The sequence below is a fragment of the Sorex fumeus genome, unplaced genomic scaffold (genome assembly GCF_029834395.1).
Source record: "Sorex fumeus unplaced genomic scaffold, SorFum_2.1 ptg000129l, whole genome shotgun sequence".
In the NCBI taxonomy this organism is placed as follows: domain Eukaryota; kingdom Metazoa; phylum Chordata; class Mammalia; order Eulipotyphla; family Soricidae; genus Sorex; species Sorex fumeus.
Window position 1 is genome coordinate 11,441,116 of NW_026606186.1, and position 144,179 is coordinate 11,585,294.

A 144,179-nucleotide genomic window follows, 5' to 3' on the forward strand; every position below is an offset into this window, starting at 1 on the left:
ATCCCCACTAACACAGGTTGTTTCTAATCTTTTGGATACATGCGATTCTACTGGTGTGAGATGGTATCTCATTGTTGTCTTAAATTGTATTTCCTGTAATAAGTGACAATGAATGCTTTTCATAGGCCTACAGCCATCCATCTGTCTTTTTTACCAACATGTCTGTTTCTATCATCACTTTTTTTTGATAGGTTTATTAGATTTTGTTGTTGATCTTTGTGAGTGCTTCAAATATCTTAGATATTAACTCTTTATCTGATGGCATGTGGGCAAACGTTTTCTTCTATTCAGTAGCTTGCCTTTTACTTTTAGTAATACTATCCCTCATTCAGTAGGGTGCCTTTTACTTTTAGTCCAGGTTCATTTGTCATGCAGAATCAAATTAAAATTTGATACAATCTCATTTGTTAATTTTTATTTCTGTTGTTTTTGTAAATGGAATAATATCTCTGAAAACACATTTGAGGTCCAAATTATAACATGCTCAGCCTTTATTTTCCTTCAGGTATTTTATGAGTTTTGGCTTGATCTCAAGGTCTTTGTCGCACTTTGACTTCACTTTTGTATAAGGTGTGAGACATGGATCTAATTTCATTTTTTTAGATGTGGTTATCATGGGTTTATGCATACGTCTAGGCATCTCCATATGAACTCTGGCTAATAAGAGCTCTCCTCTGGCTACTAAGAGCTCTGCCTTGTGGCTTCAACTGGTGCCAAACAGATCTGCTTTTTCCCACAGCGTAAATGAACTGCAGGAAAACCTGATGAGAAACCCATAATATGACAAATTTAAACATAACATGATAGGCAATTTTCTTCTTTTCTGTAGGCTTATTCTAGATCTCTTTCTAAAATTTTTACTAATGAAATCCCATATTTTATGTAATTGAATTTAGAGCATGACAGCAGAGGGTGACTGCTATAATAATAATGGCAACAATAAAAATGGCAATGAAACTGATAACAATAACTGTTACAGTAACAACAGCAACCGACCTTAAAGTGTATTTACTCCCTGTCAGGCATTGTATTAATTACTATGTAATTGTTTAGCTCATTTAATCACCATGATGATTAGTGTGTGGAAGATTTCCTGTGTGGTAGACTCTTTTTATGTCCATATGAAGAAGGCGATTAAGGGAAATTAAGCAATTTTCCCATAACCAAAGATCTAAAAAGCGATGAGACTGAAATTAAGACTCAGGTCTTGGTTTCCTACTGAATGGAGAGATTCACATTATATTGTCTCGAATGCCTTCTTGGGTGCATTTTGTTTGACCTTCATTCTTTCTTGATGACGGAATTTCAGTCCAGACTAGTTTATTTTACTGAGTACAGTACAGAGCCCTGACACCCTTTTGGATGGAAAATGATAGAAACATATTAGGTAATCAAAATGTAAGCATTTCCACTAAAGATCAAATTGTGGAACACGTAGGGGACTTGAGATCCATCACATTGGAATTCAGCAGCAAGAGTAAGAGACCCAGTGTATGATAATAAATTGCAGACTAGGGGAATGTCTGAAGTGTGGTGATTTAATTAAAGATAGTGGGATAGGTTTCATCCCCCCACTGCTACTGACATAGGTAAGTGGCCAGGGATCTGGAGGACAGGTGACAATCAGCACCAGGCAGTGGGGTTCCATAGGGAGGTTTGCAGAAACTTCCTCTCTGAACGTTTTTCTGACTAAAATATTATACTATTAAATTTTATTCATGCATTTATTATGCCATAGATGCCGGGCAGGAAATGTAGTGAATGAAGAGGACCAGGTTTGTGAGCATGCTGGAAAATAGGACGACCTGGAGAACACAGGTTCCTACTGAAGGAGCATCCTTCATGCAACTAGCTCAGTGGTCTGTGCCTTTTTAAAAAAAATTTTAAAGGAAACTGTAACATTATAATGTGTGCATGAAATATACAGTCTTACAAACACTAGAAAAAAATAAAGAAGATATCCTTGCAGACATAATCCTTCTGGTCAAGAAATCTCTATGCTGTTGGGCAAATAAAGCCTGGTCTTCAGTTGGAAGCACATCATTTAAAAGTAAACATTTTTAGGAACCTTTTATTTTTATTTTGTGGGACTTGCATCTAACCAAAGATCAACTGGGTAGTAAGGAAAAATGAACCTTTTCCTCTCAAGGTTTTGGAGGCCAGAAGTCTGAAGTGAAAGTGTACGTAGGACTATGTATCTTCTAAAACCTGCGGAGAAATGATTCCTTACCCCTGGTTGTTCTCTGGCAACTGGAGTGGCAGTGTGGTGAAGGGCAGAGGATAAAGAGTGGGGTGAGGTGAAAAGAGTAGAGGGATAATGGAGTCGGTGGTCACACACTAACAGCATGGTTGACCCTTTCCTACACACACCCCCATCAACACACCTCCATCCTTAGCTGTCCAAAATTCATACCATTAGAAAACAAATGACCCATTACTGCTCTAGTCACTTAGGAAATTCTCAGGGTTTGAGGTGTTATTTGCCACAGAGCGAGCAAAGATCAGAGGTGTGTTTGGTATTACAAATTGCAATATCACTTGCTCATAGCAGAAAGAGTTCTTGAAGTTTTAAAGTTTCATTAATGCTCTTCTCAGGAGGGAAGAGCATAGTCATGAAGGATAGTTAAGCTTCAGTCGGTGAGAAGAAATTCTGGGAAAACAGAATTTCTGGGCACAGCTGTGCATCTGTACCAAGGAAAAGGGAAACTCTTCCTTCAGTGAAGTATTGCAAGGATTTATAAGGAGGTGAGGAGACATTCTGAGGACAGAGTAAGCTGCAAGTCAAAAGACAAGAGGAGGGTCAAAAGAAAAAAGCAGGGAGTTTTAAGCAATGGTGAGTAAAAGAAGTCAGGTGGGTATATGATTGTGGGAGGAGCTAGGAGACCTTCAATCACAGGATTGAAATTTGAATTAATAATGTGGTCATGGGATGCAAAGCAAGAGATTAGATCTGGGAGATGTTCTCAAAGAGAATGAAGCACTCTTAAGTCCACATACTTGAGTATGGGCTTAACATACTTGAGTATGGCTTGTAGGGCGTTCGCCTTACAAGCGGCCAACATGGCCGACCCGAGTTCGATTCCTCCGCCCCTCTCGGAGAGCCCGGCAAGCTACCGAGAGTATTCGATATGCCAGACACAGTAACAACAAAGTCTCCAATGGAGACGTTACTGGGCCCGCTCGAGCAAATCGACGATCAACGGGAGGGCCTTTACCTTTACCTTACCTTTACTTGAGTATGTAAAATATAGGGTGGTTTTTTCTTTCTACAACTGAAAGCAAGAACTATCTGGAGTCACTTACTTAACAACAGACATTTTCTTCCTTCCTTAATAAAACTTTGTTTTATTAAGTTTTAGGTACCAGGATTAAGGTAAGGTAAAGGCCCTCCCGTTGATCGTCGATTTGCTCGAGCGGGCCCAGTAATGTCTCCATTGGAGACTTTGTTGTTACTGTGTCTGGCATATCGAATACTCTCGGTAGCTTGCCGGGCTCTCCGAGAGGGGCGGAGGAATCGAACTCAGGTCGGCCATGTTGGCCGCTTGTAAGGCGAATGCCCTACCGCTGTGCTATCGCTCCAGCCCGGTACCAGGATTATTCTCGTGTTAACACTTATGGTTTTTGATGTATCTATCTTCACCACAACCAAAATATCTAAGATCCTCCTGTACAGTCACTGTCACCTCTATTCTGCCTTGTCTCCCCTTCTGCTTGACACTGCTTAAAAAGTAAAAGTAAAAAGTAAAAAGTAAAGGCCCTCCCGTTGATCATCGATTTGCTCGAGTGGGCCCAGTAACGTCTCCATTGGAGACTTTATTGTTACTGTGTCTGGCATATCGAATACTCTCGGTAGCTTGCCGGGCTCTCCGAGAGGGGTGGAGGAATCGAATTTGGGTCGGCCATGTTGGCTGCGTACAAGGCAAACGCCCTACCCGCTGTGCTATCGCTCCAGCCCTGACACTGCTTAGTAGTCACAATTCTACAATCAAAGACAATGGGGATTTCCACTCAGTAATATCCATTCCCTTATTTTCTTTTTCTATATGCCAAAGATGAGTGAGATCACCTGATATCTGTGCTTCTTCCTCTGATCGATTCCACTTAACATGACACTCTCCAGTTATATTCAAGTTGCAGCAAACTGCAAGGCTTCATCTTTTCTTATGGCTGCATTGTATTCCATTGTGTATTTATACCAAAACTTTTTCAACTATTCTTATCTCATTGAACATTTGCATTGTGTCCATATATCCCGGCGATTTTATCAATGCAATAAACATAAGAGTGCATATATATCTTTTCAAAATAGTGTTTTGTTTCTTTGAGTAAATGCCAGAAGTGGAATCATGTTCGTGTAAAACCATTGACAAAATTCAATACACAGCAGACATTTTCTCTACCAGCATTGTAAGTAAATACCACCCTTCTCTTCAGTAGCAGTCATAGTTCTGCAGGGTATTCATAGGGGATAATCATGCAATGTCTGCATTCTATTAATATTTATCCTTCTGCTTTTTGAGACCCCAAGCATGAATGCATCAGGCAACTATTGGATCTCCCTATCTTCTCTGACAAAGATTCTTTGAGATGGATTTCTCTTTATACTACATCTGTGACACCAACCAGAGCACACTGAGTTCTGAACAACCTTTGGAGATTATTATTCATCTCTGCCAAGACTCTAGGGTTTTTGTAATATCTAAGCATTAACTCAAGATGGAGGAATATGTTAACACTCTCCATACAGGTTCCCTAAACATATGTTTGGTTTCTTTAGTTTGTGGAATACTCTGGGGAAGAGAGTTGACAACACTTTCCTCAGATTCATCAATAATTTCTAATACATAATTCATTTTGCCTCTCATTTTTCCTTTCATTTTACCTCTTGTCTTTCCTAACCCTCCAATTCAAATTAAATATTTTAAATCTCAATATTATGAATTTTGGAGGATTCATATATATATTACATATTTGAAATATATTTACTTGTATATATCTATACAAATACATTTCATACATTTACACAGTTACAAATATGTAATTTGTAACTGTATAATTCATCAGCACTTTATATGTAGCATGATAGGATTCTAAAGGTCCATACTTGGATAGAAAAAGAATGCAGTTTCTTTTTACTAATTTCTAACTAAAATGCATCCTTTTAGTTACAGAAACCAGTTGATATTTTCCTTATGAATAAAAATAACAAATCATATTGGTTTTAACAGCACATGTGTATATTTTCATATTCAAAGCAATAGATATTTTCGAATTACATCATATTTATTTCAGATAACTTAAAATAGTGAGGCATGTGACTCGATGAAAATTGTGGTAGTCATTGCAATACCATATTATTGAATGCGTCAATAATATGCGTCAATGGATATGAATTATTATATCATGTGATTTTAAGCTATTTTAGTGACCATAGTCAACAATCATAGCTTGGAGAGCCTGGCAAGCTACCGAAAGTATCCCGCCAAAACAGCAGAGCCTGAAACGTTCCCCATGGTGTATTCAATATGCCAAAAACAGTAACAATAACGGGTCTCATTCCCCTGACCCTGAAAGAGCCTCCAATACGGCAGTGTTGGGAAAGACGAGTAAGGAGACGCTGCTAAAATCTTAAGACTGGGACAAATGGAGACGTTACTGGTGCCCACTCGAGTAAATCGATGAACAATGACATGACAGTGACAGTGACAGATATTTCCATATAATTAGCTTTCTCTGTGTCTGCTCATATCTCGTTAGTAAACATTTAGAATTTTTTGAAAGGGTAGAACCTGACACTAGTTTCCTCTAGAAAAGTGTTTTTCAAACTTTTTTTCAAGCTTGACCCTCTTCAGACCTAATTTTCTTCCTGTGTCTCCTATGACCTACCAACTGATCCTCTAGCCTTGTGCAGTGGCCCTATTTATATGATTTTTTTTGTGTAATACTCTTGGACTATTCTGGGGGCCCACAGGGGGTTCATATGTCACCCTGCTGAGAAATATTGCTCTAGACAATGTTAGAGCAATGCCATACTGTTGGATTATCTGTTTCCATCTATAGCAGTTTTCACCTTTTGATGCCTTTGTGTTATCTTACTAATCTGAGTCAAGGAAATCTAAGAGTAATGAAAATAGCTCTAATTTGAAGATGTCAACTTTGTCCCATAGCTGTGGAATTGATTCCTGCTTCTTCTTTGCGACTTCCCAACTTCCCTAATTTCAGGCACATGCATTATGAACACATGTATTGCAGCATTTTCAGTTACTTATAAATATTTAATTTTTTTAAATTCCCTCTAAATAGGATTGTAACACCTTTATGATTCCACTATTATTATGAGTTTAATAAACACTTTAAAATGTGTTCAATGGATATCTGAGTCATAGTTCTATATGTGGCTTATGCACCCAAAAAACACTTCTCTGAAACAAGCATAAGTATAGTGCTTAAAGGATCCGGGACACAAAAATGGGCTAAGACACCCAACATGTGGGGCCAGAGAGATAATACAACAGGTAGGACATTTGCCTTGCACATGGAGAACCTGGGTTTGATCCCTGGCATCCCATATGGTCTCCTGACCACCATCAGGAGGAATTCCTGAGTGCAGAATCAGGAGTAACCACCCAAGCATTGTTGTGTGTGACTCCAAAAGACAAAAAAATTAGAAAAACCCAATAGGTAACCCTTAATCCTTGGGTATCTTGCAGGCCAAGACTTTAACAGGCCAAGACTTTGTGTAAAGTCTTTTCTCTCCTTCTGCAGAACAATTTCTTTGTTGAATGAATGCACAACAACTGCTGTAGCTGCTCCTTGAAAGAGGCTCATGTTTATGAGAAAGAGCAGGGCAGGGAGAGAAAGGAAGGAAGAAAACAATGAGAATTCAGTATCCTCGAACCTCCTCAAATAAAGCATTGTCACTTCTAGCCGACTGAGGCAAGAGACATATCTAAAGCTTTGCCTAAGGCTGTCGGAGAATCCTGGAATCCAACTCCCTGCATACTGTGGGACCTTCCAGGGGGTCACTGTCGACTATTCACTGAAGAAAGAGCAAAGGAAAGGCTGCTTTTCTTTGAGCAGGTGGTGATTTAGTCTGAACAGGCGGTTGGCTTTTTATTGTAGCTGTCCTTTTTCTCAGTAGGGCCACGGCAGAGAAGTGTCAAGCTGGTTCCCCATTGTACACATCAATGTAGCTGTGTTGTTGCTGGTGTATTTCTTTCTTTCTTTTTTTTTAAATCTCAAGTCTGGGCCTCCTGGTAATAGACTAAACATGAGTTGCTGCTTGCGTTCTTCCCTCTGCGGCTGTCATCAATGTAATCAGGTAACAGGTGGGTGCAGGCGATTAATAGGGAGGTGGGGGAGGAAGAGAGAGTATCTGCTTTAGAAGGGGTGGGGGGCTGTTAATTTGACCCTAAAGCTTGGATATAGTCTCTTCCAACAAGGCTGCCACCGCAGTTATCAGTGGAAACAGCCTTTCTCCAGCCTCTCAGACTCATTTCTAGTCTGGGCATGCTTGAGAAACCATTACCATATTTATAGAGCTACCTGGCCCCACAGCGCACGCATGAGAGGGTTCGAAAGACCTATCTATTTTTCCAGCTGTGTGCTATCCTTGGTGGCAGAGCTGGAGGGGAAGAAGGGAGGGTCCCAGTCCCAGCATTTGAAGGACAGAAGAGGATTAGCCGCAAAGGCCGGCTGGAGAGAAAGTATACGCTGGCCTTGTGCTGGCCTCTTGCAACTGGTTAGACTGAGCCAGTGTGGCTAGCCTTGAAGCTATGTCATATCTACTCCTGCAAAAGCAGCATGGTGGACCGCTGGTTAAGGAAAGAATTGCAGGAAAGCTAGTCAGGCTCTCTTCCTCTTCACCTGCAACCCATTTACCTCATCAAAAAGGGAAAGCTAGATGTGGGAGAAACAGACTCTGGGAACAGCACTGCAAAGAGGATAGACCATGATCTTGAAAGTCAAAGAGATAGTATTCATTGCATAATCTTGGGGAGATTATTTTGCTTCTTTGAACCTCATTTTTGTCATCTGTCCAAAGGGGATAATAATGGATTTTTGGGAGGATTTAATTAGAGGCAGCAGAATCTGTCTCTATAAATGTTCCTTTTCTGAGATCAGTTCATTCTGTCTCACACTTAAGTTGTGACTTACTGTATGATACTTTATTGTAAGTGTGAGTAATCCTGAATAAATTATTCACTCCTTATTATTTTATCTCATTAGCTTGTGTTCTCTCTCTCTCTCTCTCTCTCTCTTTCTGATACACACCCACTATTGTTTTAGTTTTGATAAATTGGCACATCTATCCTACTCTATACAAGTTAAGAACTCCAAAACTGGGCCATAAAACTGTAAACTCATCAGATTGGAAGCATTGCTTAGTGATATCGATACCCTCTGCTTTTCCCTCCTTTCTAAGGAAAAAAAGATTTCAGAAGGGAAACTTTAAATGGGTGAGTAAATATATTGGAGAAACCAGGATGAAGGAAGCTAAATACACACTTCAAAAGTAAAAGATTGTCAATGTCTGGAGTGGAAAATACTCTGGGAGGAAGAAGGTGAACAGTATGGTAAAGCAATTGAGGCAAAGACAGAAAGGTGCTGATGATGGGGAATAGGATGGAGAGGATGTAAAAATGACTGTTGGGAAATTATCCATGAAGAGGGAGAAAATTTAGGTGACAAGAAAAAACAAATGTTAAGGTACTTACCTTAAATATGGCTAAGTCAGTTTGATTTCCTGTACTGCACTCATGTGGTACCCTTAGCACTGCTAAGAGTGATCCACGAGCACAAATTCAGGAATAAACTCTGAGCACAACTAGGCATGGCAAAAAAAAAAAAATCAGGGGGAAATTTTAGGTGTTTAGGAAGAATTTCTATACAGCACTTGTGTGTATGTACGAAAACTACAGAATAGCCATTCTGGTGAGGCAAGGAGCTTTGACTCTAGTTGGGTTATAAGGACATGGAGCCCGATTAGCAGAGCCCTAGTCTTTGGTGGTATATCTATGTGGATTCTGGCACACCACAAGAAAAAGAACGGGAGAACCAGCCATTTTAAAGGCAACTGAGAGACTTTTGCCTATTGTTGACAGAAATTGTATTTCTATTGCATTACATTTCTGCTGCATTACACAATGCTCTTGTATAACTATATAGATGGACAGGTAAATAGAAAAAAATTAAAAATCCACTATGGTTCTGGAACTCCAAATCAGACAAGGTCCCATCTCTCTGCCAAGCAGTAGGGAAAAAAAGCACATATGCTTTGAAATCCCCTAAAATTAACATAAATTCATCACATTCAATATCCATAACATATATATGCAGCTGTAATACTTTGTCCATCCAAATATTTATTTTTCCCCCATAGGCTCCGTGCCAGTCTATTTTCACTCGGGGTTCTCCAGAGGGGGGCAGATAAGAGCCCTCCCCACCCAAGGGACCCAGCCCTGGCAGCCAACCTCCACTACCCAACCATTGCCATGCTCCAGGCCACTTTCCACATGCTCGGGCCAAGCCTCACATATGAGTGAACATATTACCGGCCATATCATAAGACACTCCCTACTCATTTTCCATAATTACCATACCATATTTTATGGGGTTCAGACAGTAGGCAACAAATCATAGAGGGAAATATGTAGCACTGTAGCACTGTCATCCCATTGTTCATGAATTTGCTTGAGCGGGCTCAGTAACATCTCCATTGTGAGACTTGTTGTTACTGTGTTTGGCATATTAAATATGTCACGGGTAGCTTGCCAGGCTTTGCCATGAGGGTGAGATACTCTCAGTAGCTTGCCAGGCTCTCCAAGAGGGACGGAGGAATCGAACCTGGCTTGGCCAGGAAGAAGGCTGCACACAAGGCAAATGCCCTACCGCTTTGCTATCGCTCTGGTAATATGTATATATATATATACATGTATATATAGATATATCTATATATCTATATATCTATAACTCTCCAAGAGTTACATATGTATATATCTAGATCTAGATCCATATCCATATCCATTTCCATATCTAGATCTAGATCCGGATATGGATATGGGTATAGATATAGATATATACATATGTAACTCTTGGAGAGCCCAGCAATCTACTGAGAGTATCCCGCCCGAACGGCAGAGCTTGGCAAACTACCCGTGGCGTATTTGATATGCCAAAAACAGTAACAATAACGGGTGTCATTCCCCTGACCCTGAAAGAGCCTCCAATATGGCAGTATTAGGAAAGACAAGTAAGGATAGGCCTTTAAAATCTCGAGGCTGGAATGGAGACATTTCTGGCGCCTGCTCGAGTAAATAGATGAACAACAGGATGGCAGTGATACAGTGATACAGACTCTATTCGAATTCTCTTTACTCAGAAAAAATGCCCCAGATATAAAGACCTCACTGTGTTTTCACTTCTTTGCGTAACCACAGAAGCATTTTGTTATTACAACCCATGAGAGTCTCCTATAGATGACATCCATTTGTCCCTCTATGTTCTAGCTTCAGCAGATTTTGTATTCACAGATCATACTGCATAAGGTCACAGGGGTTCCTCCAGATTAGCTTTTTCAAACAGGGTCTTATTAACCATGACTCTCCCCCCCCACACACACACACCCTAACTGCCATGGATCCCCAAAATAATCCAAGGGTACTGCAGATAAAATTTACACAAAGGATCTCATGGCATGAGTCTAGGGAGGCAACCAGTAGCATAGAAGTTTCAAAGAAAGGAAACAGGGTCAGAAAGTTGTGACAATACAAAATTGCTTTAGATACTGTCACCCCCAAAGAGGGAGTTTACTCATATCTTGATATTCAAAGATTTTATAACTAGTTTATTCTGAGTAATGAAGTAGATTTTGATTAAGACATATTTGTCTAAAATACCTCAGAATCAGTAATGAAGGGGATCATAATATGTCTCCCCAAAGAAAATTCTTTGGCACAATAATTATTTTAGGTTGATTATTTTTAAGCAATAGCTGTCATAGGAGAAGCTCAGAAAATGGAGAAATTATCCTTTTCAAGAAGTTTTTTTTCTGACATTTATAAAGGAAATCTCCATTGTAAATGTTATCATTCTCTATTTCCAATGAAGATGACCAAATCTCTCCAGACTCTTATCAGAGGAGAAAGCTAGGATAATATTTACACAACTACTTTTATGCAAAAAGTTTACTGTGCTTTTCCTGGTTACTGCCCATAACTGATCCCCTTCATGAAACATCCTTTTTTGTTTCTAACTGAAGATAGTACTTAAAGTGGTAACTTAAAGCATTTGGAATATGAAATAGCTACAAATTATTGTACTTCGTTTGTTTTTCTGCTCTTCTTTTTCTTTTATTACAGGGGAGTTAGTCAAGAACCTATAAATGTAGAAGGAAACCTGCTTTATTATCCTCCCCTTCAGTAGCAAATGAGGCAAAGACTGTTAACACAGACCTGGCAGTTAGGAGTGGGGGTGTGGCAACTGGACATATTGGATATTATTGTGAAAAAATTCTTTAAACATTGTTCAAAATCCAGAAAATTCTGGAAAAATGGGATTGAGGATTATATTTTTTTTGTCCCCTAAACCTCCCATAAAAATACAGCTAAAATATCAAAACCAAAACAAACACACCCTGTATTTTTCTTTAAATGAGTTGTCAAGATATCTTCCAAACCTCAAATTATGAGAAACTAAGGATGACACACCATAACTTAGAGATCAACAAAATTCTCAGAATATGTGAGGACTGAAACAAAAACCTTAAAATCAAGGCAATGATTCAAGAAAACATGGATTATAAAAAAATAATAATTAGTATTTTTAAATAAACTTCAAATTCAGATAATGACTAAAGTAAATTTTTAACTAAATTAATAAGTTGTTTCAAGACAAACTGTCTAGACAAGAGATCAAAAGAGAAAAAACAACATTCTAATAAAAAACTTATACGTAATATTTTTCACATAACTTTCAGAATTAACCTTAAAGATGTATTGGAAATAGGGGAAAGAAAACATTATCCACGTTCTTTGGGATAAAATTGTAGCACTTTTAAAACAAACACTGTTTATTAAGCCTATTCCACTCAATTAGAGCAAAACTTCCTCATGACTTTGTATATCTGTTATTCTCTTACATTTTTAAATGTTTCTTTTTCAGAAATTTTAAGAAAGTAGGAAATAAAAATATATAGGAAAAAAAAATAAAGTCACGACGCAGTCGGATAGTTTCACTGAATGGAAAACCGAGAAAGAATTTGGGAATAGTAAGTTTATTTTACTGAGTTTTGTACAATCTAATGGGCAGGTGAGTGCAGATGTCCCATTAAGACTCTAAGGGCAAGAATAACTTGAGTTAAATACAGATTATTAATGAAAATAAAATGGCCAATGAAGAGGTGATAACTCTACAGACAGGAAAAACAAAACCTTAAAAGCATATGTACAGGAGCTGGGGCAATAGTACAGTGGGTAGGGCGATTGCTTACACGCGGCCAACTGGGTTCGAGTCCCAGCATTCCATATGGTCCCCTGAGCACTGAGTGCAGAGCCAGGAGTAACCCCTGTGCATTACCAGCTGTGACCCAAAAAGCAAAAAAAAAAAAAAAAGCATATGTACATAGCCGTCTAAAATTTAAACCTAAATTTTCAAAATATACCCAAAACAATGAATATAATGGGGATATTCCAAAGCAATGAGGATAATGGAGAAATGGAAAAAGAAACATACATTCATAAAAGGAATTCTTATATAAAAGTAGTGATAGAATTCAAGAATTTTAAATAAAAATCTCCTTTCTGAAATATGTACATCACTTCACTTGATCACTTGATACCCCGTTTCTCATCGATTTACTTGAGTGGGTGCCAGTAACGTCTCCATTTATTACTGTTGCGTGCTAGCGTAGCCCAATGGCATCTGCTCGTTCTAGGAATATGCAGAGCCTCAAACCGATCATTCAGGGTCTTGACGAAGAAGTCTGACCATCTTGTAGGTGGGCGTCCACGTGATCTTTTGACATCCTGTGGAATCCAGTCAGTAATGGCTCTAGTCCAGCGGTTGTCTCTAAACCTCATTACGTGTCCAGCCCATCTGATTTTTGATGCCTTGGCAAATGAGACAATGTCCCTGATTCTTGAGCGTTGACGGAGATTGGAACTCCGGATTCTATCTCTCATTTGAGTGAAGCGTGATACTCCAAGCATAGCTCTTTCACTTCCTCTTTGAGACACCTGAATAGCATTCTCATCCTGTTTTCATAGGGCCCAAGTCTCTGAGGCATATGTTAATGCAGGAAGAACAGTGGAATCGAAGAGATGTGCTCGGAGCTGGAGGTTCTTTGTCCTCTTAGCTATTTCTCTGACTCTCTTGAAGGCCTTCCAAGCCACTCTCTTCCTCCTGCGTAACTCAGGTGCCAGGTCATTCATCATGTTGATTTCTTGACCTAGGTATATGTAACTGTTGCGTTCAGAGATGGTGGTTCTGCTGAGAGTGAATGGAACATCAGGAACAAGACTGTTTCTCATGAACATTGTCTTTGTGAGATTCAGTTGTAATCCGACCTTTCTACACTCACGGTCGAAGTCAGTTAGCATTTGTGCCGCTTGGCTGATGTTTGGTGTTATTAGAACGATGTCATCAGCAAAGCAGAGGTGGTGTAGTTGCCGACCATCTATCTTCACTCCCATTCCTTCCCATTCCAGTCATCGCATGATGTTCTTGAGGGTGGCACTGAAGAGTTTTGGTGAAATGGTATCACCCTGCCGAACCCTTTTCTTGACATGGATGATTACTTCTTTGTAGAATGGTGAGATCCTGGTAGTGAATCCGTAATAGAGCTCATGGAGGATCCTGATGCATTGAGTTTGTACACCCTGATTGGCTAGGGCTTCGATGACCGCTTCCATCTCAACAGAATCAAAAGCCTTCTTTAAATCAATGAACATTAGACAGTGGCATCTTGAACTCCTGAGAAACCTCAATGAGCTTGGTTATCGTGTGGATATGGTCGATGGTGCTGAATCCTTTGCGGAACCCGGCTTGTTCACATGGTTGTCCTTCATCTAGTGTTCTGCCAATCCTATTCAGGATGACTCAAGTGAACAGTTTGTGTGTGTGTGTGTGTGTGTGTGTGTGTGTGTATACGAAACCAAATGCAGAAAAGGAACACTATGTACCCAAAATAATTGCCCATCCTAAAACATTCTAAAAACTATTCAGTGTTTCCAGGCAAAAGGATGAAATTGATCACCAAAGAAAGAAATCCCAGTGGTCATCAGACTCCTTGACAGTTACACTTATATTATGAAACAAGGATTCATGTGTTTAAAGTGCTCAGGGAACGAAAATATAAACCATATATATTATAAATCCAACCACATTTACTTCCAGGTGGAAAGACTGCAGACAAACTGCTTTCAACAAGTTAGAACTCAGAAAATATTGCTCCCAGGAGCCTTTCCTGAATAAACGATCAGAGAATGAAATGATGGAAGACACATTGAGGCCTGATATTGAGCATTAAATATACATCCACCTGCAGAGCAAAGTAGAAATAATGGTTATAAGGGAGGAAGTATCGGCTGTAGCAACTATCTCCTCAGAAACTTCAGAAGAAGGGTTTATGCTTCAGATAAAGGGTCAAAAAGATAGCATAGAAATTAATTAATAGGACACATTAAGTATAGCTGACCCAGGTCCAGTCCTTGGTGCCACATGGTGCCCAAACATTGCAAAGTGCTGCTCTGGTGGACCCTGAGCTCTATTTCATGGCCTGGCTAATCCCGAATATCACTGGACCTGATTATCATCCTTGAGTTTTTGCATTCAAACACTAGCCAAGTTGACTGAGAATTGCAGGAAGGAGACTCCAGGTTTCCTAAATACTGCTTGGAAGACTCAAAAAAGCAAATAAATAAATAAACAAGGGAGAGCATATGAAATGGAAATGAAGCTTATGATTGTTTTAACTAGTAATAAATAAGGATATAATTCAAATAAATTATCATGGCCAAGCCAGGTTCGATTCCTCCTTCCCTCTCGAAGAGCCCGGCAAGCTACCGAGAGTATCTTGCCCACACAGAAGAACCTGGCAAGCTACCCATGACATGTTCAATATGCCAAATACAGTAACAACAAGTCTCAAAATAATGGAGACGTTACTAGGCCTGCTCGAGCAAATCGAAAAACAATGGGAGGACAATGTTCACAGTGTATTCATGATGGCTAAAGAAGAAACAGAAGTGATGTTTAGTAAATTTTACTATCTCGCCCGCATGGCAGAGCCTGGCAAGCTCCCCGTGACATATTCAATATGCCAGACACAGTAACAACAAAGTCTCCAATGGAGACGTTAATGGGCCCGCTTGAGCAAATGGTGGTGAACCAACAGTCTATTATCAGAGAAGTTTCTAGAGGTCTTAAATAAAAGAATTGACATAAAGGAAGCAATTTTAATAATACAAACTTTTCTAAATACTACATCCCCAACTTCTTCCCAAGAATCTTAAAAATAAGGGGCTACACAGATGGCACAGAGGTTAAGGCACTTGCTTTACAATCAATTCTGGTTTGATCTGAGAATTATATGTTATCTGCAGGAATGATTCCTGCACATAGAGCCAGAAGTAAGCCCTGAACACTGTTGAGCATGAAGAAGGAAGGAAGGAAGGAAAGAAGGAAGAAAGGAAGGAAGGAAGGAAGGAAGGAAGGAAGGAAGGACACAAGACACAAAAGATAGCATATACAAAAGCTATACAAAAGATAGCATACTTACACATATTATAAAGCATTAGGACAGAGAAAGGGAAAAATACTGATAAATACCATGGACTCAATTCACTCGTATAAAAATTTAAAGGTTTAGTGACAAACAGCATAGACAAAAGAATTTTTATACCATTCTGTAGATAAGAATATAGATTCTAAAACTACGATGACTTACAAACAGGTTAGAAATAAAACTATGTAAGGATGTGAAGAGGACCATAAAAGTAAACTAAACCAGTGCAGATCATCCTTATCCCGCCCAAGAAACCCATTTCCATTAGCCAACTCTTTTCTTAAAACTTCTAATCTTTGACATCCTCTATTCTACCTTCAGTCTCATATATTTGTTTGCCCTCTATGTTTTATATTATTGATATCCCATCCTGTGTGCTACTTTGTAAAGTTCTCCTTAACATAGCATGATCTTTTTAAGTCTGATCAATGTCATGACCTATATTAAAAGTCCAGTCTTTTTGATGACAAAATAATATTCCGTTGTATGAATAAGCTATCTCATTGTATTGATGGTGACACTATTCTGTGAATCTATAAAAATGTAATTCTATATATTAAGTTAAGTATTTTTGATACGTAAATTATATTTCAATGATAGTGTTATCAAAAGAGTATAAATAAAAAAGAAAGAAGGGTTTAGCCTATTTCAATCCAAAAAAGGAAGAATTTAAATAGAGTGAGCAACTGTTCCTGTTTTTCTGGATCTTTCCTTATTTTTGCATTGAAAATCTCACACTGTGGGAAATTCCTAGGGAAAGTAAAAGTCCATTACTCTAGCTGTAGACCAATAATTTTCCAAAGAGACAATGAAATGTAGTTCTAATATTAAATTTTATGAAGCACAATAAAAATATAATAAATACTTATGTATGTATCTAAATGTACATCAGAAACAGAAACTCTAAGAGATGCAAGAAAGGAGAGAAATCCGGATTAGTAGGTAATATACATTAATTCAACACTTATGAAGGAGATAAAATTTGACAAAATTCAGGTCTAAGGAGCACACAGTCATTGTCACTGTTCTCCCATTTTTCATCGATTTTGCTCGAGTGGGCCCAGTAACATCTCCATCATGAGACTTGTTGTTACTGTGTTTGGGATATTGAATACGTCACGGGTAGCTTGCCAGGCTGTGCCCTGCAGGCGAGATACTCTCGGTAGCTTGCCAGGCTCTCTGAGAGGGGCAGAGGAATCGAACTCGACTCAGCTGGGCTCTCTGCGTGCAAGGCAAACGCCCTACTGCTGTGCTATTGCTCCAGAACGGTCAATAAACGGATATCTCAAATCTACCACAACAGCAGAAAAAGTAAGTGGCTCCCGAGAGATGCTCAGAGTGTGTAGGGCCCTACTGGCAATTCTCAGTCATCCATCAATTCAGTATACGGAAATGAGGTCTCAGTATTGCTGGCAGACACTGTAATGTGTGGTATTCCTGGCCACACGAGCGACTAAAATGGCTTCCAGAGCTACACCCAGTGACACTCAGGGCCTCCAGGGCTGCTCGGGGCATTTTGTGATGCCAGGAATTTAACCTGGGAACATGACCAGCATGCTTCCTGATTATCTCCTGCCTGGCATTTCAAATTCTAGTTCAGAATAGAAATTATGTTCTCATGGAATTGTCCATATCATAGGATGGACACACATAGAAACATTTGAACTCAATGAATTTCAAGAATAGAAATAAAGTTTATGAACATAGTCAAGAAAAGTTGAAACAACAAAAAAAGATTTTAGAAAGCATTCTCTACCAAGACATCTTTTAAAAAATGGTTATGAGGAGCCAGAATAGGAGCAGGTGGGTATTTACCTTTCATGCAGCTGATCTGGGTTCTATCCCCCCCCCCCCCCCGCATCCATATGGACCTCCAAGCCCACCAGGAGTGATTCCTAAGTGCAGAGCCAGGAGTAAACCAGGAGTAAACCCTGAACACCTCCAGTTGTGACCCCAACCCCACCCCCACAGAAAAAAGTTATTAAAAGGACCTTGGGTAAAGTAAAACAGAATTATGAAATCATTTTTAAATAATAGCAATAGAAATAAAGCATAAAAAAACTATGGACTAACACTAAATAATTTCCCACATAGGAAAATATATATCACGAATTCCTAATTTAATAAAAGGTTAAAGATATAAAAATGAATACAATATCAAAGTAAAAAAGTAATAAAAACAAATAAAAACGTTAATATTGTAAAAATAAGAGGGAATGAACAAAGATTTGTGGAATTTATAAAAATAAAATATAATACTTTAACAAATATCTTTTAAAGTTGCTACTTTGTAAAAAAAAGTATAAGTAAGATAATCCACTAATAAATATAAAAAAGATTGATGGGATAGTAACTGGAGCAATAGTACAGTGGGTAAGGTGCCTGCCTTGCAAGTGGGCGACCCAGGTTCGATCCCTGGCATCTTATATGGTCACCTGAGCACCACCAGGTGTGATTCCTGAGTGTGTAGCCAGGTGTTACCCCTGAGCATTGCCAGATGTGACTCCAAAGCAAACAAAAATTGATGGGCTAAAATATAGATACATAAAATTTGACAAAACAAGGGGGATACAACTGCTAAAGGTAAAGAAAGGTCACAAGGGCTTACTTCATTGATTTGGTGAGGTGACCTTAAAAATGAGACAGATCCATAGCTTTCCGCTTTCCCCTCCCTTTATTGTTGTTGTTATGACCAGAGGTCACACACATTATGGTTGTGGTCATCACCATCAAAAAGTGTTTTTGGTCCTAGCTGGATAGTGACCTGCTTAGTTGCAGTGCTCAGTAGGGCTATACACATTAGTTATGCTATCACACACTTGGTTGCAGTGCACTGGAAATTTTTGTTGTAGAGGTGGGGATCCCATAGACAGCAACACAGCTACACTCAACATGTGCATGTGCATGGCAGGACTGGGGCTTGGAATTGTGGTTTCATGTTGACAAGATAGGTGCTCTACCTGTGAGTTATCCCTGTGCCTTGCACTACTAATTTGTTTTATTTTAGAAGGCACCCCCACAGTGTTCAGGGAATACTCTTGTCTCTGTGCTCAAGGGTCAGTCCTGGAGGGGTTGGGGGACCATATGTTGTGACAAGGCTTGGACCGCAGTCGATCACATGAAGGGCAAATGCCTACCTACTTTACTATCATTCTGGCTCCCCCAAATTGGTACGTTTTAAAGGAAACTACAGTTAACAAAAACTCATAAGGTAAACATATTTATTGTCTTAGAAAATTAGGATGGGCTAGAGTGACAGCACAGTGGTAGGGCGTTTGCCTTGCATGAGGCCGACCTGGGTTCGGATCCTCTACCCCTCTCTGAGAGCCTGGCAAGCTACCAAGAGTATCTTGACTGCAGGGCAAAGCCTGGCAAGCTACCCATGACGTATTCGATATGCCAAAAACAATAACAATAAGTCTCACAATTTGTTATGAGATGTTACTGGTGCCCACTCAAGCAAATTGATGAACAATGGAATGACAGTGCTACAGTGCTACAGAAAATTAGGATAACTTATTTCAAAGCTCCTCATGCAAAACCACTGGGACAAGTTCATACTTAATTCTACCAAACCATTAAAATTAAATATGTCAGTATCACTTAAATTATTCTAAAGTCTAGAAACTTATGAGAGTTTTCTAAATTCATTTTAAGGTAAACATGCTTGTTCCATTATAAGTATGAATAAATGCTACTTATGATTATGATGCAAATATATTAACAGCAATAAATTAAATAAAACATCACTAATTGGATATTTTTATTTCAAGAATCCAGGGGCAAATATTAATAAATCTTTTAATTTTCTACTACATTGAAGAAGTTAGGAGAAAATATTCTTATATTTTCTCTAAATGTGAAGAAAAGTCTTTTGACAAAATTCTACACATATTGAATACACTCAATCCATTACTATACTTTCTTTTCTGTGACAATATTTGCATTCAATATCCAGATTGATCCGAACGACAATCTGACAAGAGAAATAATATTCCCACTTCACTTGTACAAAGATTTAGACTTTGAGAGACAAAATAAATATTCCAGGGATATAGGTGCTTAATGTTAGGGGGAAAGTGGAATTAGAGTGCTTTTGATTATGAATATTATTAGCAGCTATACTTATATTACTTCTGCATCTTCAAATTTTCTTGATTAAAGCTCAGATTCTATTTCTTGTTTTCCTCCTTCCTTCCCTACTTCCTCCTTTCCCTAGTTCCTTCTTTTCTCCCTCCATCCCTCCCTCCCTCCCTCCCTCCCTCCCTCCCTCCCCCCTCCCTCCCTTCCCTCCCTTCCTTCCTTCCTTCCTTCCTTCCTTCCTTCCTTCCTTCCTTCCTTCCTTCCTTCCTTCCTCCCACCTTCCTTCCTTTTTTCCTTACTGCCTCTTTGCTCTCCTCTCTTCCTTTTCTTTCTGTTTCCTCCCCTTCGCATCTTTCCCCTCCCAGCTTCTCCCCTCCCCGACCTTTCCCTCCCCTCACCTTCTATTCCCCAATTTCTTCTTTCCCCTCCCCTCCTCTCCCTTCTCCTAACTGTTTTCTGAGTCCCTTCCCTTCTATTCCCCAATTTCTTTCCCCTTTCCCTTCCCCGTTACCTTCTTTTTTCCTTCCTTCCTTCCTTCCTTCCTTCCTTCCTTCCTTCCTTCCTTCCTTCCTCCCTCCCTCCCTCCCTCCCTCCCTCCCTTCCTTCCTTCCTTCCTTCCTTCCTTCCTTCCTTCCTTCCTTCCTTCTCCTTTTCCTTTGTTCCTCCATAATTCTTTTATTTTTTTGTTCCCCACTCCATTGCCTCTCATTTTTCAGAATTCCTCTCACATTTTATTAGTATTCCTCAAGAGACTTATATTCAATATCCATTCATTCCAGTGTGTGAATTTTGGCTATTCCATTTTGTAGCATCTTATATTCCTTTCAAGCTAAGAACTCACTGAAGAGTTTTACACCACATGTGCCCCTCCTGAAAGATATCCTGCATGTCACTCAGTTCAAAGGAGTGTTTGTGCACAGCTTGCTGATTGTTTTGCAATCAAGGGCTGGAATGTGCAGATTGACTCCAGGAGTTCAAAATTAGCACAGATACTTATCATCTGCATAGCAATATAATCATTGTCCCCTTATGTATTGATTATATTTCTGTAACCTCAGATATCCCCTTAAAGACTCCCTACTGCTTATATACTAGAGGAATTCCATGTTTTGAATAAGGATTATTCCTAGATGAATTTCATGATTTGAATAAGAATGATTTCTGATCATTTACACTAAAAGTTGGTGGGGTGCAGCATAGAAGGAATTATATACCTTTATCTATCTAAGGCATTCTAAGAATTTTGCTTCTTTCTTATACTATTTTGTGCCCAATGAAAAATTTAAGCCTGTTCACAGAATTAGTAACCACAACTACAACCACAATGATAAAGTAATTGTGAAGATTCTGGGCAGCTAATGTTGGAAAAAATCACATACCCCAATACACTATGCTCAGTTTCATCCATTTTCTTCAATATTTTTCTCCTTCCTTTGTTTTACATTTCTCCCCCTTTTCTTTATGTTGTACTGAGAGCTTCAAATCATCTCCTTATACAGAAAGGAATAGAAACACCCTTCTTCTGTGTGTTTATGCCAACTGTAGAATGTTAATATTAATGTTTGCATTTTTGTCTCCAAAAAGGACCTTTCCCTCTTTCGTGGATTCTATTAAGGTTAGATTCTTTTCCTTAATAATCATGGCCATATTTCAGTATACAAGACAAAGCACATATAAGCAAGGCAACAGTCAGAAACAGTGTTTGAGGATTGCTCTCATTTGAGGGACTTAAAGAAACAAATGAATGTCACAAATATAAGCCAAAGGCAATACAGCAGAACTGATCCACAGAACTGCTTGGAACGAGATTTGAAATAGGAATTCGGGGTGGGGGGTTTGGGGAAAGGGAGGTGGGTACACTGGTGATGAAATTTGTGGAATGATACATGTTGGAATAATTATGATAGAATACCTGCTGGAATCCTGTACACAGAAACCATCACTAATAGTATTATAAATAACAGTACCTCAACCAATAAAAGGGTTAACCAAAAAAAAGAAAGAAATGTTGGATAAGTTGGGGAGATGGTTTGAAGGGCTGGAGAAGGACTGGAGGGCTTGATTTGCAAGTAAGAGATTCAACCCCTGGAGCATCAATGTCACCTGAACTCTTGAGGGGATAATCTGAAGGAGAAAACTGGAAATAACCCTGAGAACTACCATGAGAGTTTCCAAGGACCTCCCCAAATTTTTGGTAATGTGTTATGAAAACAGTAAAGCAATTTCCTCCCAACAGCTAAATACGATTACATTATATCCCAGAAATTCAATTCCTTAGCATATTTCCAAGCAAATTGAAAATATGTCCACACAAAAACTTACTTGCACATGAATGTTTACAGGCACATTATCATAGTAAGTCAAAATGTAGAAACAACTCAAATTCTCACCAACAGATGAAGGATTTTTAAAAATATGGTATATCCATACAATGGAATATCATTTAATATTAAAAAACTCAAAGTACTATATACATGCTCGAATTTGGATGGTCCTTGAACACTTTATACTAAGTAAAAGAAATTAGACAAAAATGTTACTTATTTTATAATTTTTTATGTTACATATTCATAAGAAGCAAAGTCAAGAAAATAGAAAGTGGTTTAGAGGTCCATAGCAGTGGGCCAGGAAAGAGTTACAGAGAATGATGGCTTAGAGGATATGGCATGTTTTGTGTATGGTGAGAATGTTTTGAAGTCATAAAGAGTGTTTTATTGTACAACATGAAAATTAACACAGGCTTATACATTTTAAAATGGCAACTGGCATAATATGTGAATTTCATTTAATCAAAACAGACATGAACAAAAAAAACAGTAGTTGGTTATATTATTGGTTTGACATGGGATCATTGGGGATACGTGGGGGAAAAAAATCAAACCTCTGGTGTCTTATCCTAGACCTGGGAAGATCAGCATGAACCAACAACTTGATGACAAGCTATGATCTTAGAGAACAGGAGTGAGGGATGAGCAAGTGATTAGTGAAGGAGAGAAAAACTAAGGTGTCATATAGTTGACTATTGTTTGAAGCTGCAATATACCAAAAATTTTTGAAAAGTAATGAAGTGAATCTCAGAGCATACAGACTGAGGGCAACAGGGTAAGTGTAAGTGTCCCAGAATAAGGTGGGTCTCCAGCGACTTATCTGCTTACCTCTTTGAGTGGTCCATGTTTGAACACTTACTAGTTTTCCGAGGTTGTCCCAGCATTCAAGACAAAGACCAGACCATGAGGTGGGCAGCATGTGCAGAAGGCCAGAAACAGTACTGTTCATGTTCCTTCATTCAGAAGGTGGAGGTCCTCTTGAAATGGATTTTGCGACCAACAGTGGAGAAACAGCCCTGGTAGCTACAACGCTTTCTTGCACATGACATAGGCAAGCTGGTATAGGAAGTAATAAATCATGTGATCATCTCCCCATTTTCACATTTGTAAATAATTTGACTAAAATCAGATGAATATAAATACCTAAGAACAGTAATTTAAAAATAAATTTTATTTTATTTTTATTTTAAAAATCATGATTTACAAAGTTATTTTTTAATTACAGTTGTTTCAGGCATTTAGTGTTCCAACACTAGCAATGTGACCTTCCATCCACCAATGTCTTCATTTTCTCCCCCATCCCCAAGCTTCCCCCTTAGGCGTGTAACAAATTTATTTTATATTACTTGTTCCAACAAAACTTAATGGAATGACAAATAGAATGATCAGAAAAGAAATCAAAAAGAGCCAAGAACAGTAATTTTTTATTGTTCTTTGCCATCAGAACAAGAAATTTTCTAAATTTGAATCAATGCTTTCTTTAATATTTGTAGCCTATTTTGATGTGAAAGTAAGATGACCTGAAATTGTCATCTCCTTTTGTCCAGGCTTAGTAATACTCTTTTCTACTCTTAAAATAGATACATTCAGAGTTTCCACTATATTCAAATATGTTTTCCAGATAAATATGATTTTCCTCTGTATTTTTATTGCTTTTGCTTTTATCATTTTTAGGTGTATTTACTCTTTCCATAAATATTTGTGTGTCCCTTCCTGGGCACTAGCTTATGAGAAAGGCCTTGGCCAAGAAAGGAGATGGAATAGAAATACCTTAGCATTACATTGACTTTTTAGTCCCGCAGTAACTTTAGAACTAAACACATAGTACCAGAAGTGCTTTGAAAAGTTAATGCATTGTATGTTATGGGTACACATCAATGTGGAATCAGGAGCTCTTGGGAGACCCTTACAAGAACGTGAGACACAGTTTTTAGTGGTTTTAGTGTTATTTTATTCATTCAAAGAAAATCATGAAATTTCACAGCCATTGGAGGGTGGGGGACAGGAGAAAAAGAAAGACAGTGCTAAGGATCATAGGAGCTGTAGCTCAGATGGCCCATGAGGCATCATGAAGAAGATGGGTCTCAAAGGGGCAGTTGGAGGAGCACCATCTGCCAGAGGTGATATTCTAAGAGCATGAGGGCTGGTAGGTGATGTCCTCTATGGCCCCCAGCCCACTCACTCCATCAGGCTGTCCCTGCAGTGCAAGAAAGTTGGTTGTCAGCTCTGCAGTCTTGGAGTCCCCTTCCACAGAGTTGATGGCCACCTTCTGCCTCGTAGCTTTTTACATCATGGACCTTGTCCTGCTTCCCACTGAGCCACCTGTTTTGGCACCTACAGCTTCTGTGCACTCCTTCACCATGAGTCAAATTCATCAGGGACACGTCATCCTCAGTGACCTGGAAGGTTCCATCTGTCAGGCTCTGGCTCACCTATAGAAACCAATTCCATCTGGGTAAACAATGCCCATGTCCACATTAAACAAGGATGTGAGTTAACCATGCCTCCTGCAATAGCTAAAGTTAAAGGCTGAACTTGCCAAACATTTTGGCAGCCACATCTCCTGTTCAACCCACTGACACCTAATTCTATGCTAACCTACATAATGGTGAAAAACATCTTCAAGAGTAGAGATTGATTAAATGAAGATGGGCTGGAATGGTAAGTGGACAGTGAGGAGTTCTACCAGGTAAGCAGAAAAAACGATTTCACTGAACATCTTATAAATTTGGAAACCAAAAAAAAAGAGTGAACTATTTAAGATCACATCAAAAAAGTGAGAGTTACAGAATGCTTCAAGGTTTGTTTTATGTGAGCCTTCCAAAGAAATAGTTCTCTTCAAGATGAAAAGAATTAATTACACTTGTAGTCAATCCACACATACTTCTGGCTATATTAGTCAGAAGTCTGATTATGTATCAACAGCAGGATAGCTTGGGCACTGCATATCACTTAAGAAAAAATCCCTTGGGTGATTCTATCAAGTGTTTGATTAAAGCCTCCTTTAATCAAACTGCTATGGGTCACAACCCCCATAATTTTTAGTGTCACGTTCTTCCTGGCCTAACCCCAAAACTCACTGTGAAATTTCACAATTGTTTTTTTTTTTCATGAGTCATTTTCGTTCTCTGTCTCCACTGGAAATTCAAGTAAAACCCAATTTAATCTTCAGGAACTGAAATATCCCTGCATTGTCCTCCAGGAGGCCACAGAGTCCCAGAAAATACTCTATCCAGGAGCTTCTATGTCAGCACATTACTTCCTTTTAAAGGACATCAATTTAAAAGAAGAGCAAGAACTCCTTGTTGGATAATTAGTTTCTGGAGCAGGAAAACCCATGGTCAGAACGCCAACACGAATCAGAAGGGTTCATGATGCGATGCTATGTCACAAGTTATTCTTAAGTGCTTAAAAAAATGCCAGCATGAACGAAAAGGAGGGCTCATTCAGTGAGACAGAGTGACACAGAGAACTATAGTTGCTGGGAAGTGAATTGAACTTTGTGTAACTAGGGGCCCATCAAGGCCCTGTAGTACTAGGCTTTGTTGCTCCAGAATGAGCTATCCTCATAGTCTTGTCCTGGAAGCATTGTTGGAGAGAATGGGTTATCAGCTCTCCAATAACATGTGAAGAGACATTTTGTCCTGGGTGGAAAATGAAGCTAGAAATCCATTAAGGAAAATTTCTAGAGTAGTCTGTATCTTCTCTGTGGAATGATTGGCTGGAAGACAGATCTACCAAAATGCCATCTATACATTTTATTTCTCTGCCAAGTAAGTTTTATTATGACCTCCACAAGATTTACTGGCCCCTTTCTCAGGAGTTTCATAAATATCCATGTTTCTGGAAATTGGGTCCTATGTCTTTAAAAGTTTCTAAAGATACCAATCTGGCTGGACTGATAGCACAGTGGGTAGGGCATTTGCCTTGCACGTGGCTGACCCGGGTTCAATTCCTCTGTTCCTCTCGGAGAGCCCAGCAAGCAACCCGCTCGCATGGCAAACTCCCCGTGGCATATTCGGTATGCTAAAAACAGTAACAACAAGTCTCACAATGGAGACATTACTGGTACCTGCTTGAGCAAATTGATGAGCAATGGGAGAACAGTGCTACAGTGCTACCAATTTGTAATAAAGTGTGCTCTTTCAGGTTAAGCAAATGATAATATTTGTCCTCCCAGGTATTATACATTGACGGAGATCCTCAATGCCTCCATCTCCGAAGAAAGAAGCACAGAATATTAAGAATCCAACATCTCAGTGAATATACGGGAATAATCAGTCCTTTGGGGGTAGTTTTGGGGAGTCAGGATACCTGGTTTTCCTGATACCCTCTTCCATGTCCCCAGAGGCAGCATCATTATGTGAAAAGGTTTAACTTTATGAGAAAGGGGGAAAGAAAGGAAGAACAGGAAGAAAAATGCCAGCTAGAAATGAGAATTCTCGGTACAGATAAAGGAAAGGAAGTGTCATGGAGACTTGCTGAAAATTAGTCTGGAGAGGTAGGTTGGGGTCAGACTGTGAAAAATATTGAATGTCTTATGAAGGAATTTGACCTTGGTCTGGTATCATATGTGTTTTCACTGAAGATTTCCTAGCAAGGGAGAGCCACGATGAAAGGCGTATTTGAGAAGAATACCAAAAAAAAGGCTGCTTCTAAATCAGAAGACAGATTTTCTTTTACAAAGACTCCAGGTCTGAGACATCAATTAGGAGGCTCCGACCAGAGAAGGGATAATTAGGACCTAATGTAAGACAGGGGTAGTCTAAGAGAGGGTGTTGATGTATTTGGGAATGAGAATCTGTGGAATTTAGAATGACTCAGCCACGGACAGGAGCTCCAGGTTATAGTTAAATGTATCTCTGGGATAGTCAGTCTAAATTTTTCCCAGAGCACACTAAGAGGGAAGTAAGGTATGCTGATGAAGAACACAGAATTGGCATCAAGCATCCTTATTTGATCCCTGGCCCTGAAATTTATTAAGTAGAATAAATTCCCCTTATATTGGGAAAAATATAAGATTCCCTGTGGATACCTGAAACCATGGATGGTACCAACCCCTATATACTATTTTATTTCTGTATAAATACATATCTGTAGTAAAGTTAAATTTGTAAATTATTCACTTAAATGATGAATAAAAGTATCCAATAATAAATATTTAGTTATAACAATATACTTTTATAAAAGTGTTATGAATGTGTCTCTGAAAATTTCTCACTTTCTATAATATTTTAGGTTGACTTTGAGTAATGGAAATTATGGGAGGCGAAACCATGGATAAAGGGTAGAGTATTATTTTATATAAAATTAGCTCTGTCATCTCTCTGAGTCCCAATTTCTTCATCCTTCAAGTGAAAATGACATAATAGGCACATCACAGGATTACTCTGAGGAGTCAATGAGAAAATTCATAAAGAAATTTGGCAAAGTAATGAGTACATGGAAACATAATCAATCAACATTACATACAATTATTCATTTTTGTATCATGCATGGAGGATATAAAGTAAGATGGGTTTGAAGGTGACATTTCCTGAAGCCAAATTTGGTTAGGCAAAATCAGGTAGGCTTGAGGATTTTGTACTTTTGTTTCTTGTCCTGACAACTTAAGTAGTACTTCAGTTGCTTTTCAAACAGGACGAGGGAAGTGGTTCAAAGTGCTGAAAGGTATGCTTTGCTTCTAAGAAACCTGGATTCAATTCATGGCATTGCATGTTCCTTGTGTATTACCAGGAGTGGCCTCTGAGAACTGTTATAGGAATATCCCCCCTAAATACAACTCTTTACTCCCCAAATAATCAATATACCTACTTTGAACATCATACAACTTGTTTCCCTCTTCATTTCTGTTTTTATCTCTCTCTGAGTTTTGTCCTCTTGCAAGACTTTGATCCTGTCATGAAAAGCAGAGTTAGTCGTATTTTGTAGTCAGGTACCTCAAACTCAGCTTTATGAACAAAAATGGATAATATCTCTGGACCATCACCTAGGATTTTCCAGAAAAACATTTGACTGGCCTTCTTTGTCCTGGTACTTACCCCCATGGAATTCATAGCTATAACCAGGCTGGGTAGTGGGATCAAATCTTCTTTCTAATGATACAGTGAAGTGGGAAGAAAAACACTGCAAAAATAATGATTCTACTTAGAAACATATCAATTTTGCTGATCTAATTTTATAATTTGTTACCAGGAATTGTCTCTGCTATGGTTGGCACACTTTCATTGTCTATCATATTTTTGTTTGGTTATAGGAATGAGAAGAGGTGGAGTCCACTCATTTTCTCCTTGCCTTCTTATAGCACTCTTAGTACAGTGATCCAGACAACAACATAGATACTTGGCCATAAGGGTCTGTGCTGGTTGGGGCAAGCTATTTTGCCTGGGCCTATTGCCCTGCTAACACTTGAGATTCTGGGCAGAGCTGCGAATGAACACATTTCAAATGCTATCAATATTTTATGAATTTCCATCCACTTATTTTAATGGGCAACTGTAAAAGCATTTAACCATAATACACCCCATCTCTCAGGTACTGCATTATTCCAATAGAGCTGTTTTATTAGAGTCAACCACTGGGTAGCTGAGACTTTATCCCCCCTCCCACTCAGTTCCCACATGGCACACTCAGTCCATCTGCACATAGGTAAGACTATCTATCATACTGTTTCCAACTTGTGAATATTTATAAGAAAAAACCAACCAATCCCAATGGAGACATGGTCTTGAAATTAACAGACCTGTACTCAAACACACACACACACACACACACACACACACACACACCACAACTTCATTAATAAAATCTTCAACATCTCTTTTTACTTGACTGGGTTTGAGCTTTAAAGGGATTTTTGGTTTTATGGACTCCCTGGGATTCTCTTCAAGAACGTTCACTCTCTAGTCTTCTGAGGGAAAATTCTCAGGGAAGAAATTCACCTAAAGTCTGAATATATGAAATTAATGGTAAAGCATTAATGCACCAAAGTCAATGGAACACCGGTTCTATAGCTCAGGTCTCCCACTTACACTTAAGACTCTTGGGCAGATCACTTGAGCTCAGAGAACCTTCTCTGTAAAGAAGGTAGGGTTCCAGTAATGAGAAGGATCAAAGGAGCAAGTGTAGGCAAGAATTTACTGTAGGATATTGGAGGCAAGAGTGTGACTTCTCTACCTAAATGATAGATAATTTTCTTTTTATTTACAATATGGAGAACTCCTGGGCTTGAATGCACAGTTATTTTTGGTCATATTTTCTATCTCTACTGACAAAATGGGGCTGGAGTGATAGCACAGCGGGTAGGGCATTTGCCTTGCACACAGCCAACATGGGTTTGATTCCTCCATCTCTTTCGGAGAGCCTGGCAAGCTACCATAAGTATCCCATCCACACAGCATATCCCGGCAAAATCCTTGTGGCATATTCCATATGCCAAAAAAAAAAGAAGTCTCACAATGGAGACATGACTGGTGACCGTTCAAGCAAATCAATGAACAACAGGAGGACCGTGCTACAGTGCTACTGACAAAATGATCCCTCTCATCACCTCCTTCCCCAGAAAAAGCCCTACTCCATTCTCCAGTTTCATCAGCAACTTAGGGTTTCACTTCATCCTCATGCATACTTTTGGGAGCCTTCCTCCTCCATCCCTACTGTGTGAGCTTCCAGCATTTCCATCCACTCTCTCCCTGTTACAGAATATTGCTCACTCTGTTTAATTGTCTTCTGACTTCTGGGTGACAAATTCTTGTGACAGGATGGGGAAAAAAAGAGTGAATACAATTCATGAAGATTCTTGGGAACTGAAATCAGCCAAATTGATCCCTGAGAAGGCTTTTAATCAACCCCCACCCTTCTCTGTCTATTTAGTTTAACCACTGTTTTGCTTAGTACTCTCTGCACTAGGCAGGGTCTAATCACTGTCTATGAAATAATTCATGTACTCCCTACATCAGTTTATAGGAGAAGACTATTAAAGGAAACTAGTACAATTTTACCAGTAAGTAAGGAGCAAAGTCAAGGTTTGCACTCTGGTGATCGTATTATGAAGACTGCATTTACCCACTCAGCTCTATTCCTTGTGTATTCTTTGCTACTGTACATTTTAAACAAAACTGACTTCTACATAACTTCAGACTTCTGCCTTTGCAGATGGTGATCCTTGCCATGGAATGTCCTTCGACCTCTCTGACATATCCTTGCTTGTCTTTCAGGGAGATCGTTCTCAATGCCCTCTCTGCTTTGCACCCAAAAAAACATACTGTATCTGAATGTTTGCTTTTCTCCTCATTACACTAAAGGTTTCTTGGTACAGGAGCTGTGCCCTGCTCAAGTTGAATCCTGGTACCAACTGTAGCTGTCAGCCTCTGCTGAAAAATTAGAAACAATTTGTTGAATATGGTTTTTTTTCACATTCCTGGAATTTGAAAATCTTTCCTAAAGTTCTCATGTGTTTTGACCTAACTTCTACATAACCTGAATATTTAAATATCCATTTTTTGTATAACGATCACCTCTACATATGTCAGCCAAGATGTCAACTCAAACAAAATAGCCTCTAGATAAAGGTAAATGCCTTGCATTTCTGTATGAATTACTAATGGACCAGACATGTGACTCTACAAACTTCAGAGTTAGGTCAGTAGATATGTAGTTTGTTAGAGTAAAGTTATGGTGTCTCAGTGCTAATTTTCTGGAACTCTTGGGTAAAGAAACTATTTAGAAGAAAAAAACTAGGGGAAAATGGGGGAACAAAATATAGATGTCCTGCCAAAACTTCTTGACTCATGTAGTTCTACCTAAATATGAAGCATATTTGATAAGAGGTAGTACAGTACAAGGTCATAACATAATATTTCTTAGATCATTGAATACAAATAGATAAAATCGAGTGCATGATAATTCATTCAGTTGGATAAAATGTACAGTGGAGACTGTGAGGACTTCAGAATCTGAATTCAGATGAGCATTAAGTATATTTCATTTTTAAAGCAGTGATACTGCCTTTCAATGAAATACAATCCAATGCATAGAACATCAGATTCTGCCATCTAGAGTAATAATTTTTCTAAAGAGTGTGTAAGGAGTCATAGCACAGTGGTAGGGCATTTGCCTTGCGTGCAGCCGCCCGGCTGAGCCAGGATCCATTCCTCCGCCCCCCTTGGAGAGCCCGGCAAGCTACCGAGAGTATCTCGCCTGCAGGACAAAGCCTGGCAAGCAACGCGTGATGTATTCAATATGCCAAACACAGTAACAACAAGTCTCATGATGGAGATGTTACTGGGCCCGCTGAAGAAAATCGATGAACAACAGGAGGACAGTGCTATAGTGTTAAGAATATATTTCATGAGCTAAAGTTCTAGAACTGGGATAAAACATTAATCATCCTATGTAAAGCACCTGTTTAAAAGTTTTTAGGAGTGGAGGATTCCAGAATCAGGGATTTACGACCAAGTGGTTAAGAATAAGAATAGTTCCATGTGTCACTGTTATAAAATCCATGTTCGAACATTAAGTGTCACATATAAAAATGTGTTGGCAGGCTTGTGATGAGAAAGGAAACTTTAGCCACTGTTGGTGGGAATGTCATTTGGCTCAGCTTTTATGAAAAGCAACAAAGATAAATATTTAAAAAAGATAGAAAACAAAACTATCATATCACCCAGAAAGACAACTTCTTGGCATTTATCCTCCAAACACAAAGACATTCATTTGAAAGGATATGTGTATAATTATGTTCATCAAACTTAGTACAATAGCCAAGATATGGAAACAACTCAAATGCCCAATTACAGGTGAATTGATCAAAATGCTATGGTATATTTACACAGTGGAACACTACTCAGCTCTAAAAAAGAACAAAATCATTCAATTTGTAGCAACATGCATAGAAGTAGAAGATATCATGCTGAGTGTGAAGTCAGTCAGAATGAAAGTGATAGATACAGAATGATGTCTTTTATATGTGATAATTCAAGATACACATTAAAGTAGCAACAAAGGCAACACAATGGGAGAACTGATCCACACAATTTATTTGGGAAAAGATTAAAAGGGAGAAGCATTAGGGTTTTGGAGAAAGGAAATGAGTACACTGGTAATGGGTGTGGTGTTAAAATGATGTGCATGAGAAACCATTATTCAAAACATTCTAAACCACATAATCTCAATCAATAATAAAACATTAAGTGTCAGAATAAGAAGATGTAGACTTGGCGATGGTCAAGTAATGAAAAGAGGAAGATTTTAGGTGTTTGATATGATCAGAGGAAGAAAGTGCTTTGCTCACTTTCTGGCCAGTGATGAATAAAAGTCTCACAGGATACAGCAGCAAAATTTTGATCTACAACATTAATGAGCATGCAGGGGCTGTGTGCTTATGTCTTTGGCCAAAAAATCAACTTTTCCTCATTGGCTCCCGATATCAGTCAATGATCTCGGTGGGTTGAGTGGGGTCTTGTGGGTGGAATTTCCCAGCTTCTTTCCATACCCTATCTCCCTAAACTTCTCCCTCCTTAGCATGAGTGAATATCATTTCTGACAAAGAAATGAAATCAGCTGCCAAGCCCCATCAGGCGCCTGTGTTCTTTGCTTCTCCGCTTCCAGCAAACCTTTATCCTGAGCAGACAGAAAACATTTCAGCCTTGTGACAGCCTTCTGTCACTCTGACTCCCCATGTCTCACTGCTGACACGATAACGGAGGTTGGGAGACAGACAGTGTTTGTGTGGTGCCGACATCTTTGTGGAGGAATCGCCAGGCTGTGAGGAGAGCGGCAGGTTATGACTCGGCTATCTGGGAAACAGGGCCTTTTCTTCTTCTGTCCATCTCCTGCCCAGCAGGTTGATGTAAGATCAACATCCCTCTAAGTCTAGCAGAATTCGGGCCATGGTGGAAACAGGCGCCAGCAACATAACTCCACCTCCAGGCCCCAGTATTGTTTTCGGTAAAAACTTGCTCAGCACAATCCAACACACATTTGCCAAGACTGTACTTTGTGCCAGGAAAATGTGTTAATTGTCAAACAACTAAAAAGCCCCAGGGAAATAAAATGAAGAGAAAGAAGATGGGGCTGAGTGAAGGCAATATCAGCTCCCATTGAGCATATTTGTATATGACTGGTTATATGGAAATCTACACTGAATGACCTTGTTGTTTTCATTTGGGGTCATACCTGGAAATTCTCAGGTGTTCCTCCTGGCTCTGCACTCAGGAATTACTCCTGGCAGTGCTCCGGGGACTATATGGGCTGCCAGGGATCGAGCCTGGGTCAGCCGTGTGCAAGGCAAACGCCCTCCCTGCTGCACTATTGCTCCAGCCTACACTGAGTGATCTTAATAATGCTATAAGGAAGGTATTAATATTACAAAGGAAGACACTGAGGCTCAGAGAGGGAAACTACTTGCTCTATTTATGCTAGGAGTAAATGCTGGATTTAGAACTCTGACTTCGGTCCTTGAATCCAGGTTCTACTGGTAATATTTGCTTCCTATTTTCCTTCATTAAGCACTATCCAATAGGCTAAAACAGTTGTAGGTAGGTCTATGTGGCTCGCTGTGATATAAATACCTATTCATTCATTCATTCATTCATTCATCATCCTGTTATTCGTCGATTGCCTCGAGCAGGCCCCAGTAACGTCTCTTTCATCCTAGCCCTGAGATTATATTCAAGGCTCTTTAGGAGAATGAGACCCATCATTGTTACTGGTATTTGGCATATTTGGTACGCCACGGGGAGTTTGCCAGACTCTGCCCTGTGGGCAGGCTACATTCGATAGCCTGCAAGTTTGTCCAAAGTAGGAATGAGATGATAAGATGTCATAAAAGATGTCCTGATAAGATGTCGCACAGTTCCGGGAGCTGGATTTTATAGTCTCTGAGTCTTGGCCGCTGATGGGATTACACGGCGCCAGGGGGCCAGGTGGTGGGTGTGACCCCCGCCTACTGGAATTTGGAGGATCTGGGTGGAGGATGCTCAACTCCAATCCGAGTTGGCTTGTAGATCTCGGCCCCGGAACCCGCGTGGCTTTGTCCCTCTGCCAGTACCTTCATGTGTGCGGAGAGTGGTCTCGGCATGGTGGTGGCTAGTCCTGGAGGTCTTCGGCTGCCGGAGCCCTGGTCGGGGCGGGGAGGAAAGCTCAACCCGCTCCCCTCCAAGGGACCCCGGCGAGGAACAGCCAGGCGCAGGGGCATATAAATACCTATAAATACCTATATTAAAACAATACATTATTGTAACCTATTAGAGGAAACATATAGCATCCATTGGTTTAAGAGTAAAACAGAGTAAATAGGTTGGGGAATAGGACTTGAGTTTGAATTCCTCCATTTCCTTACAGTTGGATGATAACATTAACCACTCTGGATTTCAGCATCCTTGTCTATAACATGAAATTAGATTTGTGGTATGGAATTAGGGAGAGGGTGGAACACTAAAATGTATGCAAATTCTACATAATGAACTTGTATTGATTTTTATTTTGTACCAATGTCTTTTGTTGCAGTTTTATTTGATCCTAATAACCTTGAGTGACATACTATTGCTAATACTACAGTAATAATAGTAAGAATTCTTTTGCAAGTGATTAAAATGGAGGGTTAAGTAATTGGCAAAATGAAATTATTAAAGGAAACTGGGGTACTTGAACTCACTTGATCTAGTCTCAGCAACTACCTATGAGCAGACAAGTTCAGCTGAAAGATCTTTGCAGATCAGTCTGAAGACCACTAAGGACTGTAGGAGTTAATCTTTTCTGTGCCAGGCTGCTTCTTTTCCAAGAAGGACTGTGAAAATAGCCTCTGTGATTCTGTTTGTTGACTATATTAGAACATTTTATGATACATAGAATGTTGTTTAGAATTTCCAAATAATTGAGGTATATAAATTAAATATCTATTGAAAGGAAACAGAGCTCTCATTTTAGTATCCAAGGCTCTTTCTATAACTTCGCCTCAGAGTAAGGTGGGTTCAATTTCTAATTTTTTTCTTGAAAGCAGTAGATTAATACCAATTAACAGGTCGAGATAGGAGTTGAGACCTTAGCCTGTTTGTGGAACGAGTTGTGATTTCATGTCATCTGACACATGCATAATTACACACACCAGGAAGCATCCACCAATGTGAACATCACAATAAATGTGTGCTTAATTACAAGTCACCATGCATATATGCTTAATTACACATCCTGCTACCTGCAGGATTAATTACATGTCGTGTTACATGCACACAGTCAGAAGAGGTGACATTTGATGACATTAAAAGAGCTAGGAGAACATAAAGGAGCAATTTTTAAACAGTTGCATAATGTGTGCTTTTTTTTAAGACTCTCCACAGAAGGCATCAGACATTAATTTCTACTCAATCAATCAAGAAGCACTTATTGAACAAGTCCTGTCAATTTTACTTTTAAAGTGCCTCTTGCATCTATCCTTCCCTTTCGATTTTCATGATCACTAATGTCATCATCTCTCACCTGACAGTTTAAGGTAAGAGGAAGGTCACTGCATTAAAATCTTTTCTCTTTCTACCACTCTCTGGTACCCTGGCCCAGGTCACGGTCTTCTTGAATTTTTACATAGGTCTCTAACTGGTCTCCCTCCCACTAACTCGAGAATCTGGGGGAAGTACCATCCTGTTTATACTATTATCTCTGTCTTGAGACCACTCAGTCACTTGGCATTAGTATATATATAAAATTTGATATTAGGTATTCTGAGCTGAAGGCCCTCTTTGCTCTGCCGCTGCTGTTTTTAAATTCATTTTTATTTTTTAATTTAATTTTCATAAGATTGTTCATATTAATTGATTATATTCAATATTTTAGCTCCAATCCCACCACCATTACACCATTATTTTGAATTTTCCCACCACCATTCAAACCTAGCTGCCAGGGGCATATGCTAGATCATTTATTTTCTATTCCTTATTATGAATATCATGAGAGGTCACGTGGTCACTTTTGCGGCTGCACACTTCTGGAATTCTAAACTTGTAAGTGGTTGGAGTCCAGAGACGTCTCTGTAGGGAGCTAATCCATTCTGAGATTCAGTTGGGAGTCTCTGGATCAAGGCCGTTGGTGCACTGAGATGGGACCCAGAGGTAGATGGTGGGCATGACAGCCAGGACCCCAAGCAGGCGGGGAGATGGAAAGGGACAGCCTACGTCTGCTATTGCCATGTGGCCTGGAGTCTTAGACCATACCCCCATACCTGGTTTTTCTTCTGGAAGCTCATGGCCACCCAGGTTTCATCTGGAGTTGGTGGAGAGGACACACCCATTCCATCTTATATGCCCCAGTATAATTGGCCCTGTGTTGGGTCTGGAGAGATCTCCAGTGAGCTGCTGTCTTCTGGGGTTCCTGATTTGCCCCTTCTACCAGACCAGGCTGTGTTACTCTTGCTCTCCAAAAATTTCAGCAACACTTTTCCTGAAGATCCTAATTCTTTCTACCTCAATAGCAGTTCACGCAAATTGGCCCTTCTCCCTCCCTTTCTACTGATGTAATTAAATCTTATATAACCCTTAGTTCAGTTCTCAGCTTAAATACACCTTTCTGAGAAAGTTTTCCTCAGTGCCCGAAGCCAGGTAAGAGCTTACCATTAACCATGAATGTTCCCTGCTTAAGAAACCATCACTTTAGAGCAGTGCTTCTCAACTTCATTCTCACTGTGGCCCCCATCTGACACCTTTTTCCTCCCTGAGGTCCCTATCCTTCTGGTTGGTTGGTCTCATGCTGTGACTGGCCCCCACCAATACCCCTTGGCGAATTATTGGTAAAAAACCAATCAGATTGGCACTTTTGACCGATATTTAGCAGGATTAGTTACAGAGAATGAGCTAGAGGGACACTGTGACATGTCCAGGCTGACATGTCCAGCCTGGACAGTTGTGAACAAGGGTATAATTAGGCCATCTATTGAACATAACTTTTGCTCCAGCATGGCTTCCTGAGTCTGGATATGTGGCCGTTATTTTTGTTAACAAGTGCAGACTGAAGAGATAGTAGAGTGAATAAGGCACTTGCCCTGAATGTGGCCCACATGAGTTCAATCCTCATCACCCTATAAGGCTCCCTGAGTCCACCAGGAGTGCTCCTGAGTGCAGAGCCAGGAAAAAGCCCTCACATCATAGAGTGTGGCAAAAAAAAGATAAGTTAAAAACAGCAGCATAGAAAGAGCAAGGGTTGTGGTATTTATGTAGCCATGGTCCCAAGGTGACACACAGTCAACCAGCACCTTTAAAGTATAGTATTAAAATCATGGTAATTTCTTCAGTTCAAACCAGGGCTCACATTTTTTTTTTCATTTTGCCATCATTGTAAATTAAACTTGACTTATTTTACTCAGAAGAGCATCCTGACCTTGGGGTAGTTAAGGGGATGGTTTTCCACACCTCCTCTTTTTGCCATTTTTACCTGTATCCACCATATGATATCCTTAAGGCCCCACAGGGAAGGACATACGATACTTTCCCATCCCATCCCTCCCCCTCAAGAGAAACCTACTTTTACTTTGATTGCTTCCTCTTGCAGTCATCTTAAATTCCAAAGTTTCACAAGGACAATGATTGAGTATATGATTTCTTATGAGACTTCAGCCTTCAGATAGACCTTGGCACAAATTACGCTTTTAGTAAGGATACCACATTTAATTTTTAAAAAATAGCCTAAGTAGAGTAGAATTTTAGATAAACAACTTTTAAAAAAATTGTGGGGAGAGGTTTGGAACACACACACAGCTGTCTTCAGGATTTCCTCCTCACTCTACACTCAATAGTTACTCCTGGTGGTACATAAGGGCCAGGATTGAGCCCCTATCAGGGGTATGCAAGGTCAGTGACCCACCTGCTGCATTAACTCTATGATACCAAGCAATACTTTTAAAAATAGCTTAAGTATGTCCCACAGGGAACATACTTATACTAAACACTTATTTGAACTTATTTGAAATTCAAATTTAACTGGACATCCTATATTTTACCTGACAATGGTACTTCTAAGCACTTAATATTTGATGGTTGATTAAATAGGTGAATGAGTGAATTTATGAATGGTTAAATGAAGATGCGGACGATTCTGAGCCTACTTTGGCTCTGGTTTCTGGTCTTCTAGACCAGTTGCTTTGCTTTTTCTCACAGATACAATGAGGGTCAGTGATATTTTGCTTAGACCACTCTAAATGCAGAATGGAGGAATTGGAAACCATGACATGGGTAAAATAACATCTAATATCTCCCTACCACAGGCCTGTGCAGGCTAGTGCTTTGTTTTTCTAGACAGGCTGAAATATTCCATTCTTCTCTTTAGGTTTCTTACCATTTTTTTTCTTTTTGGGTCACACCCAGCAATGCTCAGGGGTTACTCCTGGCTTTGTACTCAGGAATCACTCCTGGCAATGCTCAGGGGACCATGTGGGATGCTGGAATCGGACCTGGGTCAGCCGTGTGCGAGGCAAATGCCCTACCCGCTGTGCTATCACTCCAGCACCTCTTACCCTTTCTTATGGACACAAAAAATTAAAGTTCCTTCCTTTTCATGCTCTTCTAACTCTTATAATTTGATAGTGTCACAGTTTAGATCTAATAGACAAGGTGAGGGCTGATGCTTAATATTAATGTTTAAGAAAACAAAAATCAATGCAAAAATTCTTAATGAATAAAGTTTCTAAAGTTTAAGAACCGGATCAGTATTACTCACCCCCGACCCCCACCCTCACTTGATCCCAGGCTTCAATGTGTCTTGACATAGCATTTTGTATTTACACTTTTGATATTTATCCATGGTGAATTTATTAACATTAATTATCTTAAAATATTTGTGGGCTGGGCTTCTGCATGACTCAGATTTAATGCTTAACACCACATGGTCTCCCAAGCATGCCCTGGAGCACTGCTGTGGTTATTCTGGTGGTCCCTGACTCTACAGGGCATGAGCAGTACCACGGTCTTGGGCCCTCACACTGAAACAATAGCCTGATATCAGAGCATCACTGGATCACCATAGCACTCTCTAGTAATCCCTGGTGTAAACCTTGTAGTCCCTTCTGAATAAGTATCACTGGGAGTGGTCCCTGGGAGTGGTTGGACTTGCAGTGGCAACTGGATATTCGGAACACTATTTGGGGACACCCCCCACCATCCCCAAGTAAAAAATATTAAGAATGTATTGTTAAAGTATGATTTATCTTATTTACTGAATATTTTATTATATGTGGTGCCAGGAGGAGCGATAGCGCAGCAGGTAGGGCATTTGCCTTACATGCGGCCAATCCAGGTTCATTCCTCTGTCCCTCTCGGAGAGCCTGGCAAGCTACCGACAGTATCCCGCCTGCACAGCAAAGCCTGGCAAGCTACCCGTGGTGTATTCAATATGCCAAAAACAGTAACAAGAAGTCTCACAATGGAGATGTTACTGGTGCCTGCATGAGCAAATTAACGAACAATGGGAAGACAGTACTACAGTAAAGGTAAAGGTAAAGGTAAAGGTAAAGGTAAAGGTAAAGGCCCTCCCGTTGATCATCGAGAGCGGGCCCAGTAACGTCTCCATTGGAGACTTTGTTGTTACTGTGTCTGGCATATCGAGTACTCTCGGTAGCTTGCCGGGCTCTCCGAGAGGGGCGGAGGAATCAAACTCGGGTCGGCCATGTTGGCTGCGTGCAAGGCAAACGCCCTACCCGCTGTGCTATCGCTCCAGCCCGTAGTACTACAGTGCTAGTGAATATTTTGAATTACCTTCAACCCTGCATATACGGTGGGAGACTCCATATTTCTGCTCTTCCCAATGCAGAATTGAGCCAACCAAAATCAAGCAGGGTACTCAAAAAGTTTGAAGTCAAAAAAAAAAAGACAGGTTCTGCTTTGAGTTCTGTAGGGAGAGAGAGAATTATATTGTTTCTTCTGGTCTAGAAAACTGATTGGAGATTTTGACTCTAGCATAGAGCCAAGGAGGAAGCTACTACAACAGGCCTTATATGTGCTCAAAGGGAAGAAGCGGTACCCTGGCTGAAAATGGACTAACCAGATTTGCTTGGAAAGAGTATCCTCTCCTTTCCCTTCCCTTCCTGATTGTTCTCCACTGTCTTTGTCTCTTCAGATTTGCAGGTCTTATTGGAAAGGAGCAAGGATGAGGGAATACAGAGGACAGGTTGGTTAGCTTCAGTGACGAGTCTGACTACATGGATGCTCCCTAATTATTTTGTGGACTTTCTGGGCATTTTTCCAGTCCCATCCATAAATTAGCTCCCCCGAGATCCATGCATTGACTAGCACGCACGTTGTTCAACCCTGCATATGGGTTCCCAAAGGCAGGCCAACAAATTCACTTTCTAAAATCATTTGGAAAGGGACCCTGTTATTGACACTCTCTGGTGGTATTTGTATTTCAAAATGCCACACACCCTGTGTTTCATCATTTCAATTAAACCTCATCTAGGCCTCCTATGAAATAGAAATATCAATATTGTAGAGTTCCCTGGAGGACTCAAATTTGGCTTTCAGTCCCAAACCACCAAGGGCTTGCTCTGTGGCCATGAATAAATCCATGGTGTTTCTCTGCTTTGGGAGGTAACTGACTCTAGACAACTGAGCCCGAGCCATGGAGTTTAAACCCTATTGTTGCTTGTCACCAGTTCTATACCCAGGGTCAAGTTCTTTAGCCTTCATGAACCATGCTAATCTTCTCTTTCCATCCAAGGAAAAATGATGCTCTTCCTCACTGTGTTGTGATAAGGATGAGGAGTAAGTGGCTATCAAGTGCTCAAACTTGGTTTAATAAATGTCAACTATCTCCTCCTGCAATGGTTAATGGAGAAGGGCAAGGGAAAAGAATGTGCCAAGAAAGGAAAGCTATTTTGTCAACCGGTAAACAAAAAATATATACAATTATATGCCAAGATGTGCTGATTCAATGAATAATTTTGGATTAATTTTATGTCTGTATATGCGTAGTGCCAAAATTCAATAGGAGAGTGGGTTTTTATGAGGCAGAGTCATTGAAGCTAATGGGTATGCCATATAGGAAAATGTTCCTATGTTTGTGTCTTAAAAATAGTTTTACCCATATTCTTAAAAGTAATACTTTTCCTTCAGTTATGACTTCAAATAATTTCAGAGAAGAGTAAAGTAAGTAGACTAGTTTCTGACCTTTCTTATTTCAGTCTTAAATTTAGAAAACAAGAGGAAGCATGCATTTAAGTTTCTCTTACTACCTGGGTATTCTCATAGATTTGAGGTGATACCTTACTGTGATTTTTGATGGCATTTTCTAATAATAAGTGATTTTTTATAAATGTGCCAAACCAAAAATTCACTATTATAATTATAATATTGACTTAGAAAGTGTTTTTATCTATTTGCTAAACTGTGTCCTAACTTTATTTTGCAATATTTTTTCTAACGGTGTAAGTGGGCCTCTTTTAACATTATAGTCTTGTTTTGCAATTTCTGCTCTATATTTAATTAAAAGATATGTCATAGAATAAATTACTTTAATTGCAATATGTACTAAATAGATTAAATAGAGCGAAATCATCTTTTATCTTGTTTGAAACGTGTTGTTCCATAATAAAGTAAAATTTGTCAGACTCCATTGATCTGTATTATTGTAAAAAGTTTATTGATATATTCAAAATCACTAAAAGAGTTCTTTGCTCCAGAAATTTCCAATATTCTCCTACCTTTTTAAACTTAATATTAATTCTTTAGGTTTTCTTTCAAAATATTTAAATTTGACTTCATATCATTTAGAATATGAGAGAGATGCTTCCTTCCTTACCTGCTTCGTTATCCTGCCATTAGTTGGCATGTTCTCAGTGAATGCAAATTCATTTTTACATCAGCAAAAGTAAAATTGAATAAGGAAGACCATCTGATATGTCGTAAATCAAACAAAACCACAATGAATTTCAAAGTCAAGTATAAGTTAAGGACACAGCATGATGTGTAGGTACGAACAATAAGCTAAAATGAGGCAATTTAGAGTATAGTTTAAGCTTAACCCCAAACTCATTGCATGACCTTGGAAAGATCTCCAGGTTCATTTCACCTTGGTAAAATCAGGTCTAGTACTAAGTTAATCACTAATTTTGCTTAGACATGTTACAATTTCCACTGGTTATTCAGAGGAACTAACTTGTAAACTTACCTAGTATTATAAAGCAATTTGAATTCTCTAAAGATTGTGTTCCATATTAAAGTAGATTAACTTTCCCTCATTAGAGATGTATTATATAGAAGGATAGTAAGTATAACAGGTTTTAACTTTAACAAAGGATTTGATTTAATTTTCTTCTTGGGCTTTTCTGGGCAAATGTTTTAAAGTGTGCTCTAAATCTAGGCCTCTTAATTTTTTTCCCTTTCTTGAATCATGGAATACAACACAGGCAAAAGCAGAAATGCCTCAGATGTATTGCAAATTTGATTTTGAATTAAGTTTTAGGCATTGCAACTCATAAGCTTTTACTTTTACCAAGTTTTTGCCAGTCATACAAGTCCATATGGGTCACAACTCACAGTTTGACAAGTCTTTGGTCTAGATCATGAAAAATAAATAGAAAACATAAGTTAAATCTTCTGAAATAATATGAAATAAACTGAAATATCCCAGGAGAGTTATATCTGCTTGTTTATGACTCTATTTTGTTAAAAAGAAATCTTATTGAGATAGTCCTAACTGGGACCTGGGAATTGCAATGCATTTTTTAAAAGATAATCTTGGATTGTAAACTACTGTGCTAGACTTTAACTAGGCAGTATAGTTAGTAGATAAATAACTGGAGTAACTTAACAGGCAAATTTAAAGGTTTCCATTCTTAATTTGGCATATGATTTGAATGAAGATATAGGAGATATGTTAATCAGAGGTATAGTGTTTCAGACACATTAGATGACAAAGTAACAACTTAAAATTGTTTTTAATGAATAAAATATCAGTGGAAAGAGCCAAAATTAAACTGGAGGAATACAGAAACTCCTTGCTTTATTTGCATTTTAATTACATATGAGCTATCAGTTGGGGTATTTCTGACCTGTGAGCATCTCACATAGACTAGACTTTGAGGTCCTAGAGAATTAGAGTTACAACATTGTTCTGGAAAAAAAATGGTGATTTTTATGTAAATACACTTTATAGAGTAGTTCTACTTTTATTTATTTGAGGAACCTCTATTGTTATGCCTGTAGTGGCTATACCTACCAATATTGTATGCCCCCAATAGTGTTTGGATTTATGCTTCCCAATAAGACAGGGTGAGAACTAACTTTGGTTTCATAGTTAATTTTTCTGATTATCATCAATTCCCATTGAGTATTTTGAGTAATTTAAATTAAGAATTGAAGAGATATCAGCACTCTGGTTTTCAGTGTAGCATTCATACTAGTAAAAGTATGGAAACAATCTCAATAAACATTACAGCATCTGGGGAGATAAACAAAATATGATATGCATATTATCCATACATATGTATATATGCCTCTCCCAGGGACTATTATTATGTCTTTAGAAAGTTCATTGTATAGTGTGACAATGAACATTAACCTTGAGTAAATTAGTAACATAAGCTAGTGACTTGACTTCTGTAAGAAACCAAAACTACCAAGTTGATAGGACAACAGAGTGGGATACTGGCTACTAAAGACTAAGGAGAGAAAGAAACAGGGAGTTGCTAATAAATGGGCATAAAATTATAGTGAAATAAGATAAGTAAATACTAACAATTTACTCTGCAACATTCGGAATATATTCAAAATTGAACACAAACATTTGTTAAGACAGTAGTGCACATTAAATATTCTTTTCATGATAAAACACTTGTAAAACATAAAATATTGTAAGCATGATAAAAATGACAGCAAATAATCTCCGGCAGAGGAAGAATATAATTGGGTTTACAAGTCTGAGAATTCTAAAATCTCTGTGTGGAGGTTAAGGGCACAGACCTAGTGCCCCTGAGCTATTCCTGGCTTAGGAATGACTGCTGGCAATGCTTAGGAGAACATATATGGTGCCAAAAATTCTAACTGGGGTAGGCAGGGTATAAGGAAAGAAACTTAACCCTTGTACTCTCTCTCTCTAGTGCCAGATTCTAAAATCTTATTTTTAACTAAAATATTGCCTTAGATTCAAAGTCTGATTTTAATTAGAGACAGTCACTGATTTGGGGAAAATCTTTAACAATTTCAGGTTTCAATGTACTCATCTAAAGCATGAGGATGATGCCATCCTCAGCAGGGTGGTGTGAAGGGTTGAAATATTTATCATATTGCCCAGGACACAGAGACACTCAGTAAATGGGAGCTATTATTTGGGAGCTCATTACAGAGTGTCCAGAATAAAGGAAACCAGACCAGCTGTACTCTGAACATTTGGTGAATTATGTTCAATTTGGAGCACCACACTTTAGGAGACCTAAAGGAACACTTTCAAAGGTGGGCAGAGGCCCACGGACCCAGCCAGGGGAATCTTTCTGAATTACAATAGAATGCAATCTAAGGAACTGAGTAGGGAAGAGAAGCCAGAAGCTAGCACCAAACTAGCAGGAGGGCAAATGCAACATAGCTGTTTTCCTTTGATTTATTTACTTATTATAATTAATGGAGCCTTTTCAAAGGCTCCATTTGACACTTCATTTCTATTTGGGGGCCTCACCCTGCACCAAGAGCCCTCTCTACGCCCCCATGCTCAGGGCTTACTCCTGGCTATGCTCAGGGATCAGTCCTGGTGAGATACTGGGGACCCGATGCGGGGCCAGGGTTGGAACCTGGGTTTGCACCTGACCTGTACAATCTGTCGGGTTCCTGTGTTGCTATTTAATGATTGTTACTAAATTTCAATTGGGTGGAGTGATAGCACAGCAGGTAGGGCATTTGCCTTGCATGTGGCTGAACCAGGTTTGATTCCTCCAACCCTCTTGGAGAGTCCCACAAACTACCGAGAGTACCCCGCCTGCATGTCAGAGCCATGCAAGCTCCCAGTGGCTTTTTCGATATGCCAAAAACAGTAAGAACAAATCTCACGGTGGAGACGTTACTGGTGCCCGCTCAAGTAAATCAATGAACAATGGGATGGCAATGCTACAGTGCTTATTTACTTTTTAAAGTTTTTTATTTCAATTTTTTTAAAAAGATATTTTATTAAATAGCTGTGACTGACAGTTACTGATAGTTTTAGGTATATGATACAACCCTCACAGTGTCCCCATGTTCCTGGCCCTGCTCTCTCCTCTCCCCTCTCCCTGCCCTCACAGCCTGACAAGCACATTTTAAAGATTGGTGGTTGTACTTTGGACCTCATGTTCCCAGTGTTGTTGAGTTAGTGCTGTGAAAATACACTAACACCACTCTTTCGAGTATCAGTATATCCAAGGCCTCTGACCCCTGTTTCCTCATTACTTCCCTTTTACATTTCTTCTTTCATTTTTTTTTCCTGCTCAGATCGGGACTGGGCCTCCTCCACTCAAATGCCCCATCTTCCAGTAGCTAGACAGTTACACCCACCAACTGCCCCCAGTGCCTCGTAATCTCATCTATGGCCAAGATCCAGAGACGATAAAACCAAGCTCCTGGAAGAGAAGAATGCAGAGTCTCCTGCCCTCACACCTGGCTTTCCTCACCAGGGCCCATTGGAGGGGTGATGGGTTGAGTTTCCCTCCCTGGCCTGAGCAGAGCTCCGGCAGCTGAAGACCTCTGGAATCCAGCCGCAGCCATACTCAAGACCACTCTCCACATGCATGAAGGAACTGGCAGAGAAATCCAGGTGTGCAGGATGCGGGGATGCGATCTCCAAGCCTGCTCGGATCGGACTGAGCCTCCTCTACCCAGATCCCTCATCTTCCAGTGGCTAGGCAGTTACACCCACCAACTCCCCACAGCACCATGTAATCCCATCAATGGCCAAGATGCAGAGACTAAAACCAAGCTCCCAGAAGTGAACCTCTTATTGTCTAGTTCTCTCTCTCTTGGAGAACCGGGCAGGCTACTAAGAGTATCCTGCCCACACGGCAGAGTCTGGAAAGCTCCCCATGGCATATTCGATATGCCAAAAGCTAGTAACAATGATGGGTTTCATTCCCCTGACCCTGAAAGAGCCTCCAATGTGGCACTTGCTAAAATTTCAAGGCTAGGGCGAATGAAGACATTACAGGTGCCTGCTCGAGAAATCTATAAACAACGGGATGACAGTGATACAGTGATACAGTGATTCCTTCTCTATCCTTCTGCACCCTAACTGGTTTGCTTTTTAAAAAAATTAAAGGGCTGGAGCGATAGCACAGTGGGTAGGGCATTTGCCTTGCATGCAGCCAACGTGACTGACCCAAGTTCGATTCCTCTGCCCCTCTCGGAGAGTCCGGCAAGCTACCGAGAGTATCTCGCCCACACAGCAAAGCCTGGCAAGCTACCTGTGACGTATTCAATATGCCAAACACAGTTACAAGTCTTTCAATGTTACTGGGCCCGCTGGAGCAAACTGATGAACAATGAGAGGACAGTGATACAGTGATAGGGACCATCACCATCGTTACAGCAAGCGGGATCATGAGGTCAGGGTTGCTGCCATGCTGGTGGTGTTCAGGGGACATCTGGGCCACAGAGATGGTGATGAGGGTGCAGGTGGTGTCAGAGATGAAACCCAGCGTCCTGAATTTACCAAGCATGTGCTCTATCACTTGAGTTGTCTCCTTTTCCACAACTCTTCTTTTTCTCACACCTCAAGGCAGGACTTCAGTTGGAGATGTTCAAAAAAGTCTGGAGAGTACTTAGGTGAGACCTCTGTGATTAACGATTGTGGGTTTCTGGACCAACAAGGGATACCTTATCCCTTGGTGTGTCCTAGCCCCATGGTCAGGGATCCTCTGGAATGAGATTTCCTTCCTAAGGTGCTTAGACTAAGGACCTCTGACCTTCTTTAGGGTAAATTACATGATGGAAGGGATAGTGGCATTCCCAGTGACTTCCTGAGGCCCTTATGAGCTGGGCATGTGTTCTTAAAGATGAGAAGCAGGGGGTGACCAACAGCTTGCTGCTCTGAAGATGGAAAGTGATTTGTGTTCTCATTTAGTTTCATACATTTGTCTTTTCTCTCAGGGCATCAGCCAAGTGCCTACATATTGGGCCCATCCGTCTTCCCTGAACTACAGAATTAGGGGGGTGCATTTGACTAATGAACCTTTTCAGAAAAACATACTTCCCCAAATTAGATTCTAATTGTGTTGGAAAGCAGAAATTGCTTGTAACCTGTTAATATTACAGGAAGTTGCATCCACCTGAGAGATTTGAGAGCCAAGAGACTTGGGGGCATCGGACTGTAGATTTTTAGGCTAATTTCACTTTGCACATTCAACCTTTCTTCAAGGATTTGGGTCTGAACCTTAGGCAGCTCGGGTTCATCAAAAATAGACAGTGGTGGAGTCTTAATATCAGAAATGACTTTGCAATTATGTGGGATTCTAGTTATGATTTAGATTCTTAAGACTGGAATAGATTTAGGAAAATCATGTAGTTTGTCTTTTTTTATCCCCTTATTTTTTCTTATGTGATTATTAATCTTTCTAATGTGTCCCCCACATTCCAGGGCATAGGGAAAAGGCCCTCTTCTTGAAAACAGTATATAGAATTAGCTGCTTTTGGGGGGGATGGGTACCATACTTGCTAGGACTTACTCCTGATTCTGTTCAGGGATCACTTCTGGTGGAGCTTAGGGGACTATATAGCATGTCGGGGATCTAACCTGGTCTGGTTGCATGCAAAGCAAGTATCCTACACTTTATACCACTGCCCCGACCCCAGAATAAGATTCTTTTATTATGGGGCAATTGTCTCCTGATCCTTCACCTTCCCTATACCTAAATATTATTACCAACATTTCGGAATTGCATCTACTTCTCGGAGCTTGACACTCTTGTTCTCTTCTTTTCCTACCAGCATTTTCGACAATTATTTATTTATGATATCAAGTCTGCTGCCCAGACTCTTCTTTCTAGGAAAGCCTGAATGGGTTGAAACATACACATCTACATGACATCTTTACCCTAGAGTGTCCCTTTGTCCTCTCCCCACTGACTGTCACCACTATTTATTTGGGGGGAGAGGCGGAAAGTGACCACAACTGAACAGTGCTCAGGACTTACTCCTGGCTCCGAGTTCAGAAATCATTCCTGACAGTGCTCAGGGGACTATATCAGCGCCAGGAATATGATTTCACATGCAAGGTAAGTGCTTTACCCACTGTGCTATCTCTCCCTAGCTCTTTAGCCCCTTATTTTTTTTAATTGAACATGTGAATTTATCTTGTGTTTTTGCCTTTCTTTCCCCTTTCCTCTCTGAAGCCATTCAATGCCCAAATGTTTTTGCTTCTGTACATGCAAACACACACACACACACACACACACACACACACACACACACACACACACACATACGCACATACACACACCACCACACATACCTTTACCATAAAATGCCTTTGCAATTAGTTATGGACAAAGGCAAACACAGTAGTGATTGAGCAAAGGAAACAGTCTGCATAGTATGTCTTGCTGTGAGGGTTAAAAGTTATACATCTTTTTTCCCCCTCCCAACTTAGCAAAGAGGTCTGAGAACATGGGGTCAGAGTCCAGGGAAAGAGAAAGGCATCATAAAAAAAAAGAAAAAGAGCAATAAAAAAGAAATGAAGAATGCAAAGGAGAAATAAGGGAAAAAGAGAGGAAGTGAAAATTCCTTGGACTGCTCCTGTCAGTATTAATTCTGTATTTGGTGTATTCTGGGAGGGTGAACTAGAGAGCTTCCTTCCTTCAGCTAATTTCCCCAAAAAACACTATCTCTGCAAAGTCACTATTCTTTGATCACACTCAGAATGAAGAGAGATATTTTGTCAAATGACACTTCTTTTTGTATTTGGATACAAATTCCCCTCCCCCCCAAAAAAAGACTCCGAAAGAGAGAAGGAAAGTGATGATGGAGCACCTTCCAGAATCATCCAAGTGAGAACGCTTATTTTTGCTCATCCTCATCCCTTAACTTACACATTGTTTACCAGCCTCAAGGAAAGGTGCAGTTCTGGGTACTTCTGTTATGTCCTATGAACTAGGATGACATAGAGACAGGGTCTTTGGTTTAAGATAATTAGTGCATCTCTATCTCAACTGCACCTGACAGGTGGATTTTGAACTCTTCAGGGAGGGGATGTGAGAGAACTATTCCATTCTGGAGAAGCCTCCGCCCTTCTGAGCCCTTTTCCCGTCCTCTGCTCATTCCCCAGAACTATCACTGCTCCCTGCGCAGCTTCCAGTAATTGCTACCTCCATAAACACGTTGCTGGCTCCAGTGCGGAGTGGATAAGGAGATCTGGGTCTCCCAGCCTGTCTGCTGACTGGTAAGGAGGCGTCACTCCGATCTCTTTCTGACCCTTGTTTATCTCTTTCTTCCCTGGGTCCTGGCTCCATCTTGTAATTTCAGCCACAGGGGGAGGAAAAACAAAGTCAGATATGGAGATAGCAGCAGAGTAAATGGCATTTACTGTCAATGTGGCGGCAAATGGCCTCCTCTCTTATTTGTGATATTTTAACTCTTCCAAGGGAGGGAGAGGGCTATGAGTGTCTTCCTCGGGCCCAGAGGCCAAAGAGATGTCTTCATTGGGATCAAGAGGTATAAGCAATGGCTTGACCAAGCAATATTTAGCTAGGACCCTCTGCCAAGACCCTCATTCCTATTCCCATGCACAGTTCAGAATAGTGTGTCTTCCAAAGCAAATACTGAGACTCAGTTTTCCTCTTGTAAAGTCAGGGGAGGTGATGGTGCCTTGACTGCATTAAGTGCAGTTAAGTGGCCACCCTCACAATGTTACTGGGCCCGCTCGAGCAAATCGATGAACAATGGGAGGACCGTGACCGTGACATTCCAACATAATCCACCATCATGACACACATCTTCTATGCCTCGGGTCCACTGTCCACTGGACTGTTGATTGCTTCCTCCCGAGTTCATTCATTCATGCTTTCAACTTATCTTTGCTATTTTTATTTTGTTGTTGTTGTTGTTGGCTTTTTGGGTCACACCCAGCGATGCTCAGGGCTTAATTCAAGCTCTGCACTCAGGAATTACTCCTGGCAGTGCTTGGGGGAATCAAATGGGATGCTGGGGATTGAACCCAGGATGGCTGCATGCAAGGCAAACGCCTTATCCACCGTACTTTCACTCCAGTCCCAGCCTTGCTACTCTTTCTTCTGACCATGTCTCAACCTCTCTAATCCCCCTCACTCTCCTTCCATCAGTGGCTATTGTCTCAAGTAGCCTCACACCCACCATCATCCATTTTGCATATTTGGAACTAGATTGAGAGCATTTTCAAGGACTTAGAACAGATCAGAGAGGGAATCTGGAAAAGATTTACCACTTACCCGGCCTGGAGCTATAGCACAAGGGGTAGAACATTTGCCTTTCATACTGTCGACCCAGGTTTGATTCCCAGCATCCCTTATGGTCCCCCGAGCACCGCCAGGAGTAATTCCTGAGTGCATGAGCCAGGAGTAACCCCTGTGCGTCGCCAGGTGCGACCCAAAAGAAAAAAAAAAAAGATTTACCACTTACCTGTTAGGTTCCTAGGCACGGAGCTGAGCTCTTAGGATACAGGGGAATAAGACATAGTCCCTGTATCCATGAAATGTCTCTTCTTAAAAGTGAGGGAAGTGAAAAGGAAACATGAAACTTGGTGAAAGATAATCCAGATTGGCGGTGCTTATCTCAGAAGCACAAAATCACAGATTTATATTTTTATGGAAACTTAAGCTTACAGAATCATATTGTACCATGAGAAAAAAAAAGATCATGAATTAGAAATGAATATTTATCAAGTCTCTGGAGAATGGGGTGGCTGTATAAGCTTAGAAGTGAGAGAAGAAGCCACAAAGGAAAAGACATTAAGCAAACTGGAAAAATACGCACAGCAAACATGACAAAGGATTACTATCGTTATTATGTAAAGAGCTCACACAAATCAATTAAATTCACTCAGACCCCGGCAGATAAGTGAGGAGAGGGCACAAGAAGACAATTCCTAAAAGATAAACTACAACTGGTTAACAAACCCAAGAAAAATATGTTCATTCTCTCTGCTGATCAAAGAAACACATTAAAACCATGAGATAATATTTTTTCATGTATTAATAAAGTTTAAACAATGAACATTGGTTGGCCAAGGCTTTTGAGAAAGGGTTGATAATATATACACACCCTTATGTATAGTTGCTAGACACATAAACTAGGGCAACTGTTTTGGAAAACAATTTGGCAGTGTGCACAGTCTTAAAATATGATTTAATTTTAGTAATTGAATTTCTGAAATATTTTTCCCCTAAAGAAAGATTCCAAAAATAGAGAAAATGATCTATGCATAAAGATTATTTTTCCTGGAGCATTATTTATAGTATCCTAAATGGGGAGGGTAGGAGCCAACGATGAATAGAGGGATGTTGAGATGCCTGTAAGAAAATGTTCTGTGGCCGTTTAAAAAGATGTCTGTGAAATACGCTAAAGTGAAGTTAAAAAAAAAAAAGGACAGAATGAAAAATTGCATGCTCAGTAAGATGGTACTCATAAGGAAGAAAAGCCATGGACTTGTTCATTTAAGGAGTCCCGGGTTGTTCCAGAGAGAAGAACAAATCTGGGGATATTGTTAGGGGGTCAAAGACAAGTGCCAGGACAATGCGTGTGCTACCTACGAGACTTGATACCATAGATGGGGAATAATCTGAAGCTTCCTTTGGGGGGAATCAGATTTGTTTCGCCAATTTCTGACTGAACTTAAAGACTCCAAATTGCAGACTCAAGAAAACAGTGTGCTGTCAACAAACGAGGGAATAGATTCGAAATGGGTTACTCACTTGCTTCAGATCACGCATATATGTGCTAGAGATGGTCCCGTGAGTCAGGACCATCTTAAAGCCAAACCAGGACAAACCTCTTCCTGCCTTCAAATGCACTTGCCTCTTCAAAGGAGTATTTCATGTGTGTGTGTGTGTGTGTGTGTGTGTGTGTGTGTGAGCGTGCGCGCCTGTGCATTCCAGAGCTCCATCCATATGCTTGCCTGTCATTTTGCACACCTTGTGTGTATATTCCGTATTCAGTGCACACATAACCAACCACCGTAGCCTGCCTGGGTTGTCCCGGTTTTATCACTGCACATCAGACAGCAAGCATTGCTCTTTCTAAATATTTGTGTTCATCCTGCTTTGTGCACAGTCTTACAGTGGGCATTCTATGCGTCTCTTAAATGTCTGAGTTAGTGTTTTTATTTCCCTGCTCCCTCAAACAGGCAGCCCTCTCGGCCCCAGCCTGACAGCACCTCTAGCCCTGGGCCAGACAGACTCTTCCTCCTCTGTGGCCAGGCTGAGTGGGGAGGGGCTGGCGGGCAGCTCCCGGGTCTGGTTCCCAGGGGCCAGTGTTCCTTTGCAGGCAGCCACCTCGGCACCATGCAGTCTGCTTCTTGGAAGCCGATAAACGTCCTTCCCTGCTGATTCTCCGGCTTCGCTCAGCCCAGGAGTAGATCTGTTTGCTTTCATCGCGCAGAAATGCATTTGCTCTTGCCTCGCGCGGCTTAATTAGCTCTAATGGGGGTGGGGGTGGCGGGGGAGGCTGTCCTTGGACGGCTTCCCGCAGTGCCCTCTGCTGGCCGGCAGGAGCACTGGCAGATGGCACGGGGCTTTCGAGCCGCGTTTTCACTCTCAGAAACTTTGAGAACCTAGAACGGTGCTGAGACGGAGAAGAAGCAGTTATGGAAACAAATCCTATCACCAGTCCTGGCACACTGTCCAGCCCCGACTTGCTCTCTCTCTCTCTCCGGAGAAAATCGAGACAAAAAAGTTTCCCACCAGGGAGGGAGAAGCTGAAAAAATTTCCCAGTGTGCGCAAAGCTCCCCTTAGCTATTTACAAGCACCTGGTCTGCTCTGAACCTTGATGTTTTCATCTGTAAAACAGATATTGCCGTGTTGTCTATTGCATTTAGGTTCTTGAGATGTTTAATAGAGGATTACAGTAAAAGGTCTTGGTTGATGCTTGACCCAGCCCCAAAATAATGATAAATGCTGACTATTCATGATGATCCCAAATCCTGCATTAGAATCTGGTTCTGGGATCAATGAATCTTCCTGCTAATAATGGAGCATGGCTGTATGCATAGCACAGATGCTTTTTGTTCGGAAGGGGGGGCGCGGAAAGGGAGGATACATCGGGGATACATCAGAGCTTTTTCCAGGGATTACTCCTGGCACAGCTCAGGGGATCATTTGAGGTGCTGGTGACCGAACCCGGCCAGGCTGGCAAGATAAGTTCCCACAAATGCTTTCTAAGCTGCTCCTTGATACAGTACTAGCATTTGACCAGCCTGCTTTTTTTTAAAGCCGTTATTATCACAATGTGCCAAGTATTATCCAAGAGAGGGAGAGAGGGATATAGAAATGAATAATTCACTGGACCCAAGTCAGAGCAACTGCAATAAATCTGAAATAGAGTATAGCATTTTAATATTCAGCTGAGGCATGTTTTAAAAATAATAATGATAATAACACAATCTTGAGTCTTGCGTTTTTCAGGTTTCAGAGTCCTTTTCCAGACCCCTCAGAGAGATAATGCATGTGAGCACTTTAGAAAATAGACAGTTTTCTGCAAAATTAAGGTGATTTGTATTGAGGAGTGAAGTTTGTCTATATCCCTCATTGACTAAACAAATCGTTTGCTCCTTTTAGATTGATAAAGATGATCACAGAGCCGTAGGATCACTGAGGCTCAGGGCTAGAAAAAATACTCGATCTGCTCTTCTCACCATCCTCTGCTATCTGCAGGGCACAAGTCGCCTGTTAGAATTCCACTTGAATACTCCTGGAACAAGGAGCTCACTGCCAGACACAGAGTCCTATCTGATAGAGTAAGTAGATATGTTGTGTTCTACCTCTTTCACTCTTATCACCTAAATCTCTAGTATCAGTTACATTGAACTGCAACTTAAACTTGCATCTACCTCCTCTTATCCTGATCTTCTTCACATTGAAATCTGACCCTAGATTCTCCTCTTGAAGCCCTTTGCCTTTCTCCTCCCTGAAGAAGCTCAATCCCCTTAGAAGAGCCTACATCTTTGCCAACATCCAGCCTTTCTCTGGAGCAGAGATTGAGATGCAGGGGCCAGAAGCTTCTAGCCTGTGCGTCTCATAAATGAAAAAATGTTTTTCCCATGTTATAGGTGCAAATTAGGAAACAGACAATGAGCCTCTTAGTGATAAAATGATAAGTTAAGATTAGGCTGAAGCACATATCTAGGATATTTCCCTAGACACTAAGCATAACATGCCTTAATCCATCTCTATGCTGTATGGATCACTCTCAGATGTATTTTCCTTCCTGCTCTCTAGGACTCCCTTATTAACCTTTTTAATTTTTTTTTACATTCTTGGTGTTACTGTTGCTACAGCACAGAGGGTAGGGTGTTTGCCTTGCACGCGGTCAACCCGAGTATGATTCCTCCAACCCTCTCGGAGAGCCTAGCAAGCTACGGAGAGTATCCCGCCCACACGGTAGAGCCTGGCAAGCTCTCAAGGCGTATTTGATATGCCAAAAATATGGAGATGTTACTGGTGCCCACTCCAGCAAATCAATGAATAACAGGAGAACAGTGCTACAGTGCTACTGTTGCTACAAGTTCAGGTGTGTTAGACATTTCCCATGTGCCAACACACTCTCGGAACTCACGTAACACACACAATAAGTCTGGGATGGAGTCATTCAGGTGATCTCCATTTTGCAGAGGAGGAAAATGACAAACCACGTGTTTCAACTCACATGACCAAAGTGACAAAGCTAGGTTATGTGGCTTGAGCTGATAAAAATCCCAACTCTGATGTTCTTTAGTACGGTGTATGAAAATCGGTGAGGTCAGTGGCTGTTCACTTTCTTCCTGGTTATAGCATGTTCCCTAAAAGCTGGCCTCTTTTTTTAAAATTTTTTTATTAGTGAAACACCATGAGGTACAGTTGTAGATTTACAATTTTTTGTGCTTGGGTTTCGATTATACAATGATCAGATACCCATCCCTCCACCAGTGCCCATTTTCCACCACCATGGATAATATCCCCCCCACCCCCATCCCCCTATCCCCCCCTGCCTCTGTGGCAGGGCAATCCCCTGTGTTCTCTCTCTCCTTTTGGGTGTTGTGGTCTGCATTGAGTGGCAAACATGTTCAGTCCATAGTCCACTTTCGACATGCATCTCCCCTCCTGGGAGGATCCTCCAAACACCCTTTATTTGGTGCTCCCTTCTCTATCTGAGCTGCCCTTTCCTCTAGAATGCCCGACTGGCCACTAAGCTATGGAGTAATCCTCCTGGTGCTGATCTCAGCTATTCTTGGGTATTAATCTCATATTTTGTTACTTTATGTCCCCCAGATGAATGCAATCTTTCTATGTCTATCCCTCTCTTTCTGACTCATTTCGCTTAGCATGATACTTTCCATCTTGTACCACTTGTATGTAAATTTCATGACTTCATCTTTTCTAACAGCTACATAGTACTCCATTGTGTAGCTGTACCAAAGTTTCTTTAACCAGTCATCTGTTCTTGGGCATTCAGGTTTCTTCCAGGTTCTGGCTATTGTAAGAGTGCTGCAATGAACAAACAAGTGCAGATGTCACTTCGACTATACATTTTTGCCTATCTGGGATATATTCTCAGGAGTGGTATTGCTGGGTCAAATGGGAGCTCAAATTCTAATTTTTTGAGAATCGTCCATACTGTTTTCCAGAAGGGCTGAACCAGTCGACATTCCCACCAACAGTGAAGGAGTGTCCCTTTCTCGCCACATCCATGCCAGCATCGGTTGCTTTTGTTCTTTTGAATGTGGGCCAGTCTCTGAGGTGTGAGATGGTATCTCATTGTGGTTTTGATCTGCATCTCCCTGATGATTAATGATGTAGAGCATTTTCTCATGTGCTTTTTTGCCATTCGGATTTCTTCTTTGAGAAAGTTTCTGTTCATTTCATTGCCCCATTTTTGGATGGGGTTGGATATTTTCTTCTTGTGGAGTTTAACCAGTATTTTGTATATCCTGGATATCAACCCCTTGTCAGATGTGTATTTGGCGAATACCCTTTCCCATTCTGTAGGCTGTCTTTGTATTTTGGTCACTGTTTCTTTGGAGGTGCAGAAGCTTCTTAGTTTAAGATAGTCCCATTTATCTATCTCTGTTTTCACTTGCTCGGCCAGTGGCATGGCATCTTTGAAGATACCATTAGCTTCAATGTCATGGAGGGTTTTGCCAACTTTGTCTTCAATGTACCTTATGGTTTCTGGTCTGAATGTTGAGGTCTTTAATCCATTTTGATCTTACTTTTGTACACGGTGTTAGGCAGAGTTCTGAGCCCATTTTTTGCATGTAGCCATCCAGTGATGCCAGCACAATTTGTTAAAGAGGCTTTCCTTACTCCACTTCACATTACTTGCACCTTTATCAAAGATTAGATGATCATATGATTGAGGGGAGATGTCAGTGTATTCAACCCTGTTCCATTGGTCTGCACTTCTGCCTTTGTTCCAGTACCATGCTGTTTTAATTATTACTGCTTTGTAGTACAGTTTGAAGTTCAGGAGGTTGATTCTTCCCATTTTCTTTTTCCCAAGAATTGCTTTAGCTATTCGTGGGGGCTTATTGTTCCATATAAATTTCAGGAGTGTTTGCTCCATTTCTTTGAAGAATGTCATGGGTATCCTTATAGGGATTGCATTGAATTTATACAATGCTTTCGGTATTATTGCCATTTTGACAATGTTAAGTCTCCCGACCCATGAGCAGGGGATATCTTTCCATTTCCTCATGTCCTCTTTTATTTCCTGAAGTAGCATTTTGTAGTTTTCTTTGTACAGGTCCTTTACTCCCTTAGTTAAGCTGATTCCTAAGTACTTGATTTTCTGGGGCACAATTGTGAACGGGATTGTTTTTTTCATGTTGCTTTCTTCTCTCTCACTGTTTGCATATAGGAAAGCCATGAACTTTTGGGTATTGATTTTATAGCCTAAAGCTGGCCTCTTTTTACATCAGGGGCCTTCTTCCTACTAAGGTGGTGATTTGGTGGCATTTTGGGTTATATATTGCTTGTTTCTGATAACCTCTCCAATTCCTTACTCCAGATTCAACTACTGACACTTGAAACACTTTAAGTATTCCACTGAAAGACAGTGCTATCTAGTGGGCTATTTTAGGACTATATTGATGATGTGGGTCCAGCTGGCCTCCCAATGTAGCAGAGGGGATGTTGATTTAAAGGTAAGAAAAAAGTCACTGGGCTGGAGAAATAGTATAGCAGGTAAGACATTTGCTTTGTGTTCAATCCTGGGCACCATGTCTGGTGTCCTGAGCTGTCAGGAGTGATCTCTGAATGCACAGTCAGGAGTTAAGCCCTGACCACAATTGGGTGTATCCCCAAAACATATAAACGAAAGAGAACATAAATAAAGTAAAGGTAAAGAATGTTAGGACCGGGGCTGGAGTGATAGCATAGCGGGTAGAGTGTTTGCCTTGCACACAGCTGATGCAGGTTTGACTCCCAGCATCCCATATCCCTGAGCACCCCAGGAGTAATTTCTAAGTGCAGAGCCAGGAGTAACCCCTGTGCATCGTCAGATGTGACCCAAAAAGAAAAAAGTCAGGACCCCAGAACTTGAAATCTTCGCTAAGTCATGATCAGCTTAGGTGTAGCGGGGCCAGGCTATTCCTAGATTGAGTATTGGGCTTCTTGCAAAAGAGAAAAGGGAGATTTATGTCAGGAAGGAACAGTGTATCTCTTTCCATAGAAGCCACAAAAAAAATAATATGAACCTAGTGGAGCCTTATGAGTCTCCTATAAAGTTTAAATGCCATTGAATTGCAAAGGCAATGCACTATTGATGCTAAGGAGACACGAGATGGCTGTGGCTATAAAGACATCTTTATAATTCTTTGTCTCTAAGTCCTTGAAAGTCTGTGCATCCTAGTTTTGGAACCCCAGGATGCAAGAACCGTAGGAATTATAGCCCATTTCCCAGAATTGGAGCTGGCCAAGGGATGAGGAAGCCTTTATGAACACTCAGTTTAACCCAAGAGAGCAAATTGCTCAGGTCAGAAGAGAAGAATGAGCAAGCAGACACAGGGGAAATTCACAGGCCCTGGGGAAGAGGCTGACTCACCAGGACAGCTAGGATTAGGCGCTCCTGCATCTCTCCTGCAGACCTCATTTGCTCATCTCACTTCCACATTCTTCTGGTTTCTTGGAGTCTAGTAAACATAGAGATCGTTTATGTTAAGATTCACTGTATCATTGTATCACTGTCATCCTGTTGTTCATCTATTTGCTCGAGTGGGTGCCAGTAACATCTCCATTTGTCCTAGCCCTGAGATTTTAGCAGCCTCTCCTACTCATCCTTCCCAACGGTGCTGCCTTGGAGGCTCTTTCTGGTTCAGGGGAATGAGACCCATTATTGTTACTGTTTTGGGCATATTGAATATGCCACGGGGAGCTTGCCAGGCTCTGCTGTGTGGGCAGGATACTCTTGATGGCTTTTCGGATTCTGCGAGAGGGAGAACGAGACTATAAGAGGTCTATTTAGAGCTGCACTTCCAGGAGCTTTATTTTATAGTCTCTGGATCTTGGCCATTGATGAGATTACATGGCACCTGGGCAGGTTGTGGGTGTGACTGTCTAGCTACTGGAAAATGGGGGATCTGGGTGGAGGAGGCCCAGTCCAGATCCAACCAGGCTTGGAGATCTCAGCCCCAAGTCCTGCACACCTGGGTTCCTCTGCCGGTTCCTTCATGCATGAGGCTTGTCCAAGCATGTGGAGAGTGTTCTTGAGCATGGCTGTCGCTGGGTTCTGGAGATCTTCGGCTGCCAGGGCTCTGCTCGGGGAGGGGAGGGAAACTCAACCCGCCCCCCCCCAGGGGCCCCCGTGAAAACAGCCAGGCTCGGGGGCAGGAGATTAATGTTAAGATTAATCTTTCATAATCCATATGTCCCACCGAGGGCAGGACAATGCCAGTGGAAATGAATTGATCTGCCTTATATACAGGGCTTGCCCATGGCTCTTTAGTAATGACTGGGGCAGAAACAAGTTAGTTACACAGGTCTAGTTCCAGGATCTGCCCTGCGCTTGAAGACATCCTAAAGTGGGGAGCGAGGGTATTGTCTGGGGTCTCCAGGGCTGTACTGGGTGATGCTCAGTACATGGGATGAAACTGGGACGGGCCACATGTAAGGTAAATGCCTAAATCTCTTCACTCTCTTTCCACGATGAGATATTCTGGAATCTCCTCTTGCACACAAGGCCTGAGTGGTTCAATAATCTACTTGAGAATTATTGGCTGTTAGAGACCAATGCTGAAAAAGAGTCTGTGTCTTGTTGTACTGAAGTGGCACCTTTACCCAATTGTATACGTTTTGCTGCCTGGAATGTCACTGAACCTTTGGGGGCTTTCTTTCTCCTTCAAGTTATGATTCTTTCTCATAGTTTAATTCCTATTTCCTCTTTGATTTTCACATTTCCCTCCCTGTTTTTCCCAGTCTGAACATAAACATATGTCTCTGCTATTCTGAGAACAAATATTTTCTTGTGATTACAGAGGAAAGATACTCTTGCCTGTGAATTCATGGGCAATAAGCTGGTAGCATCACTTCTGATTCTGGATTGATGGAGGCAGTAATAAAGGCCCTCCCGTTGATCATCGATTTGCTCGAGCGGGCCCAGTAACGTCTCCATTGGAGACTTTGTTACTGTGTCTGGCGTGTCGAATACTCTCGGTAGCTTGCCGGGCTCTCCGAGAGGGGCGGAGGAATCGAACTCGGGTCGGCCATGTTGGCTGCGTGCAAGGCAAACGCCTTACCCGCTGTGCTATCGCTCCAGGCAGTAATATCATGGGGAAAAAGAAGATAAACAGGCTACTATAGACTTGGCTCTAGAGTAAGTTCTCCAGATAATTTTAGTAGAGTCACGGTAACTTGCTTCCTCTTCTGAAACTCAGTTACTCCCTTTGTTAAATAAGAGGTACTGCCTACATGCCATAGACTCAGGGAGCACTGATTAGGCAGTTACAGACTCTAAAAACAACTCAAGATTCTGAATGATTCCGTGCATCTGTGGTTTACAGTTAACTCGGACAAGAGAATAAAAATAATCAAATGTGGGCAAACCCTTTGCCCAGGATTACAAAATTGCAAGCAAGGAGGGAAGTAGGTTGGTGATGAATGAAGAGGTGGGTTGAGATAACATAAATACACCCGTGGAGGAACTTGGGCACTTTGGTGGTGATATGTGGTCACTCAGCATCAAATCCATAAGTCTTAAATCTATTTTAACTTGAATCATTAAAGTTGTAAAATAAAATTAAAATTAAAATCACTGTGTATAGGTGGGCTTTCAGTTTCAGAATATTCCCTTGCTCTAATCCTGTAATCCTTGGTTTTCTCATATCTAAAATGAGGAGAATTGGAAGAAACTCACTACATTCTTCCTGATCTCAAATTCTTTTTTCTCTTTTCTTTTCTTTCTTTCTTTTTTTTTTGTTTTTTGTTTTTTGGGTCACACCTGGCGATGTACAGGGATTACTACTGGCTCTGCTCTCAGGAATTATTCCTGGTGGGGCTCATGGGACCATATGGGATGCTAGGAATCAAACTCAGGTCAGCCGTGTGCAAGGCAAACACCCTACCTTCTGTGCTATGACTTCAGTCCCTGAACTCAAATTCTTGAGGGGAGTTCCTGCAAGTGTGTGTGTGTTTGTGTGTGTGTATGTGTTTATTTAGGGTTATTCCCAGCAGTACCTGGAGGACCATGTGGTGCTGTGGATAAAACTCAGGCTTCCCTCATGCAAAGCATGCATTCTACCTATTAGAACTAGTTCTTTGGCCCCAGTAGCTCAAACTCTAAATTTCTAGTTTCTGTGTTCATGAAAATGCATCACATCTTTTGCCTGTGGCAGCCTCACCTCTCACCTTACTCTTCCTGCATTCTTGTCCTGCGCAGCCACCTGGTTGGTTCCCTGCTTCTCCTCTGTCCTCTCTCCCCATCATCCTAGTGATTCACTTAAAACCCACCCCTCCCAGTGCTCCCAGGGACAACTCCCAGCAGCAGGCTCTCCTCCAGCCTCTTAAGGTGGCCACACACTGGGCTAAATAAGCTGCTTACCAGCATGGGCAGAACAGGCATTTAGAGTGCCACATCTTTTTTTAGCTTTGCTTTAAAGGGAAGCTATTTGGGGAGTGTGTTTGTAAGATGTCCCTCTAGTTTGGTGCTCAAGGCTCTCTGAATACAGGGGCACAGACACAGAAGTTCTTCTGTGTTTTGTGTGGCACTTCCACACAAAACCTGGAAAGATCAGTGGCCTTTCTCCACTTTTCAAGCTCCTTAAAAATTGTATGACTCCATGTGGAGCCAGCCGCATCTCTAAGGCTTTAACGTCAGAGTCAAGGAGTTAGAAAGTCTTATCGCTCAGGTGACTTCATAGTAGTCATTTTACTCCTCAAATCTTTGGTATCTATAAAATATTTGGATAAAAATACCTGCACTTACTAAGGTCACTGTCCTCCCGTTGTTCATCGATTTGCTTGAGCGGGCCCAGTAACATCTCCACTGGAGACTTTGTTGTTACTGTGTTTGGCATATTGAATACATCACGGGTAGCTTGCCAGGCTCTGCCGCGCAGGCGAGATACTCTCGGTAGCTTGCCAGGCTCTCCTAGAGGGGAGAAGGAATCGAACTCTGGTCGGCCATGTTGGCTGTGTGCAAGGCAAACGCCCTACCCGCTGTGCTATCACTCCATCTCGCAAAAATAAGAGGCAATATTTAGTGAGTGCTTGCTATCTGCAAGAAATTAAGACCTTTTATCTACTTGTCATCAGTCTTTTTTCACAGCTATTTTATCAATGAGAAAAATTAAAAATTCAAAAAATGAAAAAGCTTGCCCTAACTAGAACAAGGCATGACATTTAATTCAAACCTATCACCTGTGATTTTGGAAGTTTAACTTATTACATTTCATTGTTACACTATATAAATTTAGGATTTATTACACTATAATACTGGATTAGTCTAGGCAGATGTTAGTAGCACTGCATTGTAGCACTGTCATCCTGTTTTTCATCGATTTGCTCGAGCGGACACCAGTAATGTCTCCATTGTGAGACTTGTTGTTACTGTTTTTGGCACACTGAACATACCACAGGGAGCTTGCCAGGCTCTGTCATGCGGGCAGGATACTCTCGGTAGCTTGCGGGGCTCTCCGAGAGGGATGAAGGAATCAAATCCAGGTTGGCTGTGTGCAAGACAAATGCCCTACCCCCTATGCTATCGTTCTGCTCAGTCGGAGGGCATGTAGTTATCAATTACTCTATAATCAATCAACCCCAAATATAGTGATGCAAACACAGTAAATAATGCTTGTGTGTTCTGTTTGTAAGCAAGTGAGGCTGAGCACTGGGGACTCCTCTGCTTTCCAGTGTCTGGCACCTCAGCTGGGAAGATGCAAACGAGCTGGAGCTTTCTCTTTTCTGACACATGAGCGATTGATCTGAAGGCAGGCTCCTTTTGGACCTGTTCACACGAACCGGACTTTTTCACAGCATGATGAATAATAGGTGCTTGAACACTTTTACATGTTCGCTCAGAAACTCTAAGAATAAATGTTCCAGTTAAAAGATAGAAATGAATCTACTCTCAGAACTCACACAGCACACAGAAGTGGGTCTTTCTTGATCAAAGTAGTCAAAATCTGACTTAGATTTCAGGGATAAGGATACAGACTTTCTTCCTCCCTTCCTCTTCTCTTCCTCTTTCCTTTCTCCCTCCTTCCCTTCTTACCCTCATTCATCCCTCCTATGGATGGAGGTTTATTGCATTGTTTTATTAGTTTTATTAGTTGTAGTGTCACTCTGTTGCCAGCATGTCACAACTGGCAGTGCATGGAGACCATCAAGGCTAAACCCTATAGTGTTGAATGTGGGGGCAAGTGATGCCTGGAATCAAATCTAAGGTCTCTCACTCACAATGTCTACCACTTAAACAACATCATTCATCCTCAATTGATGGAAATTTAAAACTTCTGTGGTGTGTTATAAAGCCACTATCACTTAGATCAGCTCTTGGCTATGATGGGCATTAGGCTAGGCTAATGAGAAGACTGACACCAGTGGCAGGAGGGAGCTCATTAGAGAGACACTTCCCAAAACTGAACTTTCAAACTGACCCAGGAATAGTGGCCAAAGTGGTAGAGAAAGCTCAGTTTTGATTGGAGTCAGTTGTGATTCAGGATAATCTAACCTAGCACAACCTCTAATGCTGCAGAGATTTTCAGATGGTACTGATGGCCCAACCAGAGCAGGGGGCAGATTAAGATCATACAAACATGTTTCTTAATGATGAATCATGGTTGAGAATATGGGCTTAGAATCAGACATACAGAGATTCAAATGCAAGTTTGACTGACTCCTAGATCCTAAGCAAATATCTTGAACTTTCTAAGTTTTAGTTCCTTCTTAAGTGAAATTGTGTAATAAAAATAGTGCCTATTTCATGGCCCTCCGTTGATCATCAATTTGCTCGAGCGGGCCCAGTAACGTCTCCATTGGAGACTTTGTTGTTACTGTGTCTGGCATATCGAATACTCTCGGTAGCTTGCCGGGCTCTCCGAGAGGGGCGGAGGAATTGAACTCGGGTCGGCCATGTTGGCCGCTTGTAAGGCAAACGCCCTACCCGCTGTGCTATCGCTCCAGCCCTATTTCATAGGAAGTTTAAAAGCCCGGCAAGCTACCGAGAGTATTGGATATGCCAGACACAGTAACAACAAAGTCTCCAATGGAGACGTTACTGGGCCCGTTCGAGCAAATCGAAGTTTAAAAGAATTCAATGAAAAAAGCACTTAGCACGGTACCTGGAACAGAGTAGGAACTTAAAAATATTAGTTATATAATTACTCATTCATTCAAACTCCATTAAAAAATATTTACTGAATGCTTATTACACCATAACCACTTTTTAAAGTGTTCACTAGTGTTGCTATTATTGTTGTTATTCTTAGCATGAGCAGACATACTAGACTTGTTGAGAGTAGTATTGTAGACAGAAGTTGGGACTTTAAGAGAAGGATTGAACCAAGAAGAGGGAGACGAAGCAGGATGGTATCCAAGAAATCAGTATCAACATCAATTTTACAAATTGGTTAAAAAGCAAAGCAGTATCGTGAAACCCATAACTCCATTTGGGAATGTCGGTACTTAACTCCCCACCTCTCACCCTAAGTAATTCAGAAAGACCATTTTCCATTTCTGTGACAATTGCTACCAATGTGGCAAACTAAGGTGCAGAGTTTATACGTATTTGCAATGAGAGTTATGAGTACATTGACTACATTACTGGGTTGGGGGCGGGGGGGAGTGGGACATACCCTTATCCAGAATTTTCACCTAGAAGACAGAGTGAGAAGGTCTGGTGACATTAGGGATAATGAGGATGACATCTCTCTACAGCTGACCACGAAGGTGGGAATTTTCATCACTCCTCAAGCCTGCACTAACAGAAGGGCAGATTCAGAATTCAGACTCTGCTTCTCATTAAATAGGATGACAGCATCAGTCAATTTCTCTTTCCTCTGAAACTTAATTTTCCCATCTGTTAGGTGTGACTAATCATAACTATATTAATTGACGTTTTAAATAAGTGCTATATGAAATAGCTAGATAAACTTTTGATATAGAGTCAGTCTGTGGTTTTCAATGTGTCTGAGGACTCCAGTCTTAGCGTCTCATAATGTATCTATCTGTTTCAAATACACTTCCTTGCCAGGGATGTGGACCAGCATTAGAGTACACATCTTGCATAGGTGAGGCACTGCATTTGATTCATACCACCAACAATAAACGAACAAACAAACACAGATGTGAGATGCAAGCTTAGTAATTCTTTATTTTACCCTACATAAGCTGCATATCCCACTTGTTATATAACAAATGAATAAGCACATGTACTTCTCACTTTATTGTCAGATTGTATCCATTTTATTTCTTTTAAACCCCACACGAGTGGTGCCATGCTTTTTACCCCTAGAATGGCACCAATGAGAAGAAAAAAATTCTGAGTGAATGAATAAATGAATGATTGCACAAATGAGTCTCATGAAGTGAGTCCTTAAATTAACCTTTCCTAATGTGGGCCCAGAGAGATTGACACACACTGAAGTCTGAGAAGACCTTTCAGAACAAACTAATCAGCATTGGCTGTTTTTCTTTCTTCCTTTTGCCTTAAGTATGCTCAATTTGCTTAAGTTACTTAAAGAAGCAAATTATCAAGAAGAGATAACTGAGTGAGTAGCTTGAGGATGGATATCTATTAACACCCAAACTCTGTTGCAGAATCATAAAGACTTCATGGGGGGAGGTTCTGCTTCTTGAATTCTGATGTAAAAAGTGGGTAAGGGTCCCTTAGGTATTGAAATCTCACCTTTGGGTACCTAGGCATAAAGATTCTGAAGAGATCAGCCTACCTGTTTATTTATGTTCTCAATTTGACTCAGGGGCTTGCTTGCTTGCCCTCATTACACTAGACTTGGGAAATAGCCTGAACCTCAAGCAAATGGGTCATGGTCTCAACCTTAAGTCTGATTGGTCAGTGTTCAGAATTGGACCCTGCTTCCTGGGCTGAGTCAATTCTGGTTGAAGATGTCAGATTAAGCTGCCAAACCAGGGAGACAAGCCAGGTTAGCACTTTTCCAGCAACTGGAAAAGGCCATTGAAGGCCATTGGAAGTAGAAAGAGGGTTCAGTTCTCACTAGAAGCCTCAGAGATGGAAAGAGTCATGGGAGGGAGCTGAAGCCCAGCACACCTACAACCCCATATGTCATATCCTCTGGCTCTGAAGTTTTCCATATTGTTACTGGCTATGTGACTTGATTAGTGAGTTTTCTCTTTTTGCTTAGGTCGAGTTCTCTGTAAACTGAACATAGCAATAATGCGATCTTATGGCAAGCACCATAAGGACTTAATGAAGATCAGAGAACTCCACTGGGCACAGAATAAGCTCTATTTCTTTATCCTCTTTTTTTCTAATTCCTTAAATGTTATGTGTATGAAAGGCAAAGAAGGCCATAAAGAGGTTGGGAGCTGATATTGGACACGAAGCATGGATTTCTGAAATCAGGAGCCAATGGAGGGTCATGTACATCAGAAACATTTTGGAAACATCCCACTGAAGAATCTGTAGGTAATCAATCACTATTAACTCATCAATATCTGGCAACAGAGCCTTCTCCCGTTCTCACCCCCTGCAGTGCCAGGGCTAACAATAGGCTATTATTTTCCCAGTTCTGCTTCTTGGAGGAGAATCCAGGGTTTGCCCAGGTTAAGACTCATAGTACTAGGTATTGGGCTCAGATATAAGATGCCTAGTGCAACCCGTTCAACTCTCATGAGAATGAGAAAGTGACATAATTTGGACAAGATGATAGAGCAAATCAGATCTGGAGGACAAGAGCTTTTTACCACCATGCACGTGTATAACCATTCACTCCAGTAGTCTAGTCTATATTCCTGATTCATTGTGAGCACATGACTTCAGAGATCATTTCAGGCCAAAGTAAATTCGTGATCCTACATTCTCCCCAGTGCTTTAGGTTTTCTTCCCCAAAGTCTCAAGACATTCTAGTGGATGGTCACTCAGACTTGCAAGGTGGTCACAGAGCAATTCTCAGCACTTCAGCCCATCCCCTATGGCTTAGTCCTATATTCTAAAGTCCTAGAAATTGCTTGAGACACCAGGAAACAGTGGATTCAATTGGAGTCAGAGGAATTTAGTTTATTTGAATTGACTTGAACCGAATGAAATGGAATTACTAAACTAAATGGAAATAATTGGATTGGAATATAGAAAATTAAATGGAATCAAGATTAATTGGAATAGAATCAATGAGAACGGATTGAATCATGATGCTAGGAGAGGTTGGGCATCACCTTTCTGACCCTGAACATTGTATAGAGAGGGAAGTGAAGCCCAGGAAAGTGAGATGAGGTTGAATCGGAAGACAGGGACTTAGACAGGGTCAGGAAAGTAATAGAACCAGGTCTCAAATCCAAACTGTCCAACTGCCAGATCATCCTTCATCTTTTGGGCCACATTTCCAGAATTTGACACCTAATGCTATATTTCTATTAAAAAGGGTGAAGAATCAATAGAAGTCAAAAGTGTAGAGAACTCTGGTAAGTAACAAGATATTCAAATTTAATAACTTCTAAACTTTCTAATGAATATTGAAGCTATATTTTAAGATTCTTTTATGGTACATCCTCTCTGTGACAAGAATGGATGAAAAGGAACTCTAAAGATTGAGCATGGCAAAAGGAAGAATATCAGGGATGTTCTTTGGGGGATGATTCTTTATGAAATTTCATTTATTTTAAAGGATAAAGATATGACGATTGTAACTTACTACCTTCTTTGAATTCCCAATCATAAGATCATTTTGCCTGAGTATCTGCCATCGGTGTCATTCCTTTGACAATGTTTCTTAAATTCAATTAAAATATACACGTGATGACACAAGGAGATAGCATATATAATGTCCACATATTAGTGTAATAACCTTTTTCCTATCAGCTATCTTATATCGGGATGAAAGCTTGCACAAAGTATGAAAAGATTTAAGGGTTCAAAGAGAAAAGTTGGATTTGTGACCAATACTAATTTCTAAAATCTGGATAAATTGTATAATGAGAAATTCATCAAAAATTCTCCTTAGTGAGGAGTTACATTCTTAGTAAGTGCTGTATGATTAGCTTTATATTATATTATATTATATTAGTTGTATAATAATATTAGTTTGGATTCCTATGAAAGACCAAAGCAGTAGCCCCCTGGCCTCTCATACTCTCTTCCTCTGAATAGTGACACACCTTAATCAAGAGACAATACAAATCTTTACTAAGACTTTTCATAACTTAGGCAAGATGAGAGTGGCAATCTTAGACTCATTTACCTCAGGAGTAGTTGATCTTAGAGATCTACAGTAGCTCTCTGCTTAGGTGATACAGTAAATCACACAGGGAGGAACAGATCTCAAATCTCACTTCTCCAAATCAAGAGTTCTTTTGGCGATCTTATAGGCTGGTGATTTGGCAGCTGATATCAATTTTTTTATTGTCATTCCTGGGCTGTGCGGGAGTGGGGTAGCAAAACGGATGCGTTAGAGTCCTCAAAAAGTCAACGGTAGGTCAAGCTCATTTCGCAGGCTTGAGACAGCATTGAGGCTGTCTTTTAATTTTAATTTTTATTTTTAGAAACATCATAATTAAGTTTTTAGATATTTTATGGAATGCCATTCTAATTTACACATTAGGTATCACTATAAAGTAATTAAAATAATTATTAATAACTTCACAAAAATTTTCAGGGTATTTTATTTTTGAAACAATTATTTTCAGAAGAAGTTTAGAGCTATTTTTAGCCATTCATTGAATCACTTTTCCCTTTATTTCCTTGTTCATTTATTTATCAGATATCTGTTAAACATCTATTATCATTAATCCAATAACTCATTAGGTATGGGAAAAAATTGACGAGTGAGAGTTACTACTGTTTGATGAATTTTCTTTTTTTTTCAATTTTAAAAGATTAATTGTATTTTTTAATGAGTAACTGTGAAATACAGTTACAGATTTACACGTTTTTGTGCTTACATTTCAGTCATACAATGATCAAGTACCAATCCCTTCACCAGCGCCCATTCTCCACCACCAGTGTTCCCAGTATCCTTTATGCTTGGAGGGTCCACTTGGGATGGGAGATGTGTGAAAGTAGACTATAGACCAAACATGATGGCCACTTGATATCTATATTGCAAAACACAAAACCAAAAAGGAGAAAGAGAGTAAAAGGGAATGTGTCTCTGCCACAGAGGAGGAGTGGGAGAGGGGGGTAGTCTCAGTCCTATCTCTCCCACCTCAGCATTAAAGCTGCGTCTGAAGTGTGTAATCATCCTAGTGAGTCATGGTGCTTGTCAAGATATGTGCTCAGGGTGCTTGTTGCAGTGATATGTAAATAATTGGTCCAGTCATAGGAAAGGAAAACTGGTGGGGCTCATAGCAGACCACAGAGTAGGCAAAATGATACATTGAGGGTTGTGGACAGCCACTCTGGCTTTGGGTTTCTCAAGTATTTGTGCTTATAGTTATGTCTTATCACCAGGTGCTAAAATGAGAATAGAAATAGATCTAGGCAGCACAGTTTACAAAAGCCAGAATCTGGAAAAAAAACCGAGTGCCCGAGAACAGATGACTGGTTGAAGAAACTCTGGTACACCTACACAATAAAATACTATGTAGCTGTTAGAAGAGACAAAATTATGAAATTCAAATATAAGTGGATGACATGGAGAGTATCAAGCTAAGTGAAGTTATTCAGAAAGAGAAGCATTGTTTTAATGAAACACAGTTATGCAAGTTTGTAACTGTATCTCACCATGATATAATGAAACTTGCTTAATAAAAAAAAAAGAAATAGACATAGGGTGGAGCAGTGAAGGTAGATTCTGGATTCTTATTCACCATCCTCCACCCCATCAAAGGTTTTAGGTCAAAATGAGCTGGAATCAGGAAAACAAAACACAAAGGGTAATCATAATCCCCTCTTTTAGTTAGACCCACACAATCTCCAAGCCAGGGGATAGCAGGGTCTATCTCAAGACCTTACCTTGAGCTCTGTATAAAGAGACCCCGGTCAGTCATTAAGTGGCACTCCTCTATTTTCACTTCATCCCAGTTTCCATCCTTTTTCCCCAGTTCCAGTAACTATGTTGTTTCTATGTCCCCTTGTGATCAAGCTTTGAATATGTTTCTGCCACTTAATTGAAACTCGTGCATTCCACAAATATTTAATAAGCACTGTTTGTGTGAAATGAACTGTTCTAAATCCTGAAGACGTATTGGTGGAAAAGGCAAACAATGTCCTCCTTAAGGAGATTATACTTCAATAGGAAAAACCTAAACAGGAAAATAAATTAATTGTTCACTATGTTATCTGACATGGTAATATGAAGGCAATGAAGAAAGGTAAAACATCAAGGATGCTCCTTTATGCAGAAGAGAGGTCAGGGAAGGTATCTCTTAGGATGACATTTGCCTAGAGACCAATGAGGTTGAAGCATGAACTTGGAGCTTTCTGGGAAATGGTACTCTAGGTCAGGACTGAAAGATGGAGACGAGTAGAGAGGTCAATGAGTAGTTAATAGACCAGCAAGTCATAGTGAAATGAGGTCCAAGAGAAGCAACAGGAAAATAAGTCAGATAGGGAGCTGGACCCTGTCCTTTCAGAGTCTTGAATAGCCAGATTACTTTCTTGTCATTCTGGTCTTTCCTATCTTGTCTTTCCGCTGGCCAGAGATATTTCCTATATATTAGGCTGACTGGTCCTGCAGTTAACTGCTTCCCACTTTGAACTTCTTTATTCAAGCTCTGAAATTCATACCAGGATCTGCAGTTAATAGGGCTGAAGGACACATAGTGAATTCTAAAGAGTACCTGCTTTACTTCTGTATTTTTCCTCCTCATTCAACTTTCTCTAGATCAAGTCTAATTCCGTTTCAGCCCACGTCTTGTCTCTATTTATGACTTTCTTTACTCCAATGGACCTATGTTTCTTTTTTTTTCTTTTTTCTTTCTGCACAGATGTTGTCTGGAAGAATCTGAAAGGCTGGCATTGTGACAGTGAAAATATTGTATTCTATAATGGACATTGTAATTGAAAAAATGTTTGAATAATTGATGAGTTTTCCTTACAAGTTGGTAGACAAAGCTGGCCCCAACCAACTTTTCAAGTTAATTCCTTTCCACTACCTTTCTGAATTTCATTTCTCACCAAACACATTTCAAGTCTCTGAGCATCTGCAAAGGTCACCCCTCAGCCAGGAATGTGTGTGTATACATATACATATATATATATATATATATATATATATATAAAACACTGTCCTCCCATTGTTTATCTATTTGCTCAAGCGGGCACCAGTAATGTCTCCATTATGAGACTTATTGTTACTATGTTTGGAATATCGAATATGTCACAGGTAGCTTGCCAGACTTTGCCATGAGGGCGGGATACTCTCAATAGCTTGTTGGGCTCTTCGAGAGGGGCGGAGGAATCGAACCCAGGTCGACCACGTGCAAGGCAAATGCCCTACCTGCTGTGCTGTCAGTCCAGCCCATATATATATATATGTATATATATATTCCCCATTACTTTCCACATAATAAGTATTTTTAAATTAATTTTTTAAGAAGTCAAATCCTTAGCTGCGTTCTCTGGCACCACTCTACCCCACCCCTTGTACCCACCCTATCCTCATTTACAAAATGTTCTACTTATTCCAATTCTGCTTTGCCCTATAAGATAGAGTCTACCTCTAAAGGTTGGACAGGTGATATATTTCAGTTAAAAGTTTTACTGCTAAGTATCACTTCTTGGGCTTACTACTGGTGCTGGCACTTATTAGTATTTTCAATTTTGAAAATTATTGAACATCTCTGTGCCTCTGTTTACTTATCTCTCAAACTGGGATGGTAATAATGTTTACCTATTAAGGCTGCTTTAAGAGGATAATTGCAGTCAATTGATAACCTTGCTACTCCTTTCACTCCTCTACATAGCAACCACCATGAGGTTTTTAAATGTGCTTTCTGTCAACAGATGTTTCACATGCTTGTAACCTATTTTTCATCCTCCAAATATCAGCTTTGATAATTGCATAGAAACATTTTCTGTGGTGGATGCATTTAAAGAATGGCCTTTTAAGACCCTGTCCTCTCCCTCATCCAGACCACTTTGCACCATTATCCTCCTTTACCAAAAGTTTTCATTTCTATCTCCTTCCGTGAACCAGATAGGATGGTACTTTTATTTCTAGTTGTTATCTTGAATTATTTACCTACTCCTGACCAATAATTTAGGAACAAAGATTTCATTCATTACTCTTTGTATTTCATTGCCAGCACAGAAATTTGAACTATCCCCCCCGAGACCCCCCCCCCCCCCCCACCGCCCCGTACACTCCTGTGTGGTAATTAACAGTACATGAGAAGTTTCTTTAAAGGATAATGATGAAAAGTGTATCCTTTGTTCTCCAGACCCATAATGGAACACAAACAGAAAAAACTTCAAAACACTAGGATTCTGAGCTTGTTTGTTACTGCAGCATAACCTAGCTTCATCTGCCTAATGTAACCTTTGTTCTATGTTTCTACGAAAACAACTGTTTCTTCTTAATGCTGACTCTAACACATATTGTGTTAGAAGGGGCTGAGTGCTCCTGTTATGATCTTCATTTTGCAGGAATAAGGCAAGCTCTGAGAGATATTTTAATCAGTGTCCTCTTCAGTTTGGGTTGTTGTAACTGAATACTACAGAGCTGTCCACAACAGGAACAGGGATCTATTTCTCACAGTCTGGAGTTGGCTGTCCAAGGTCAAGGCCCTTGCAGATTTGGTGTTTTCTAAATGCCAATACCACTGATTGTAGATTATGACTTTCTTACTATATTCCCCACGAAGGAAAAGAGGGCAAGAGAACTCTCTGAGGGCTTCTCTGCTCTAAAGACTCTGATCCAGCTGCTCTTCACATGCTCGGGTCAAGCCTCACCTATGAGTGAACCCCTAGAAAACCCAGGTATGCGGGACTTTGTGACTAGGAACTCTGGGTTCAACGGGACTGGGAACAGAGATTCTTTGCCGACATCTCCCTGTCTCTGGCAACTCCATAAGCCACCTCTGACTGGTACCAGATAATCTCGTCATCAGCCAGCATCCAAACTGCATGTCCTTTTCTCCCGGAAGGTAGCATAGATTACACTAGCCATAACCACCATGTCTGACTCTGCACCAGGCTGTTTCACTCAGGGTGTCCAGAAGGGGGGTGGGTGAGACCCCTCCCTACCCCAAGGGACCCAGCACCAGCAGCTGAAAACCTCCAGAACTCAACTGCCATCATGCTCATGGCCACTGTCCACACACTTGAGCCAAGCCTCACCCACAAGTGACCTTACTTCTGGACCATGCAGCTGCATTTGTGGCTGCACAATACTTCATACCACACAACTATTCCATACTCCAAGAGTACCTCACCCACATTTGATGGGGTTCGAAGTAGGAGGCAATCAATTTTAGAGGGAAATATATATTTATAGATATTTACAGATACATATGGTTAGTGGAGGTAGTGAAGGTAGTGGAAAATCCTATTAGCTTCAATGTCATGGAGATATAGTGAAAACACTCACTGAAATGAATGCTTCACCAAGAATACTCTATCCAGCTAAACTCTCACTCAAAATCAAAGGAACGCTACACTATTTTCTAGATATACAGCAGCTCAGGAACTTCATAGAATCAAAACCAAACCTAAAACAAGGCCTAAAGGGGCTACTATAAGACAAGGCAAATCCTACAACCACAACACACCCGCACAGAAACATGACACAAAACCCCATAACCATACTCTCTCTCAATGTCAATGGTCTAAACTTACCATTGAAGAGACACAGAGTGGCGAAATGGATACAGAGACTGAACCCAACATTCTGTTGCCTACAAGAAACTCATCTCAACACTTAGAGCAAACACAGACTCAAAGTCAAAGGATGAAAAACAATCCTGCAAGCAAACAGCTCCTGCAAAAAAGCTGGGGTGGCCATACTAGTATCCGACAATATTAATTTCACCTTGAAAAAGACTAGAAGGGACAGTGAAGGCTATTATCTCTTCATCAAGGGATACGTACAACAGGAAGAAATCACACTCTTAAATGTATATGCACCTAACGAGAGAACAGCTAAATATTTAAAACAACTGCTAACAGATTTTAAGGAGGACGTTGCAAGCAACATCATAGTACTTAGAGACTTCAACATTGCCCTATCACCTCTGGACAGATCAACAAGAACAAAACCCAGCAAGGAATCATTGGCTTTGAAAAAAGAAATAGAAGAGAGAGGGCTTATAGACCTATACAGGGCTTTACACCCCAAAAGGAAAGAATACACATTCTTCTCCAGTGCGCACAGAACATTTTCCAAAATAGACCATATGCTAGGACACAAAACATACCTCAACAGAATCAGGAAGATAGAAATAGTATCAGCCATCTTTTCAGACCATGATGCACTGAGGATAGAAGTGAATAGCACACAGACACGGAGAACCAAATCAAACACCTGGAAATTAAACAACTCAGTGCTGAACAACGAATGGGTCAGGAATGAAGTTAAGGATGAAATCAAAAGATACTTGGAAACAAATGAGAATGAAGACACGAACTACCAGAATGTATGGGATGCAGTGAAAGTCGTAATAAGGGGAAAATTTATAGCTCTGCCAACATATCTTAGGTTTGTAGAAACGATGCACATAAACAACTTGACCTCACAGCTCAAGACCTTAGAAAAGGATCAACAGAAAGAGCCTAAATCAGGCAGAAGGAAAAAGATCATAAAACTTAGAGCAGAAATCAATGACATGGAAACCAAAGAAACAATCCAAAAGATCAATGAAACCAAGAGCTGGTTCTTCGAGAAAATAAACAAGATAGATAAACCACTAGCATCACTCACAAAGAAACAGAGAGAGAGAGAGAGAGAGAACCCTAACAAACCGAATCAGAAATGAGAAGGGGGATCTCACAACAGAAACCAAAGAAATCCAAAAGATCATCAGAGACTACTTTGAAAGTCTGTATGCCACGAAACAGGAGAACCTAGAAGAAATGGACAAATTCCTGGACTCTTATAATCTCCCAAAGCTGAATCAAGAAGATCTGGAGTATATGAATAGACCTATTAACATCAACAAAATAGAAACTGCAATCAAAAGTCTTCCCAAAAACAAAAGCCTGGGCCCAGATGGATCCACTAGCAAATTTTTTCAAACATTTAAAGAGGACCTGCTGCCAGTCCTTCTCAAGCTCTTTCAGGAAATTGAAAAAATGGAAACTCTCCCAAACAGTTTCTATGAAGCCCATATCTCTCTAATACCAAAAGGAAACAAAGACACCACGAGAAAAGAAAACTACAGGCCGATATCCCTGATGAACACGGATGCGAAGATTCTCAACAAAATACTAGCAAATAGAATTCAACTACTCATCAAAAAGATCATACACCATGACCAAGTAGGATTCATCTCAGGGATGCAAGGCTGGTTTAACACTCCGAAACCAATCAACATAATCCACCATATCAATAAAAGAAAAGATAAAAATCATATGATCATATCAATAGATGTAGAGAAAGCATTTGACAAGATCCAGCACCCATTTATGATGAAAACCATAGCCAAAATGGGGATAGAGGGGACTTTCCGCAATATAGTTAAAGCCATCTACCACAAGCCTACAGCAAGCATCGTCCTCAATGGCGAAAAACGGAGAGCCTTCCCTCTAAGATCAGGGACGAGACAAGGATGTCCACTCTCTCCACTGCTGTTCAATATAGTACTGGAAGTAATTGCAATAGTGATTAGGCAAGAAAAAGATATTAGGGGCATCCAGGTAGGAAAGGAAGAAATCAAGCTCTCACTATTCGCAGATGATGATACTATACTTAGAGAATCCTAAAACCTCTACCAAGAAACTTCTAGAAACAATAGGCTTGTATAGTAAAGTGGGAGGCTATAAAATCAATACCCAAAAGTCCATGGCTTTCCTATACGCAAACAGTGAAAGAGAAGAAAGTGACATGAAGGAAACAATCCCATTCACAAGTGTGCCCCAGAAAATCAAGTACCTAGGAATCACCTTAACTTAGTAAGTAAAGGACCTGTACAAAGAAAACTACAAAACGCTACTTCAGGAAATAAAAGAGGTTATGAGGAAATGGAAAAATATCCCCTGTTCATGGATCGGGAGAATTAACATTGTCAAAATGGCAATACTTCCCAAAGCACTGTATAAATTCAACACAATCCCTATTAGGATATCCATGACATTCTTCAAAGAAGTAGAGCAAACACTCCTGGAATTTATATGGCACAATAAGCCCCCATGAATAGCTAAAGCAATTCTTGGGAAAAAGAGAATATGGGAGGAATCAACCTCCCTAACTTCAAACTCTATACAAGGCAGTAATAATTAAAACAGCATGGTACTGGAACAAAGGCAGAGTTGTAGACCAATGGAAGAGGGTTGAATATACTGACATCTCCCTCCAAACATACGAGCATCTAATCTTCGATAAGGGGGCAAGAAAAGTGAAGTGGAGCAGGGAAAGCCTCTTTAACAAATTATCCTGGCAAAACTGGACGGCTACATGCAAAAAAATGGGCTCAGATCTCTACCTAACTCCATGTACAAAAATAAGATCTAAATGGATTAAAGACCTCAAGATGAGACCGGAATCTATAAGGTATATTGAGGAAAAAGTTGGCAAAACCCTCCATGATATAGAAGCTAATAGTGTTTTTAAAGATGTCACACCACTGGCCAAGATGGTGAAAACAGAGATAGACAAATGGGACTATCTTAAACTAAGAAGCTTCAGCACCTCAAAAGAAACAGTAACCAAAATACAAAGACAGTCTACAGAATGGGAAAGGATATTTACCAACTACACATCTGATAAGGGGTTATTTTCAAGGATATACAAAGTACTGGTTGAACTCCACAAAAAGAAAACATCCAACCCCATCAAAAATGGGGAGATGAAATGAATAGAAACTTTCACAAAGAAGAAATCTGAATGGCTAAAAGGCACATGAGAAAATGCTCTACACCATTAATCATCAGGGAGATGCAGATCAAAACCACAATGAGATATCACCTCAAACCACAGAGACTGGCCCACATCCAAAAGAACAAAAGCAACCGGTGCTGGGGTGGACATGGTGAGAAAGGGACCTTCCTTCACTGCTGGTGGCAATGCCGATTGGTACAGCCCTTTTGGAAAACAGTATGGAAGATTTTCAAAAAACTAGAAATTGAGCTCCCATTTGACCCAGCAATACCACTCCTGGAAATATATCCCAGAGATGCAAAAAAGTATAGTCGAAGTGACATCTGCAATCGTGTTTATTGCAGCACTCTTTACAATCACCAGAATCTGGAAAAAACCTGAGTACCAGAGAACAGATGACTGGTTAAAGAAACTTTGGTACATTTACACAATGGAGTACTATGTAGCTGTTAGAAAAGACGAAGTCACGAAATTTACATACAAGTGGTATTACATGGAAAGTATCATGTTAAGCGAAATGACTCAGAAAGAAAGGGATAGACATAGAAAGATTGCATTCATCTGGGGAACATAAAGTAACAAAATAGGAAACTAACACCCAAGAATGGCCGAGATCAGTACCAGGAATTTTACTCCATGACTTGGAGGCCAACCACACATACTAGGGCAAAAGGGAGCTCAGATAAAGAGGGGAACACCAAAAAAAGGTGTTGGGAGGATCCTCCCAGGATGGGAGAAGCATGCTGAAAATAGACTACAGACCAACCATGATTGTCATTCAATGTTTCTTTTGCAAACCACAACACCCGAAAGGAGAGAGAGAACAGAGGGGAGTGCTCTGCCACAGAGGCAGGGTGGGATGGGGGGTATGAGGGGTGGGAGGGATACTGGGATTCGTGGTGGTGGGAAATGGGCGCTGGTGGAGGGATGAGTATTTGATCATTGTATAATTGAAACCCAAGCACAAAAATGTGCAAGTCTGCAACTGTACCTCATGATGTCTTACTATTAAAGGTAAAGGTAAAGGTAAAGGCCCTCCCGTTGATCGTCGATTTGCTCGAGCGGGCCCAGTAACGTCTCCATTGGAGACCTTGTTGTTACTGTGTCTGGCATATCGAATACTCTCGGTAGCTTGCCGGGCTCTCCAAGAGGGGCGGAGGAATCGAACTCGGGTCGGCCATAGTTGGCCGCTTGTAAGGCGAACGCCCTACCCGCTGTGCTATCGCTCCAGCTTACTATTAAAAAATTTAAAAAAAAAATAGAAACTGAGCTCCCATTTGACCCAGCAATACCACTCCTGGGAATATATCCCAGAGAGGCAAAGAAGTATAGTTGAAGTGTTATCTGCACTTGTTTGTTCTTTGCAGCACTCTTACAATAGCCAGAATCTGAAAAAAACCTGAGTGCCTGAGAACAGATGACTGGTTAAAGGAACTTTGGTACATCTACACAATGGAGTACTATGTAGTTGTTAGAAAAGATGTCACTGTCATTGTCCTCCTGTTGTTCATTGATTTGTTCAAGCAGGCCCAGTAACATCTCCATTGTGACAATTGTTACTGTGTTTCGCATATTGAATATGTCACAGGTAGCTTGCCAGGTATAGGCAAGATACTCTCAGTAGCTTGCAGGGCTCTCCCAGAGGGGCAGAGGAATCAAACTCGGGTCGGCAATGTTGGCCACTTCGAAGGCAAATGCCCTACCCACTGTGCTATCGCTCCAGGCCAAGAAAAGATGAAGTTATAAAATTTACATACAAGTGGTACTACGTGGAAAGTATCATGTTAAGTGAAATGAGTTAGAAAGAGAGGGATAGACATAGAAAGAGTGCATTCATCTGGGGCCTCGAGCTGGGGAACATAAAGTGACAAAATAGGAGATTAACACCCAAGAGTGGCCGAGATTAGCACCAGGAGATTTACTCTATGTCTTGGAGACCAGCCACACATGCTAGGGAAAAAGGCAGTTCAGATAGAGAGGCTCAGAAAAAAAAATAAAAGGTGTTGGGAGGATCCTCTCAGGATGGGAGAAGCATGCTGAAATTAGACTCTAGACCAAACAGGATTGCCACTCAATGCCTCTTTTGCAAACCACAACACCCAAAAGGAGAGAGAGAACAAAAGAGAATTCCCCGCCACAGAGGCAGAGTGGGATGAGGGGGATGGGGGGTGGGAGGGATACTGGGATTCGTGGTGGTGGAAAATGGGCACTGGTTGAGGGATGGGTATTTGATCATTGTATAATTGAAACACAAACACAAAAATTCGTAAGTCTACAACCGTACCTCATGGTGTTTCACTAATAAAAATTAAAAAAAAAAAAAAGAAAAGAAAAGGAATCCGGGATTTCTGTCCATCTAGTGTAGGATCTGCATCTACAAGTAGTTTGGCTAAATTATTGCTCCTTTTCAGAGAAAACTATGTTCTTAGGAAAATATATCTTCCTATTGATTTCAATTGGAGATTCAATGGATTTCAATATTAGGAATAAGTGACCCTAATATTTTAGTCATAATAGCAGGAGGCAGGCAGCAAGCACAGGGAGTGCTGATCTTTCTTGAGTGGTATAATTTTTACTCAGCATCAATGGGTAAAGGTAGACCATGTTTCTTAATATTTTCCACGACCTTACAGTTCATGGGAAGTAGTGTCCCCAACCTTAAATTTTAGGACTTGAGCACATTTGGAACCCAATGTGAGCACATCTGGTTGAAATCCAGAAACTCACTTAGAGCCAAACAAAGTAGTTGCTTAGTTTTCCATCCAGGATACCAAGAAGGATGAAAAAACCTTGGTCTATTTAGAAACGTCGTGTAGAGCTTCTAAAATTCTCTCAGGAAATGTTACCCTAATGGGAGTGGGTATTTAGAAAAGTAGAATGTGCTGTGTCTGGAGGTATTTCAGCTGATGCTGGACACCAGTTAACAGAGATACAAACAAAGGCTCAGGTGCCCATGAGTTTCAATAAGATCTGCTGAGAATGCTGAAAGCAAATACAATTCAACAAAATAAATACAATATACAATAAAATCTAATATAAGAAAGCCAATTAGGTAGCTTGGATTACTTTCCTTTTTCAAGTTTACTTTCTTTTAGTGTAAGAGAAGTGAAGGGGGAAGATAAAGAAAAAGTAAACCTGACAGAGCAAGTGCCCAGTAAATGTCCTTGAAATCAGTTCCTTTGACCCCACTCAACTTACACAACTTTGAGTCTTTCTCTAGTTTCCTCTGAATCCCCCTGAAATCCTCTGAGGAAATTCAGTGTTTAGCCTCATCTGAACCAGCAGTTCCTAGAAGATTTCACCAAGCATATCCTCTATTTAAAAGGAAAAAATAAAAAAGTGCTTGCTTGATTTAATACTCACAGAACCAGTTAACATATTAATGTTTTCTCGATTTAAGTCACAAAGTCAGTTAACATATATTAATGGTTCTGAAATGTCTCAGGGCAAAAACAAACAAAAATCAAACCAAAAAAAATCTCATTGAACTTCTCAACCCCATAATTCTCCAAAACATTTTTGTCACAGAATCTTTTCAAATGTGTTTTGCAACCCATAAATATGTCAATAAACACTTTGGAAACACCAATTTTGTGAAACTTCTCATTTCGTGCTTGATAAATGTCGCATCTTAGAGAAGGGAAAATTGTCAGTCAGGACATGAACTCAGGCCATCCAATCTTGAGCCCACAGCACAAACCATCTCTTCCCATGAGTGAGACAGCACATCCCAACAGCAGTTCTGAATGGTCAATGTCTCATGTAACAGCTCATTTGCCAACAGATCATGTCACAGAAATATGTGACCAAGACAATGTGTTGTGAAATGAATGGATTTACAAACCAGGGGACTAGCCCTGTGCCCTGCTCATTAGGAACAATTTGCATGCAGAGCATCGGTGTGACAGGACCAGCTAGGGATTTGTTTAGCTCATTTAGAGTAATGCAGACAAGAGATTAATCACTTCAACATGGATGTGCCTTGCTTCTATGGCCCCACCGTGCATGCCCATCCAGCTGAACCTGAGCAGTAGAATAATTTCAATATTTTATCTGTTGCTCTCTTGTCTCAGATTTGGTTGCTCTGGCATCTCACCTCTAATCCTCAAGTCTCTAGATTGGCCTGGAGCTTCCATCCACAGAGACTGGAGATCAGCTACATGGACTGGAGAAGCAACTCAGAACTCAGTTATATCTGCCTTCGATTCTCTCTGCCATGGAGCTTTGGAAACAAAGGGTAAAGCAGGAAACTTAAGCACTTTAAAGCATCAAATTGTCCACCTACCTTTAACAATAGTGAAGAGCATTTCTTTAATAAAAAAAAAATCCAGACCTGGCAAAAATGGGTCTGGAGTAACCTGATACCACAGGCTATTGTCTCACAAATGATTTATTAACTGAGGCTGCCACGTGCTCAGAGGTTTGTATATGCCCAGAGCCTCCCCTCAGGAAGAGAGTCTTGCCTCCCCTAGAAAACATTCCCTGAGGATGAATGAAAAACTGTTTGCCCCTGATGCTCTCATAAAAGCCCCAGTTTTGATTGCATCCTAAGGTTATTCTAGCGTCCACTCAATGTGGATTGTTTACAAAGGAACAGGTCTTCCTGGTGAGAAGTATATTTTAGACCATGACTGCTAAAGAAATAGTGCTCTATGTGGAAAAGGGATATCAAGAATAAATAGCTTAGATTCAAAGCTCTGCCACTTATCATTTTAATAAACTTGGGATTTGTTTATCTATTTGAGTCTCTATTTCATCTCTAATAAAAGGGATATTTTAATGCCTCTATGATAGTAATTTTTTAAGAAGAAGATGAAAAGCACATCAAGTCTTTGGCTCAGGGCTTGACAGAGGGGGGTTTATCATTATCAATTTTAGCAGAGGGCTTATCATTATCAATTTTAGCAGAGGGCAAGTAGTTGTGTAGGTCAGGCAAAAAAAATCATGGTACCTGTTACAGCTATTTTTTTATTTTTTGTTGCACTCTCAGTTACTACTGCTTAATAACAAATAACCAAAAATCTCAGGGACTGTGCAATAGGCACTTATCTGTCTTGCATCCTACTTATAACTGGGTCTAATGAGTTGTTTCTCAGGAAGATAAGGGACAAGCTTTGCTTTGCTCCAAGCTTCTTGTCTGCCTTGGAATCTACAATCCAGGGGTTTTCTTCTCATGGGGACAGTGCAAGAAAACAAATGGGACCACAAAATAACCTTTGGATCTTAGACTCAGAATTTCCCCTCTTATATTTTGTTCAAGTAATTCATATGGTTTAGCCCAAATTTAATGAGTTGATAGATGTATTCTATAAAAAGTTGTAAAACTTTTTTATTGTAAAAAAATCACTTGTGAAGGTCATGAATACAGTAAGGAGTAAATTGTTGGTAACATTAATAAAGTCCCCTGTGGGGCTGAAGAGATAGTACAGCATGTAAGTTACTTGCCTTGCATGTAGCTGACCTGGGTTCGATCCCCAGAATTCTATATGGTCCCTTGAATACCACCATGAGGGATTCCTAAGTGAAGAGCCAGGATCATCACCAAGTGTGGCCCGCAAATAACGAAAATAAAAATCAAGTCCCCTGTAACTTCTATGTGCCCACATACTATTCTTGTACATGGAATGGGAACATATCATAAAAGATGAAAAAAGAATCCCATCTCTCTCACTTTCTTGATGAATCAGGGATAAAATACTTCCTTCAGTTTTCAGTAGCTGAAATGTGGAAAATGAATGAATCTGACAAATTGTATTTTCCACTCTTTTCCACAAAAACATGTGAACTTTATATATATATATATATATAAAGTTGCACACCCAAATCAATAGCATCAAATAATAAGAAAGAGCTGAAGAGATAGTGCAAGGGTAAGTATGTATGGCTTTTAACATTCATCATTACTTTTGCAGTCTCTGGGTCTTGGCCATTGATGGGATTACCTGGCGGGGGGGGGGGGGGGCAGTTGGTGGGTGTGACCCCTGCCTACTGGAAGATGGAGGATCTGGGTGGAGGATGCTCAGCCCCAATCCGAGCAGGCTTGGAGATCTCAGCCCCGGGTCCCGCATGCCTGTGTTTCTCTGCCAGTTCCTTCATGCGTGTGGAGAGTGGTCTCAGCATGTTTGTGGCTGGTTCTGGAGGTCTTCGACTGCTGGGGCTCTGCTCTGGATGGGGAGCGAAACTCAATCCGCCCTCCTCCAAGGGGCCCCGGTGAGGACAGCCAGGCCTGGGGGCAGGAGACTCTGTGCTGTTCTCTTCTGGGAACTGGGTTTTATAGTCTCTGGGTCTTGGCCATTGATGAAATTACCTGGTGCCAGGGCAGTTGGTATGTGTGACCCCTGCCTACTGGAAGATGGAGGAACCGGCCAAGGAACACAGGCATGCGGGTCCCAGGGCTGAGATCTCCAAGCCTTCTCAGATCGGGGCTGAGCATCCTCCACCCAGATCCTCCATCTTCCAGTAGGCAGGCTCACACCCACCCACTGCCCGGCGCCAGGTAATCCCATCAATGACCAAGACCCTGGAGACTATAAAACCCAGCTCCCGGAAGCGCACAGCCACATTTGTGGCCGTGCAGCATCTTATTATTTTGTTCTTACTTTGGACAACCTGGCAGGCTACCGAATGTAACCTGCCCACACGAAAGAGTCTGGCAAACTCCCTGTGGCTTACCCAATATGCCAAATACCACTAACAATGATGGGTTTCATTCTGCTAACCCTGAAAGAGCCTTGAATATGGCACTTTTTAAAATCTCAAGGCTAGGGTGAAGGAGATGTTACTGGTGTCTACTTGAGGCAATCGACAAACAACAGGATGATCGTGATCATGATCATGATATTTTGCACTGCAGATACTTCTTAATTTGATGTAGTCTTATTTTGATACAGTTATTTTTGTTTTGTTGTTGTTGGGTTTTTTTTGGCTTGGCCAATGGGCCAGTGATTTTTAACATGTGAAGATGCCTCTAGATCAAATTTAGAAGAGTTCTGCCTATGTTTTCATCACAAGTTAGGAGAAAATATTTTCCGCATCACTCATCTGACAAAATTAATAATAGCCAAAATATATAAAGCACTTATAAAACTTAGCAACAACAAAACAAAACAAAACAAAAAATTCCATCAATAAAGAAGAAATAATGAAAAGACACTTTCTTTTTTTTTGTTGAATCACAAAAACTCTGTAACTGTATCACCTTGAGATACAGCTACAAAGCTTTCATGTTTGAATTTCAGTCATACAATTATTGAACACCTATTACTCCACCAATGCACATTTTTCACCACCAATGTCCCCAGTATACCCCCCAGTCCGATCCTTCCCCCTGCTTCTATGGTCCCTATACTCTCTCTATACTTTTGGGAATTTTGGTTTGAAATATAGATACTGAGAAACTATCACATTGGGTCCTGAAAAGGCGCTTTCTTGAAGAAAAAATTAAGATGGCCAATAGGTTGGTATATGAAAATATGCTCTCTATTACTTATCATCAGGGTAACGAAAGTTAAAATAACAATGAGATATTACTTCATTCCAGAGAGATTGACACACATTTAAACCAAGATTTAAAAACAATCAGTGGTGGAGTGAATGTGGGGAGAAAGAACCTTCATCCACTGTTGGTGGGAATGTTAACTGCTTCATCCTCTTTGGAAAAAATATGGACGCTTCCAAAAACTAAAAATTGAGCTTCCATATGATTCAGCCATTCCATTTCTTGGCATCTACCTCAGGGACCAACAATTACTATTTTGAAAAAAGACATCTGTGCTCTTATGGTCATTCCAGCACTATTCACAGTAGCCAAAGCTTGGAAACAACTCTGGTCGCTAAGAATACAAAACTGGATAAAGAAATTGTGATACACACACACATATATATGCATATATGTGTATATATATATATGTACACACACACAATGGAGTACTACTAAGTTGTAAATAAAGTATGAAATCATGCAATTTGCTTCTGTGTAGATAGAGCTACAGCGAATCATGCTCAATGAAGTTAAAGAGAGAGGGTTAGATACAGAATAATTTCACTCATGTGTTACATAAAGAGGCATAGTTAAAGGTCAAAAACTGTCCAAAGACAACAGCATTAAGAATTGGTCAACAGAACTGAGTTTACCTTGGATAGTACAAGGTGGATAGGAAGGGTTCCTAGGATACTGGTAGAAAAATCAGGCACTGTGGTAGTAGATGTGGTGTTGGAATGCTGTATATAAGAAAGTACCATTAAAGGGCCACTGTCACTGTCACTGTCATCCCGTTGTTCATCGATTTATTCAAGCAGGCGCCAGTAACATTTTTTATTGAGATATCATGATTTACCATTAACCGGTAAATCATGATATCTCAATAACAAATGGAAAAATAGAAGATGCATGCCTTACATGCATCCAACATGTAAGGCATACATCCAGCTCTATTTCTGGCAGCACATGATCCCTGAAGTTTATTGAGAATATCCCTGGAGGTCCTAGCACTGCAGATTGTAGTTTTATTACCTCACAGAAGGTCCTGGTTTGTACCATAGCATCTTTAGCCCCTAGCATTGAACCATCTGGCTTGGATGGCCAGAAATCTCCAGAGTGAGTGGCCCACAAGCCTCAGGAGCACTGCTTGAGTGTCCTGCTGAAAAAATGAAAATGACTAAAATAAACAAATGATAAAAATAAAAATCACTCTAAATTCAAGCCCGTGACTCAAAATTCAATGAATCTAAAGAACTATATTAAAATATATGTGTTCTTTTTCTATTTTTCAATCACACAATTCTTTTCCCCAATGAAAATTATTTTACCTATGTTGGTTAATGTTTTACGAGGAAATGTAAAATATACACATGCACCAAAATTCATGTAACTTTTTTTGTTTGGTTTGAAGGATGCACACATCATTTTGAACCCTGAATTTTCACTTAACAAAGTATCTTATAGATCTTGCCAAGATAGTTCTAGCGTGTACTAAAAGTTGTCAATATTCCTTTTAAATGGAGGACTTTACATATTGAAGGGGTGACATAAGGTTCAGTGTTAGATGGAAATCATTTTTAGGATTCCAATGCATATAGGAATTTATTAGAGAGACATGAGTCAAAGTGAATGGTAAGGTAAAGGTAAAGGCCCTCCTGTTGATCGTCAATTTGCTCGAGCGGGCCCAGTAACGTCTCCATTGGAGACTTTGTTGTTACTGTGTTTGGCATATCGAATACTCTCGGTAGCTTGCCGGGCTCTCCGAGAGGGGCGGAGGAATCGAACTCGGGTCGGCCATGTTGGCCGCTTGTAAGGTGAACGAACGCCCTACCCACTGTGCTATCGCTCCAGCCCAGGCAAAGTGAATGGTAGGGGGGCAAAAAATGTTTGAAGAAGACCAGGACAAGATTATCTTCCCTGTGTATCGTCTCTTCTGGTTCACAACTGACCCTGGTCCAACAGCCTTACTATGAGTATAGAGACCCTCTTAGATCTTGCAGGAAATTATCTTTGCAGTTGAAGTATAAACTAAGTAGACTTACTTCACTTATATCCAGAGCTCTAATCAGTGTAGAATGGTGCTATGAGGGTTCACAGGCCACACTGTCACTGGAACAAGAATCTCTAGGACCAAAGTCAGACTAAAGACAAACATATCATGTTTGAATTGAGCCCTGGGAATCTCAGAAGCTCATATGAGTGGAAAAGTACTAAGTAGTGTTAATGAATTTATGCACCAAGCTCTTCCCATATATCCGGTGTTATTCTAGTTGCTATAGACCTAAGGAAAGTAAAATAGGCTCTAGCTTTTTCATCACCTCTTCTACTAATGCAGACAGGAAGAAAGCAAGTGGATCTAATGCCCAATGTCATGTGGTGATGAAAAAGATAATAGAGAATAAGAAATATTAGTTCATCTAGGAAGAAGAAACGGTCTTTGATGGAGGAGATATCAAGCACTGCCAGCACAGAGAGAAAGAACAGAATGTTTACAAACCCATGTAATTTTGATGAGTTTGTTTCTTATTAATCAGTTTATTCCAATTATTAGGACTCTTGCTATGTTCACCATAATTGAATATTCTCAGTAAAGATACTTAAGAGTGCAATGCTCTATGCCTTGGCTAGATTATTAATGAGCAATTACCAACATTTAACCCTGTACTTTAATCTCACTAATTTAAATGTTAAAACTCTAAGAATGTAGAACAGTGAGGTTTGAGTTCTTAGTGGAAAACCAGTGATTCCATAGAGCTTTCAGAATAACATTTACACTGTGTTGCCCTTTGGGTTATTCATACTCAATCTCTAATTCTCCTTCCCAGGGATTTTCCTCAGTATTAACCTTGGTAGAGTCGCATCCTAATGGTTATGAATTAGAATATTTTCCAACAGTCATCCAAGTTATTTATCTCCCTTTCTTCCGGGGGTGGAGTATGATACCCATTCTGTTTGAGTATTAGCTATTTATCATCGCTGGTGGAAGAAAGGACAGAGGTTTCAATTCACATAAAGGTTTTGTATGTACATGTACCATTTGGTTTGTTCTTTTGACTACCTGTTAATAATGCTGATAAGAATCACTCCTAAAAATTTCTTCAAGAAGAATAAAGGCATGTATGGATGAGACAAGCACCAGTGTCTGCTTGAAGTTTAAGCAAGAAAAGAAGTAAAGTTCCTGTATTGGAAACCATAATGCCCAAAAGGAAAGAGAGAGTTAGAGAGCAAGAGCGAGGAGAAAGAGAGAGAGAGCGAGAGAGAGAGAGAGAGAGAGAAGAAAAGAAAACTGCCTGCCACAGTGGCAGACTGGGTCGTGGTGAGGGTAGGGTGGCAAGAGGGGCATTGGTGGTGGGAAATATACACTAGTGAAGGGAAGGGTTTTGGAACATTGCATGATTGAAACCCAATCATGAACAACTTTGTAACTGTTCATCTCATGGTGATTCTATTTAAAAATTAAAAATAAATAAAAAAGAAATAAAGAAAGGGTTGCTGTTGGCAAATAATTAATTTCAAAGGGTATTTTGTTATTTAAGGTATTTGTGATAATAGCTAACTCATATAATTAACTAAAGAATCCACAGCTATCTTTATAAGACCTATATATGGAATTTTTCTCACATTGTTCCATTTCCCTGAGGTAGCTGTGTAATCACCTTGTGACTGGAAAATTCCCATGGCTTTCTCTGCGTTTCACAGTCTTGGGACAGCTGATTCCATGGCGGATGTAGGAGGAAACGAGGGCCAGGCTAGTTGGTGATCAGTTGCCATTTATTCCATTCTCCCCACATGCCTGTTCCAGTCTCTAAGCTCCCCATTCCAGTCATACTGCCCCTCATTTCCATCTCCTCCTGTTCCCCTTGCTTGTCTCTTTGCACTCCCATTCACCACCTTGGTCTCTTTCAACCTCTTGCATTGGGGGTAGCACAATCAACATATCAAAGCCCTTCTTGATCTCCTGCAGCCAGGAGATTAGACTGAAAGGTGGAAATACCACCTAGGGGTTTTTCTCCTTTCCTTAGTCCAATAACTTAATTAACATCTTAATTCTACTTCTAAATATTAGTTATTTTGTAAGGACACAGTAAGAGATACATTAAGCTTGTAGGGTGGCTCTTCTGCTATATACATTATATACTTTAAGTTTGTAGGATAGCTCATCTTGTTATAGATCTCAGATTACAGTGCTCAGGTCAGATTAGTCTTTTCTAACACTATCAGGGTCCTAATCCAGCTGTTACTTTTTGGATCATAACAGAATTTGTCTATGACCTTGATCTTAACTTATAGTTAAGTATTATGGCCCTTTGGTCCAGCCCATTTCAATGCCAGCGTAGCCCACAGTTTTCCCTGAGTCATCCAATTCCTGGTCGGGAACCTGTTTTTGGGGTGCTAGGAAGTAAGGGCAACTGAGGCTTAAGTCAAAAGAACAGATGACGAGGAGTGAATATCATTTGACATTAATTAACTTTCAAGTTACAAAAGCATAACATTACCTGTCTTCTTGTGTCTATACAAAAAAGGGCATTGCTCCGAATTAACTATGCAAAGGACATAAGGAGAAGAGAAAAGCAATATTTACAAGTTAACAGAGTCTGATTAGGAGATAAAGGTGACTGATCCAGTTGGGGAAGCACAGCACAAAGAAAGAGGTTACAAATAAACACAGAGGAATGGGAGCACTGTGATGGGAGTAACCCAATAAACCTAAGCTCCCCATGGCAAGGCAGGAAGGTCAAGCCAATGTTATCCTACACCTGAGGTAGCTTCCCCCAACATCACTCTGCACCCCTAACCATTATATTTGTATGTCTAAATCAAAATTTAAGAAGTGAACTGGAGACAAGAAAATATAGGTGTCCTATTTAGCAGCTAACTAGCTTTGAGGAATCATGAACTTTTCCTAGACTTTTGTTTTCTTCGGAATAAAACCAAGTTAATAACATTTGCCCTTTTATATGTCCTTGCATGTGTTCGTATATCATACACAAAAAAACAAGTTGTACTCAGTAAATATTTTCCACTTTTATTCTGTTTTCTGAGAAAACTTTGCAATAGCTCTTTGAAGGAGATTCTATTTCACCTTTCCAGATAAGGAAACTGAGACTCAGAGTTCATTTAGTTTTCTTAACAGTAATTTGAAAGTGACTCCATGAGGATAGAGGCTGCTAGATCCAGAATTTGTGCCTTTGCCACTGAGCTATATTGTTTGGATGCTCACTGAGATTTCTTCCTGTTCCCCTGTTCTATGGTTCCTTGGTCAGAAATAGAAGTGTCAGAGGCCTCGATAACTGTGATGTCTCATTCCAACCCAGCCCTTTTTGAAGTGTAAGATGAGCAATGCTGATGGCCCAAGAGGTGATTTTGATGGTACAGGATGCTGAAGACACTGAATCATTCTGTGAGAAAATCATTTCCTTTTCAATTATCTTTAAATGTCAAAGGAAAAAAATCTTTGTTGGGTGCTATTGTCTTTAACACTTCTAACACTTGTTAATCTCCCCATTTCCATCCTCTATTCTAACAGAATAGGCACAGAGCCTCTAATAAGCTAACTGTTAGTATACAGTTAGAATTTCATTAACAGTGATCCTTTCATTATTGTTCTTGTTTTATCATTTTTTATTTTTCATTGCCTTTTTTTAAAAATATATACTTTTAACTTTCCATCCACTGTAATTTAATATTTCTATTGCAACATGCACTTATTTAACAAAAAAGCTTGATTACCACATCAAAAATTGGTTGATTATAACCCCCTAAAATTTTGTAACTGTGAATCAATACGTTGATCAAAAGTGAAAATTGAAAAACAGGTAAGGTGGATAAATCTAATTTCGTGGCCCATGCTTAGTAAAATCATGAAGATTAGGCTGGAGAAATAGAACAGGGGTTAAGTCACCAGCTTGGCACGTGACCTGCCCTCATTCTGTGCCCCAGGAACACAAATGGTCTCCAGTGCACTGTTAGGAGTGATCCCTGAACGCAGAGCCAGGATTTAGTCCTGAACACATCTGGTTATGGCACCAAAAACAAAAATAATGAGGGTAACTGTTAGGAAATGTTGTTTCAAGCAAGAGTTCATCATGTTATTTTTGTCAAGTATCCGCCAATCTTCCTCATGACTATCACTCCCGACCTAATATTGAGTTCGTGTAGAAGTTTGTGTAAGAAGTGCAAGACTCTAGCTCACAACAGAACTGGATACAGTCCTAAACATGTGAAATACAAACACACAAGCCTGTTGTGGAGAAAATGAAGCTTAGTGAAAACTTTGTGAAACTGGACAGCAGGAACACTGGGGTTTCTCTTGGTATCTGTCACTGGTGAGTGGTGTGACTGTGTAGAGACTGCTACCATTCTCTTATCTCTCTCTAGACTCCATAAAATAAGGAGACTTATCTAGATGGTTTCCAAAACCCTTTTTCATTCAATAGTGTGTGACTATTTTCAATATTATTTTTATTAAAAGAATCACTTTACTATTGAGAATTTCAAATGTTTTTATAATAACCTCCCCCCCCCAGAATCAAGGGCAACAATATATTTGCAATAGAGTTCATTAGCATATTTTGATAGTTTTTGATCATTTTTTGCATGTATTAAAATAAAACATTTGGTAAAAATTAAACATTATATGCAAATGAGTGCAACAAGCCTACTTTTGGAATAATAATTCATTAACTTCCTTATAATGAATGTGAGTGGTTTCCTTTTTTTCCCAGAACACCGTAGCTATTAAGTCAGCATGTTGGAAGTTTACCAAGAAAGTAAAACAGAAGATTCTATTTTTCATTTGCATAAATCCCAGAATTCCACTTGTCTAAAATTGTAAGCTATTAATAGGTGACAAGACTGTCACTCGATGTTCATTTATAATGTTGTCACTGGAACCTAATGAACATTTAGGACATATTTTAGGAATTGCAAAATTTTTTTCTGCCAGAGAGAGGAAATGGTGTTTGTGCTACAGCAAAAAGATTTTATTTTGGAAAGGTACTGCTAGCAGAGGTGTTGAATTTTTCTCCTGTGTAATTTCCTTTCTTTGCTTGTTCAAATATAGAATCACATAATTAGGATATAAGCTAGACGCAGAAACCTAAAGACCTTCTTTGATGTCTTCATGTCAGAATTGAAGAAATTTTGACTGAGAGATACAGCAACTCGCTCGTGTTTACCCTTCTCTTGATTTTTTTCAGTGTGCTTTTGTATTGCTACATGTATTGAAATGAAACTATAAACACAAACTACAAATATATACATACATAGAACAAATATGTGCATACAGCTTACAATTAAAGTCCGTTTTAGAGAGTCAAAATTGGTCAAATTTGTCATTAATATTCTCCTTTTCTGGTATATTTTTCCCTGAAAATGTATTTGTTTACTTATTTAATATAATTCGAATCATTTTTCCAATTTTTAAAATTATTGAAATAACATAGTTCACAGTAATGTTGATGTTTATGCTTTTGATGTACAAATTTACTTTTGGAACCTCCAAGTTCATCTATTTTTAAAAATAAATATAATCATATATTCTTCACATGATTATTGTTAATATATAAGTTAGGGAACAAACAATACAATATTTTAGAAAGTAATTATCATATATATTTGAACAATATAGAATAGCTATTTAACAAGAGCATTGGAATTCAGAATTGTAGTATTTAAATAATATTCTGGGAAAGTAATAACTTAAAGCATCAAATAGCACAAATTATGAGCTGTCTTACACTGTAACTTTATTAATAGTCTCATCATCTCTGGACTATAAGTTTCTTGTGGGAAAATACATCTTAATCACATAATGGATATGAAAACTGAGGGTCATAGAAATTGAGGTTCCAAACTATAATTTTCATAAAGTCTTAAAATTAGAAGTGCCAATTACTACGAACAATTTTTGCATGTTTTAAGACAAAAAATCCCTCATCACTCCTTTGCTTATCAAATTGCCATTATCAGTGTTTTTCTATTTAGAATGATTTTTAAGTTCATTTCAGTCTCATCTCAACATGAACAATATATTTCAGATCATCTTGTCTTCTTGGTATCCCCTAAAGATAGTCTAATGTTTTTTTCTTGCTTGTTCTCCTCTTCCTGGAAAATTCCAACTTGATTTTTAAGACTCAACCTTGATGCTTTCTGCAACAACAGAAGGAAAATAAAAATGTGGACGAAAGTCACTCATAACTGATTCTTTAATTCATGCAAAACACCTTGTACTAGGAGTCACAGAACGTACCATGTTCTTTGGTTCTGTTACAACAATTTTCTTGTTGATTATTACCCTTCTGAATTTCTATTTACTTGTCAAACGTCCAACTATGTTCCCAGATACACAGACAAGGATTCAGTTCATCTCTGCAGTCTTAAGAGCAGATCCCAGTGTAGATGGGCAATCATTCACTATTGAACTGATAAACTGCAAGGCTAGGGTTATAATTAGCAAATAGTTGTCAAGTGAAAATATTCCTAAGAAAATCCAAACATCAAATTGGAGATTGGCAGTTATTTCTAATTTTTTCCCACTATAGGATTTTATGATCTATTTACTCCCATGTCCAGATAAATTCTCCTGTGTATGGAGTTAGGATTAAAAATATAGAAGCAAAAACACCTGAGATATCATGCCTAGTTGAGCTTCTCAAACTTCTTCTACAACAAAGGCCCAGACAGGGACTCACAGACAGTCACACATCTGGATTTGTTCTTTCCCCCACTGTCTTGGCAGAATCCCCGTGGCTTTTCAGCAGACCGTGTGTGAGGGTATCTATAAATAATCACCCAAATGTAATGCCACCCAGCCTGCTGTGTTAAATATAGACATTGGATTAGCTCCAGGGAGGAGGGGACAAGTGATTCCCAACTCAAAGAAATTGTTATGAATTCTATTTGCCGCATGAATATGTGCAGTGGATGTTTCCTTCCATAAGGACACCAAAATAGCAATTAACTCAAGGCTAATGTTAGAGCTGCTACTGTCTCCCTTGCTTAATCTCTCCCCATCTGGATTTCAATACAGATGCTGATGTGTCCAAACATGTATGCCAAATGATAGCTCTTTCCACACCTGTTCTAAGTATACCTGCCCTGGTCCCTGCTCACTGCCTCTGTTTCCCTTTGATATGAGAAGGTGTTGAATGTAAAACAAATTTACATTCTGCTCACTGTCTTTCAGGCTGATATCTTGGATCACAACAGAATCCTGGAAATGACTGACCCTTGACTTCCTTCATTCATAAATTTATAACTAGGGGGCTTGGGACAGTTCATTAACCTCTTTAAGTCCCATTTGTCCTATATTTATATAATGGAGATAATTTTGTTTATACGAAGTGGATTAATTAGGAAAATTTGGCAAAATATGTAACTTGTCTGATCTTCCTGTCAACTTTTCATTTTCTGACTCAAACTAATCTCCTCACTTCATAACCCCATTTCATAGCTATCTGGAGATGAAATAGTCATTAGTCATTATACAATCCAGGACTTACACTCAAGAAATAATGAAATTGAAGGCTATAGAGGCAAATAGTATCTTTCAGAGGTATTAGGTGTAGTTAGAGATTGAACTAGGACCAGGATCCATATGTACTATCAGTAAAGCTAGGTTTGTTCCTAAATCTTTGATATTTAGTCATTACTTCATTCATGTGTTTTGCATGCTGTTTAATATTTGGGGTGGAAAACTGCATGGTGGTGATCAGGACTTACTCCTAATATTTTGTTCAAGGATCATTCCTGGTAGTGCTAGGGGGATCACATGTTGTGACGGTATCATTCTGGAGTATTTAGCCACATGCCTTTCCCCAGTACTATCTCTCCAGCCTGAGTTAATACTTTGGTGCACCTGTAAGTCAATGGTTATTAAAGAAAGAGAAATAAGCAAATGCACTCCCTACTACCAAGGTATTTTAAGTTGGCTCATACTATACTAGTAGCAAATATTTAAAAATTTTTTTCTTTGTGGGTCACACCCAGCTATGCACAGGGGTTACTCCTGGTTCATGCACTCAGGAATTACTTCTGGCCTGCTGGGGGGACCATATGGGATGCCGGGAATCGAATCCAGGTGGGGTCACATGCAAGGCAAATGCCCTATCTGCTGTGCTATTACTCTAGCCCCTATTTTTTTTTTTGCTTTTTGGGTCACACCCGGCAATGCACAGGGGTTATTCCTGGCTCTGCACTCAAGAATCACTCCTGGCGGCGCTCAGGGGACCATATGGGATGCTGGGAATTGAACTCAGGTCGGCCGCGTGCAAGGCAAACGCCCTACCTGCTGTGCTATTGCTCCAGCCCCTCTAGCCCCTATTTTTAACAAAATTTTTGAACCCTCTTCATGCTTCACCAATTTTTAAGCACACTATACATAAGTACATTGCACGCCATTAACCCTCCCCGAATTACGTGAAATTAAGTGTTATTATCCTCACAATTTACCAATGAGAAAAACAGACATAAGATGATTAGCCCTGTACAAATTTACACATCTAATGAGTAGATATTACATGGTTGACTATCATGAATATATATTTACACATATAATAAGATGCCAACAAGTGTACACATCTAATAAGTGAGTGTTACATAATTTACTCACTCCTGGATTAAATTATCTCTGAGGTCATGCTATTAATTACTGAATTGTATCAGTAATTAATAGCATGATTTTTTGCTATTAATCAAAAATCACCCAAATGTAATGCCACATTGGGTGTGGAATTGTAGGAATAAGACCAGTGGTTTTAACTGGATTTTCCAGGGAATTACAGAACTGTAGGTATTCAATATTAAGTCCCTCCAACTATCAAATGGAAGTGAGAACTAGTTTGAGTAGTGAAGTTACTCAAATGATGTTGTTCCTGGTATATAATATCACTAGTTCAAGAGGTGAAAAATTGATAGTATTATGTGGGGCCAAACAAGATTCAAAGGGAATTATGAAATACAATATAGAGAAGACTATTTGCAGATCATATTCACATGTATTAATTGCTTTAGCTACATAGTCTCTGATATGAGGACAAGGTATGAATTGTAATTACAATTTTAGAAGAAAGCTAAACTTACAGATGGCAGTTTTATTTGAAATATAAGTATTATTGTATAAAACTGTAAATATGATCGTTATAGTTATTCAGGATGCTCTCTATTATTTACCTTCCTGATCTGTCCCTCCACCCCACCCCACACAGATTTTTTCTTATCTAACATTCTGACTAGCCTACCCATCTGGCCATCTCCTTAGTTATCAGATGTCACTGTAGTCTAGGTTTGGTATGGTTCATAATCTCAAACAGTCTCTAAAAAACTCCTCAAACAAGAAACGAGCATAGATATTCTACATGGTTGACTAAAGCGAGAAGCATTTGCTTCTAGGAAATCAAGGCTATAGAGAATGATGGGCTTGTATTCTTGTCCCAGGAGAAATATATACCAACCCTAGAATGGGGTGTGAGCAAAACTAGGTCATAGATAAGCGCATCATATTTTAAAGAAAATGTGTTTTGGGTCATACAGGGATTCTGCTCTCTATGACAAGAAAGTGATAGCATTATCTTTTGGAAGCTTTTTAAAAAGATAGCCATAGCACTCTGTCCAATACATAAATCTCAGTGGCCACAGAAATATAACATTTTTGGACACCTTTTTGATGAGAAGAGTCAGCAAGAAACCGTATCCTAAAGTCTAGTGGACTGCTGTAAAAGTGTTGGGTAATGTGAGCATGTTTAGATTGCAATATCATCTCATGGTTCTCAGCATCTTCTGAGTCATTTATCTTTTAGAAAGCGTGATGTAAAACCCAGAACTTCTTTGTAAAGAGGTACACCAGCACAAACATGAAAAATTATGCTATACTTTTAAGGAGACCACAGACCACCCTGGGGGTTTAATCATAGACATTCTAGTGATCTATAGACCAAAGGTCAGCATATCAGAGGTTTTTAATTACTTATACTTAATGAACGTGGATATGTTACCATGAGCAGACTGTCTCTTAATCATTATTATGTCTTCAGTGACTAAGAGCATGATATTCAAAACCTTTGGTTAAATTAAGCTTATATATGTTATAGATAAGTTTTATATTATGAACTATTGCTCAATAGTAAACTATTCTAAAATAGAATACCTTGAAACTGTAATGAATTATTGAGCTCATGATTCGGCCGGTCAACAACTTAGGCTTGGCTCAGCTATGTGATGACTTTAGTCACAGCTAGGTTTCTTCATGTCTTCAGTCAGCTTATATGTTGTTTTTATTGATATTGTCTGAGATTTCTAATTAATTTGAGGCCCTGACTGAGACCATGGGTTTGAGTCACCTGTGATCCACATGCACTATCATCTTTTGTGGACTTCCTAAGTATTTTGTAGGAGGTCTGGGGTCCTCACCCATGAATCTGAGCCAACTAGATTGATGATCCAATATAAGAGGTCATAGAGTGATATGTCTCTGTGGTGCTGGGGCTATTAGGCCATTATAGAAATGCTGGGAACCTCAAGGACCACATATAAAGGTGATCAGGGAAGTTCGTGGTGCTGAGAATTGAACCCAAGCTGAGCACATGCTAGGCATGTACCCTACCCACTGTACTTTCTCCTTACCCATATCATCTACAATCAGTGTGAAATGAGATAGTTTACATGCTAGAGGTAGAGGAATTGTTTCAGACTCAGAAAAATTCATCTAACTTTACATGCATAAGTTACCCTTTGTCTTTGTCTTTGTCTCACTCCTTAAGGTAAATTTTAAACTGCTTTCAATGAAATACATTGTTAATTGGTCCTTATTTCATCTCCCATGTCTGTCACCTGTTGTCTTTCCTTTGTCCATAGTTGGAAAAGAAATGACATTAATTCATAGAAATATTCATGTGAATAACCAAGACCCCTTACTATCTACCTTGTGAACAAGTATAACATCATCTGTGTGGTACAGAGATTAATATTCCAGAGGAGGCTGACAATGGTATGACCACTGGATAAAAATGAAAATATGACTATCAGCGGAGCAAGGGGATAGGGGAAGAACATCATTGAACATCAGGCGAAAGGCAAGCATATTACAGGCTATAGTTCTAATTACACGAGCCTCTTTATTATCAGCATTAGGTATTCCTAGAGGAAATCACTAGGGAGAAAGCAGCTTGGAATTCTTGAAAGCCCGGAGGATAAAGTTAGAGAGTATTGAAATTTGGGGCATTATTGCTCTATAATTTATTCTTGCTCTTCTATAAAATATTTCAAGGTAACATTGATTTACTAGAGTGCTATTGTTAATAAATTATAGGGGTGAGTAGAAGAGATAATACAGGAGGTAGAAGTAAAGCACTTTTCTTGTATATGGCTGACCTATGTCAAACTCCCTGGCACCATATATGGTCCTCGGAGCGCTCCTAGGAATAACCTCTGAGAGTCAGGTACCTCACAGAGTCAGGTATAAACCTTGAACACCGTGAAGTGTAGTCCCCACAAAAGACAAAAAGTAAATAAGGCTTAAGGGCACAATGCTTACACCCTATACTATTTACCACTATCCATAGAACCTAGCCCTTTCCCTTGGAAACCTCAGTTACATCATAAGATACAGATTTGTTTTACTGGACAGTGTTTATTCCCTGACTCTCTCTCCCTGACTCTCTCTCTTTGTATGTAGATATATATGTATACATATATATCTACATATTTATATATATATATATGTCCATGGTCGGACCAGTTAATGGTTGGAAGCCTCATTGTTCTTTTGTTATTTTGATTTCTATTTATCTGATAATCAGTGACAGCAGTTTTCCATGTGTTCATTCCTTATATGCATATCTTCTTTGGAGGTATCTATTCAGCTCTTCTCTCCATTTTTATGGTGCTATTTATTTTTTGGTTGCTGAATTTGGGGAGTTCATTCTATATTCTGGATATCTTTGTGAGATGTTGGTGTTCATTTACTTCCACTGAATAAAATGTCTTTTTGTTTTAACAATATTACTACTTTGCGACCCGTGTGTGTGCGTATATGCACACACACAAACACACACACACACACCGCACACATGCACACCACACACACACAGACATATGCTTGGGCTCTACAGTATTTGTATTTGTCTTCATCCTTTTGATTTAATTCACTTAATGGTAAACCCTCTAGTCATGCATGTTGCACAAAAAGCAAGACTTTACCTTTCCTCATAGTTAAGTGGTATTATATTGTGTATCTATACTGTAACTTTCTTATGCACTCATACACTGATGAGAACTTGGGTGGTTTGAAGATCTAGGCAGTTGTAAATAACATTGCAATGAACGTTAGGTAGACATCTATCTTTTTGACTTAGTGTTTTTGCATTTGGGAGAGAGATAGTGGAGAGGAATTGCTAGATCATACTATATTTCTATTTTTAATTTTTTGAGAAAACACCTCAATATTTCCCATAAAGTTTGAATGAGTATACATTCCCACCAACAGTGAATAAGTATTTCATTTTCTCTACTCCCCTGCTAGCACTTGTAGCTTCTGGCATTTTTGCCAGAGGCTATTCTCACTAGTGTGATGCTATAGCTCATTGTTCTTTCCTTTTTTAAATTGAATCACCTGAGATACACAGTTACAGGGTCTCAGCCATACAATGTTCCAACACTGATCCCTCCACCCAGTGTATACCAGTGTACATTTCTAACCACCAGTGTCCCCAGTTTCCCTCCTACCACACCACCCCCAGCCTGTTCCTATGGCAGGCAATTTTCTTCTCTCTCTTTCTCTCCTCTCTCTCTCTCTCTCTCTCTCTCTCTCTCTCTCTCTCTCTCTCTCTCTCTCTCTCTCTCTCCTCTCTCTCTCTCTCTTTCTCTCTCTCTCCCCCCCTCGCTCTCTCTGTCTCCTTTTAAGCATTTTATTATAGTTTGCAATACAGATATTGAGAGGTTATCATATTTTTTCTTTATCTACTTTCAGCACATAGTTCTTTTCCAGAGTGATCATTTCCAACTATATTTGTCATAGTGGTCCCTTCTCTAGGGCTGGAGTGATAGCACAGCGGTAGGGCATTTGCCTTGCATGCAGCCAGCCCAGCCAAGCTGGGTTCGATTCCTCCGCCTCTCTAGGAGAGCCTGGCAAGCTACCAAGAGTATCTCGCCCACACGAGAAAGCCTGGCAAGCTACCCGTGACTTATTCAATGTGCCAAACACAGTAACAACAAGTCTCATGATGGAGACGTTACTGGGCCCTCTCAAGCAAATCGATGAACAATGGGAGGACTGTGACCTGTGACCTGTGACCTGTGTGGTCCCTTCTCTATCCCAACTTCTACAGTAGAATACTATGGAGTTGTTAGGAAAACTGAAGTCATAAAATTTGCTTATAAATGGATGATCATGGAAAGTATCATGCTGAGTGAAATGAGTCAGAAGGAGAGGGACAGACATAGAATGATTGCATTCATTTGTGATCTGTACAAAAACTTAACTTAAGACTAATACCCAAGAACAGTAGAAACAAGGACCAGGAGGATTGGTCCATGGTTAGAAGCCTCATTGTTATTTTTATTTCCATTTTCTGATAATCAGTGATAGTATTTGTCCATGTGTTCATTGCTTATATGCATATCTTCTTTAGAGGTATCTTTTCAGCCTTTCTCTCCATTTTCATGGTGTTATTTACTTTTTTCGTTGCTGAATTTTGGGAGTTCATTCTATATTCTGAATATTAGTTCTTTGTGAGGTGTTGGTGTGCACATATTTCCATTGAATAAGACGTCTTTTTTTTAACAATATTATTACTCTGGGACTCATGTATGGGGGGGGTGTCTCTGTGTGTGTGTTTTAGAATGAGAGAGAGAGAGGAGGGAGAGAAGGAGAGGGAGAGAGAGAATGAAAAGCCCAAAAAGGGCACTTTGGTAAGGGTAGAAGTTTCCCCTGGTGCTTGATGGACTTAATACATGCTCCTCATCCACACCATGACTGATTATTCAATTGATCACGTTTCTCATAAAATGTTAATTTTACAAGGGAACATTTTTCCATCTATGGGTCTTTATGAAAAACTTGAAACCAGAGGAAAAGATGAAAATCATTGATATCATTGCAACAGAACAAGTTATGATACCTAGACACATTTCTTCACCATTCCACATCATCCAAAGATTCCTGCATTTCTGGAAGTCTGAATCTTCTGATTTAACTTCAAAACTAGCTTTCTTAAGGAAGGACTATGAAAATGCAAGTAATTTTGATATAGATAGAAAAACAATGATAATAATCATAATGATCATCATAAAGGACACATATGTTTTTCAACTCTTATTAACCTGGATTTTGTTTAAGAGGCTTCCAATTAGCTTCTTGTATCTGCAGGTTAACCTTTACTGAGCTTCTCTCTTTAGTATCTCTCTCCCCAAGCCCTCAATCCTCATTTCTGCCCGTGGAGTCTCACAGGATTAGCTGGAATTCAGCCTCCTGAACAGCTCCCGAGCATAGGATAATTGCAATATAATTAATGAATTAAAAAGAATGAAATGTTTTAAGTGCTTTCAATATTCCCTTTCCTATAATTATCTACAGAAAACATGTTCATTAACAATCCTGTACTGACAGCCCCCAGGCTCTGGATAAGCTAGCTCAGCATCCAATAAAAAAATGAATTGATTACCTCTCATGCCTCCAACTTCATGGAGGAGAATCAGGACTATTTTGGGGAAAACTCTTGGCCAAGTCAGTCTCATCCTCATCTTCAATCTCAGAGCACCTTTTGTGGACTCATATGCCAAGGACATTTCTCTTTGTCTGTCTTCCTCAGACCTGTTTACACTGTCCCTTAAGGAAACAGAATGTAGGTTTGGTCCTATTAGGTTTCCTATGTCTGACATTGTCTTTCCTTTGCCCTCAGATAGAAGAATGCTATATCATTCATTCACAATAAGATCTATCAATGATTCAGCTCTTTTAACACTGTGTACTGCAGTCAGGGGAAAACAAGGAGAGCTTGGTGGTGCTAGATGTACCTAGCATAATGCCTATAGCTTAATTGTATTGAACTGTAATGAGAAAATACTCATATAATATGAAATAGTGGTATCTTATTTTATAGAGTCTAAAGTGCACGTGGATTATTGAAGATAAAACATTATAATTTTTAAACCAGACTTGCATAGGACTGTTAAGAGAGGAATAGGGTTGTGCCCAATCCTGGCTTAACCCCTGACACCTTGTGTCTCTAAGACATGCTTGTCAGGTCTTGAGCACCTTCATGATGATCCTGATGGTCCCTGGAGCCACAGGTTATGAACAGCATCATATCCACTGATTCTGGCATTCAACTGTTGAGTCTTGTTGCCAGAAAACAATTGGGAGTGGCCCTTGAGTCAAAAGTCTATGCTTATATGCGGTTCTTTAGGCAACACCCCCAATTTCTGCAGAGCTACATAAGCCAAATGTGTTTGTTGTTAAGTGATATTTAATGAGATTCTCCTAAAATGGACACTTAGCTTGTGCTCAAAATAACTAATCTAATTGTTGTTTTCATCAATAGGAAAGAAATAAAATGTACATTTAGGATAGTACTCCATCTCCTTTGAACTCCATAGGTTTATTTTTATTAGATATCTAAGTTTTTCAAGGTCTTAAGCTATGTCCAGTAGGCAATATGGAGACTCTGCCAAAGATTTTATAGACTAGTGGGGATGATAATGTTTATACCTATAAATATTATAGAGACAGAACTAGGAAATGTGAGGAAGGAGTATTTGAAGTGTTTTGGAAATTCGGAGGAGTTAGCTCTGATCTCCAGTGGATGTCTGAGGACATTACAGGAGCAGAAATATTTCTTAGGCTTAAACTAATAGTGACATCCAGGTGAACAAAGATGCAACCAAATGGTGGCCACTGTACCATGGCCAATGTTCTTTGCAGAGGTGCGGATGCTAACTACTGGAAACAGGGATCTTTCCAGGAGAGAATCAGGTTAAGGCAGCTGAAGATGGTTGATCAGACTTAGAGATGGAAGCAGTTATTCTCAGATCTTCAGTCAATTCTAGCATGCTGGGAACACTGCCAGTTGGACATCAACTTGGAGCTATTCAACCCTCTGAGCCCAGGATCAGTTGTCTTAGGTTAGTTTCTATTTGTTTTTCAGAATGGTCCGTCACTTCTCTGTGTGTCGCTTTATTTGAACCAAGGTTATTCTTACATACTCAATAATGTGATCTCTGAGTTAAAATGAATACGATTTTTATTCTCACAAGTTGGACAGACAAAACCTCCTGGAATCTGGCCAATTTTTTTTTACCTAAACTATACCTCAGTCCTGAATAATCCTTAATAAAATTAACCTTAACCCTTATATTTACCCTAGCATAGGCTTAACCCTTCCAATTAACATTTTCATTTCATTTCATCATCCTGTTATTCGTCGATTGCCTCGAGCAGGCCCCAGTAACGTCTCTTTCATCCTAGCCCTGAGATTATATTCAAGGCTATTTAGGAGAATGAGACCCATCATTGTTACTGGTATTTGGCATATTTGGTACGCCATGGGGAGTTTGCCAGACTCTGCCCTGTGGGCAGGCTACATTCGATGGCCTGCAAGTTTGTCCAAAGTAGGAATAAGACAATAAGATGTCATAAAAAAAAGTTCTGTTAAGCTGTCGCGGCCGCGCGGTTCCGGGATCTGGATTTTATAGTCTCTGAGTCTTGGCCGCTGATGGGATTACACGGCGCCAGGGGGCCAGGTGGTGGGTGTGACCCCCACCTACTGGAATTTGGAGGATCTGGGTGGAAGATGCTCGACTCCAATTCGAGTAGGCTTGGAGGTCTCAGCCCCGGAACCCGCGTGGCTTTGTCCCTCTGCCAGTACCTTCATGTGTGCGGAGAGTGGTCTCAGCATGGTGGTGACTGGTCCTGGAGGTCTTCGGCTGCCGTAGCCCTGGTCGGGGCGGGGAGGAAAGCTCAACCCGCTCCCCTCCACGGGACTCCGGGAAGGAACACCCAGGCGCGGGGGCAGAGACTGCGGCCAAGACTCAGAGACTATAAAATCCAGATCCCGGACGAGAACAGTGCAGTCTCTGCCCCCGCGCCTGGGTGTTCCTTCCCGGAGTCCCTTGGAGGGGAGCGGGTTGAGCTTTCCTCCCCGCCCCGACCAGGGCTACAGCAGCCGAAGACCTCCAGGACCAGTCACCACCATGCTGAGACCACTCTCCGCACACATGAAGGTACTGGCAGAGGGACAAAGCCACGCGGGTTCCGGGGCCGAGACCTCCAAGCCTACTCGAATTGGAGTCGAGCATCTTCCACCCAGATCCTCCAAATTCCAGTAGGCGGGGGTCACACCCACCACCTGGCCCCCTGGCGCCGTGTAATCCCAATTAACATAAATTTTAAAATTCATCTTTGTAATAACTTTAATTTTCAACTTCAATCATAGTCAAACCTATACCATATTTCTATCCTAAACCCTAATCCTAACCCTAAACTATCAGTTCCCTATTATAGGCCTAACCTTACCCATTAGGAATCTGGCCAATTTTATGACTATTTTTTTTCTCTCTCTCTCCTTCTCTTCTTTCTGAATATAAGAATCTTAGGAGAGTTTCTTAAAATCTCTGATACCCAGAGATGGAGAAATAGCTCAGAGGATTAGGGTGCTACCTTTGTATGCAATAAACCTGGGTTCTGCATAGTTCCCTGAGAACAGCTAGGAGACACCCTAGTACACAGAGTCTAAAGTAGCCCCTGACCACAACCACATGTGTCACCAAAACAAGCAAAATAGCTGATGTTAAATAACCATATTAGTGAACTGATACTATGTAACCATTGTCTTCAAGGGTCATTAACCTGATCGAGTAGACTATTCATTGTTAAGGAGGTCTTTCACTTGACTAACCACTACCTAATAGTGGATTTCCCAAATGTATTTTGAAGACATGAAGTTCTTTACTCCTCAAGAAGAAGTAAACCTCTGAGAACTGATGGTCCATCAGGTAGCTGTCTCCATTTCATATCTGCTCACATTCTGAATATCATCCCAGGCCCAGAGGTTCTGCATGACCAGATGACATGATTGTCTGCAGATGTTACTGACTATAGGGCCAAGTTATTCCTAGTTTAGATTTGGAAATCATCGTTGAGTGAAGGCCAAATAAAATGACCTCTGCCAAATGAACTACACTGAAGTCACCAAGAATTTATTGAACAGGGAGAATACGGCCAGAACCATCACTCACAATAGCACTTACAATGGATGAAGAAAGAATGAACCTGTCCCCAAAGGAGATCTCAATTCATTTTGGCAGATAAGATGAATGCAGCTAAAACAATTGGAAATTTTTGCAGGAACTTTTGTCTCTGACCATGCTTTCCTGTGTCTGGGCCCTGAGCCTTTTTTTTTATATTTGAGGAGTTTTTCATCTTCATGAATTTTGAAAAGCACAATCCACCTTTGCCATAGAAACTGAAAAAGAAAGATATAAATTTTCCAGCCACCCAGGGAATGATGTAAAAATTTAGTAATGAAAAATACCTGCTGGAAGTTGTGGTTTAGGGGAAAAATGGACTGAGTAAAAATTACTATTTTGGGCCTAGAGAGATAGTAAAATAGAGATGATGCTTGCTTTGAACATGACTGACCTGGGTTCAATCCCAGGAACCTCATTGTTGTGTTCAAATCAGGTGACATGGTTGTCTAGAAATTACAGGTAGTGACCTCAAATCTCCCTGAGCATGAATTGGGAGCATCCCCCTCTTAAACACACTGAATCTATCAATATATCTACCAAATTGTTTATGTGCCATGACTTTTTCATTGCTTTGCTGAATTCCTTACGTTTAATTTAGTAGTACTGAAAAGTTAGTAGGCTTCCAATAACATTCTGTTAGGTTTCACAGCACCAGAATAAATTTCTTTTGACTTCCTTAGTATGTCCTGGCTGAGAAACAGTGCCCTTTCTCTTCTTTAGTAATGATTATCTCTACCATCTTAAGCGTTGGACAGGGCATTTCTTCATCCCAAAGTGTATTTCTTTCCCGTTCCTTCATTTTATTTCTCTTGCCACTCCCAACTTACCACCGAATTCTCCAGATGCAGTTGAAAATTTATTTCTTTATGTCATAATTCCCTGAATTACTGGAGAAACTTTTTTTCTCACAACGTATACTTTTCCTTGAAAATGCTATCCATGTTTGTAAATGCCTAGCTACTAGTTCTGTCATTCTATCCGACTATATTTCAGCACATGAGGATAAAAGTTGTCTTTTGCTTTTTTTATACAACTGTTACACAACCACTACCTAATGTGGTATTTGACAAATGGAATCTACTTGACATCAAGGATTGTAAACAGCATGAGTGGATGAAGACTTTGGATAGGTTGCATTCACCATGTATTCTGTAAGCCTTTTGAAGAGATGTTGAAATCTGAATGGACAAGGAAGGTTCCCAAAGTATATGGAACTTGAATTGAATCCTATAGTATTCATAGAAATTGGACTAGGCCTTTGAAAGGGTAACATAACCAAACCATAATATTTAGCATTGGATGCCTAAAACTCTATTATGAACAACTTTGCAAATCATGTACCTTAATCCAAAACCAAAAGCTAGCTGAATTATATCACGAGGCAAGAATAGAAGAGAATCAGTAGGTGATTTATTTGATGAAACAAGGAGTCGGTATAGTTAAGAAAGAATTATTTAAATTTTATAATTAGAGGAAAGTGGATTTTTATTTTAAAAATCTGATTCTAATCCTGCTTTTAAGTTATTTATTTCTGAGCAGGTGCCTTCTTTGATCTGAATATCAATTCCTACATTTTTGCAACATGATTTTATAAAACCTGGTCCATAATTTTCTTAAAGTATATGATGATTTATAATGTATCTTTTGCAAATCAAATGCAGCCATCTCCTAGAATAAACACTTAGGTAGGAATACTTGATCACTTGATCACTTGACATCCTGTTACTCATCGATTTGCTTGAGTGGGCTCTAGTATCATCTCCATTTGTCCCTGCTGTGTGCTAGTGTAGACCAATGGTTTTTGCTCGATCTAGGAACATGAAGACCCTCAAACTGATCATTAAGGGTCTTGGAGAAGTCTGACCATCTCGTAAGTGGGTTGCCAAGCAATCTTTTGATGTCCCGTGGAATCCAGTCGGTAACAGCTCTAGTCCAGCGGTCGTCTCCAAATCTCATTACATGTCCAACCCATCCTTGGCAAATGAGACAGTGTCCTGATTCTTGGTCATTGACAGAGTCAGAACTCAGGATTCTTTCTCTCATTTGAGTGAAGCGTGATACTCCAAGCATAGCTCTTTTGATTCCTCTTTGGGAGACCCGAATAGCATTATCATCCTGTTTTTGTAGGGTTCAGGTCTCTGAGGCATATGTTAATGCAGGAAGAACAGTGGAATCAAAGAGATGTGCCTGGAGCTGGAGGTTATTCATCCTCTTAGCTATTTCTTCGATGCTCTGGAAGGTGTTCCAAGCTGCTCTCTTCCTCCTCTGCAACTCAGTTGCCAGGTCATTTGTCATGTTGACTTCTCAACCTAGGTACACATAACTGTGGCATTCGGAGATGTTTGTTCCATTGAGAGTGAATAGAACATCAGGAACAAGACTGTTTCTCATAAACATTGTTTTCTTGAGATTCAGCTGTAGTCCGACCTTTCCACAATCATGGTCAAAGTCAGCCAGCTATTCTGGTGCTTGACTAATGTTTGGTGTTATTAGAACAATGTCATCAGCAAAGATAGACCAACCGTCTATCTTCTCTCCCATTTCTTCCCATTTCAGTCGTCGCATGATATTCTCGAGGGTGGCACTGAAGAGTTTTGGTGAAATGGTATCACCCTGCCAAACCCCTCTCTTGACATGGATGATCACTTCTTTGTAGAATGGTGAGATCCTGGCAGTGAATCTGTAATACAACTCATGGAGGATCCTGATCAAACGCCCTGATTGGCTAGGGCTTCGATGACTACTTCCGTCTCAACAGAATCAAAGGCCTTCTTTAAATCAATGAACATCCAGACAGAGCGGTATCTTGAACTCCCGAGAAACCTCAATGAACTTGGTTATCGTGTGGATATGGTCAATAGTGCTAAATCCTTTGCAGAACCCAGCTTGCTCATATCGTTCCTTCATCTAGTGTTCTGCCAATCCTATTCAGAATGACTGGAGTGAACAGCTTGTAGATGACAGACAACAGGCAGATCAGGTAAAAGTTGCCAATATTGTGGATGTCTCCTTTCTTGTACAGTAGTACAGTCCTCCTGGTTTTTCATTGGGACAGAATCTTGCTTTCAGACAGGTAGTGTGTGAAGAGCCGAGCCAGTGTATTGATGAGTACCAAATGCAGATTCTTCAGGTGTTTGTGTCTGACCTTGTCTAGGCCAGGTGCTGTTCGCTTCTTTACCAATGAAATGGCGTGTTGGATTTCAGAAGGGAGAACTTTGGGAATGACATATCCATCCTGCGGAATTTGGTATGTGGACAGGTGGACGTAGCTATCAAAGAGATCTGAATAGAAGTCATAGATAATCTTCTCCAGTGCCCTTCTAAAGATGTGATAGATCCATCAGGACATCAGAGGGCAGTCATCTTGGTCTTGTAGTTGACAAAGGCCAGGCAGATGTTGTTAATGCTTTTCCCAGCTTCTGTCACATCTGCCAGCACGGCTGCTCTTCTCTCTTTGAAGTTTTCCTTTATCACTTCTCTGCACTGCTTTGAGAGCTCGAACATTCACTTGTGGTTGCCTGAGGCTTGCGCCAAGCTATTTTGGCAAATAAGCTCGAGAGTTTTCGAAGACACAAAAAAAGAGAGGTTTCTTTGTGTGTGTGTGTGTGGCCATCTGTCTCTTGGCATTCTTCGCACAATCATGGAGGTGCTGAACCAGTCGATCGTATTCCTCATCAATGTTGTCAATGACGGCATCTTCCCATGTTGCTGCAATAGCGTCAAAGAGGTCCCAGTTGGTGGTCATTCTGGGAGTTCTCTTAAACTTTGCAATCCTTTCTCCCCACTCCGTAAAGTAGAATCTTGCACGAAGGAGACAGTGGTCCAATCCTGTTTGAAATTTTGGAATAACAGTGACATCGGTCATGCAAAACCATCGATAGAATATGTCATCAATTTCTTTGTGAAACCATCCACCGGAAAACTCCCAAGTCCAACATTTAGATTCAGCCTTCTGTAACTGTGAATTACCATGGATGGTCTTGGTCGGCATAATGAACTCAGTCTCTCACCCTGTTTGTTCCATTCTAGGCAATAGGTCTCGATGTGGAGTTAGGTAGAATAGGTCACTGTCACTGTCCTCTCATTGTTCATCAATTTGCTCGAGCAGGCCCAGTAATGTCTCCATTGTGAGACTTTATTGTTACTGTGTTTGACATATCGAATACGCCATGGGTAGCTTGCCAGGCTTTGCCATGCGGGCGAGATACTCTTGGTAGCTTGCCGGGCTCTCCGAAAAGGGCAGAGGAATCGAACTCAGGTCAGCCATGTTATCTGCATGCAGGGCAAGTGCCCTACCCGCTGTGCTATTGCTCCAGCCCATTGGATAGGTACTTAATAAAAAAAAGCTTGAAGAAACCGGCAGAGGAACCCAGGTGTTGGGGACCTGGGGCGTAGATCTCTAGGCCTGCTTGGATTGGGACTGGGTTTCCTCCACCCAGATCTCCCATCTTCCAGTATGTAGGCATTACACCCACCAACTGCCCCCTGGCGCCATGTAATCCCATCAATGGCCAAGACCCAGAGACTATAAAACCCAGCTCCTGGAAGCACACAACTACACATCTTATTATCTAGTTCTTACTCTGGAGATCCTGGCAGGCTACCAAATGTATCCTACCCACATGGCAGAGTCTGGCAAACTCCCCGTGATGTATTCAATATTTCAAAAATCAGTAACAATGATGGGTCTCATTCTCCTGACCCAGAAAGAGCCTCAAATGTGGCACTTTCTAAAATCTCAGGGCTAAGACGAAGGAGACGTTACTGGTACCTGCTCGAGGAAATCGATGAACAACAGGATGACAATGTTTAAACAAAGCCTGAGATCTGTAACCAGGGTTCCGAGTTCTTAATCCTGTGATTCACACCTACTGGTGAAGGCTGGATTCCTGTTGATCCATCTTCATATTTTATTCACATTTCCTCAAGATCTTTTAGCTTTCTTGAGTCTTTGCATATGGTTTTTCCTCTTGCTTGATGCCTCCCATTTCCTGTAATTTCCCTGCATACTCTAATTCATGAACACCTATTAGTGATCCTTTAAACTCAGCTAATACTATCCCTTCCAAGAAGCAGCCATTGACACAAAGCTACTCACTTTTTCTTCCTTCACAGTTTTTGTGTAAGTCAAGAATTGTCTTTCTCACAAAATTTTACATCTCAGGATCATCTTTGTGCCCTTAATATAATAGGAACTCACAAAACGTGAATTAAAGTCAACATAGTTTGCCAAGTACTGAAAACTAAGCACATTATTATATTAAATTCTCAGTGAGTATCTGTCATGATCCAGATTAAACTTTAGGCAGCTATAGAATTGTTGGTACTGATTATGGAAGTAGTGGAGGTAGTGGACGCTTCAGGACACTTTCTGGACCGTGTGGCCATGAAGCTGCTGCACAACACATCATAAGACACTTAATACCCATCTTTCAGTATCTGCACCGTATTTGATAAGGCTAAAATATGGTTTGAACCATGGGAACACCTACAAGGGCGAATAAAGGCTAACCCAAAGCCTTTATCCATCTTGGAGAGCCTGGCAAGCTACCGAGAGTATCCCGCCCTCATGGCAGAGCCTGGCAAGCTATCTGTGACGTATTCGATATGCCAAATCCACTAAATACAATGGGTGTCATTCCCCTGACCCTGAAGGAGCGACCAATATGGCAGCTTTGAAAAGGATGTGGAAAGAGAGGCGGATAAAATCTCAAGGCCAAACTAGGCTGCCAAAATGAAGAAAGACAAAAATGACTGTACTTTCAATGCACGTACGCTGGCATCAGATGCATCCATCGAATACCTGATGGTACCAGTGCGAAAGATCAAGTACAACATCATTGGTCTGACCAATAAGAGAATGCATCAATCACATCATGCCGCTTTCAACACTGGAGAAGAACTGCTCTTCAGACCATGTGACAAAAGAGGCGTCAGTGGTGTCAGTGTCCTTGTCAACACAAACTTGGCCATGAGCATTGATTCATTTGAATGCCTAACAACCCGAATCGGATGATTACACTTGAATAGATGTAGCTCAATGCCGCCAGTTTCTATCTTCATTGTCTATGCACCAATATCCAATTATGATGAATCGAGACGTTCTACATGGAGCTGGAGAAGTTCTATAAAGAAGACCACACCTTCTACAAGTTCACTGTCGGTGATTTTAATGTACTATCTTGTACTGAGAAGATCAGCTGAAAAACTCCACATCAGGATCCATGGCCTAGAATGGAACGAACAGGGTGACAGATGGTCCGAGTTCATCATGTCAATCAAGACCATGCATGGTAACTCACAGTTCCAGAAGGCCGAATCTAAACGTTGGACATGGGAGTCTACCAGTGGATGGTTCCACAATGAAATTGACCACATTATATTCAATCGACGGTTTTGCCTGACTGATGTCACTGTTGTTCCAAAATCCCAAACAGGATTGGACCACCGTCTCCTTCACGCAAAATTCTAATTCACAGAGTGATGTAAAAAGGGCTGCAAAGTTTAAGAAGAGAACTCCCAGACCCACTACCAACTGGGAACTCTTTGGCACTATTGTGGCAACATGGGAAGATGCCGTCATTGACAACATTGATGAGGAATACAATCGACTGATTCAGCAGCTCCATAATTGCACAAGGAATGCTGAGAGAGATAGCCACAAGAAAAACCTGTGTTAGAAAACTCTTGAGTTCATTCGTCAATGTGGCTTGGTGCATGCCTAAGGCAAATGCAAGCAAACGCCTGAGCTTGCAAAGCAGTGCAGAGACAAGATAAAGGAAGACCTCAAAGAGAGAAGAGCAGCAGTGCTGGTAGATCTGGCAGAAGCTGGGAAAAGCATTTATAACGTCCGCCGGGCCTTCGCCATCTACAAGACCAAGATGACTGCCCTCTGATGTCCTGATGGATCTATCACATCTTCCAGAAGGGCAATGGAGAAGATCATCCATGACTTGGATCTCTTTGATAGCCATGTCTAACTGCCCACATACCAAATTCCGTAGGATGGATATGTCGTTCCCAAAGTTCTCCCTTCTCAAATCCAACACTCTATTTTGTTGGTAAAGAAGCAAACAGCACCTGGCCCACACAAGATCAGACCTGAACACCTGAAGAATCTGCCATCAGTACTCATCAGTACTCTGGCTTGGCTCTTCAAACACTACCTGTCTGAATGTAAGGTTCCACCCCACTGGTAAACCAGAAGGACTGTACTACTGTACAAGAAGGGAGACATCCACAATATCGGTAACTTTCACCTGATCTGCCTGTTGCCTGTCCTCTACAAGCTGTTCACTCCAGTCATCCTGAATAGGATTGGCAGTACACTAGATGAAGGTTATGCGAGCAAGCCTGATTCTGCAAATGATTCAGTACCATCAACCATATCCACACGATAACCAAGCTCATAGAGGTTTCTTGGGAGTTCAAGATTCCACTTTATCTAACATTCATTGATTTAAAGAAGACCTTTGTTTCTGTTGAGATGGAAGCAGTCATCGAAGCCAGAGCAAATCAGGGCATTCAAACTCAATACATCAGGATCCTCTGTGAGCTGTATTACAGATTCACTACCAGGATCTCACCATTCTACAAAGAAGTGATCAACCATGTCAAGAGAGGGGTTTGGAGGGTGATACCATTTCACTGAAACTCTTCAGTGCCACCCTCGAGAACATCATGAGATGATTGGAATGGGAAGGAATGGGACTGACGGTAGACAGTTGGCAACTACACCACCTCCACTTTGCTGATGACATCGTTCTAATAATACCAAACATTAGCCAAGCGACACAAATGCTGGTCGACTTCGACCATGAGTGTGAAAAGGTTAGAGTATAGCTGAATCTCACAAAGACAATGTTTATGAGAAACAGTCTCATTTCTGATGTTCCATTTGCTCTCAATGGAATGAACATCTCTGAATGCAACAGTTATGTGCACCTACATCGAGAAGTCAACATGACGAATGACCTGGCAACTGAGTTGCAGAGGAGGAAGAGAGCAGCTTGGAACACCTTCCAGAGCATCGAAGAAATGGCTAAGAGGATGAATAACCTCCAGCTCCAGGCACATCTCTTTGATTCCACTGTTCTTCCTGCATTAACATATGCCTCAGAGACCTGAGCCCTACGAAAATAGAATGAGAATGCTATTCGGGTCTCCCAAAGAGGAATCAAAAGAGCTATAATTGGAGTATCACACTTCACTCAAATGATAGAAAGAATCTGGAGTTCCTACCTCTGTCGATGGTCAAGAATCAGGGACACTGTCTCATTTGCCAAGGCATCGAAAATCAGATGGGTTGGACATGTAATGAGATTTGGAGACGACCGCTGGACTAGAGCTGTTACCGACTGAATTCCACGGGATGTCAAAAGACCACATGACCTTTCTCTATCTGAGTTCTCTTTTCCCCTAGCATGTGTGGCTAGCCTCCAAGCCATGGAGCAAACCTCCTGGTACTAATCTTAGCCACTCTTGGGTGTTAGTCTATTTTGTTACTTTTTTTCCCCCAGTTGAATGCAATCTTTTTATGTCTATCCCTCTCTTTCTGACTCATTTCACTTAGCATGATACTTTCCATGTAGTACCACTTGTATGTAAATTTCATGACTTCACCTTTTCTGGGCTGGAGCAATAGCACAGCGGGTAGGGCATTCGCCTTACAAGCGGCCAACATGGCCGATCCGAGTTCGATTCCTCCGCCCCTCTCGGAGAGCCCGGCAAGCTACTGAGAGTATTCCATATGCCAAACACAGTAACAACAAAGTCTCCAATGGAGACGTTACTGGGCCCGCTCGAGCAAATCGACGATCAACGGGAGGGCCTTTACCTTTACCTTTACATCTTTTCTAACAGCTACATAGTACTTCATTGTGTAGATATACCAAAGTTTCTTTAACCAGTCATCTGTTCTCGGGCACTCAGGTTTTTTCCAGATTCTGGCTATTGTAAAGAGTGCTGCAATGAATGAACAAGTGCAGATGTCACTTCGACTATATTTTTTTGCATCTCTGGGATATATTTCCAGGAGTGGTATTGCTGGGTCAAATGGGAGCTCAATTTCTAATTTTTTGAGAATCATCCATACTGTTTTCCAAAAGGGCTGTACCAGTTGGGACTGCCACCAGCAGTGAAGGAGGGTTCCTTTCTCACCATATCCGCCCCAGCACTGGTTGCTTTTGTTCATTTGGATGTGGGCCAGTCTCTGTGGTGTGAGGTGATATCTCATTGTGGTTTTGATCTGCATCTCCCTGATGATTAATGATGTGGAACATTTTCTCATGTGCCTTTTAGCCATTCAGATTTCTTCTTTTAGAAAGTTTCTTTCGAAATCCAAGCAAAAAAAATTTGTAAGTCTACAACTGTACCTCATGGTGTTTCACTAAAAAAAATTTTTAAAAAAATGCCACATTACTGCCCACCCTCGAGATGGTCAGACTTCTTCTTTAAGACCCTTAAGGATTGGTTTGAGGCTCTTCGTGTTTCTAGAATGAGCATACGCCATTGGGCTACACTAGCATGCAACAGGGACAAATGGAGATGTTACTGGTGCCCACTCGAGCAAATCGATGAGTAACGGGATGTCAAGTGATAAAGTGATTTTGGAAGTGGTAGAGGAACCACCTAGACTCATGAAATAGCACTGATGAAAGGGATTTGAGGAGGAACAATTTAAATCACCACCATTGTCAGCAGGGCAACCACCAAGGCTGAGAAAAGTTAGGTTTTAGTTTAAGGTCACAAACTGATTCATAAAATATCTTGTGATCCTAATTTTGGGGTTTTCCATATCATATACTATTTTATTACTTTGTGTAGTAATAATTAACACACCTCTTTGCCACAGTGGTTAACTCATATTTTGTAGTCCTCACTAACATTATGAAAGATGAATATTATTTTATTTTTTAACTTGACTATTGCATTATGTGGTTGCAACTGATTCAAAGACTACATCTTTCCCTGTTTTAAGATATATGCAAAGGCTTATTTCCTAATAACTGAAGAATCTGTAAATTAAAAATTCAAAAAAAATTCCATTTATGCCCATCTCCTTTCCTGTTGTAGCAATTCTGGAGCCATTTGGGTGGTGATTTGTAAGTCTTCGAACCTGTAACAGGAGCTTGGATAATTCTAAAAGTGCATTTAAAAGAGTTTGCATCGTTTGGAGCAACATTGAACCATTCTATAATTGAATAGAAGACCTGAGACAGCATGAATGAGATCATGTCTGTAAAACTATAAAATGGTCTCTGCCCCTCAGAGGCAGCCACTCTAAAAATACAATGTATTGTTGTTCTAGCATTTGTAACACCACATAATCTGCGTAGTGCTCATTGTGGGAGGAAAGTGGCCCAGAGGAGATTTTCTAAATAGAAGCATGGACTTGCTTACCCTTCCTCTCAGGGCTTCAAACTCTGTTCAGGCCTCTGGGTCAGTATTTTAGTCCTGTTTTCCATCTTTCCACTTAAATAGGTGTTAAACATTGGAAAGAACTCAGCAAAAGGTACTTTCATTTCAGTAATTCATCTAATGTTTATTGCATGCCTACTATATGGCAATCCTATGGAAGGTTCTATGTAGTTTGATGAGCTCTCTGGTCTTAAAGTCTTATCCTCAATCCTTCCTCTGGAGCCAAGAAGCTATATCTTCTCTTTATTTTAACACCATACTGAAAATATTCACTGTTGCCATGAATTCTATCCACTCACATTTCTGCAAATATTTTACAGGTTTATTTTTAAATAGGAACTGTTGCCTTTCTTTGTCCACACAATTGTTTATTGGTGCTATGCTATAGGGATAAAAAAAAGTCATTCATTCAATATTTACTACGTGCTTATAATGAGAAGAGTAAGAATTTAGGATGCAAGCATGAATGAGAAAAATTAATTCCCACCCTCAAGAATCATATAATAAAGTCATAAGCAAGTATAGATAAACTAAAAACAGAAAACATAAGATTCATGAACAAACGTGAACCACGGTGAGGAGATTCAAAATGACTGCGAATCTTTAAAAACAGTTGTGGAGTTTTGTTGGAGTTACTTGCTTGTTGTTCACTGCCAGGAATTGAACCTGGGGACTTACTCATTTGTCGACCTGCCATGAGTGTGTATTTCTGTATAGAAGTGGTCGACAGTGGTCGACCTGCCATGAGCATGCATTTCAATAATCTCCATTCATTATTGGATCCTACTGAGGCACATTCACTTTCAATTTCCAATGTCTCCCTGAAACTTAAAAATCTGTGTTCAAATTATTACTCATAGTGTTAAAACTTCTTGTAAATGGTTGTGTCAATACTGTTTTAGTCCCACCCTCCTTTTTATTGATCTACTGTGCTAAATCTTGACTGCATCAGAACACAGGATATTCCTTGAAAATGCTCAGTCAGTCTTTTTAAAGCACTAATTATGCCATTTCTTTGACCTCCTCCCTCTTTGTTATTGGTCATCTTTTAGGACATGGAGCACACCTATCTTCAAATCTATAGTTAGAATTAAACTCTCTCCTCTTTGTGCTATGCTTGATTCTGTTTCAGTGCACATGGTCTGTGTTCATGCTAGGTTCAACTATGAGAGCTGGTTCCTAACACATGGATTCTAGTTTTTAATATTCCCAAATATTCAGCTTTTTGTACTGTGCCTGGTATAATAACTAACATTTGGAAATCATTTACAGGGTGACTGAGGGTCATCCATACTGAAGGAGCTTACATTTGTCAAAGATTCCTCTGTGCTTAATCTTGAAGTACGAATATTTTATTAATTATCTCATCTAATCTTCACAGAAGTCATGAGTTGGGTCTGTCTCCAATATTGATGACAGTGGAGGGTACAAAAATACACACACTCTCTCTCTCTCTCTCTCACACACACACACACACACAAACACACACAAATAATGATCTCATCCATGTTCTTTTGGAAACCAACATTCGTGTTCTTGACTGTTACATTGGATACAAACTCTCAGATATATTTTTGGGTGAGCTCCCAAGTGGTGCTCAGGAGACCCAGAGTTTCTGACTGAAGTAGTCTAGTGGTTCAATACAAGGGTCCGAGGATTCCAAGCTGTTTGAGTTTTGTGGTGCCAGAGGTCAAACCAAAAATGGGTACAAACTATGTATAAACTCTAACCACTGTAACATCTCCCAGCCCCAAGCTCTCTATCTTCAAGTTATGTTTCTGTTGAAGTTAGAAGTAGTTTACAGGCATATTTCCTGGAAATAAAGATTGATCCATTCTGGAATGGGTTGCCAAGGACCTTCATGGATCAAGGAAGATCACTATTGCTCAAGGCCTTGGCTAGCATTTTTCACTCTTTTGTTTATCCTTGGAGAGATCTTATTCTTAAATTTATCTTAAATGCATCTATCTTTCTTGGAAAAAATACTTCAGAATAATGTTCAGAAGTATTTGATTTTAATCTGTTCCTAAGGATGACTTACCTTAGAAATATACAGGTTTCTTAAAACCTTGAAGTAATGTGTATGTCTCTCATCACTAAGCTTTAAGGAATTTTCACCAGAAGCCACCTTCCATCACTCCTAATAACATTCACTAAGTAGACAACTTAATCCCCCCCTCAAAATTTGATATCACCATACAAGAGGTATGACTACTCCATATTCTTATCTACATTTGTATTATAATTAAGAATAAAGTATGTATCCAGAAAACTGTAAAAGTCTGTATGATAAACAATGTAAGATCTTGTACACAGACAATGTTAAATAAGCAACTGTGGATGGATGGCTTAGTTAATGAAATCACTCAGGAAACCCTCATTATGCATTACTGATTTTTCCAATCTCACAGGCTGTAGAAGCTATGGGAAGATGGACCATTTAAAAAAATAGTTACAAAGCTTTCATAACCAGGTTTCACACAATATTCCAACACCCATTCCTCTATCAGTGTACATTTCCCACCAATATTCCCTGTATCCCTCCTGTCACCACCACCACCACCCCCAGCCTGCCTCTAATGCAAGACTATTTCTCTATTTCTCTCTCTCTCTCTCTTTCTCTCTCTCTCTCTCTCTCCCCTTACTCCCCTTTCAGGCAGTTGGTTTGCAATAGAGATAGTTGGATGGACTATTTCTATATGGGGTGGTTTGAGAAGGCTCTATTGAGAAAGTAACATTTACAATCTCTATAAATTCCAGGCTCTTGGAGGAGAGAATTTGACTGCTTTGTTTGATTTGTATTCCTGCACCCAGCCTGATCTTGCACATGTGAGCACTCTATATGTAGTTTCTAAATGAATAATAAATGCAAAAACAATGGTCACATTTCTCCGAGCATAGCATAGCCATGCAAGTGAAAATCAAAGCAGCTGTCTTATGTTTCAGGACCATGCATGCAGCTCTTAATCTCTCTGATCTCCATCATCATCTTTATAAAATGTGTCCTGTGAACTGCGAGGTCTCCTAAGGTAACTTCCAGGTTGAAAGCCCTATATCCAGAATTTTAGCAGCAAAAAGGATTCCTTATTTGACCATAACCCTGGCCCTAGAATATACGACCAGGGAATCCCTAACAATATTGGAATGAATCTCTTAAACCTGACTGTACCTCTCCAGAAGCTGAAGGTTCTGCTTAAGTTACCCTAACTTAACTTAACCTAAGGTTAAGTTAACCTTAACTTTTAAGGTTCCTTTGGCCTCAAATCCCAGTGGGCAAGACACTGTGACTCCTCTCCTCCTGATTGGGACACACTGGATAGCCTTGGAGGAGTTACTGCTCCCAACAGGATCTCAGTTTCCTCATCATGAAACTGTTGAGGTTGATATGGATAGTCCCCAGGGGAACCTGTTTCTGTCATGCACTCCATTCTACACGGCTTTAAGTCAGCAAATTGCCATCACTGTGACTAATATGTTTTCAGGCCAGAGAATTTTGCTGAATGAGAGCCTACAGGATGGAGATAGAGTTGGATTTTCTCTGGGCTGCTCCCAGGGAAAGCATACCCTTCTCAGATAAGGGCTTCAGACTGACTTGTGTACCTGCCCTCACCACACTTTGTGGCTCAGCCACAAGAGATAGGGGCACTTGGGTTTCATTGCAGTTCCCAGAATATGAAGCCTGGGCCCCATCTAGGTTCTAGGTAGGAGAATTTTGTCACTCAGAAATCAATTCACTCAGTAAATGGAAAATTCCGCTCCACCAGAGAACTGACATTCTAAGAATCCAGAACAAGGCATTTGTTTCTGAAAATTTTGATGCAGGGCATGTTAAGATTCTCCTTAGTCATACTGAGAAGGGCACGATGGAAATATTTTGTTGTATGGATGGCATCAGGAAAAAAGTGTGTATCTTCCCTGCTTCTTTCCTCTCCTCAATCAGGAAGGACGCTAGGGAGTTACAAAGATTTTAAGATCCTCCCATACACACGAATGAGCTTTATGATCACCGCACTCATCACCTTTTAGATTCATAGCCGTGTCCTCGAAACTGTTAGGTGACAATGGAGAATCACCAGTCTCATCAAAGCTGTTTCCCCTCTGTAAAAATGGGCACAGTGTTGCCTCCCTCCCAAGGCTTTCTTAATAATGAATAAATTAGTGGTTGATAAATAATGTACATAAAGGGCATTGAAGAGGTATAGAGGAAATAGTAAAGATTTCAGATTTCAATGGGCCTGGGTTCCATTACCAGCTATACCCCGTCTAAGATATGTGCTTATACAAGTTACTTTACCTCTTGAGTTTCATTTATTTTCCCAACCTGACACATAGAAATCTCTTGCAAGGTTATTGCAGGGATTAAATGAGATATCATATACAATATGTCTTATACAGTACCAGTACCTGGTAGGCATGCAGCCAAATACTTTTTCCAATCACCATTTCTCTCTGTAAAAACATGAAATCATAAGATGCATTGAGCAATTCTTAGCATTTCTGAGATGCTGAACACACTTAGACTGACTGAGAATATTAACAAAATAAGGGAAGGAAAACTTATTCTGATTCATAAAAACTCAGGCGGTAGGGAGGATCAAGGGTGCCCCCCCAACATACAACAATATTTTAAGCCTAGTTTTAAAACATAAAACTAACTTTAAAAAAATTTAGCTTTTGCTCCTGTTAAAAAAAAGCAGCCAAAAGTCCCAAACTCCCTCTCTCTGTTGTTAGATTACTGAGATCAGACAAAAAGGTGGTGTTCTGATCTTTGAAGAAAGATCATTGGGGAATATGATTAGGATATCCTCTCTTGTAGATCTCAACATGTTGTAACTTGAGCCCTGCCATATTGCACCTCCAAATAGAGAGAGGTCCCTTTTCCATGCTGCCCTTTAAGCATAGTCCTAATTCCTTGAACATTTTCTTCAACAACTGGTCATCAGCATAAAGAAAAATTCAGACCTGGAAATCTTAAAGAAAGAACAAAATTTACATTGTCAAACCATTAGCACAGATTGTCTCCTCTTATTAGCAAAGCAATATTCTCTGGCAGGTCATTTTGTTATCCCATTCTATGGATGAAAATTTAAGCATCAATAGGTCAGGTAAGGCACAGCTGGGGTCTGAAGGAAGGCTTTCTTGCTGTGGCATCTGTATCTTTGGCTTCTGCTAAATCCTACCTCTCAGAGAAGCAAGTTTCTATCCGGAGAGTAACTGTTGCAACTACACTCAGCTTGGGTTGGGAATGACTTCACCCTGTGTGCACACCCTCATTCTGAACTTAGCCTATGAGGAAAAAGCTATCATGTGACCAAGTGACTTCCTTCCCTGATGAAGTATTGTAGATTTTTAAAAAAAAAAAGTCCATGGAGGAAGGCCATGGGGCTGTGCTGTGTACAAAAGTGAGGGCCTACTACCCTGCAAGGAAGAATGCTTTATCACTGACTTTTTTTTTTTGAAGATTTAAGTCTTTTTTTTTTTTTTTTGGTGAGACACCATGAGGTACAGTTGTAGACTTACAAATTTTTGTGCTTGGGTTTCAATTATACAATGATCAAATACTCATCCCTCCACCAGTGCCCATTTCCCACCACCACGGATCCCAGTATCCCTCCGACCCCCCAACCCCCCAATCCCACCCTCCCTCTGTGGTAGGGCATTCCCTTCTGTTCTCTCTCTCTTTTCGGGTGTTGTGGTTTGCAAAAGAGGCATTGAGTGGCAATCATGTTTGGTCTATAGTCTACTTTCAGCATGCTTCTCCCATCCTGGGAGGATCCTCCCAACACCCTTTATTTGGTGCTCCCTTCTCTGTCTGAGCTGCCTTTTCCCCTAGCATGTGTGGCTGGCCTCCAAGCCATGGAGCAAATTTCTGGTACTAATCTCGGCCATACTTGGGTGTTAGTCTCCTATTTTGTTACTTTATTTTCCCCAGATGAATGCAATCTTTCTATGTCTATCCCTCTCTTTCTGACTCATTTCGCTTAACATGATACTTCCCATGTAGTACCACTTGTATGTAAATTTCATGACTTCATCTTTTCTAACCGCTACATAGTACTCCATTGTTATCACTGACATTTTCTAGAGTCATGTCACAAAAAGCAGAATAAGCTCTATTGCTCTTATTTATTTTATGTTTATTGACTGATTATATATTTATAATAAAATTCTTCCCCAGGAAACATACTCTCTTATTACCATTATCTAGGGTGACCACCTTGTCACCCACTCTAGGACAATCATTGGGGAGAGTCAAGATTTTAGAAACCCCTTCCCCTTGGCTCTCCTGTGGTTTATAAATTGGTGTTTGAGTAGAAAACATTTCAGCTACTGACCAAGAAATTATTGAAAACATGGGCTAAGATATTCTTTCTTGCATTTTGTCTAATATATACATTTTATGGCTCTAAAGTATTCTTTCCTGTGAGAAGTGATAGGAATCACTGATTTACATAGATGCACAAGTCTTTCTGCGGGCCCTCCAGAAGGTAATGTGGACATTTCACAGCTTATAACAGTTTTTTTTCTATTGTGAATGAACATTGACTGTACATTTTACTTCTTAAAGTAAAGCAATATTTTACTGGGGTCACTATTTGCAAAGCAAGCTGGTAAAAACTGGAATTTTATGGAGCAAAAGGATACATATGATTCTTGGTTTTTATTGGAAAGAAAGCAAACAAGAGATATTGAGAGAGAGAGTGAGTGAGAGAGAGAGAGAGACAGAGGGAGTAATCCCAAACAAATATACAATATAATTTAGGTTAGAGGTAAAAGGGCAAGTGATGTTAAAATAAGCAAGAATATCATAGAAGGATCATATATATTGAGGATACAAGAAGACTTTTTTAATAAATCACCATGAGATACAGTTACAGACTTTCATGATTACGTTTCAGTCATAAAATGATCGAGAACCCATCCCTCCACCAGTGCCCATTCTCCACCACCATTGTTCCAGTATCCCTCCTGCCACCTCCCCTCACTCCCCCTCCCACCCCCTGCCTCTGTAGCAGGCACATTCCCTTTTCTTTTACTCTCTCTCCTTTTGGGTGTTATGGTTTGCAATATGGGTACTAATGGCCATTAAGGACTTTTTTTTATTAAATTAAAACTTAATGGGACACCTGAAGGAAGATTCATGATAAATGGTAGAGGAGCAGAGAGAAAAGCATCCTGGTAGCATACATAAAAGCAGGGAGGCAGGACTATGCTGGGATCCTTTGGGAAGAGAGAAGGGACAAAAGGGAGCAGGTGAGACAGTGAAGATGGAGATGGGGAGTCTTCAAAGGACCAACCAGGCAGATAAAGGCCACATCTAACAAGACTCTGGGGACTAGTGGAATCTCTAAAAGGTTTCATGTTAGAAAATGTGACGACCCAATTTTTATTTCAGAAAAACGATCTGGTTGTCCCATGAAGAACCGAGTCACTGAAACTCACTGAAACATCTTGTTTAGGTCTTGGTGGGAAAGCTGTGAATTAATCTTTGGGGTTGCCTGAGTAAGCTAGCAGGATCTTCATGCACAGAGGTCCAGATCATGGATCAGTGACATATGTCTTGGGGAGCCCCCTGATGATGTGCCTCCCCTTCTCTTGTCCTCCTCTGGGTGAATCATTGTTGTCCAAAGTGGGTGGATCCTTCTGCCAGCTCCTACCCTTCCATTTCATCAGAGGAGAAAGTTCTGCCAAATCCCCCTCCAAAATCAGGGACACCACCTGTCACATGCTGCATCCTCCTCCTACTCAGGCATCTGACACCCAACACCCTCCACAATTCATGAGCTAGGAGAGCACAGATCATCAACGCTACACAGTTCTTAGAAACTAGTTAGAGCAACTGCCCAGTTTACAAACCCGAGGAAGAAAGAGTATCTCTGCAGGCTGCATTTAGAAGATTCAGGGCCAAATAAGTGACCACCCCCTCACCCAATCCAAGGCTAGCACTAAAGTTGGAATTAAAATTTTGTTGACAAAAGAAATTATACTAGAATGGGAATCCCTGTGACCTGAGTTCCAGAACCAAGTGCAGAGCTGGCTTGACGTGTGCTCTTCATAACTTCATCTTCTCTCAGCTGCTTTGTGTTCCTCTGTTCCTTTGAAGAATTGCGACTGGAGAAGACATTTTTGAGCTCGCTCTCTCTCTCTCTCTCTCTCTCTCTCTCTCTCTCTCTCTCTCTCTGCAAGACTGAAGCATTCTGGTAGAGATCTGGAATGGGACACGTTTGCAGATTTCTGCAACAGCCCGCTTCCTACTCAGTTTGAGGGAGCTAATAGAGCTGTTGCTATTAAAGGCCACCCATGCTGACATCAACACACAGGGGAAGATTCACTCCCACATAACCATCAGCTCAGGACCTTACTCAGCTCAGATTTTCTTGACAAAATTCCCCTCACCATTGACAGCTCTCCAATACTCCTCTCCTACACCAAAACAAACACATTCTACTGATTCTCTGCCATGATAATCAGAAATCTGATTATACAGCAAGGACATCATGATGTGGGATGGTGGTGGGATCAATGAGAATAGGATTGAAGATGCTTGTGGTGGTGATGATGATGAAGGTGATGGTGGCAGTTATAGTGATGCCTATCAGTCATATTAATAGTCACAGCATTGATTGAGACATTCACATACAGTGGCAGAGAGAGAGATATAGATAGATAGAGAGAGAGAATATATATCAGGAATAAAGCCCACAATTCACATTTGCAATTGCATCTCATTTAATCCTCCATGGCATACTCTGAGATAGCAACAACAAAACACGAAAAATAATTTAAATATGAGTTGATAAAAGAAGAGAGGGGTGCAAGATGCTGCCCAACTCAGAGAGTCAGCGATACAAACTAGTTTCCATTTCCTTTCTAGTAAATGATGTATTATACAAATCAAGAGTCAAATGGCTCCCTAACTCCACCCTTACCCTGGAAGTGAAGATTTTGCTAGAAACCCAGAGTAGCATGTGAGTGTAGATTACTGTAGATGTTGAAGGATTACTGAGGGAAAACTTTTGGGTGGAGAGACTTCAATTATTCCAGGAAGGCAGCTGCTCAATCTGCCAGTGCTTTGAGACTTGATGTTACATGTGGCGACCGAAGTTCTGGCCTTTAATCAAGGAGGTTTTGTTTGCTGGCCGTCTCCCTCTCTCTCCTCTCTTTTTATTTTCTATGCCACTCAATAATGATAATTTGGGTTTTTAAGAAGTTAATTACTTTCATGCACAGTTCTAAGAGAATCACTCAGATACCACCCCAGCCAATGGCTCCTTCCTGTGCATTCATGAATAAATCTGGATGGGGTCTTACACATATACACTCATGCACACAGACACTCTTCATGCCACGAAGATGTGCCAGAAAATGGTTAATGCAAAAAATGAATTCATGATCAAAGCCCGGTGTGTAGGTTGCATTTTTCTGATTGTACATTTGAGTAAATTAGAGATGGACCCATTTTGCAAATATCTGAGTGGTGTATACAGAGCTGGTTGTGTTATATGAGAATTTGCCTCCTTCAGTATGATCTGTGGAGGAGTAACTTTCAAGAAACGAGAGAGAAGAGCTTTCTAATTTATTTAGATAGTGGCTACAGATCCTTGGTGACAGGTATTGATCCTGGCCTCCTCTTTCTAAGACACAGATCCTGCATTGTACTGTGACTGGCACACTTGGGGTAGCCCAACTTCTTCTCCCCTCTTAGAGTTTTGATATTCCAAGGTCTGCTCCAGACAGAAAAACCCAGTCATTTCCCACACTTGTTAAATTCCTGGTCTCTTCTTTCCCCCACTAAAATAACCACTTCCGGGGCTAAAGCTATAGTACAGTAGGTAGGGTATTTGCCTTGCATGCGGCCAACCTAGGTTCAATTCTCAGCATCCCATATGGTTCCCCAAGCACCACCAGGAGTAATTGCTGAGTGCAGAGCCAGGAGTAATCCCTGTACATAGCAGGGTGTGACCCCAAAAGCAAAAAAATACTACTAATAAAAAATTTTAATTAGTGAAACACCATGAGGTACAGTTATAGACTTACAAATTTTTGTGCTTGGGTTTCAGTTATACAATGATCAAGTACCCATCCCTCCACCAGCTCCCATCCTCCACCACCACGGGTCCCAGCATCCCTCCCATCCCCCAGCCCCACCACCATCCCACCCTGCCTCTGTGGCAGGGCATTCCCTTTTGTTCTCTCTCTCTCCTTTTGGGTCCTGTGGTTTGCAAGAGAGGCATTGAGTGGCAGTCATGTTTGGTCTATAGTCTACTTTAAGCATGCTTCTCCCACCCTGGGAGGATCCTCCCAACACCCTTTATTTGGTGCTCTCTTCTCTATCTGAGCTTCCTTTTTCCCTAGCACGTGTGGCTGGCCTCCAAGTCATAGAGCAAAATTCCTGGTACTAATCTCGGCCACGCCTGGGTGTTAGTCTCCTATTTTGTTGCTTTATGTTCTCCAGATGAATGCAATCTTTCTGTGTCTATCCCTCTCTTTCTGATTTAATTCACTTAACATGATACTTTCCATGTAGTACCACTTGTATGTGAAGTTCATGACTTCATCTTTTCTAACAGCTACATAGTACTCCATTGTGTAAATGTACCAAAGTTTCTTTAACCAGTCATCTGTTCTCAGGCACTCAGGTTTTTTCCAGATTCTGGCTATTGTAAAGAATGCTGCAATGAACAAACAAGTGCAGATGTCACTGCGACTATACATTTTTGCCTCTCTGGGATATATTCCCAGGAGTGGTATTGCTGGGTCAAATGGGAGATCAAATTCTAATTTTTTGTGAATCATCCATACTGTTTTCCAAAAGGGTTGGACCAGTTGGCATTCCCACCAGCAGTGAAGGAGGGTCCCTTTCTCACCACATCCGCGCCAGCATCAGTTGCTTTTGTCTTTTGGATGTGGGCCTAAGAAGCTTCTGCACCTCAAAAGAAACAGTGACCAAAATACAAAGACAGTCTACAGAACGGGAAAGGATATTCGCCAAATACACATCCAACAAGGGGTTGATATCAAGGATATACAAGATACTGGTTGAACTCCACAAGAAAGAAACACCCAACCCCATCAAAAAAAATGGGGCGAGGAAATGAATAGAAACTTTCCCAAAGAAGAAATCTGAATGGCTAAAAGGCACATGAGAAAATGCTCTACATCACTAATCATCAGGAAGGTGCAGATCAAAACAACAATGAGATATCATTTCACACCACAGAGACTGGCCCACATCCAAAAAAAAATTTTTAAAGTAAAAGAACCACTTCCCTCCTTACAATCTTCCTTTCAAAAACTGTAGCATCGTCCTCCCATTGTTCATCAATTTTCTCAAGCAGGCAGAGTAACGTCTCCATTGTGAGACTTGTTACTGTGTTTGGCATATTGAATACACCACGGGTAGCTTGCCAGGTTTTACCGTGTGGGAGAGATATTCTTGGTAGCTTTCTGGACTCTCTGAGGGGGACAGAGGAATGGAACCCGGCTCGGGCAAGCCGGCAACATGCGAGGCAAACACCTTACTGCTGTGCTATCACTCCAGCCCCTTTCAAAAACACAAGTCATAAATGTTGTTGGCTCTCTTTCTCAGGAGCTTGTTGGGGGAAAATGTTAAGGTAAAATAATATCTTGTCCAAACATTATACCCTTTTACACAACTTTTTTTTTTAAGTCAGGAAACAATCTGTAAGAATCCACTAGATGGAAAAGGTAGGGAGTTCTACCCTTTATATAGAGATCAGGATTTTTAAAATAATCCATGTGGGGCTGGAGCAATAGTACAGCAGGTAGGGCATTTACATTGCATGGGGCCCACCTGGGTTCGATTTCCAGCATCTCATATGGTGCCCTGAGCACCACCAGGAGTAATTCCTGAGTGCAAAGCCAGGAGTAATCCCTGTGCATTGCCGGGTGTGACCCAAAAAGAAAAAAAATCCAAGTAATCATAAACCTATGTTAGGAATAAGAAGAAATAAGAAAATGCAGACAAGCACTGATACCTTATTTGGACCATAGTGAGTGGTCAATGAAACATGTTTATGTGCATATATTTGTGTGTGTGTACATGTGTGTGAGTGCACTCATGAAGTCCTGCATTTTTATGGTGCATCTGGAACAGAACAGAATGGGTGACAGCTCTCTCATTTTCTCTGAGACAAGTGATTTTCTAAAGAAGCACTTCTCACCACTCTTCGGACTGGGCTGAGAATATAATTAATAGCTCTTCTTCACTCAACCCAGATTTTTCTCTCTCATGCTGCAAAATTCTGGCAGCCTATGTACTTCATTTTTTGTTTGGCCCGCGGGGGCATATCCATGGACAGAGGTGCCAAGTGTCCCTCTGCCATGGTGGAGCTCATTAAATGCATGGCTTGTCCTGGACAGGTGCTCACGAAGGTCTGTGTGCTCTGTGCTTCCAGAGCAACCTGGCTCCAGCCCAGTACAGCAGGGTGGAGGAGGAGAGCTCAGGGCTGCCAGCCACGGACACACTTATTCACAGTGTTTCCCAGATAAACTTGCAATAGGAATTAGTCAAGACATATAGTATATGGGGGCTGGAGTGATAGCACAGTGGGTAGGGCATTTGCCTTGCATGTAGCAGACCCGGGTTTGATTCCCAGCATCCCATATGGTCCCCTGAGCACCACCAGAGGTAATTCCTGAGTGCAGAGCCAGGAATGACCTCTGTGCATCACCAGCTGTGACCCCAAAACCAAAAACAAACAAACAAAAAATATGTAGTATATCTTCAAAAAGTTTACCCAAAATCCACAAAAAAAGATTTTCGTAGTATGGTGAGGTAAAGAAAACATAGAATTTTGGGATTAAGGTTGCACCAATATAGATTTGAGACTCGATGAAGATAAATTCTGGTAGCAAAAGTTTGGGTAAGATTTCTGACCTGCTTGGGGATATGGTGACGTCAGCTGGTCAGTCTGTACCTGTGAGGCAAGTGCATCAGCAGCCTGATGGCACCTTCAGACTTCCAGATACCCAAAAAATGCTGCTGTGCCTTTGGCCAGACTCCAAAAACTTAGGAAAAAGTTTATCAAGAAAGTAAATGGCAAAAGTTAGGTATGTGGGAGACACACCCACAAACCACCTCGGGCTCAGCTATATAATTGCAGCCATGTCCTCTCTGGTTCCTGAACAAACTCCTTAACGGCCATGATCCCAGAGACTCAGAAACAAATCTCGAAGTCTAGCGGCTTTTGACGGAAATGCATCCGGTCCCTGCAGTAGGTTACCGGTGCTGGGCCAACCCAGGTGGGTATAGGGTTAGTGCCTTGGCCTATTCCCCTTGGCAACCAGGTGTCCAGAGGCCACTGGACAGTTAGTTTTGGACCCTCAGTGAAGAGACACACGTGGCCTCACAGGATGGGGGTGGAGCCGGCCCTTTCCTCCCCACCCCAACAAGACCCTGAGTTGCCGCCCACAAACAGCCTCTCTGGCTCCTGATCAAGCTGCTTAACTGCCATGATCCCAGAGAGTCAGAGACAAATCTTGGAACACAGTGGCTTTTGGCAGAAATGCATCTGGATCATCAGTAGTTTACTGTCACAGGGCTACCCCAAGGAGGAAAGGGTGCTGTTCCTCAACCTGCTCCCCCTAGGTGGCTTGGTGGCCACCAACCTCCAGAAGCCACTGGGCAGTCAGCTTTGGGCCCTCAGTAATGAGACGCGTGGGGCCTCATAGGATGGGGGTGAAGCCGGCCCTTTCCTCCAAACCCCAACAAGACCCTGAGTCGCCGCCCATGAACGGTCTTTCTGGCTCTTGATCAAGCTGCTTAACAGCCATGATCCCAGAGATTCAGGAACAAATCTTGGAACCCATCAGGTTTTGGTAGAAATCCTTCCAGATTTAAGTGTTAACAGTTCAGAATTTCAAAATCACACGGCCACTACTGCAGCCATGCAACATCATATTATTCGTAACCAGCAACAGAAAACAAATTGTCTACTGTTGCCTTTTCGGCAGATCTGAGTGTTGGGGTAAAATCCCAAATAATAATGATGGGTCTGGTGTCAAAATATTGAATGTAATCAAAGTAGAGAGAGAGAGTAATGTGGAAATCATCTGCCCCACAGGTAGGAGGAGGGTCTGGGATGGGGTATACTGGGAGTTTTGGTGCTGGAGAACGGGCACTGGTGAAGGTACAGGTGTTTCATTGTATGTCTGAGACTTAAACCCGAAAGCTTTGTAAATGCTCTCAAGGTGATTCAATAAATAAAATTATAAAAAGTAAAAAAAAATTAAGGTGGAGTTCTTGCCCAATTCAAACAGCTAATCAGTGGCTAAATAAATATCAGTACTCCTACATAAAAAAAAAAAAAAGATTTCTGACCTGCTTTAATAAGAATGGGTGTTTGTCCTTTGTTTTTCCAATACTCCACTAATCTGAAATTTCTCTTTTATTTACCTGCATCTTCACTATACTATTAGAATTCTATGAGAGGACAGACAGTGTCTTTTTCACCAGTATAATTTGGTTCCTAGTAAGGTGTTTTCATTATGGGTGCCTTAAAACTATTTGGTGAGTGAATAAATAAAGTAGTAAATGGATAGACAAATGGGTTTCTGTAAAGCAGAAACTAACCCCATCTTACAAATTGCAGAAATACCATCTATTTCATAAATATTTAATGGATATTAAATAAAATGAGAATTTTAATGTCTTATCACAGTTTTTAGTCAGACACAAAGCAGGTCTGGAAAGAAAGTACAATGGTTAGGGCACTTCCTTTGCATGTGATTGACCCTGGGTTGATCCCCAAGACCCTATGTGGTCCCCTGAGCAAGAGTGATATCTGAGCACAGAGCCAGGGGTAACCACTGGTGTGACTCCCATCTCAAAAAAAGACAAAGCAAAGACTGACTTTCCTTGCATCCATTCACACTCTCAGAGTGTGGTCTTAATAGATACTAATGATTCATTTTTGATATTTCAGCATTATAGTTCTTTATGTGTTGCCGGGGTAATCTTAAAATATTACAAATCTGGATGGAATGATAGAACAGCAGATAAGACGCTAGCCTTCATGTGACTCACCTGTTTTAATGCCTAGCACCCCTTATGGTCCCCGGAGCTCCACATTATCCCTGAGTGCAAGCTAGGGGTAAGTCCTGAGCACCAATAATTGTGCCTCCCACCCCCCCCCCAAATACAAACAAAAAAAAACATTACAATCTACAAATATTATTATTCCATTTTTCTATTAACAAGCACAGTCAGTGTGCAATAATTAGTGGACAAAACAGATTTTCTATAAATCAGTGATTTTTTTAATGTAGCTACAAAGGATCATTCCTGAACTGATTCTTACCACTCCAGCATTCACCTCATCTTTCTTCCCTCACCCAACAAGTCACTTTGTTCCCTCACCACTCTGGCTTTTTTTTTTTACAAACACATTGGATCTAACACACTCAAATACTTCCTTAGAATCTTCATGTCTTACCTTTCCTGTATGTAATAGCTCACATCCCACAGGCAAGATGGGCGTCCTCTTTATAAATAATCACAATATCATAGATTCTTTCTTTCTTCAACATAGTGTGTTTAGGTAGATGTAAATAGACAGATGGCAGATAGATAATAGATAATAGAGTGTGCATTTATGTGTAATGTGATTAATGCCAATCTCTTTCTTTCTGGCAGGCATTCTGTCTGCTTTGCTGTATCTCTATAACCTGTTTGACACATAAAGAGGAATCAATGAACGTTTGTTAAAGAATGAGAATCTTGATCTGTCCCCACCCCTTGCATTCATGGCCCTCCTCATCAGAAATACTCAGCAATAAAGAGCTATGTCTCTTTCTATCCATCTAACTCGGGATAGTTCATTGCATTCTCACCCCCCTTGTCTTGTATGTTCATAGGCAGGCTGACACAAACGTTCATATTTTGTTGGAATCTCTGCAGTCATAAATCCTGGGAAACTTTTTGAAAAGCTTTCTCATTTAGATCCAGTCTCCTGCCAGTACACTGGGCATTGGCTCCAGTCTATCTTTCAGTGCACATTTTGCCTGTTTCCTCTGCCAGGTCACAGTAATCACATACCAGACATCTTTGAAAGTGAAAATAGGCAACTCAATGGGAATTTGGGGAACACCGAAGATGCTTTCCCTCATTCCTTTGAAAAGGACATGAAAAGTTCATGGGCAACATGATAACACTGAATAAGGTTGAGGCAAGTTTCCCTGAATCTAATTTAAATTGAATGTTCACATTGTATGTTCTTAGATTAATGAAGGCCAACGTCAGAACATTGATCAGTTTAAGAGAATATAAAGAATGCAAAGAATCTCAGATGATGTCTGGAAGAAAATATGTGAAGAATCTAAATGATAGCTTTGAAACAAAGCTATTTTTAGATTGTCTTGCATCTAGTAATACCAGAAAGGCCTTATTCTTATAATGAACTCTTTGATCACATCACTTTTTTGGGGGGTGGAGGTTGTTCTTAAACAGTGCTCAGGGAGTCCATAGATCATTCTGGCCAACCTAGATGTGGGTGCTTGAGGATGTCAGCAATGCAGTGCTGCTTGTCACAGAGAGGTGGAAGTGAAAGGGTCATATCAATGCTAAGGGGACCCCAAGATCAAACCTAGTGGTACTCAAGGGTCTTTGGGGCTAGACTTAGTAGTGCTCAGAGATCTATGCAGTGCCAGAGGATTAACTCAGGGATTAGTGATACAAGAGATGCTCTCCAGCTCTTGAGTTCTCCTTGGTACCCTCCACTCCCCACTCAAAAAACAAATAACCTTTATAGACTTTTTGGGACCTCAACACTGAGAAAAAGAGTTAGAACATATCACTTTAAATGAAAGAATTAACACATCCCTTGGTTTGGAAGCATAATTACTGCAAGGCATAAAGAGGAAAGAGTATTTACAGAGAGGCAGACTAGAATTCATGACCCACCTGCCCAAATCTCTCCTTTCTGTGTCTCTTACTATGTCACACTGGGAAAATTTGTGTGTCGCAATAATAGGGTAATTTGATATAGTAAAGCCTTTAAGATAGTAGAGTCTGCCAGATTGGATGTAAGTCATTCTGAAACAAGTTTCTAGTGAATTCTGCTGGATTTGATGTGATTGATTATTGCCAAATTTTGTATTGAAAATCGTCTTTTCATTCTTGATGCCTGAATTATCCTGAAGTTAAATCTAATTTTAAAGTGGGATTATATATTATTTCCATAAGAAAATTATATAGGGGCATGTGTAAGATGAGGCACGTGTATATCATCTGGAGTTATATCTCTTCAAATTATTTACTTATGTTTCCAATTTATCATTGAGATTTGACATTTATTTGTTCGAACTGTCCCCAGGAGTTGACATTTTGTCTCCATTCCTGCAGCCATTGCTTCTATTCAGACTTTATTCATCTCATTCACAGCTATTTTTGAACATCTAACCATATGCTGAAGGTCTTCAATACCTTTGGCTGGATTTCTATTTCAGTCTCCAAGCAAATGCCCCAAAGCCAATTCTTCTTCCATAAGCCATAAAAATTAGCTCGTTAAAATCCTGCGCTCATATTGTCACTCCAGATTCCTATGGTCTATTAGTATATTTTAATGTTGTCTTTGACTAATGTCCAAATTTCACAGATTTGAAGACCCTCCATAATGTGAATCTGTCCCCACCCGTTCCCAATACTACTTGTTTACCAGTCAAGTCAAAACAATCTCTCTCATTCTCATGTTGTCCTTGTGCAATACTTTTATTTTTATCTTTATCAATCCTAAAAAATATTGCCTTATTATTATATTGTTTATATAAACACACATATGAAAATCTTACACCTACTTTACTAAAATATGTTTATCTATTTTTCTAATACTCCTTCCCATTTTTCAAGGTCAATTTAAGTATAACCTTATCTAGAAGACTTTTGCTCATGTCTCCAATTCATTCTGACCTTTCTTCTCAAAACTCCCAATGCGTTTATAGTTTCTTAAAAGATTACTGTATAATTATTCTTTAATGCTTGCTGTCACAGTTTGCTTTAGTTGTTGCTTTTTCTGTACTTTCAAAAGATGCGTGCTGGCTTAGCCCTCATATGCCAAGATTTTAGACTGTTACTAGCTGGATCATGAGTTTGAGGAGTTTTAAACCGAATGGTAAGAAGGGAGCTACCTCCTCTTCTTATGCCTCTGCCCATCTGCTTCCTCTTTTCCTAGGTTGACTCAGAACATTCATCATACATCACAATCTTTTTTGACAGTAGCAGGGTGAGAGTGTCAAAAGTTCCACACTCATTTGTGGTACTTTCTTCTGTCCTTTCTTTGTAGTCTGGTCAGTCACATAGATAACATAACAGATGGCTTAGTCAGCAGTTTTGTCCTAAGTTTATCCAGCCCTCTGTTTTCATTCCACCCTCCTCCTGCCTGCAGCTGACAGAGTACTCAGACTACTGCACACTATGCACATTCTAGATTCTATGTCCACGGAATACGAAGTTGCTTAGCTTCTGGCATTTCTGTTAGGATTCATGGAATCCCTTACTGGGATCAAGGAGGATAAATTGAGGCAGCTTTCCAGATTGTAATGTCTAGTCACACTCCTCACTATCTGATAGTTATTCTTTTAATTGACATCACAAAAATTGATGTCAGAATAACACTGAAAGCTCACCTTCCTCCTCCTTGAATACACGATAAAAAACTGACTCAGAGAAAGTATGCTTCGATGAGATGTCCCATAGCAAATCAGAGATAGATTCCAAACTTATACCAATTATTTTTCCCCCAGATCCATTTTCAAAGATTCCAGGTTCCCTGGTACTCAATGGAAACTTAACTTCTTTTGACTCTCACACCTAATCTTACCTCAAGTCAACCTTTGGATCAAAACATGGCAATTAAGTTGATAAATACCACTTTATTTCAGTCCTTTATGAAAAGAAAAATGCCATGTTTAAGTGAAGGCAATTAACATTTTAAGATGTGATAATGAGTTTCACTGTGAACCAATGGAAATTATCTTCCATCTATAGAGCGGACATGGGTCCTCAGCCCTTAATGTGCATAAGGATGGGTTAAGAGTAGGTCTACGTGTAATATGAGTTCAAAATCATTCTTGACATTAACTTCCAAAACTTGAATAACATCATTCAAAAATAAACAAAAGCCCAAAATAAATTATTAGGACTAAAAAGAAATTCAAGACCAGGAGATAGAGCATCAGTTTGGTAAAATGTCTAGTATGCAATCCACACAAATTTGATATCTATAACTGCATAGTCCCAAAAGTTTTGCCACATGCATTTCTGGGGGGCCCCTATCATGCTATGTGTGCTAAAGGCTTCCAGCACTACTGGAATGACCTGAATATCCTCAGCACTGAGGAATCCAAGCAGCATCAAATCCTCAGGCTCTTGCATCAAATCAAGGGTCCAGTTGGCTGAGAATCATTGGTGAGGTCCTCAGTCTGTCTAAGCACTGCTTGGGAGTCACTGCCTCCAAAATTTTTCACAATATTTAATTGCCAACAGCCACTTTAAGTTGTAACTAGTTTTGGACACACAACTGATTTAATTCTGTTTAAAGTCAAGTTCAAATTTGGTCACTTCTACAAGACCTTTTCAATCCTTGTAAAGATAGGTTGTGCCCTTGTCCCCTCAATCCTTATTGTCAAGATAAATGATGCCCACAGTATTATCACTGAATATCATAGTATTTAATTACTGTTGTGCATGTCTTGTGGTTTAACTGTTCATATATTCGCTATATTCCCCAATAGCTTGAGAGATTCCTTAGAACAGGAGCTCCTTTCATACATACTTATATCCCTTATAGTAGGTCAAATATACTGTCTGTCTCACTAATTGTTCTAGGCAAACATTGATAATTAATAACAGTATTTCTTACTGCAGTGATTAAAAATGATCTCAAATCATACTGAAGCTTCCAAAGCTGCCACTATTAACAAAGTTTTAATAGAAAATAAAATTCTTTTAAACAAATAAATGGTTGAATTTCAATTTCAATTGCTTGCTCTATTTATTAAATGTATCATAGTGGGATCCAGAGACATTAGTAAATCCCGGAAGACAGGAGCTCTCGGGAAATCTCTCCGGACCCTGTACCCAACCAATTCCACTGGGGCACCTCACATGGAGCGGGTGAGCCCTCTTCACCCACTCCAGATGAAACCCCAGTGGCCATGAGCTTCCAGACGCAAAACCCATGTATGTGGGTTGAAGGATTAAGTCTCCAGGTCAAGTGGCAGCAGTGGAGATGGGCCACCCCTCCCTTTCTCCCAAATGAGTCTCAGAATGGACTACCTTCCTAAAGAGATGTCTCTGGATCCCAATCTTTATAATTTTAGAATTCCAGGAGGGGTTATGCAATCTCTCATGTAATTCATAATAAGAAATAGAAAATAAATTATCTAGCTTCTGCCCCTTGCAGGCAGGCTTGAATGGTGGTGGGAAATTTTGAGTAAATCATAATGCCCAAAAGTAGAGAGACAGTATGAGGAAAATTGTCTGCCACAGAGGCAGGGGGGAGGGTTGAGATGCGGGGGGGTGGGGGGAGGGCTACTGGGGATGTTGGAAGTGGAAAATGTGCACTGATGGAGGGATAGGTGTTCAATAATTGTATGACTGAAACTCAAACATGAAAGCTTTGAACTCATGGTGATTCAATTTTTAAAAATGTATCATAACAACTTATACAGAGGTTCAGTTTATATTTATTCATTTGAACTAACAGGCACATTTAAAAATTATTTAGGCTGTTAGGTAAGTTAAGGCTGGATAGGCCAGCAGAATGAAAGGGTACAAGTTCATTGGGATCCTATGTATTGTTTAGGGGAGGGTAATGTTATAGAATGCATTTTTGATGGTATATGATATACATGCTAATCATGTATATCAAGCACGACTGAAGACCCACAGAACAAGATAAGCGGAACCCTCTGAGACCTTGGACTCCAGCTCGGGGGACCCAGGGACAGAGTTTCTCTGCTTGCTCCCACCAACAACAGGTGACAAAGGGATTCTAATCAGGAGCCCCACCCTACCCTGCCCTGTCTGCTTCCATCAACCACCCAGGGATCGGATTGCGCACAGAAGACCCACGCTACCAGATAAATACCCCACTGGCAGACTTCCACTATCGACACTACCTCCACTACCCCGCCGTAGCCGCACTCCAGGACACTTTTTGGACCCGTGCGGCCGCAAAGCGGCCGCACGACACATCATAACACACTAAATACCCATCTTCCAGAATTGTCGTACCATATTTGATAGGGTTCAAATATGGTAACAACTACAAGGGTGATTAGAGGTCGCCCCAAAAGCCTCTATCCCTCTCGGAAAGACTGGCAAGCTACTGAGAGTATTCCGCCCACACGGAAGAGCCTGGCAAGCTATCCTTTGTGTATTCAATATGTCAAAACCAGTAACTACAACTGGTCCATTCCCCTGACCCTGAAGGCTTCACTGACATGGCAGCACTGAGAAGGATGAGAAAGGAGAGGCCAACAAAATCTCAAGGCCGAACTAGGCTGCCACAATGAAGGAAGACAAAAATGATCGTCTGTACTTTTAATTCACATATGCTAGCATCAGATGCATCCATCGAGGACCTGATGGTACAAGCACGAATGATCAAGTACGACATCATTGGTCTGACCGAGACAAGAAGGCACGAATCTCACCATGCCATTTTCGAAACTGGAGAAGAATTGTACCTCGGAACATGCGATAAAAGAGGTGTCGGAGGCATCAGTGTCCTTGTCAACACAAACTTGGCCATGAGCATTGATTCATTCAAATGTCTAACAACCCGAATCGGACATTTACATTTGAACAGATGTGGCTCACTGCCTGCAGTTTCTATCTTCATTGTCTATGCACCAACATCTCAATATGATGAAAGAGAAATCGAGAAGTTCTACGTGGAGCTGGAGAAGTTCTATAAAGAAGACTACACCTTCTACAAGATCATTGTGGGTGATTTTAATGCCAAGATAGGACCGAGAAGATCAGCTGAAGAACTTCACATTCGGACCCATGGCCTAGAATGAAACGAACAGGGTGAGAGACTGTCTGAGTTCATCATGTCGACCAAGACCATTCATGGTAACTCACAGTTCCAGAAGGCAGAATCTAAACGACGGACATAGGAGTCTCCCGGTGGACGATTCCACAACGAAATAGACCACATCATATTCAATCGACGGTTTTGCCTGACCGATGTTGCTGTTGTCCCAAAATTCCGAACTGGATCGGACCACCGTCGCCTTCGTGCAAAATTCTACTTCACAGAGCGGGGAGAAAGGGCTGCAAAGTTCAAAAAGAGAACTCCCAGAACGACCACCAACTGGGAACTCTTTGGCACTATTGCGGAAACATGGGAAGATGCCATTGTTGACAACATTGACGAGGAATACGATCAACTGGTTCAGCACCTCCATGAATGTGCGAGGAACGCCAAGAGAGAGATAGCCACAAAAAAACGCCTGTCTTCGAAAACTCTTGAGCTAATCTGCCAGCGTGGTTTGGCGCATGCCTCAGGCAACCGCAAGCTAACGTCCGAGCTCGCAAAACAGTGCAGAGATGAGATCAAGGAAGACCTCAAAGACAGAAGAGCAGAAGTACTGGTAGAAGCAGCAGAAGCTGGGAAAAGTATTCGTAACGCCCGTCTGTCCTTCGCCAATTACATGACCAAGATGACTGCCCTCCGACGTCCTGATGGACCCATCACATCCTCCAGAACGGCAATGGAGAAGATTATCCATGACTTCTACTCAAATCTCTTTGATAGCCATGTCCACTTGCCAACCTACCAAATTCCACAGGATGGATATATTGTTCCCAATGTTCTCCCTTCCGAAATCCGACACGCCATTTCGTCGGTAAAGAAACAAACAGCACCCAGCCCAGACAAGGTCAGACCTGAACACCTGAAGAACCTGCCGTCAGTACTCATCAATACACTGACTTGGCTCTTCACTCGCTACCTGTCTGAATGCAAGGTTCCGTCCCAATGGAAAACCAGCAGGACCGTACTACTATTCAAGAAGGGAGACATCCATGACATTGGCAACTATCGCCCGATCTGCCAATTGTCTGTCATCTACAAGTTGTTCACTCGAGTCATCCTAAATAGCATTGGCAGAACACTAGATGAAGGATAACCATGTGAGCAAGCTGGGTTCCGCAAAGGATTCAGCACCATCGACCGTATCCACACGATAACCAAGTTCATTGAGGTTTCTCGGGAGCTTAAAATGCCGTTCTGTTTAACGTTCATTGATTTAAAGAAGGCCTTTGATTCTGTTGAGACAGAAGCGGTCATTAAAGCCCTAGCCAATCAGGGCATTCAAGCCCAATACATCAAGATCCTCTGTGAGCTGTATTGTGGATTCACTACCATGATCTCACCATTCTACAAAGAAGTGATCGTTGATGTCAAGAGAGGAGTTCGGCAGGGTGATACCATTTCACCGAATCTCTTCAGTGCCACCCTCGAGAACATCATGCGATGACTGGAATGGGAAGGAATGGGAGTGAAGATAGATGGTCGGCAAATACACCACCTCCGCTTTGCTGATGACATTGTTTTAATAACACCAAACATCAGCCAAGCAGCACAAATGCTGACCGACTTTGACCGTGAGTGTGGAAAGGTAGGACTATAGCTGAATCTTACGAAGACAATGTTTATGAGAAACAGCCTCGTTCCTGATGCCCCATTCGCTCTCAACGGAACGACCATCTCCGAATGCAACAGCTATGTGTACCTAGGTCGAGAAGTCAACATGACAAATGACCTGGCACCCGAGCTGCGCAGGAGGAAGCAGGAGGAAGAGAGCGGCTTGGAATGCCTTCAAGAACATAAAAGAAATAGCTAAAAGGACGAAGAACCTCCGGCTCCGGGCACATCTCTTTGATTCCACTGTTCTTCCTGCATTAACATATGCCTCAGAGACCTGGGCCCTATGCAAACAGGATGAGAACGCTATTCAGGTCTCCCAAAGAAGAATAGAAAGAGCTCTGCTTGGAATATCATGTTTCACTCAAGTAAGAGAAAGAATCTGGGAGTTCCCACATCCATTGCCGATCAAGAATCAGGGACGCTGTCTCATTTGCCAGAGTGTGAAAAATTAGATGGGCTGCTCACGTAATGAGATTTTAAGATGACCGCTGGACTAGAGCTGTTACTGACTGGATTCCACGGGATGTCAAAAGACCGCGTGGCCGCCCACCTACCAGATGGTCAGACTTCTTCGTGAAGATCATGAATGATCGGTTTGAGGCTCTTCATGTTCCCAGAGCGAACAGATGCCATTGGGCTACACTAGCACGCGACAGGGACAAATGGAGACGTTACTGGCGCCCGCTCAAGCAAATCAACGATTAACAGGAAGTTAAGTGATTAAGTGATATGATATACAATCTCAGAACATTACATTTAGCTGACATGCATGGCAGCATTGAGTTCTGGGCAGAAATCACTTGGTCATTTGGAGACAAAGAAGAGGTCTATTCTGACATAGTTTTTCTCAAGTTGGCAAAGACAGAAAATTCTCCAAAAGCATTTATTATATATATGTACAAATTAAAATTTAATGTTACACATATGGCACAGAATAAATAATTGAATAATTCAATATGGCTCCAGGTACCTTCTCTTCAAATATCATGTCATTTCTAGATATTATCTTTTAATCCTGAAATTTAATGCTACCTTCATTTCTTTATCATATGAGATTAAACACTGTAGCACTGTTACACTGTCCTCCGGTTGTTCATCGTTTTGCTTGAGCAGGCATCAGTAATGTCTCCATTGTGAGACTTGTTGTTACTGTTTCTGTCATATTGAATACACCATGAGGATACTCTTGGTAGCTTGCTGGGCTTTCCAAGAGGGGCAGAGGATTCTGTACAGGTGGGCCACGTACAAGGCAAACGCCTTACCATCTGTGCTAAACAATCCTTTCTATTTCCTCTCATGCTTTTCTTAGCTAACAAAGAGTATTGCTACTGTGGGAAAATTTACTTCACAATAAATCAGGAAGATACAGCCATTTATTAAAGTCCTGCCTTTGATAAGTGTACAGTATATATATGGCATTTTGATGCAAATATAGTTACACTTATCCTTTCTATTGGTGACTTGCTGTGGACAGATTAGTATGAGTTTGATAGAGACTGAAGCAATAGGATATTTCTGTAATCAAAGAAGATTCTATGAGTGAGTCTGAGTGTCATCAGAGGAAAAGATGCCATCACTTAGGAGACCAGACCATGGCAGTGAAAGGAGGAAAATCGAATCCTGATACAAGGAAAATTTAGAGTAATCTGCACTCATACCTGTCAGCTTCAGATTGTTGGGCAATCATCAACATGGTTGAGTTTCAAAGAAATTCTGAATCTACAATTAGATTTTTGTGATCAATTTAGGAAAATTTTCAATCATTGCCTCTTATAACATTTTTTTGTTCTCTTCTCTCTATTTGCAATTTAAATTGCATCATTTGTTGTTGTCCAACATGTATGCTTTTCTCTTTTTCTCTGTGCACTTTAGGTTACATAGTTTCTATAATTATTTTCTTAAAGTTTGCTATTTTATTCATGTCTAGTCTAGAGTTAGATAATCCCAAATAATTCTTTCTTTTAGGTATTATAATTCTTTATTTTAAACAATTTGAAACTATTTTAGCTACCCTCTCCATTAAATTTCCCATTTATGTTTATATTTATTCATATTATTTTATTGCATAATTAAATTTTTAAATACTGTTAGCTATTGCCAACAATATCTAAATCACTCATGGATTTCCTTTTTGAGACTATTATTTCCTCTTTCTTATCAATAACAATTTTCTGTTTCTTGAAGACTTTGGAATTTTATTCTATACCAGACACTGTTTTAAACAAGCACAGAGATTGTAGTAAATACTACATTATCCCATAGAATAAGCCCTTAAATCAAGGAAGAAACTAGAATAAGGAGATAATGATTTTAAATTCAGTCTCAAATAGTTTCCTGTAGAATGTGAACTAAAGTAGAGTAAAAACTGGCAAAAAGAACAAAATTAATTCCTACACTCAATGAAAACTATTATGATAACAAGAGAGGAAGAATAGGTTTTGGGAAAGGAATGGAAAAAGGGGACTTTTAGATGGTAGAATAGTGCTGGAATTCTGGCAATGGAAATGATGAGTCTGGTAAATAAAGAGAGGTACAATCTAATGCCCCTGAAATTATATACTATCATTAACCAATGTTAAACTGATTTATTTTTTAATTCAATTATGGGTTAGATGAGGTGTTATTTATGTTACAGGCTTATAGAGTTTCAGCTCCTCTCTTATTTTAAATGTTGACACTTGAGATGTATCCTGTCTTCTCTCTAGCAGGACTTAGAGCTGTGAAGACATTAAGTGAAGAGAAGTTGTTTTCTTTCTAGTCCATTTGTCAACTTCCTGTCACCATGTACTCAGGAAAAGTTGTAGAGAAACAATAAGTGGAAAGAAAATATAACGATATGATTTGGGGTAGGTTCTTGCTAATTTCAATTCATCATACCAGATTGTATGATAATGAAAGTGTTATTGGTTTGCCATTATCACACACAGACCCTCTGTCTTCTTGGTGGTATGGTCTTTATCACAGAAAAATGCTCTACCTTCTATTAATTTAGTATGACAGGTGCTACCAGGAAAGAAAAAAAACAGTATTCAGTGTTCATGGAGCAAGAAAGTTAACTCTTTCTAAAATTTAATTTTTAGACTTCTTTGTGTCTAAATAATAGTATCTTAAATATTTTTTCAGGTCCAAAGAGATAGTACAGTGGGTAGGGCACTTGCCTTGCACATGACCAACCCAGGATCAATCTCTAGCGTCCCATATGGTGCCCTGAGCCCTTCCAGGAGTGATCCTTGAGCACAGAGCCCAGGAGTAAGTCCTGAGCACTGTTGGGTGTGGCCCCAAAACAAAATATGCCTGTTTTCCCTGCAATTTTTAAGTGTGGGATCCATTTTTAAATCGTTTATTTCTCTCTGGTTATCAGAATAGTCATTTTCATGATATCTTCAAAGAAGGATGGTTGAAAGATGGATGGTTGCTTATCTTTAGTTCTATGTTGTCACTGTTGGCTCCAGTAGATATTTTTACAGGATCTGAAATAAACTTAATGCATTAGTTATTGTTGATAACATCCTTTAATTAGGTGCTTATGAGAATTTTTTTTAATGAAGCTAAGGTACTGGAGCAATCACATAGCTTGTAGGACATTTGCTTTGCACGCAGCTGACCCGGGTTTGATTCCTCCATCCCTCTCGGAGAGCCAAGCAAGTTACCAAAAGTATCACACCCGGAAGTCAGAGTCAGTGGCGTATTCTATATGCCAAAAAACAGTAACAAGTCTCACAATGGAGACTTAAGGTAATCAGTGATTGATGCCCGCTTGACCAAATAGATAAACAATGGAATGACAGTGCTACAGTACTATGAAGCTAAGGGTCACTTGTGGTTTAGCTTAGGTCATTTAAGTTTAGCTTTAGGCTACATGTTGGACTCAAGTATAATCCACACAATCATTCTTTTGACAATCCTGAATAAACTTTTCTTATGATGACCTAATAATTTCAATAAGACCTAGTCATACAACAAATTCAAAGTTCATGTCCCATACATTATATTTCACTGGTCAAGCCACAAAACCATGAGAAAGTTAATATTCACGAGAAAGGAAGTTGATCCAAAGAAGGAAACAGTGCAAAATCAAAACATGTGAATGCAATCTTTTTAAAGGGGAGTAAATAGAGTAAATAATGTATAATAGAATTCAATATAGCATGTTAGGGCAGGAAAAATCCAGACACAGCTACATTAACAAGAGCCTGAAGAAAACTATGCTTCTTGAGTTCATAAAATGGAGCTCAGACATTTTTTTTGCATTAACCTTTTTATACTAAGAATCCATGTGACAATTCTCACCCAAAAAGGAAAAATAATTTTTGAGTCATATAAAGCTAAAAGTACTGATCTTGCTTTAACTAGATACTTAGTCCTCTCATCTGTTCTTGATTGAAGTGCTAATGGACAAGTGAACCTAATTTTTAAGTGAACCTATTAAGAAAAAGAAAAGCCATGTGCCTCATGGAAAATAATATATCTCTGTCTGTCTCTGTCTCTGTCTCTGTCTCTGTCTCTCTCTCTCTCTCTCTCTCTCTCTCTCTCTCTCTCTCTCTCCCTCTCTTCCACCTTACTTCCCTTAGAAGTACAAGTACAGCAGTTCTCAAACTCTCCAAGAGGAATCTCAACTCCAGAGTAGGAGGCACTCAATAATTGTCATTTGAATAAAGATTTCAGATCATGCTTATTTTACTAGCCTAGGAACTACAAGCTGAGGAATACATTCCTATGGCATTACTATTCCAAAGCAAAGACTTTTCATAAGTTCTCCTGAACACTGTGAAACATTTCCATATTCTTGAGGTGCATTGATAAAGTGTTAGTTCTTATGTTAAGAATATTAGTAAAGTAAACATGGTGAAACTGCAGCCTGGCCTGTTGGAGATATCCCTGTATTGATCCTTTTGGTTTCAATAAGTTACCAATACTATTAACTGAATTGTTGGCTTGGATTTTGCCAGTTTTTCCACCATTATTCTTTCTCCTCTATAGGATTTAAAGGTATACCATTTCATTGAACGTTTTTTTTCATTGATTAAGATTCTATTGTTTACAATACTATCAATAATGGTTTCCCGTGCACATAATTTCAACACCACACTATCATTGGTACATTGTCTCTTTAATATCCCACAACTTGTGAAAGCTTACTGTTCTCTACTATCTTTTCATAAATTGGGTCAAAAGTAGAGGAATATGGGAGAAATTGCCTGTCATAGGGGCAGGGGGAGGGGTGAGAAAGAGGTACTGGGGACATTGGCGGTGGAAAGTGTGCAGTGATGGAGGGATGGGTGTTTGATCATTGTATGAATGAAACTCAAACATGAAAGCTTTGTGACTGTATCTCACAATGATTCAATAAAAAATGAAAAATAATAAAAATAATAAAATGTATGAGAATCTACAAATAAACTAGCTTAGATAA